Here is a 144,179-nt window from a genome sequence, read left to right as displayed (position 1 = left end):
GGAAACCCCATAAAACTATCAGCTGATTTTCCAGCAGAAACTTTGCAGGCCAGAAGGGAGTGACATGATATATTTAAAGTGCTGAAAGGAGAAAAAGTACAACCAAGAACATTCTATCTGGTAAGGTTATCATTTGGAATTGAAGGAGAGCTGGAGTTTCCCAGACAGAAAGACCAAATAAAGTCATCACCATTAAACCAGCCTTACAAATAATGTTAAAGAAACTTCCTTTTTTTTTTTCAATGTTTATTTATTTTGGGGACAGAGAGAAACAGAGCATGAACGGGGGAGGGGCAGAGAGAGAGGGAGACACAGAATCGGAAACAGGCTCCAGGCTCTGAGCCCTCAGCCCAGAGCCCGACGCGGGGCTCGAACTCACGGACCGTGAGATCGTGACCTGGCTGAAGTCGGACGCTTAACCGACTGCGCCACCCAGGCGCCCCATAAAGAAACTTCCTTAAGTGATAAAGAAAGAGCTATAATTAGAAGAAAATTTTGAATAGAAGAAAATTTTGAAAGGAAAAACAATACATGAGTAAAAACAAACAGTACAGGTAGTAAATTAATCACTTATAAAAAAAGTTTAAAGGTTAAAAGATGAACATAGTTAAATCAATTATATCTAAAAAATTAGTTAAGAAATTCACAAAATAAAATGTTGTAAAATATGACAGATACATAAAATATGGAGGTTGTCAGTAAAGATGTTGTTCTTTTACAATGTGATCAAACTTAAGCAACCATCAACTTCATATAGACTGCTATATATCTAGGATATTATATATGAACCTCATGGTAATCACAAACCAAAAACATAACAGATGAATAAAAAATAAAGAGAAATAAATCAAAGCATAACACTAAAGAAAGTCATCAATCACAAGGGAAAAAGGCAAGAGAAGAAGAAACAGAGAACTACAAAAACAACCAGAAAACAATTAACAAAATAACAAGTACATACCTATTAACAATTACTTCTTTTTTAAAAAAAACTTTAATGTTTATTTATTATTGAGAGACAGAGAGACACAGACCATGAGCAGGGGAGGGGCAGAGAGGGGGGGGGGGAGACAGAATCTGAAGCAGGCTCCAGGCTCTGAGCTGTCAGCACAGAGCCCAATGTGGGTCTCGAACTCACAAACCATGAGATCATGACCTGAGCCAAAGTCAGTTGCCTAACCAACTGAGCCACCCAGGTGCTCCTATTAACAATTACTTTTAATATAAATCATTTAAATGCTCCAATCAAAAGACATAGATGACTGAATGGAGTAAAAAGAAAAAGACCCATCTTTATGCTGCCTTCAAGAGACTCACTTCAGACTTAAAGAGACATGCAGACTGAAAGTGAAGGGATGGAAAAAGATATTCCATGCAAATGAAAGTTAAAAAAAAACTGAGGTAGTAATACTTGTATCAGACAAAATATACTTTAAAACAAAGACTATAGCAAGAGACAAAGAAGGGCATTACATAATGATAAAGGGATCAATTCAATAAGAAGATGTAGCAATTGTAAATATCTATACACCCAACAGAGGAGTACTTAAATACATAAAGAAAATATTAACAGACATAAAGGGAGAAATTGACAGAATAGTAGGGGATTTTAACAACCCACTTACATAAATGGATAGACAATCTAGACAAAAATAAATAAGGAAACAGTGGCTTTGAGTGATATATTAAACCATATGGACTTAACAGATGTATGCAGAGCATTCCATCTAAGAACAGCAGAATATAAATTCTTTCCAAGCACACATAGAACATTCTCCAGGATCAATCACAAGTTAGGCCACAAAAGAAGTCTTAGTAAATGTAATAAAACTGAAATCTTATCAAGTATCTTTCTGGACCATAATTGCATGAAGTTAGAAAGCAAACACAAGAAAAACTGGAGAAACAAAACATGGTGAAGGCTGAAAAATTTGCTACTAAACACCCACTGGGTTAATGAATAAATCAAAGAGAAAAAAACATACATGGAGATAATGAAAATGTAAACACAATGGTCCAAAATCTTTGGGACACAGCAAAAGCAGTCTAAGAGGGAAACTTATAGCAATACATCAAGAAACAAAAATCTCAGATAAATAACCTAACTTTACACCTAAAGGAATTAGAAAAAGAAGAACAAATAAAGCCCAAAGTTAGTAGAAGGAAGGAAATAAAGATCAGAGCATAAATAAATGAAATAGACACTTATAAAACAATAGAAAAGATAAATGAAACCACGAGCTGCTTCTTTGAAAAGATACAAAATTGATAACCTTTTTCCAGACTCATCAAGAAAAAAGAGGACTCAAATAACCTTAGAAATGAAAGAGAAGTAAAAACTGACACCACTGAAATACAGGGTTTATAAGAGACTACTATGAGAAATTATATACCAACAAATTGGACAACCTAAAAGAAATCTATATATTTCTAGAAATATAAAATCTCCCCAAACTGAATCAAGAAATAAGAAATAGAAAATCTGAACAGAATGATTGCTAATAACAAAATTGAATCAGTAATCAAAAAAACTGCCAACAAACAAAAGTCCAGGAGCAGATGGCTTCACAGTGAATTCTACCAAACATTTAAAGAAGAGTTAATACCTATTCTTTTCAAACTATTCCAAAAAACAGAAAAGGAAGAACAGCTTCCAAATTCATTTTACAAAAAATGAAATTTTACAAATTCATTTTACAAAAAAAACTACAGGCCAACATCTCTGATGAATATGGATGCAACAATACTCAACAACATATTAAAAAACTGATTTTAACAATACATTAAAAAGATCATTCACCATGATCAAGTGGAATTTATTCCAAGGGTGCAAGGATGGTTCAGTCCACAAATCAATCAACATGATACATCACATTAACAAAGTGAAGGATAAAAGCCATGATCATCTCAATAGATACAGAAAAAGCAGTTGACAAAATTCAACATCTGTTCATGATTAAAACTCTCAACAAAGTGGTTTGAGGGTACATACCTGAGCATGATTAAAGCCATATATCAAAAACTCAAAGCTAATAACATCATACTCAATGGCAAAAAGAGAGCTTTTTCTCTAATATCAGAAACCAGACAAGAACATCTACTCTTGCTGTAAATCCTAGCCTCATCAGTCAGAAAAGAAAATGAAATATAAACCATGTAAATTGTTCCCTAAGTAATCTACAAATTCAATGCAATACCTATCAAAATGCCAATTTTTCACAGAACTGGAACAAATAATTTATATGAAACCACAAAAGACCTCCAACAGCCAAAGCAATCTTGAAAATAAAGAACAAAGCTGGAGATACCACAATCTCAGATTTCAATATATATTACAAAGCTATAGTAATTAAAATACTATGGTACTAGCAAAAAATAGACACATAGATCACTAGAATAGGAGAGAGGACTCCCAAAATACTCCCACTTGTATAGTCAATTAATCTATAATAAATGAGGCAAAAATATAAAATGGGAAAAAGCAGTTTATTCAAAAAAGAGTGTTGGGGAAACTGGACAGCTACATACTGAAGAATGAAACTGGACTACTTTCTTATACCATACACACAAACAAAACTCAGAGTGGATTAAAGACCTAAATGTGAGACCTGAAATCATAAAACTCCTAAAAGAAAACATAGACAATCCCTTAGACATCAAACTTACCACTATTTTTCTAGATATGTGTCCTCAATAAAATGAAACAAAAACAAAAACAAACTATTGGGACCCATGAAAATAAAATAAAACTTTTGTACAGTGAAGGAAACCATCAGCAACATGAAAAACTAGAACCTACTGAATGAGAGAAGATATTTTCAAATGATATATCCAATAAAGTGTTAATGTCCAAACTATATAAAGAACACATACAACAAAATACCAAAAAAAAAAACCCCACAAATATTCCAATTAAAAATGGGCAGAGGACCTAAATAGACATTTTTCCAAAGAAACCACATGAAAAGATGATCAATATCTTTTACAGGACAATGCAAATCAAAACCACAGTGAGATTCTACCTTATACCTGTCAGAATTACTAGTATCAAAAAGACAAGAAATAACAAGTGTTGGTGAAGATGTGGAAAAAAGGAAATCCTTCTACACTATTTGTGGAAATTGGTGCGCCAATTGGTGGGTTGATAAACTGTTGGTAAATTGATGCAACCACTGTGGAAAACATTATAGAGTTTCCTGAAAAAATTAAATAGAAATACCATACAATCCAGTAATTCTACTGTGGGTATTTACCCAAAGTAAGTGAAAACACTAATTTGAAAAGATATATGCATCCTTATATTTATTGCAGTCTTATTACAGTAGCCAAGTTATGGAAGCAACGTAAATATCTATCGATAGATGAGTAGTAAATAAAGAAGATGTAGCACATGCGCACACACACACGCGTGCACACACACACAGGAATAGGAATATCACTCAACTGTAAAAAAAAAAAAAGATAGAGATTTTTCCATTTGTGAAAACATGGATAGACCTAAAGGGTATTATGCTAAATGAATTAAGTCAGGGAAAGATATGTATCATGTGATTTCATTCATATGTGCAATCTAAAAGCAAAACAAACAAAGCAGAAACAGAATCATATATACAGAGAACAAACTGGTGATTTCCAGAAGGGATTGGGGGGATGGGTGAAATAAGTGAAGGGATTAAGAGGTACAAACTTCCGGTTATAAAATAAAAAGTTACAGAGATGAAAGTAAAACATAGGGAATATAATCAATAATATTGTAATAATGTTGTATGGTGACGGATGGTAACTCTTATGATGAATATAATGTAATGTATAGAATTATTCAATTAACTATGTTGTTCCCCTGAAACTAATATAACATTGTATGTGAAATATACTTCAATTAAAAAAAGAAAAATGTTTGTTTAGATAATTTTCCTGTTTTTAGTTGAGCTTATTATGATTTTGCAATTGAGTTGTAAGAGTTTTTATTGATTTATTGGATATTACCCCTTTATTGGATATATGATTTAAAAATATTTCCCCTCATTCTATAGATTTCCTTTTCATTTTTTTTTTGATGGTTCTTTTGCTGTTCAGAAACTTTTTAGTTTGATGTAATCCCACTTATTTATTTCTGCTTTGTTGCTTGTGCTTTTGGTGTCCTATCCAATACTTCGTGACCAAGAACAATGTCAAGGAGATTTTCTTCTACATTTTCTTCTAGGAGTTTTATGGTTTCAGGTCGTACACTTAAGTCTTTAATCTATTTTGAGTTATTTTTTGTTATTGGTGTAAGATATAGTTTTCCTTTTTGCATGTGAATATCTAATTTTTCAAACATTACTTTTTTCCCCCACCCTGGCTTTGTCATTTTTAAAAAATTTTTTAAAATTTATATTCAAGTTAGTTAGCAAATAGTGCAACAATGATTCCAGGAGTAGATTCCTTAATGCCCCTTACCCATTTAGCCCATCCCCCTTCCAACAATCCTTCCAGTAACCCTCTGTTTGGTCTCTATATTTAAGAGTCTCATGTTTTGTCCCCCTCCTTGTGTTTATATTATTTTTGTTTCCCTTCTCTTCTGTTCATCTGTTAAGTGTCTTGAAATCCTCGTATGAGTGAAGTCATATATTTGTATTTCTCTGACTAATTTCACTTAGCATGATAGCCTCTAGTTCCATCCACGTAGTTGCAAATGGCAAGATTTCATTCTTTTAGATTGCTGAGTAGTACTCCATTATATATATATATATATATATATATATATATATATATATATATATACACCACATCTTCTTTATCCATTCATCCATCTATGGACATTTGGGCTCTTTCTATACTTTGGCTATTGTTTACAGTGCTGTTATAAACACTGGGGTGCATGTGGCCCTTAGAAACAGCATACCTGTATCCCTTGGATAAATACCTAGTAGCGCAATTTCTGGGCCATAGGGTAGCTCTATTTTTAATTTTTTGAGGAACCTCCATATTGTTTTCCAGAGTGGCTGCACTAGTTTGCATTCCCACCAGCAGTGCAAAAGAGTCATCTGTCTCCGTATCCTCGCCAACATCTGTTGTTACCTGCTTTGTTAATGTTAGCCATTCTGACAGGTGTAAGCTGGTATCTTATTGTGGTTTTCATTTGTATTTCCCTGATGATGAGGACGTCAAGCATTTTTTCATATGTTGGATGTCTTCTTTGGAGAAGTGTCTATTCATATCTTTGCCCATTTCTTCACTGGATTATTTGTTTTTTGGGTGTTGAGTTTGATAAGTTCTTCATAGATTTTGGATACTGACCCTTTTTATCTAATATGTCATTTGCAAATGTCTGCTCCCATTCTGTCAGTTGCCTTTTAGTTTTGCTGATTGTTTCCTTCACTGTGCAGAAGCTTTTTATTTTGATGAGGTCCCAATAGTTCAATTTTGCTTTTACTTTTGTTTCCCTTGCTTCTGGAGACGTGTTGAGTAAGAACTTGCTGTGGCCAAGATCAAAGAGGTTTTTACCTGCTTTTTCCTCAAGATTTTATGGCTTCCTGTCCTCTATTTTGAGTTTATTTTTGTGTATGGCGTAAGAAAGTGGTCCGGGTTCATTTTTTTCTGCATGTCGCTGTCCAGTTTTCCCAGCACCACTTGCTGAAGAGACTGTTGTTATTCCACTGGATATTCTTTCCTGCTTTGTCAAAGATTAGTTGGCCATACGTTTATTGGTCCTTTCTGGGTTTTCTATTCTGTTCCATTGATCTGAGTATCTGGTTTTGTGCCAGTACCATACTGTCTTGATGTTTACAGCTTTGTAATACAGCTTGAAGTCTGGGATTGTGATGCCTCCTGCTTTGGTTTCCTTTTTCAAGATTGCTTTGGCTATTTGGGGTCTTTTCTGGTTCCATACAAATTTTAGGATTGCTTGTTCTAGCTCTGTGAAGATTGCTGGTGATATTTTGATAGATATTGCATTGAATATGTAGATTGCGTTGGGTAGTATTGACATTTTAACATTTCTTCTTCCTATCCAAGAGCATGGAATCTTTCTCCATTTTTTTTGTGTGTGTCTTCTTCAGTTTCTTTCATAAACTTTCTATAGTTTTCAGTGTATAGATTTTTCACCTCTGGTTAAGTTTATTCCTAGGTATTTTATGGCTTTTGGTGCAATTGTAAATGGGATCCATTCCTTGATTTCTCTTTCTTTTGCTTCATTGTTGGTGTATAGGAATGCAACCAATTTCTCTGCATTGATTTTATATCCTGCAACTTTGCTGAATTCATGAATCAGTTCTAGCAGTTTTTTGGTGGAATCTTTTGGGTTTTCCATATAGAGTATCATGTCATCTGCGAAGAGTGAAAGTTTGACCTCCTCCTGGCTGATTTGGATGCCTTTCATTTCTTTGTGTTGTCTGATTGCTGAGGCTAAGACTTCCAATACTATGTTGAATAACAGGGCAAGAGTCAAGCCCTGTCTTGTTCCGGATCTTAGGGAGAAAGCTCTCCATTTTCCCCATTAAGGATGATATTAGCATTGGGTCGTTCATATATGGCTTTTGTGATCTCGAGGTATGTTCCTTCTATCCTTACTTTCTTGAGGGTTTTTATCAAGAAAGGATACTGCATTTTGTCAAATTCTTTCTCTGCATCCATTGAGAGGATCATATGGTTGTTGTCCTTTCTTTTACTGATGTGATGAATCACATTGATTGTTTAGTGGATATTGAACCAGCCCTGCATCCCAGGTATAAATCCCACTTGGTCCTGGTGAATAATTTTTTAAATGTGTTGTTGAATCGGTTGGCTAGTATCTTGTTAAGGATTTTTGCATCCATGTTCATCAGGGAAATTGGTCTATCACTCTCCTTTTTAGTGGGATCTTTGGTTTTGAATAATGCTGGCTTCATAGAAAGAGTTTGGAACTTTTCCTTCCATTTCTATTTTTTGGAGCACCTTCAAGAGAATAGGTGTTAACTCTTCTTTAAATGTTTGGTAGAATTCCTCTGGAAAGCCATCTGGCTTTGGACTCTTGTTTTTTGGGAGATTTTTGATTACTAATTCGATTTCTTTACTGGTTATGGGTCTGTTAAAATTTTCTATTTCTTCCTGTTTCAGTTTTGATGGTTTATATGTTTCTAGGAATTTGTCCATTTCTTCCAGATTGCCCATTTTATTGGCATATATTTGCTCATAATATTCTCTTATTATCATTTTTATTTCTGCTGTGTTGGTTGTGGTCTCTCCTCTTACATTCTTGATTTTATTTATTTGGGTCCTTTCCTTTTTCTTATTGATCAAACTGGTTAGTGGTTTATCAATTCTGTTAATTCTTTCAGAGAACCAGCTTCTGGTTTCATTGATCTGTTCTACTGTTTTTTTGGGTCTTTTTGGTTTTGATATCATTAATTTCTTCTGTAATCTTTATTATTTCCTGTCTTCTGCTGTTTTTGGGTTTTATTTGCTGTCTTTTTCCAGCTCTTTAAGGTGTAAGGTTGGGTTGTGTATCTGAGACCTTTCTTCCTTCTTTAGGAAGGCCTGGATTGCTATATACTTTCCTCTTATGACTGCCTTTATTGCATCCCAGAGTTTTGGGCTGTGGTGTTATCATTTTAATTGGCTTCCATGTACTTTTTAATTTCCTCTTTAACTTCCTTGTTAGCCCATTCATTCTTTAGTAGGATGTTCTTTAGTCTGCAAGTGTTTGTTACCTTTCCAAATTTTTTCTTGTGATTTATTTTGAGTTTCAAAGTGTTGTGGTTTGAAATATGTGTGGTATGATCTTGATCCTTTTGTACTTGTTGAGGGCTGATTTGTGTCCCTGTATGTGGCCTATTCTGGAGAACATTCCATGTTCACTGGAGAAGAATGTGTATTCTGCTGCTTTAGGATGAAATGTTCTGAATATATCTGTTAAGTCCATCTGGTCCAGTGTGTCTTTCAAAGCCATTGTTTCTTTGTTGATTTTCTGATTCGATGATGTGTCCATTGTTTTAAGTGGGGTGTTGAAGTCTGTTACTCATGTCATTATTATCAGTGAGTTTTTTATGTTTGTGATTAATTAATTTATATATTTGGGTTCTCTCACATTTGGAGCATAAATGTTTACAATTGTTAGGTCTTCTTGGTGGATATACCCCTTAATTATGATATAATGCCCTTCTTCATCTCTTGTTACTGTCTTTATTTTATAATCTAGATCGTCTTATATAAGTATGGCTACTCCGGCTTTCTTTTGTTGACCATTAGCATGATGGATAGTTCTCCATCCCCTTACTTTCAATCTGACGGTGTCTTTAGGTCCAAAGTAGGTCTCTTTAAACTGTATATAGATGCATCTTGTTTTCTTATCTATCTGTTACCCTATGTCTTTTGATTTGCGCATTTAGTCCATTGACATTTACAGTGAGGACTGAAAGATATTAATTTATTGCCATTATGTTGCTTGTAGAGTTGGAGTTTCTGGTGGTGTTCTCTGGTTCTTTCTAATCTTTGTTGCTTTTGGTATGTATGTATGTATGTATGTATGTATATTTTCACCTTTTCTCCCCTCAGAGAGTCCCCCTTAAAATTTCTTTCAGGGCTAGTTTAGTGGTCACAAACTCCTTTAAGTTTTATTTGTCTGGGAAATTTTTTATCTCTCCTTCTATTTTGAACGACAGCCTTGCTGTGTAAAGAATTCTTGGCTGCATATTTTTCTGATTAAGCACATTGAATGTATGCTGCCACTCATTACTGGCCTGCCAAGTTTCTGTGGATAGGTCTGCTGCAAACCTGATCTGTCTTCCCTTGTAGGTTAAGGAGTTTTTCCCCTTGCTGCTTTCATGATTCCTTGCCTGAGTATTTGTGAATTTGACTATGATATGCTTTGTTGATGGTCAGTTTCTGTTGAATCTAATGGGAATCCTCTGTGCTTCCTGGATTTTGATGTCTGTGTCTTTTCCCAGGTTAGGGATGTTTTCCACTATGATTTGTTCACATAACCCTCTACCCCTTTTTCTCTCTCTTCATCTTCTGGGACCCCTGTGATTCTGATGTTGTTCCTTTTTAATGAGTCACTGATTTCTCTAATTCTTAAATCATGCTCTTTTGCCTTAGTCTCCCTCTTTTTTTCTGCTTCATTATTCTCCATAAGTTTGTTCTCTATATCGCTGATTCTCTGCTCTGCCTCATCCATTCTTGTCGTTGTGGCATCCATTCAAGATTGCAGCTCAGTTCCAACAGTTTTTGTTTCATCCTGACTAGCTTTTACTTCTTTTATCTCTGCAGAAAGGGGTTCTAATCTATTTTTGACTCCAGCTAGTATTCTTATTATCATGATTCTAAATTCTGGTTTGGACATCTTGCTTGTATCTGTGTTGGTTGAATCCCTGGCTGTTGTTTGTTTTCCTGCTATTTCTTTTGGGGTGAATTCCTACTGAGTTCTGTGGTTCAGGTTGTGCAGATTGTTGCATTAATCCTCAAATCAGTTTTCTAGGCTTGTAGGATGGTTTAGTGTTGATCTGGCTGTATTTCATGGATGTGAGACACAAAAAAAGTCCATGCTGTTCTGCCATCTTGGCTCCTCCTCCCCAACATCATTTTTTGAAGAGCTTATCTTTTCCCCATTAAATGCTCTTGGTACCCTGATCAAAAATTAGTTGACCATATATGTGTGGATTTGCTTCTAGACTCTTAATTCTATTTTATTGGTCTATGTTTTTATGCCAATACCCATACTGTTTTGATTAATGTAGCTTTGTAGTATAATTTGAAATCAGGATATATGATGACTCGTTTTTTTTTTTTTTCCCTTTCTCAAGATTATTTTGGCTATTCAAGGTCTTTTGTGGTTCCATACACATTTTGGGATTTTTTTGTTATTCCGTAAAAACTGCTTGGAATTTTGATAGGGACTTTATTGAACCTATAAATGGCTTTCAGTAGTACGGTCATTTAAATAATACTAATATCTCTGATCAATGAACAAAAGATATCTTTCCCTTTATTTATGTCTTTTTCAGTTGCTTTCATCAGTATCTTATAGTTTGCAGTGTATAGATCTTTCATCTTTTTCATTAAATTTATTCCTATTTTATTCTGTTTGATGCTGTTGTAAATGGAAATGTTTTCCTGATTTCTTTTTCAGATAGTTCATTTTTAGTGTATGGATATGCAACTGATATTTGTATGTTGATTTTGTGTCCTGCAACTTTACTGAATTTGTTTATTAGTTCTAACAGTTTTCTGATGGAGTCTTTAACGGTTTCTCTGTAGAAGATTATATAATCTGCATAGAAAGACAGTTTTACTCCTTCCTTTTTGATTTGGGAGACTTTTATTTTTATTTTTATTTATTTTTATTTATTTTTATTTTTTTTTTTTGCTTGATTGTTCTGGCTATGACTTCCAGTACTATGCTGAATAGGAGTGCTTAGAGTGGGCACCCTTTTATTGTTCCTGATCTTAGAAGAACATTTCATTATGAGTATGATGTTAGTTGAAGGTTATCTCTATGATGGCCAGAACTCATACTTGATGATTTTACCACTATAAGTTTAATTCTGAAATCTCTGAGATAAGAGAGAGGGGTAAGGGGTTAGGAGAAAAGACAGAGAGAGAACACTTTTTTAATAGTAAGACTCAGTTTTGCTATCCTTCAAAACTTCTCCATATAAAAGCACAATGGAACTTCTTGTTCTGGCTTGGGAACCATTGCTCAAAATTTGGTCTAAACTCTATGTCATATTATGGTTTTGTTGTAATCAATTCTTTTATCTAGATTATAGATGAGTGGTTTATTCAGTGATGTAATAATGAAGTGGGCTATAATAGGCTACTATAATGGTTTTAATTTTCACCTGAAAGCATTTTTTGTACATATGTTGAGAGATAATGAATAAAAATAAAGAGACTCCATATATAATAATTATTAGAAGGACAGTCTTAGTATTTTAGAGCGGGTAATTTCAAATTAATTCTCTCTTGATCCTTTCAATAACTGTGTGAAACATGCAGGGAAGTATTATTTTCAATTTGTAGCTTAGGAAATTTTGGCTCAGAAAGTTTAACTGACTAGCCAAAATCATGTGACTAAGAAGTGACAACAAGCACATGCAGATATGCCTCTAAACACTAATCCAGTGCTTTTCCAATTATGTTACTCTGTCTTGCATATAGAATTAAAGAAATTTTTTAAAAACTCTGAAAGCTAAAGATTGAATAAAATTTTTTAAATAAGTTTCCCCATATTTGACTAAACTGTGATAAGACGAAAATGATGAATTATGATTAACCCATTCATAGCATTTTTATTATGCACTTGCTATGTGTCAGACACTGAGCTAGGTACTAGAAGTTCAATGGGATGCAAGGTAAGTAGGGTTCCTTGTTTCATAGAACCAACAGTTTGAGGAAGACCATCATTTTGCACATAAACAAATGACTACGTCATTGTGATTGTGATAACAAATTGGAGCTTATGAGAACTTCTCCTGGGAATGACATTTACTCTGAGGTCCCTTAGACAGGAAGTTAGCCATACACAAAACATGGATGAGGAGGGATTTTCTTTATCCAGAAATAATATCAAGTTTAATTTAATCATCTTAAAAGCAGAGAAAATTAAGTTCTTACTACAGCTCTTTGTCTACATTCAGATTCTGACATTAGAGAGAGAGAGAGAGGGTGGGAGGAAGAAGGAAAAGATGGTGCTTCAAATGAGCTGGTGCCTGATAATTAATTACCATGGCTTCTTGATTTTCATTATTATAGTTTAGTTGAAACTTTGAAGAAAAAAAGCCCCACAAGGTTTGGGGGATGTCTAATAAGATATTGTGTCACAGAAAAAATGATTAGTTAGAGGTTCAAATTTAATTGTCGTAATAAGGCACTTAATCATTCATGACAGACAAGAGAAGCCACAAAGGACTGCAATTCTAAGGCCTTCAGTTTTAAGTGTTCAAAAGCTCATTAGTAAAAACTAGGGTGTAAAATTATTTTATGCAGAGGTCTCAGTTATTGTTAATCTCCATTTGTGGAGTTTCTTTGTATTCATCCTTTGCAGTAGCATGAAAAAAATTTTGAAGGAGTCCCCATGCAGAGGTAATAATAAGCATCATCATGACAAAATAGAATGAACCAGAAATTACTTTGAAAATAAAATTTTGGCCATGAGGGACTGAATAGCTTTCATTATAACTAAAACAATAAATAGAGCACAGACTTTGATTAACTGGAAGCTTGGAGAATGAATTTGTTTGGCCAATTATTAAAAATCTTTTAAAAATAAACTCACCTTTTAAAAGGGGATTTTTTCATGCTTGTTTTTTTTTCTGATTATAATAATATGTGCTAATGTTAGAAACTTGGAAAATAATTTTTTTTAAGTTTTATAGAAGACAATAATATCCAGTCATTAAGTTAAAGTAATTCAACAACTAGGCACCAGTTACATTTTAATGTATTTCCTTCAGGTCCTTTAAGAGTTTGTATACATAATTAAATATATGAAAAAACTGACACAGTACTGTGTAACATTTCATATTTTTGTCAGTTATATTATGAAGATTCTCACATAACTATTTCTAATTTTTAAATTTTTATTTCTGTCTACTATTTTAACATGTAGATGTGCCACACATTATTTAATTATTGTTCTTATGCTAGATACCTTGGATGTATGTGTTGTTGTTTTTTCTTTTTTTTTTTTGCATTCATAAAAATGCTTGAATAAATAGCCTTGCTCAGGGTCTGTTTTTTTTCCTTTTTGCATAGATTCCAATGGAGAAATATTTAAAGTGTATATTAATACTTATATTTAAAGAGTGTGAATGTTTAAAATGTATTTATATGTGTTATAAAATTGCATGCTCAGTATGTCTCATTTGTTTTTTTGTGACAATTTGTACAAAATATACATTCATTTGTTTTTATGCCTAATAATGTTAGGAAAGTACACATTCCACTACATCTTATAAACCTTGAAAATTACTCATTAAATTATTGTATCAAGTGATAATGGTAGACTGAGCTGATATGTGTGCATCCCTCCTAACCTAAAATCTTTAAACTTACAGAAAATTTATTTAAAAAAAATAACCTATCACAGTCTGGTGTAAAAGAAAAATAAAATCAAGATATTTGTAGCAATTACTGAAAATAAGAAAGCAGATGGCATTGGGATCTCAGAGATACAAGAGAAGAGAAAAAGTGTGGGAAATCAAATAGCTATGTCCTGGTTAAGGAGATTATAGGGAATGCATTACATTGCTTTCTCACCATGCTGAAAATAGCTGACCAGTATCTAGCTAACATGTATTTAGGGGTTGGGTCCTGCCTGTGCTCATGAATTCCTTAGACCATGTTATCTGTGAAATATCTTATCCCTGTTCTCTACCCTGCTTTGGCATCTGCTCTTTTGTAGTCTTGGGTTTTTTTTTTTTTTTTGCAAGCTTTCTATACTTTCTGTAAGTTCTTTCTGGCACATAGTCACTGACATATTGTACAATGTTTTCCCTATAATGTATGCCTAATAAATACGGAAGCTTGAGAGCAACTCGGAGAGACTTCCCTTAGTCTCCTTCTCACCTCTCTTGACTTGTAAAGTCTTGGGCAATCCTTTCTACTGTCCTCAGCTTTGTTGGACAAAACCAAAAGCCGAACCCACACATAGCCCAAAACAAATGGGAAAACTGTTGCGAAGAAGCAAGTCCAGGGATATTACAAGCTAAGAGTCAACACACACAAAGGCAAATGTTGTGTATGGTTGAGTTATCAACTTAAAAGATTGCTTGTGTGTCTGCACTCCTATCCCTTGGAGTTCTCCCTAAATGAATTAATGTGTCTGGAGAGAACATTTAGAGTGAATGCTTTGGTCAGACAGAGAGGTAGAAGTGAAAGGACATCTTGTCATCAGGGAAACAGTTAAAATTGCTCTCCATGCCCACTCTGAGTGAAGTTCTCCTTGTTTTAGGACTCATAGATATTGGTCTATAGCTTGCCTGTCTGCTTCCCCCATGTTCTTGTATAAGCATGCTCAACTTAGATAACACAGAGACAGCATTCATCTCCTCATTTAGAGGGAGGTCTGTTGGAGAGCTAGAATATTACAAGTGCAAGAGACAAGTTACTCATGTCAATCAACATGTTCCTTCATTCATAAGTATGCACCACTAACCAAGGATCAGTAGATATTGGAGGAAAACAAATAGCATTTCCTTTTACCATTGAATTATCTTGTTACCTTTGTAGAAAATCATTTGACCTTATTTCTCAATTCTATATTATATTCCATTGATCTTTATGTCTACTCACTCACTAATACCAAACTACCTTGATATCTGTGGCTTGAAATCATGTAGGCCAAGAGTTCCAACTTTTTCCTTCTTTTAAAAGATTAATTGGCTAAGAATTATTCATTTACGTACAAATTTAAAAAATTAGATTGTTAATTTCTACAAAATGCTGCTGGAATATTTTATTGGGAATACATCAAATCTATAAATTAATTTGAGAAGAATTGACATATACTGAGTCTTTTAATCCATGAACATGGTGTATCTCTTCATTTATTTACATCTTTAATTTTTCTCAATAATATTTTAAAGTTTTCACCATAGGAGTTTTGGCCTCCTTTGGTTAGGTTTATTTCTAGGTATTTCATGATTTAGATGTTATTGCAAATGAAGTTGATTGACATTTTTTTACTGTTGATTTTTTTACTGCTGATTTTTACAATTGACTTTTTGTATATTAACATTATCTTGCACCCTTCCAAATCTAACATTAATTTTAGTAACTATTTTTTGCATAGTTTTTGTATTTTGTGTACATATGCAATCATAGGGACTTAGGGACACTATTTTTTTTCTTTTCTGTTCCTTGTGCCTTTTCTTTTCCTTTCTTTTCCTTTTCTATTCTTTGCTTTGCTTTCTTCTTTGTTAAAATTTCCAGGACATTAACACAAGAGGCAAAGTTTATCTTTGACCATATTATGTTAGTTTTAGATGTTTTATATGCTGTCTATCAAAATGAGGACGTTTCCTGCTATTCTTAGTTTTTTTTTGAGAGTTTTATTATGATTGGGTATTGAATTTGTCAAATTTCATCCATTGAAATGATTATATTATTTATCTTAGTCTGTTAATATGGTGGACTATGCTGATTAATTTTTGAATGTTAAGACAACTTTGCATTTGTGACATAAACCTTACATGGTTTTGTTGTATGTATTTGTACATATTGATGGATTGGGTTTGTTAATATTTACTTAAGGATATTTGCATCTGTGTTCAGAAGAGATATTGGTCTATTGAAGTCTTCATTAGGTTTGGTGTTACAGTTTGTCCATATAAAATGAGTTGGGCAGTGTTCTCTAATTTTTTTAAACAAAAAGTTCTCTCTCTTTAGCAGTCAAGCTAATGGCTGATCAATTTGTTGATATTTGCAAAAATATAGATTTAGGTTTTGTTAATTTTCTGTATTGTCTGTTTTCTATTTTAGTAATTTATTTTTTAAATCTTTATTGTTCCCTTTCTTCTACTTACTTTGGATATATTTTACTCATAGATTCTGAAAGTAAAACCATTGGACATTGTCTTAGACGCTTTTTTAAACAAGCATTTTATATACTTCTTTAGCTTCATCCACAAATTGACATACTATATTTTCACTATTATTCGATTAAAAATATTTGCTAATTTGTTTTGTGAGGTCTTAACTGATGCTTGGTAAGCATCTTTATGACTTATTTTGAACTCTCTATTGGATAAATAACTTATTTACATTTTTATTAAGATAGATACTTGGAGATTTACCTTATTCTTTTGTTTGGAACCTATTCACTTTTTCTTCATTTCCACTGACTCTCTGTATTGGTTTCTGTGCATTGGGTAAAACAACCATTTCTCCCTGTCGTTAGAGACTGGTCTCTTGTAGGAGATAAACCTTGTCTATCAGCCTAACCCAAGATCCTTGTTACTTCTCAAACCTTTGTGATTGTCCAAGCCACTTTGTTTTTAGTGGCTCCCAGTACTTGAAGTTATGCCAGTACCCATCAGTGTGCAAAGAGGGGATTATAGTCAGCACCTAGATACAGACTTATTGGAAGCCAGACCCTCAAGCAATAGCTGAGAAAGTATGGAAGATGGGCATTTTTGCCTTATTCCTCTGCACTGAGCCTACGTTTATTTTATTATTTTTTTTTATTTATTTTTTTAAAATTTTTTTTTCAACGTTTATTTATTTTGGGGACAGAGAGAGACAGAGCATGAACGGGGGAGGGGCAGAGAGAGAGGGAGACACAGAATCGGAAACAGGCTCCAGGCTCTGAGCCATCAGCCCAGAGCCTGACGCGGGGCTCGAACTCACGGACCGCGAGATCGTGACCTGGCTGAAGTCGGAGGCTTAACCGACTGCGCCACCCAGACGCCCCGAGCCTACGTTTATAACTGATGAGGGGTGCTCTTGTGCCCATTTAAAAACTGTTTTTTTTTTTTATTATAGTTCTGTGGGACTCATAAACTCAAGTCCCATTATGTATCAGAGCCAGGTGATTTGGGGGCCCATCCCCAGGAAGACAACCATGAAAGCTGAGGTGCTAGTGTGTGGACAAATTCCTTCCAGGGAGGTGTTTATGACTTGTTTTTGTTGTTGGAGCAAGCCAGGGATAGAAGAAATGTCCATTAGCTCTTTAAGACTCTGGGTATGCTTCCAGTCAGCACCAAGATGTATGCTCAATAGAAGTCATATCAGGCAGTAGCTTGTGAAGTATACAGTCAAACTCTTTCCAGGGAAGGACTTAAGATAGATATTATTGCTTTCTCTCTCTGTGCTGAGCCTGGGGGGATATATATTCAGCTAAAGTCTTCAATCACCTGTTTAGTATTACTTCCTTGTTTGCTATAGCCTTGTGCAACTCATGAACACAAGCCCTATTGTTTTTCAGAACTGGGCAATTTGGTAGTTCATCTTGACAGTGGTAGTGTTAAAGGTTGGAGCACTACAGGTATGGTGTAAACCCTTTGCTCCTTAGGGAGAAGGTGGTAGTTGGGGGCTCTCTCCCAATTGTTTGATGCCATACCAAGGGTGAGGTTTTTGATGAGAGTGTTTCCCAGCCTTTTCTACCAGTTTTGACATGGGTATTTTCTGAGTCATCTGATGTATAGGAGTCACTCGACTAGTTCCTGGATTTCTTTCAAAGGGAATCTCTCCATGTATAGCAGTATATTCAGTGCATCTATGTGATGAGATAAATTCAGGAGCCTCCTATGTTGGAATTTTGGTGGACAGTAGTGCATTTCTTGTGCAGGTCTGCTGGAGACAAATCTTCCTTTCTTCTTTCGTTTTTTCTGAAAATGTCTTTATTTTGTTTTCCCAATCGACAAATATGTCACTATTCTTCCCCTTATTTAATTGCCTGCACTGTCCCTTCTACCTTCAGGGAAAAGCCACAAAGACACCGAGGAGGGAGATTCTGGTTATTTCTCAATTCGACTACCTTCCATTGTATGCCTGCTTTTGTTTATTTTTTGAAACCCTTAAGTAGTTGTTCTTTTTAGAGTTTTCCCAGAGTTTACAATTTTTAGTGTGAACCAGAGGGTTGATTTGGACAGGAGTCATGTTACCATACCAGACACAAAATTCTGTTCTTTAGTTTTTATATCTAGCACAATAGTATAATAACTATTGTATGCTTACTACTTTTTAATTTTTTTAATTTTTTTAATGTTTATTTATTTTTGAGACAGAGAGAGACAGAGCATGAATGGGGGAGGAGTAGAGAGAGAAGGAGACACGGGATCTAAAGCAGGCTCCAGACTCTGAGCTGTCAGCACAGAGCCCGATGCGGGGCTCGATCTCATAAACCATGAGATCATGACCTGAGCCGAAGTCGGTTGCTCAACCAACTAAGCCACCCAGGCGCCCCTGTATGCTTACTATTTTTTAATATTTTTAAGTGAAATTTATTGTAAAAGGTAATTAATTGAATTATATACTATGCAAAAGAGTGAGGTTGTTATATATTGAAATGTAATTATACACAAACAAGTATAATTTGTTTCAGAACAAAAAGTAGAGAATATGCATTTGAGTATGTTATCCATTTTAAAATTTTAGAATAATTTTAATGCCATATAAGACAAATATCATCTCATTGTTGTTCTCTTTCTTATTTTTTTCTTGAATATGCTAGCATATTGTTTTCTTCTAAATGAAATTTAATAGCACATTGTTATGTGACCATTGTTTAAATCTTTATACAGTTTTTTTAAAAAATATCACTGGATGTTGTCACTACTTGACTTAAGACTCTTCAGTAATGTCCTTTAGAGTTCATTATAATGGGGTGTCCGGGAGGCTCAGTTGGTTAAGCATCTGACTTCGGCTCAGGTCATGATCTCATGGCTCATGAATTTGAGCCCCGCATCAGGCTCTGTGCTAGCAGCTCAGAGTCTGGACCCTGCTTCTGCTTCAAATTATGTATCCCTCTCTTGCTCTGCCCATCCCCACTCATGCTCTCTCTCTCTCTCTCTCTCAAGAATAAAATTAAAAAATAAAAAAAATAAAGTTCATTATAATTATGATAGGAAATAATTTCAGAACTATTTTTAATGTTTATTTTTTTTATTTTGAGAAAGAGCATGAGCAGGGGAGGGGGAAGAGAGAGAGGGAGAGAGAATCCCAAGTAGGCTCCACACTGTCAGTTTAGAGCCTGTTGTGGGGCTCCATCCCAGGAACTGTGAGATTATGACCTGAGCTGAAATCAAGAGTCAGATGCTTAACTGACTGAGCCACCCAGGTGCCCCAGAATGATTAAGTGGTAAGACACATGTCAACATTTTATTTCATCTATTCCTCTAAACCTAAGTCATAGAAATGTTAAATACATATTTAGAGAAGATGACAGTATCTGAACTTTTAGCCATTGTATAATGAATGAGTCTTCTCATTGCACTTAGGAGAAATATAGCCTCAGTCAAAGTAGTGGTTAGAATAAGTTACATTTTGCTGGATTGACAAGCAGCTACAAGTTCTTTATTCACAAAATTTAATGTATATTTAGAGCCAGATTATTACTTAAGTTATCATCATTAAATAGTTTGGGAGCTGACTTGTGTGAGAGGAACACGATGGCACTGAACAGTGGGAAAGTGGTTAGAGAGATACATGAAGAAGGTCACTGGGAGAAATACTACTTACCGGCTACGTTTTATGATTAATTAATTTAACATTATTATTATTATTTTATTACTTTACTAAGAATGGCTCTGTACCCCAAATATAAAAGCAAGGACATTTTCTTTCCTTTCTTCCTAACTGCCCTAAAGTTCTAGCATCTGGGACTCTCCTGAGTATGTAAGTATAATAACTCTGCCGTTTTATGGGTAACTGCCTTTTTCAATCTACTCTGACCCTAAGCAATATTTTTATTTCCTAAGTAGTATTTCTAATAGGATTTTCACATTTTAAGATTTTACTTGAAACAAATTAGAGTTGAACATTTGAGAGTTGAGGAGAGTCTACACAGAACTAGCATCCAGGTGACTTCTGGCATTTTTCTTTTTAGTGTATATAATTTATTAAAGCTCTCTCTTTTTCATGAGTCCACTGTAAATTTTTCTACATTCTAAATGTTTTGGCTTAATGGCATGGGACTCAGTTCTCCATGTACTTGCTCCTATAAAAGAGAGAAAATAGTTATTTTATTAACAACTATTTAGTATACCAACAACTATTAAGAGTTTAAAAAAATATTACTTTAAAAAGTATTTGAAACTCAAACTATTATATGTGGAATAATCTTTGTGATTCTTTCTATTTAGTGGAAGATGTTATAACATATTAAGAAGTTTAAAAGAGTTCTGTTTCATTGTTTAGGTAACAGAGCATGAATAAACTTCTATCTCCAAAGTCCTACAATGTTATGGTTCTGTGACCTTTGGTTATTTAAATGATATTATTGTTAGTATACAACAATAATAGCACAATGCCAGTCATGAACTTCATGATACACATTCATAGAATCTACCACTCTGACTAAAACACATATGGCCTCAAACTGAAGAAGACAGTTAATGCCAGAGAAAAATGACAGATGTCCCTCAAGACTTATGCTCAAATAATGGTAGATTCAAAGCCAGGTCAGCATTTCCCAGAGCCTGATATTTCATCATGGCTCTGCCAACACAGCTTGATCAATGTCTTCAAAGGAAAGGGAGAGGCAAACAGATGATTAACTTCAAGCATTTGTCATTGAGACCAAGCATGGGGCAGTCATAGGCAGTGTGATGGATGTCACAGAGAAGCCTCTTTGTATCTGCCAGTCAAATGGAGTAATCGTGAATGTATTTAATAATATAGGAGAATCCTCATTTCTCACCTTCTACTTCCCTGAATTTTCCTGGACATTGTTAATATTATGCAGTACCAAGATGATATAGCCAGAAAAGGGGAGTTAGGGACACAGAAGGAGAAAGGAAAGACCCCTATGTTTGGATTTTCCAGAGACCATTTTCTCTTCCTTTTTCATTTCACAAAATAAAATACCTACATGTATATGATTAGATAACATACATGGTGGAAAAAAATAAGGATTTGGATTCAGAAGACATGAATTTGGGGCCCCATTCTGCCACTCACTAGATGTGAGACCTTTGGCAAGTTTTCTACATATTCCAAGTTTCATCATTCTCATCAATTAAAATAGGAATAATAAAGCCTGCTTCATAGGATTTCATTGGGATTATTGTATATGCAAGTACCTGGCACATAGAAGGAAAGGCTTTATAAAGATTTAAGAGGGAAAAAAAAACATAAAAATGTATATTTGTATATGTATACATTTACATAGAAAGAAGGACAGGGGATTCGTGTATATCACTTTTTCTAATATAAGTCAAGCGAAAAGCAGGCTATTTTCAGTAGTGTTTTTATTAGTAAAATTCAAACAGTCAACAATAACTACACACACACACACATACAGACACACACACACACACACACACACCCCATACATATATGTATATTTTTGGTAGTGTATCTTCACTGTTATACAAATGCTGCATTAACTAGTACTCTAGCAGAAAGAGTGTCAAAACTAATAGTCTTTGTTTTATTTAAGAAAACATGCTGCTAAAAAAAAGAGAGAACATGCTGCTGCTATACTGTCTAGACTTTGCCATCCTTTTGGAGTAATTAGTTGACTTTTAAAATAGTATATTATAATAATGACGCTTATAAACCATAATTCTTTTAACAAATAATCTTTAGTTCCGTTAGTGACTAAAAATATTACTTGATATATCTGGCAAGATGACTAGTTTCTTCTTTGATAATTTAATGGATGTTTGAGAATAATTTTATTTCTAAGATTCTAATTTGCTTCTAAATTTTTAAATACTTTTCTGTAAGACCCCCCCAGATGAAGAGGATGATTCCTTTAATAAAGATGCTGGCCTATGTAAGATTCATTCAATTCAGGAGTATTGGGTTTCTTATCTCATCCCTAGGAAGTGGTGTGTTACTAGATGTCAGGAAGCGTAGTCTTTGTGAGTATGGAAAATGAATCCCTTAACCCTGGAATTAGCTGACTACAGTGTTCAGCAGGTCATGGGTAAAAGAGAAAGGGACAAGGAGAATGAAAATATAGGAAAGAACAAGAGTGTGTATGCACCCATACAGCCACACACACACACTGTGAAAGACAGAGATGAACACAAAGATGCAAATAGTGGGTAGTAAGAACAAGCATTGATGTTTGAAAAATACTGTTAGAATATTAAGCTTTCTTAAATACCACCTACTCTTCTCATAATCTTTTTTCTTTTGAGAAAAACATTGTATTTAAAGGAAAATTAAAGTGGAGATCTTCAAACGCAGTAACTCATCAGATCCCACTTCTCAGATGGGACTTGGGGAAGTTGATTGGATGTATAATGATGTATCACTTCCTTTCAGGCTGCAGTGCAGGGAATCATGGTAGTGATGTGGAGGGAGCCTCTCCTAAAGAAGGAACTGAGACCATCCAAAGTCTCCATCAGACACTTCTTGTGATGTGGTCATGCAGATGAGATGATTGCAGATGTGAAGGCGCTGGATAGAAAGGGGAGACACCTTCAGAAAGTAGAAATGCAAAGCAAAGTATGGAGTGTAGAGCCTGAAGGAATGCCTTATACATAAGGAATGTAGTGTAAGTGGCTGTCCTGGTTGGAACAGTGGCCATAAGGTGCCACAAATGTCCCTGTATAAACTTGACAGTTGTCCTGTCTTTCTTTCTGTTCCTGTGGTGTCCCATGCTTCCTGGGAACAAAACAGGGAGAAACTGGCTTTTCTTTTCAGCCTTACTGTGCAGGATTGGTGATTTCATTTCTCTTTCACCATGGTTTGTAGGCTGCACCTATGCTGAGGGAGTTTTATCCTGGGACACATCTATGACCTAGAGCTGGGTGAATGACAAAGATCGGTGTTGTTTGACTGCATTCATGGATAAGAGAATTCCTTTCATTGCAAACAATCATCTTTTATCACTCAAACTCCCATTTGTTGATTAATTCTTGAAGTCAATTATCTTAAATAGCTTTGTGCATCTTAGGGCTTAGTGTGAGACTACAATATGTTTTCTAAGAATTTTATCTTTCTTTTTTTCATACACATGTTTAGATTTCTGTTTTTTTTCTGGCAAAACTAGCTTGAATATTTTGTGAGATGTGGAGTAAAGAAAGCTTACATATGAAATCAGTGGTTTGAGGAGTCAGCTCTTGCCTCAATTTCATATAAAATTTCTAAGAGACAGTGTTAGGGCATCACCCAACCTGCTGCCTTCAGTGGCACATTTGTTGTTTATTGCCTTCCTAGATTAGTTTAAACATATGAAACCTAGAACTAAAATGTTTGGCAAAATATTTTTATTATAAAGGTTAGGTTAAATTCCTTCCAACCATATATATTTACATAGGAAAAAATCTTTGATAAACTACTCAAGCCTATAATTCTTTCCTTCTATAATTCCATTCCCACTCAAAAAGCAATTAGAAACCTCTTTGAATGTATTATGGTATATGATTACATATGTGCATATAAAATATGTATGTATTTCATATATACATACATGTATGTATGTATAAAGTTATCTTTTATTGAATATGTGTGTTTGTGTAGAAGATATTAAAACAGGGCTTTTCTTCTTTAAAAAAATTTTTTTTTAATGTTTATTTATTTTTTGAGAGAGAGAGACAGAGTGTGAGCAGAGGAGGGGCAGAGAGAGAGAGGGAGACACAGAATCTGAAGCAGGCTCCAGGCTCCGAGCTGTCAGCACAGAGCCTGACGTGGGGCTTGAAATCACAAGCTGTGAGATCAGGATGTGAGCCGAAGTCAAACACTTAACCAACAGAGCCACCCAGGCGCCCCAGGGCTTTTCTTTTCCTGTGAGCTGAAGCCCCAGTGCAAAATGCTGAAATCCAACCACAAACTTTGTATTGACAACTGTTGGTTGCCACAGCAGATTTGCACTGGCATAAAGACAAACACACCAGTTGGGTGAATCAAATTATATTTCCTTTTCACAATAATACAGAGGGAAGCTGGTGCAGTCAGCAAGAGTCCTCAGGACATTTATGGAGGTGTTAGCTTCCATAAATAGCAGGGTAGACATTTGTGGATGTCAATGTCTGAGTCAGCAGGAACCCGTTGGAACCTCAGGAAGCACAACTGCGGAACCCACTCCCCAAGTTAGCATTATACATATACATATGAAGCGGGGGCATGTCTGTAGACTATGCCTAATGTAGTCTGGCTGTGTGTTGAGAGGACCACCTCATCTGAGCTAACTATTTTTATCTCACAGACCTCAGGATCATACAAGGTGACTGCTAAGTAAAACAGAAAGCAGAACACTCACGCATGAACACATCTCTCATTTATCACCCTCGTCCTCCCCAAGCTGAGTAATCCTGGTCCAGGTAAGCTCCTAAACCTAAAAGTGGCAGAATAGGACCAGGCTGGTTATCCAGAGCTCTCTGGAAGTTAGATCAGTAACAGAGCTTATGCTTCAGCCACTAATGAGGCTATATTTATTTCTTCTACTCTTTCTCTAGCTTGATGGCTTAGTCTTAGAGTTCACTAGTTATTTTCTTCAGGTGTATAAACATTTTTTGTGTGTGTGGGAACGATTCAGAGCCTATGCCATAGTAGGACTAAACGATATCTAACATGTTCCTATTGTTTCTCTAGCCCTTCACTATCCAAGGGGATTTATCCAGCTGAGACAGGCCAGTGTGGGCTGGCACAGTGAGAGGGCTGGGACGGTCCCATAAGTCCCCATAGTTAAACTGAAATGAAGGAGCAAATATTGGGGAATTAAAAGTACTTTTGGATAAATTTGAGACCTAAACTTTTAACAAAAATCTCTAATGGTATAGAATCAAAACTATGAAAGTGGTCTTATTGATACAATCTAGACATTTTTACAATTTTAGCTCTAAGTATTGGTCTGTGTTTTTCAGCACAACATCTCAGTGGGATAATAATAGCACTTATTTCTAGGGCAGTTTTCAGGCATGAATGTTGGCTTGCATTTTCAACATTACTCCTATCTCTATGCATTCTCACAGTTTGCTGATGTAGTCCTTGGACTCATCTTCCTTCCAAAGTAATTTCCTCCCAATTTCAACCTCTGAATATCTCACATGGGTTGCTTATTCATTATCCATACCAAGCAGGTTGGTGAAATATTTGTACTCTTCCAATGAAGTGACTCAAGCTACAAGGCCTGCGGAGAAAGGGAAGGGAAAAAAAATGAGACAAGTTGGCATGCACAGCTCTTCCTTTGTATGAATTTCATTTTAGACACTCAACATAAACACTGAATGGGTCAAAGGCTGTTAATATTTGAAAATATTTTCAGCTCTTTCAATATCTTCTGATTTTTTTTATATTAAAAAAGAAACATAAAGGCAGTTATTCACATGATAATTTCTCTTCTGTTTAGCAATGACAATTTTGCAGAACTGGCCCAAGCCAAATCGGAAAAAGGGAGGAAACTTTCTTTACTAGGCTTCTGGGTTTTTCCAATGCATACTGTGTGACTTTGATCAGTTGTATAAATTCCCAGAGCCTCAGGTTTTCTCATCGATAAAATGAATGTGATATTGGCTGTCCCTTGGGATTACAAATTCACTGGATAATTTATGTCCTTCTACTCTGTGCTGTATTCTGGGGAGAGGAATGAATAAGAGATAAGGGTCTTGGCCTCCTCATGCTTATATTCCAATGAGAAGAGATAGGATATAAATAAATAAAATGTATTGTTTATCAGATGATGATAAGCCCTTTGAGAGAAAAATTAATTGGGAAGGGGGAAATGAGGTGGGACACCATTGTGCAATGTCAAATACCCATATCAGAGATGCCTTCTGTGATGATGTGATCAAGAGATATTTGAGCAGATACTGAAGAAGTAAGGAATCAAACCATGGATGAAGTGCTTAAACTATCTACTTGGTTTAGCATGAAATCATTTTGAATTCTTTCCCTGTCAGTTATGTCATTAGAATGTAAGCTCCCTAAAATCATTTGTTTTTGTTTGTTTTGTTTATTGTTGTATTTTCAGCATCTAGAATGGTGTCTGGTGTTCAGGGAAGGTACACAAATATTTGTTGAATAATGAATAAATGGACAAGCCAGTAAACTAGGAATAAGTAACAAGGGATTAAATAACCAGGAAGTAACTGTGAATAAGTAACTAGTAGGAAAAGAGAGCCATTTGTCCTAGAAGGAAATTAAAGAGAGTATTTGAAGGGATAGTGATAAACTGTGTGAAATAGTGCTCATAGGTTGGATAAGACAAGTTCTGAAAACAGTACTGCTGTAAAAGAATTCTTGAGTTTGTTTGCCTTCTCTCAGTCATGCAACGCACCAGACTGAATGCTAACAGCCTTCCTTTGGCTTTCCCAAGCGTGGTATCAAAGCTCAAGTGTGTACTCTCCCTAGCCTACAGATTTAGGCCAGCTTTTTTTCTTGTGCACTAGCCAATGCTCACTCCTGTCACATTGGGAACATGCACAGGGAGCCAGCCACAGGGTGGAAGGGTGTGTTGGTGAGGCATGTAGAATGCTGGGAGTGCCCATTGGCCAGTTGGGATCTGTGCGTAAGGCATCCCCAGTGACTTGTGGGCAAGCTTCTTAATGGAGTCCATGGATATAGTTGGTAGGATCTGGTTCCCTTTAATGCCCTCTGAGAGTCCTGTCACTCTCCCAGCCTCTACCTGCCCCTTAATTGTCCAGCTCACGACTTAGTACTTTGGATCCAGTGAGAGAAAATGGGCCTCCTTGGCAGCATCCTTCACAGCTCAGGAAGCCAGATACTCATTCACATACTTTCACTTTACCCTGCAGGTGAAATCAGAAACCAAGAAGGTCTCTCTTGGCACTGAGCTCTTCTGCCTTGGGGGAGGGGTGATGTCGGTAAAACCAAACTGTTCCTCTTATCCTCTCCAATGTATCACCAAACTCATATATATATGAGCACACACACACACACACACACACACACACACACACACACGCACACACACATAATGTGTGCTGGAACTTCTTCCCTGGTTCTTGAATTTTCACAAAGACTCTCTCATTGATGGGTGTTTGTCTAAGACAGTGTTCTCCAGGGGCTCTCAGATCATGGCTGGTAGGGGACAAAACTTGTTTACTGGTTTCTGCAGGGTCCACAGCCTGGAATGAGATCTGTTTGCTTATTACCCAATGTCTGGGTTAGTTAGACTCTTCCTGAGTCCCTTGGTATATGGTGCTGGATCCCACAGCTCCCACAAAGACACTTTTGTCCATGGATGAATGCCAAATTGTTGTTATAATTGATTGGCATATAAGTTTGGGATGCCTGTTTGGGCATGTTTTTGATGTCTCTCCTTTGCACCCTATTTTCTAAAATTTAGTCATTTTTCACTGTCATCACGGAGACTGAGAAATCCCACAATCTTGTGTCTATAAGCTAGAGAACCAGGAAAGCCAGTGGTGTAATTCAGTTCAAGTCTGAAGTTCTGAGAACCAGGGGAGCCAATGCTATATATCTCAGCCTAAGGGCAAGAGAAGTTGAGATGAGTTGTCTCTACTCAACAAGTAAAACAGGAAAAAAGGGATTATCCATTTTAGTATCGGACAAGGAAGAGTATTAATATGGATATAAGTGTGGATAAGTAATTGGATTCGGTGATGGAGATGTGAAGTAATATTTTTTTTCATTTTATTTTTAAATTCACATACACTAAAGTTCATTCTTCTGATACACAGTTCTAAGTCTTTAACAAATGAATAGGTTTTACATCTGTCATGACCATCCTGATGCACTCAAAAATTCTGTTGTACCACTCCTTTCTAGTTACCTCTTCAGCCCCCCATGATGCCTGGTTGCCACTGATCTGTTCTCCATTCCTATAGTATTGTCTTTTCCAAGATGTCATAAAAATGGAATCCTGGTTTGTAGTTTTTTTGGTCCAACTCTTTACACTTAGAAAAATGCGTGGGAGATTCATCCATGCTGTACCATGTTATCAATATATTGTTGCTTTTCATTGCTGACTAGTGTTTCATTATACCAATGTACTACTGTTTGTTTATTCTTTCACTGGCTGAAGTATATCTAGATTGTTGTAAACAAAGTTGCTATAAACAGCTATATGCAGATTTTTGTGTGTTCACAAGTTTTCATTTCTTTTGGATAAATATCTAGGCATGGGATTACTGAGCCTTCTGCTAGGTGTATATTTAATTTATTAAGAAACTGCCAGGTGCACCTGGGTATCTGAGTTGCTCAGTTGGTTATGTCTGACTTTTGATTTCATCCCAGGTCGTGATTTCAGGGTCATGGGATTGAGCCCCAAATCAGGCTCTGCATTAAGCATGGAGCCTGCTTAAGGTTCTTTTCCCCCTCTTCCTCTACCCCTTCCCCATATGCACATGCTTGCTCTCTCTCTCTCTTTCACTCTTTCTCTCTCAAAAAAAAAGGAAAATTCCATACCTCCCCATACTCCTTCACTCTGCCCAGTGAGTATGGCCCCTCATCACCACCTCATGGCAGATAGTCTCTCCTTCGCTGTCCTGCCCACCTTTTCCCTTGCAGTGTATTCAATAAATTTCTATCTCTTAAAAAAAGGAAGGAAGGAAGGAAGGAAGGAAGGAAGGAAGGAAGGAAGGAAGGAAAGAAAGAGAAAGAAACTGCCAAATTGTTTTCCAAGGTAAAATCAAAATGTAAGAGCAATTCAGCTACTCCATATCCTCACAGCACTCAATATTGTCCAAAATTTAGTCATTCTAAAAGGTATGCAGGGATTTCTCATTGTGTTTTAATTTGTATTTTGATAATATTTGATGATGATAAACATATTTTAAAATGTTTAGTTGCCATCTGTACGTCTTCTCTGGGTGAAGTGTCTGTTTAACTTTTTTTGCTCATTTAAAAAATGTCTTCTTATTGTTGAGTTTTAAACATTTCTTTATATATTTTAGATTCAAGTCCTTGTTAGAAGTATGATTTGAAAATATTTTCTCTAGTCTGTGGCTTGTCTTTTCCTTCTTCTAACAGAATTTTCACAAAGCAAAGGTTTTAAATTTTGATAAAGTCCAATTTATTCATTCATTTTTTTTCATGGATTTTTTTTTGGTGCTGTACCTAAGAAATCTTTGCCTAGTCCAATATCAAAATACTTTTCTCCTGTATTTTCTTCTGTAAGTGTTTTGTCTCATGTTTTCATTAGATATATGATTTATTTTGTGTTAATTTCTTTTTTTATTTTATTTATTTATTTATTTATTTATTTAAATTTTTTTTTCAACGTTTATTTATTTTTGGGACAGAGAGAGACAGAGCATGAACGGGGGAGGGGCAGAGAGAGAGGGAGACACAGAATCAGAAACAGGCTCCAGGCTCTGAGCCATCAGCCCAGAGCCTGATGCGGGGCTCAAACTCACGCACCGCGAGATCGTGACCTGGCTGAAGTCAGACGCTTAACCGACTGCGCCACCCAGGCGCCCCTTGTGTTAATTTCTTTAGGTGTGAGGTATAAGTAGAATTTCTTTTTTCTTTTCCTTTTCTTTCTTTCTTTCTTTCTTTCTTTCTTTCTTTCTTTCTTTCTTTCTTTCTTTCTTTCTTTCTTCTTTCTTTCTTCTTTCTTTCTTTCTTTCTTTCTTTCTTTCTTTCTTTCTTTCTCTCTTTCTTTCTTTTTCCTTCCCCCCCTTTTCTTTTCTTTCCATATACATGTTCAATTTTTCCAGCACCATGTGTTTAAGAGATTCCTTTCCCTATTACATTGTCCTTGCAATTTTGTAAAAAAATGATTTGTAAAAATTAATATAATTATATTGGTGTTGGTCTTCTTTTCTGAGTGCTTTGATTTTCTTGGTAAAATAAGCAAAATCACAACCTGAAAATTGGGAAGGTAGAATAACTGTTGGAATTTAAGTATAAAGAAAAGAGATATAAAATTAATTTATTAATTCAACAACTTATAAGTATGCCTATTGTGTACCAGGCACTATTTTAATTTCTGGGCATACATTGGTAAGAAAAATAGACAAATCTTCTGTCCTGAGAGGATTCTCATTTTAGTGTGTTGAAATATACCTGTAGAAAAATGAGTGATTAAAGTAAAATGTAAGTAGAATTCCAACCAACCTTAAAGGCCCACTTGAGGATAGTGGGCATACATTTAATTGAGAACAGTCAGCAAAGTGTCTATTCTCCAGATTTATTTATTTATTTATTTATTTATTCATTCATTCATTCATTCATTCTCCAGCTGCTCATATGGCAGACTGTAGACTGGTCAGATATTGACTTAACTGGGTTAGGAATTTCACCAAGAGGATATGGTAGAGAGAGAATATGGCAAGGGTATTGAGAGTGTATGTGATTATGATCAATGATCTTGAAACCTCAGGAGAAATAGAAAACATGAGACAAGCTAGAGAAGTGAAAAAATGATAAAGTAAATTAATTGCAAGTTATGGCGATCAAAGGATTGTTGAGGAGGGTGCAAGGAATGGGATGGAAAGACAGAAGGTAGTGGTTGGTCAATAAGGTCCTAGAAATTGAGATTATAGATGGTGAGAGGTCCTGTTCTTGGTAATGACAGGGAATGATGAGTTATTTGCTAAAATAGTTTAGGGGGTAAGATATTAGTGTAAGGGGTAAGCAGGTACTGTAATCTTCGAGGAATGAGGTGAGATTGAATGGCCTAGACATCTGTAGATATCTGCATCTAAATGGGGTATATTAGTTTCATAATCCTTCTGTAAAGAATTAGCACAAAATTGCAGTTCTGGAAGTCAGAATTCTAAAATCACTTACACTGGGCTAATGTCAAGGTGTCAACAAGGCTGGTTCCTTTTGGAGGCTTTGAACAAAAAGATCTATTTCCTAGTCTTTTAGGCTTTCTGTGGCTTCCTTCATTCCTTGGCTTGTTTCCTTTTCCATCTTTAAAGCACATCACTCAACTCTCTGCTTCTATGGTCCTACCAACCCTCTCCTCTTCTTTTGTCAAATCTCTCTCTGCCTTCCTCTTATAAGGCCATTTATTATATTTAGGATGTACTTGACCTGGATAATCCAGGATACTCTCCCCATATCAAGACCCTTAACTTAATCAAATCTTTGCCATATAAGATAACATTCACAGGTTCTAGGAATTAAGACCTGGATATTTTGGGGGACCAGTATTTAGCCCACTACATGATGGTATAGACTGATGGAATGAGCTTCAAAGGAGCTTGGAGGTTTAGTAGGAAAGAAATTTAATGGTCTGGAATTATCAATGAGGCAAAGGAGGACACCCATTTCTATATCATAAAGGACAAGGAGAGAAAATAGGCTCCCCTTAAGAGGGACTAAAGAAAAACAGTAGTATCAGAGACTAGTCAGATTTCCACTGGAGCATAAAGGTAGAGGGAACTTTCAGAAAGTTAATGATAGTGAAGATTTTGCTGATCACCTATCTTGAACTCTGGGCATAAGGGAAGTATTTGAGGAGGGGGAAAGTGTGAGATTGAGTACAATTTGTAGATATGTTCTATTTTCTGAGGTTATAAAATGTTGTTGAAAAATATGGGACCAATCTAACATATTTTCCCCTTATTGGTCACTTAGTGTTTCTGTCTGAATGTTTTACTCCATATCTTTAAAGTACAAAGTAACTTTACTAGATATGAACGTTGACTACTCTTGGGTTTACTTTCCAAGTACTCAGTGTGCCCAATTCAATATGTAGAAAAAATGTTGTTGTTGTTGTTTTTCAGAAGAAAAAATGCTTTGTATTGCACTTTAAATTTTTATTTTTTTCAATTGTTATGTTTTCCTTCTTTAGGTATTTAAACTACACCTAAGTTTTCTTTGAATGTCTTTTATATCTTTCACTTGAAAATCCTTTGTATCTTTATTTCTGTTTCATTATAGTCCTCTTTTCCCTCTTCTTTCCTCTATTTCTCCTACTTTGCTTTGAATTTATATATTCTTGTATTTCTTCACATTTTGTCTTTAATTTTTTTTCACTTTCTTTTTATTTATCCGTGACTTCTTTTAAAAAATATATATGTTTGTCTAGTCATTTTATCTGAGATGTTCTAATTTTGACTTACACTCTTCTTTCAGAGCTTTGATAATCTTATTTGATTATAATTTTGTTTCATATGTTTGAATGCAATAGCATTTCCTGGATTATTAGTAGGATGTTTCTATATGGGAGTATGGCTGGGCTATGGTAGCTCTTGCCCCAAAGCTCAAGAGCTTTGCTATCTATCTAATCTCTATATCTATCATCTATCTATCTATCTATCTATCTATCTATCTATCTATCTATCATCTGTCTGCCTATCATCTGTCTACATGTTTTAGCCACTTACACATCTTTCAGGGCTGGCCCAATATGATTCAGGTAGGTTTCCTGCCTCTATTTCTGTACTGTCTAGAGCTCTACTAGCCTTGCTTTTTGTGGTGATCTCATCGTTAACATTCTTCATTGCTATTACAGTACTCTACGCACTACTGATTTCTTCTGCCACAGAGTATCTGAGCTTTATCTCTCCCTGGGATCCCCAGTGTTCTCGCCCTTCCCAATGTGATTTCTGTTTCTGTAGTTTTACTTCAGAGTGGACCTTTCCTTCTACAAGGGAAGGTTTATTAGACATTTTTGTATTTCACTAGTGATTTGGTCTCTTCTACATTATTTGAATTTCTTGTTTCTCCATTAGTTGGTGTCCTGGAATCTTTGTGCACTAACCTCTTATTTGAAGCCTAGAGGGACTTCCTTAAAATTTATTAGTTGTCCTCAAATTTACTCACATAGGGTTACATTCAGTCTGTGGTCCTCTCCTTATGGGGTTAAGTATTTATTGGTGACTATTTACACATCCTTCCACTTATTTTCTTTTTACCACTAACACTGTATAGCTAGCTGTTGGAGTTGGAAGACCTATGTTATTACTGGTATTTTGGCTTCACCTGAATACTCAGGAGCGTTCCTTATTACCTAGTTTTATTGAAGATATCATTGGCCATTTTAATTTTCTTCAAGTGCCTTAATTGTACTTTTAGCATTTTTTGTGTGAGGGGATTTGAGGAGATTATAAAAAATTTACTAAGTCTCTTTTCACTGCCTTCATATTGCCTCTAGAAGCCTGTCCTTGCTCTTTTTTAAATTTTTTTAATCTTGAAGGATGTCTTTGTTTCCAGCATTATTAAATTTCATGATGGCATGCCTTTGAGTCTATTTTTATACTTTCACTGGGTACTTTCTTGACTCTCTCAAAGTGAGCACTCAGGTCTTTAAGTACTTTGAAAATCTCTTAAATAATTTATTTGATTTTTTCACTCTATTTTTTTTCTTTTATTTCTTTCTGGAACGTCTTTAATTGGATATTGAGTATAATGAAGGCCTTCTACTATATTTTTTACTTTACTCTCCTATCTCCATTTTCTTGTCTTTTTGGCATACTGTGTAGGAAATTTTTTCAATTCCTTCTTCCAAACTGCCCACTGAGTTTTTCATGTCTACTCTTCTTTTTGAAAACCTGAGAGCTTTTACTTTTTGTCTTCTGAGTGTTTTTTCTTTATTTTTTATAGCATCCTATGATGGCTCTTGGATGCAATAACTTATTTCTCTCAGGACATTAATGATAGTTAAGGTTTATTATTTTTTAAAGTTTTTTTCTCCTTATGTAGTTATTTTTTCTTTTAATCCAAATTGCTACTTTTCTATTGGGTTGGTTTTTCTTTGATTTTATAAGCCTTCTTAAAATGGTAATCTTTGGTTGAAAGCTCATATATAAAATTAGAGCAAGTTATGGAGTGTGTGATAAAATTCTGATTAATCTTAATTAATTTAAAATTTAATTTTATTAATAATTTCTTACAGCTGGAAAGAAGGGGATTGGAGGGTGATAGCTAATGGGTATGGAGTTTCTTTTTGGGGTAATTAAAAGTCAATTGTGATGACAATTGCACAGCTCTGAATATATTACAAATCATTGAATTATACTTTAAATGGGTACATTTTATGATATGTGAATTATATCTCGATAAAGCTGTCAAAAATATACTTGTAATTCTCTGCTAATGTAAGAGAGAAACAGTAACCTACAGACTTTGGAACAAAGAGGGAGATCTAAGTCTTAATGTATGAGTAAATTTTCAACAAATTCTCATGCTTTTAGCGCTCATTGAATCCATTTCCAAAAATATTATTCTGCCAATTCTTCAGGTATTTAGGTATTTATTTTAAATCAAGAGTTCAAGAGATTGCATCTTCAACTGTTTTTTTTTAATGTTTATTTATTTTTGAGAGAGATAGAGAGAAAGACAGACCATGAATGGGGGAGGAGTAGAGAGAGACAGAGACACAGAATCTGAAGCAGGTTCCAGGCTCTGAGCTGTCAGCACAGAGCCCAATACATGGCTTGAACTCACAAACTGCGAGATCATGACCTGAAGTTGGATGCTTAACAGACTGAGCTACCCAGGCGACCTTGAACTTTTTATACTATAGGTTTAAGATTAACCTTTCTCAATGTGCTCTTAGTTACCATTTTTCTGCTTACCTTCCAGCTTTTAAAATAGTTGCTGTTTTCTTCTCTCACTCTGCTTTAATGGGTTTATATCTTAAGAGACTTTCATTACATTTTTTTTAACAACTGATAATCAATTTATTAAAAAGGATGTTTTCTGCATCTGCAATGGTGACTTCAACCTCAACTCCTTAATCTGTTTAATAATGTCAGAAGGACTGCAAATCAGTGAAAATGATCCCAAGTCTTAGAACCTTCACCACAAGCAGTTTTTCTTGTAGTGATTCTCAGAATCACAGGTCCTTTCACTTTGGGATTCTTTTCCCTTGCATCTCTGATCAAGTCAGCACATACCTTCTCCAAAGGGTTTACACTGTGGCTAGTTAGAGTAATTCTAATTTGGTGAATCGCCACCTTTGGTTCCGTGGGTGCCTTCCCAGTGTCTTTAAAAGCCATGGCTGCAGCATGGGTCCTAACCAACTTGCTCCTCAGCAGAAGCAAACAGCAGGGAGTCAGAAATAGGAGCAGGGTGCCCAGAGCTCTGCTGGATCTGCCACCATATTCCTCAAACAGCTTAAGAGACTTTCACTGAAGTTTTAATCAAGTTTTAGGAGGAAATAAAAATAATGCATGTTTTTATTCAGGAACCTTTATCTGGAAGTCAATAGGCTACATTTGTTTACTTTTTAAAATTCATATTAGAAGGAGGTTTAAATTGTTAAAATCCATCTGCTTTTACAACTGGAAATATTCTGATATATGTTCAATTGTCAGGATTGGCTTTGGTAGTTTACAAGTAACTGCTTAGGCAAGATGGCAATTATACCAGGACTGAGTTACAATTGGATATATTCCAACAAGATGTTGTTTGGGGGTTAACATAAAAATACGTAAATTATTAGCTAATTTGCCAAATTGTTTGTCAATTCACTAAAATTATTAGCTAATTTAAGTGAAAACACCTAAAAATGTCTTTTTAATTAACTTGAAAACTCCTAGCAAGCTACATTACTGCACATAAACTTAGATACTGAGGAATTAGCTTTTGATTTTAAGAAGTTCTCTTTTCCTCTGGCTAGCACTTTTAGCTATCTGTATCATAATTTCTATTTTGAAATGCGTTATACTGTGTACAATTTCTTCTACTTATTTTTTAAAAGATTGTGAATGCAATTTTTAGGACTTCTTTTTATATTCTTAGGTTTGAGAGTTTTCCTGCCCTAAATTTGTGAGACACAATGGAGTGGAGAACTAAGATAAGTATCCAAATTATGTTTCTATATTCTATGCCTGTATTTTATAGCTATTTGATTTCAAAATATTTTTCCTTGGTTCACTTTTACAGTCTTTGCTATTTCTTTGTATTTATTGACACCTCTGTATTGCTATCTGTGTATTTTCCATCAGTTTATAATTCATATATTTCACTTAAAGAATTACCTCATTTTAGAATCAAAGATGCAAAAGGTCCTTCAGTAATAGCTAAAATTCCAAATTTCCATTCTCAAAATCTATATGATGAAAAAAAATTTAAATAGTTAAACAAAAATTGAATTTGAGGCAAACATATCAGGTGGAAACACTCATGCAAGCTTTTATAGTTATTTTTTTAGAAAGGATCACAGATTAGTTCTATTAAGTTTAGAAAAGATTATTATTCACATGTCTATGATAAATGGTAAAGTTAAGGATAAGTGATTATTTGTAGTTAAGAGACATAGATGACAATAATTCTTTTTTCATTTGCTGTAATACATAATACAAGAACAAAGCTCTCTGTGGAATGGCTTTTATGTACTTAGAAGAAATAATGAAAGTCGATTTGATGTATTACAAAATTCATATTTGGAATTCACTACCATTTGGTTGTTATTGAAACAAATTTTTCCTCTGCATTTTTAAAAAGTTGAATAATGTTTTTTCATTAATCATCTTTTGAAGTTATTTTGAAGTTATGTTTCTATAGGGCCGTATATATACATGATGCTATATCATGGAGAAATTATAATCCTGAACAAATGAAGCCCAGACCCAGAAGAGCCTAAAGTTTATCTTTATACATATTAAAATAAAAAAATCAAATTTCATGGTTCAGTATAGAACCTAACCTCTGCATGGTCTGGAAAGAAAACTGCTTTTATAAGAGCAATACTAAGCATTTAGTCAGTGCTATGGGGAGGAAATCTTCCTGAACCATATGGCTTAGGGTGTCACATGGCATTGTTGTCTCACCTCTGTAATGAACTTCTTTTCATAAAGCAGTATTTTGAGTCCCAGACCTATAAGAAGCATTTCTGATGGTTATAGCTGCTATGTGAAAAGATGGATATTAACAACAGCGTTTCTAAAATGCCTCTTTATTGAACTCCTTCATTAAAACCAGAACTCTTTTTAAAAAACATTTATATTCTCATTATTGCTATTATTATTATTTATAACACACATAATATTATCTTACCTTATTATTATGAACAATTGGCCTAATTAACCACAATAGTGTAATGGATTTGGAATTTTATATGTTTGTATATTTCTCCGATTAATCTCATGAGCAATTTGAATCTATCAATGAATGATGAAGTATTTGTTGAGTGTCCCTCTTCTCTGTACATCATTCTACTTGGTTCTGTAGAAATAAAGAAATACCCAACTGAGATATATATAATATAGTTATATGATATATGATCTATATGATTATATATATATAATCAAGAATCAAAACTGGTAAGAAATGTTAAACTATGTGGTTGTGATTCCAGATGCTAAGAAATTTAGAGAAGGAAGAAATCAGATCATGTGAGTGAAACAGTAGAGAAAGATTCAAGGAAGTGTCAAGAATTTGGATAGTATTGGAATAGGTAGAAGATCAAAAAGGAAGATATTTCAGGTAAAGAGAAGAAATACAGGAAATACAGGAAAGACAGTATGAGAAATTGACCATAATGGTACATCAGGACAAAAAGAATGGGTGAAAATAAAGTTGTTAATCCTATGTTTACCAGCACACCCATATCATACAGAATAATCATGATATGGATGGACAGACACATTGCTAAATATTCCTGCCACTGACATTGGCTACTTTTTGTCCCTTTATTTATTTTTTATTTTTTTAATGTTTATTTATTTTTGAGAGAGAGAGAGAGAGTGAGTGCAGGAGGGACGGAGAGAGGAGGGGCAGAGGACCCGAAGCAGGCTCTGTGCTGACAGCAGAGAGCCAGATGTGGGGCTTGAAATCACAAAGCATGAGATCATGACCTGAGCCAAAGTTGGACGTTTAACAGACTGAACCACCCAGGGCCCCCCTTTTTGTCCCTTTAGTACCTCACAATGTCCTACTATGCCAACATCATTTGGAAACTGTCTTCCTAGCTGTGCTGTTTTAGTGCCATTGACACAGAAGATGTTTCCTGATGATTCCTATGAATACCATGTTGTGCTTGGGGGCATTTAGCCTGTGGCAGGCTGAATAATTGACTCCCCAAAATATCCACATCTTAATCCTCAGAACCTATGAATGGTTACTTTGTCTTTTTTTATTTTTTATTTATTTTTTATTTTTTTTATTTATTTTTTTTAATATATGAAATTTATTGTCAAATTGGTTTCCATACAACACCCAGTGCTCATCCCAAAAGGTGCCCTCCTCAATACCCATCACCCACCCTCCCTTCCCTCCCACCCCCCATCAACCGTCAGTTTGTTCTCAGTTTTTAACAGTCTCTTATGCTTTGGCTCTCTCCCCTCTAACCTCTTTTTTTTTTTCCTTCCCCTCCCCCATGGGTTCCTGTTAAGTTTCTCAGGATCCACATAAGAGTGAAACCATATGGTATCTGTCTTTCTCTGTATGGCTTATTTCACTTAGCATCACACTCTCCAGTTCCATCCACGTTGATACAAAGGGCCATATTTCATTTTTTCTCATTGCCATGTAGTATTCCATTGTGTATATAAACCACAATTTCTTTATCCTGAATGGTTACTTTGTATGGCAAGATTGATTTTGTAGATGTAATTATGTTAAGCACTTTGAGAAAGGGAGATTATATTGGATGATCTGGGTGGGCCATTCCTATAATCACAAGTGTCCTTTTTTTTAATGTTTATCTATTTTTGAGAGAGAGACAGAGCACAAGTGGGGGAAGTACAGAGAAAGAGAGAGGGAGAAACAGAATCTGAAGTAGGCTCCAGGCTCTGGGCTGTCAGCTCAGAGCCTGATGTGGGGCTCAAACTCACGAACTGTGAGATCACAACCTGAGCCGAAGTCAGACACTTAACTGACTGAGCCACCCACAAGTGTCCTTATAAAACACAGGCAAAACTAGTTTTGGTGATAGAAGAAGAAAAGGCAATGTGGTGACAGAAGCAGCAAGTTGTGTTATGTAGCCCTAGCTAAGTGATCTGGAAGGAATAAAGGTATTGATTGATACCTTGGTTTTAGACTCATGAGGCCATTTTAGACTTATGGCCTCCAGAACTGCAAGAGAATAAGTTCCAGTTGTTTAAGCCATTAAGTTTGTGGTCATTTGTCACAGCAGCAACAGAAAACAAATGCACAACTGAAACTTCCCAGCTTGGCCAAAATATATTTAAATATAAGAATAGCAGAAGTAACTGCCAACTTATGTAGGTATCTCTGATATCTAGGAGATATGATGTCTAAGAGAGTGAAAGAGTCTCGGGAATTACTGATACAGCTGTTGAAATCACTGTGTTGATGGCAGAGCATTCTTCAGAGATGCTCATGAGCTGAGAAGGTGGAAATGGGTCTTCAGGACAATAGATATATAAAGTGATGACCAGAAATTTAGGAGAATAGCAGACAATAGATTAAATGGTTTATAGTGGTAATATTGGCTTACTGAATGGGGACAATGGAAGAAGTAATCATCTGGGGAGAGGGCTATGGAGTGATGCATCATTAGGTTTTAAGTTCAGTGCACTTAAAGAAATAAAGAGAAGTAAAAACTCTTTAGAAAAAAGAACCATTTACCAAAAGAGATGAAGGGATACTGATTCTCTGAGGATGGAGGCTGTTAGTAAGGGTGAAAGGGGGAAAAATTATGGAGAAAATTAAGTGAGAATGTAATGAGAGAAAATTTGAACTGAGTTACAAGTGACAAGGTATTGATGCTCGTAGGAGAAAAATGAGAGGATAGGAGCGTTACAGTGAGGGAAAGTGATGATGGGATGATAGGAGATAATTATTTATGGACTAAGAGCAAATGAGCTAATGCCCTTGAGAATATGAAGTCTCTGTATAGATGCGTGAATAGTAAGACTCCCATGGACACATGGCCACACACCTGCAGAGTCAACGACAGGGTCCTGGCCTTGGCGGCTAAGTAGAGGTGTGGGTCTGTGTTCAAAAAGCAGTGGGATTTCATGACATCTGAAGGGTAGGTGTGCTATTGAAGTGGAAATAGCTTCTAATATACTTCTTTGAGAAAACTTTCTCTTCACTGTGACCAAGTGGGATTTACTCCTGGGCTGCAGAGGTGGTTCAATATCTGCAAATAAATAACATGACATACCACGTTAGTACAAGAAAGGATAAGAACCATATGATCCTCTCAATAAATGCAAAAAAAAAAGCATTTGACAAAATACAGCATCCGTTCTTGAATAAAAACCCTCAAAAAAGTAGGGATAGATGGAACATACTTCAACATCATAAAGGTCATATATAAAAGACCCACAGCTAATATTATCCTCAACTGGGAAAAACTGAGAGCTTTTCTCCTAAGGTGGGGAATATGATAGAGATGTCCACTCTTACCATTGTTGTTCAACATAGCACTGGAAGTCCTAGCCTGAGCAATCAGACAACAAAAAGAAATAAAAGGCATCCAAATTGGCAAGGAAGAAGTCAAACTCTTTGCAGACAACATGATACTTTATGTGGGAAACCCAAAAGACTCTACCAAAAAACTGCTAGAGCTGATACATGAATTTAGCAAGGTCACAGAAGATAAAATCAATGCACAGAAATTGGATGCATTCTTATACACCAATAATGAAGCAGCAGAAAGAGAAATCAAGGAACCGATCCCATTTACAATTGCACCAAAAACCATAAGATAACTAGGAATAAACCTACCGGGGAGGTAAAAGATTTGTACTCTGAAAACTGTAGAACACTTATGAAAGAAATTGAGGAAGACAAAGAGAAATGGAAAAATATTCCATGGAATAACAAATATCTCATTGGAAGAACAAATACTGTTGCAATGTCTCTACTACCCAAAGCAGTCTACACGTTCAATGCAATCCCTATCAAAATAGCATAAACATTTTTCACAGAGCTATAGAAAAAACAATTATAAAATTTTTATGGAAACAGAAAAGACTCTATATAGACAAAGTAATGTTGAAAAAGAAAACCAAAGCTGGATGCATCACAATTCCAGACTTTAAGCTGTATTAAGCTGTATTAGAAGCTGTAATCATCAAGACAGTATGGTACTGGCACAAAAATAGACACATAGATGGGACAGTGGAACAGAATAGAAAACCCAGAAGTGGATCCACAACTATGTGGTCAGCTCATCTTCAACAAAGCAGGAAAGAGTATCCAACAGAAAAAAGACAGTCCCTTCAACAAATAGTGCTGGGAAAATTGGACAGCAACATGTGGAATAATGAAACTGGACCACCTTCTTACACCATATACAATATAAATTCAAAATTGATGAAAGACCTGAATGTGAGACAGGAATCCATCAAAATCCTGGAAGAGAACATAGGCAGCAACCTTTTTGATCTCTGCTGCGGCAACCTCTTACTAGGTATGCCTTTGGAGGCAAGAGAAACAAAAGCAAAAATGAATTCTTGGGATTTCATCAAGATAAAAAGCTTCTGCACAGCAAAGGAAACAATCAACAAAACTAAATGGCAACCGACAGAATGGAAGAAGATATTTGCAAATGACATATTGGGTAAAGGGCTGGTATCCAAAATCTAGAAAGAACTTATCAAACCCAACACCCAAAAAATAAAAAAAAATCAGTTAAGAAATGGGAAAAAGACATGAATAGACACTTTTCCGAGGAAGACATCCAGATGGAAAGCAGATACATTAAAAGATGCTCAACATCACTCATCATAGGAAAATGCAAATCAAAATCACAATGAGATACCACATCACACAGGTCAGAATGGCTAAAATTAACAACCCAGGAAACAACAGATGTTGATGAGGATGCAGAGAAAGAGGAACCCTCTTACTCTGTTGGTGGGAATGCAAACTGATGTAGCCACTCTAAAAATAGTATAGAGATTCTTCAAACAGTTAATAATAGAACTACCCTATGACCCAGCAATTGCACTACTAGGTATTTTTCCAAAGGATATAAAGATAGTGATTTGAAAGGGCACACACATCCCATTGTTTATAACAGCACTATTTGCAATAGCCAAAATACATAAAGAGCCTAAATGTCCACTGACTGATGAACGGATAAAGAATATGTGGTGTGTGTGTGTGTGTGTGTGTGTGTGTGTGTGTGTATGTATGTGTGTGTGTCTATATATATATATATATATATATATATACATATATATATATATATATATATATAATGGAATATTACTCAACCATCAAGAAGAATGAAATCTTGCCATTTGCAATGACATGGATGGAACTGGAGTGTATTATGCTGAGTGAAATAAGTTAGTCAGAGAAAGATAAATACCATATGATTTCACACATATGTGGAATTTAAGAAGGAAAACAGATGAACGTAGGGGAAGGGAAGGAAAAATAAAATGGGATAAAAACAGAGAAGGAGACAAACCATAAGAGACTAATAACTATAGACAACAAACTGAGGGTTGCTGGAGGGGAGGGGGGTGGGAGGATGGGTTAAATATATAATGGGAATTAAGGAAGGCACTTGTAATGAATGATCACTGGATGTTATATGCTAGTGATGGATCACTAAATTCTACCCCCAAAACTAAAACTACACTACATGTTAACTAACTTGAATTTAAATAAAATCTTGAAAGTAAAGAAAAAAACTTTCCCTTCACTTATGTCTATGAAATTATGCTTAAGAATTTAATTTGCAACATCATTTGTTGTTTTCTCTGTGCATCAACCTTCTTGTTATAGTTTTGTTTATGATAAAAATTATGCTGTAAACTATCTTTTAATAATATATACCTTATTGATTCATTTGTAATAGTTTGTTTCTGAAGTTGAAATGTCCTAGTCAGTGGAAAAATGTTAGCTGTAGCTTTCTCTCTACAGAAACTGTGACTCTGGACCCCAAATGTAAGTTGGGCCCTCAGGATGAAAATACATAATTATTTTTTATTGTATTTATTTTGTCCATTTTATTTACTCTTTAAAGTAAGGATTTACTGTTTTTGCTCATAAGAACAGCCATTCTGGTACAGGAGTATGCCCTGCTGTAATGCAATTCCATACTCATATTAAATCCAGGTACCCCCTAAAGTGTTACAGGTCTTTCCAACTTATCCTTGTCAAAAGCAGAAAGCACATATATTTACAGTGTTATTAACATTCTATCAAAGTGTAGGTGTAAATGCCCATATCTACCCTGCCTTGCATTGGTTACCTCTGTTAATATTAATAGCACATAATCATAAGCAACTTGATTTCCAAATCATATGTAATCTCCAAAAATATAAAACCACACAATAAAATAAACCAATACTCCCAATTTTTTTCTATTCCTCCTTTAATGGTCACCAAGTCTGTAGATAATAAAAGCAAGAAGAGAACAATGTGATATGATTTAATATAATAAATATAATATTGTGTACATATAACTATATTAATACAATTCAGTGTTTAGTAAATATGTTTAGTAAAGACAAATGTCTTTACCAGAAGAGCATGTTTCATAAGGTATTTAGAAAATATGGTAGGGGCAGCTGAGTGGCTCAGTCAGTTAAGTGTCCAACTTTGTCTCAGGTCATGATTTCATGGTTCATGATTTCGAGCCCTACATTGGGCTCTCTGCTGTCAGCACAGAGCCTGCTTTGGATTCTCTGTCCCCCTCTCCATCTGCCCATCCTCTGTCCATGCATACTCTCTCACTCTGTCTCTCAAAAATAAACATTTAGAAAAAAAGAAAATATGATAGTGACTTGCCCAATGAACCTATGAGAAATTATTAAGTTGCTAATGTGAGTAGTTTTATATTTATGTTTGTTTTTTCCACTGTTTTTTTTTTTTTTGGCAACGCTTCTAGAAAGTGGTACTCATTTTATTTGTTTTATGAGATGTTTCTACTATAAATTACTGTGTCATCTTTACCTGTTTGTTAAAATAACCAAGAATCTGTTTTAAGCCCACAGATTTATTGCTAAATTATAACTCTATCCCTGTGTCTCTTATACTTAAAACACATTAGGTTTCTACATAACAATTCTCTATCAATCCACATTAGAAGGCTCACTATTGTGTCAAATTTTAGTGTGGTTATTATACCTGATATAGTAATCCACAGAAGTGGAGTGTGAACTTTGATTTGTTTCTATCATTTTACTAGATGCTGTAGACACAATCCCCAATCACTCAAAACCTACACAATCATCTTAACCTATGTCAGTCAGTTTATCACACAAGATCAACTACTTGATAGACTTTTGCTATGAATTACATATAATATTTTACTTGAATTTAGCCAAGTTAATAAAATAGTTCCCACAAAACTTTTGGATTCCAAAGTAGTTAGGATGATGGGACAGAGTCTATTGACCTGCGTGGGCTGAATATCAACCAAATTCATGTGTTGAAGCCCTAATCCCCAATTGTCTGCCTTTGGAGATAGAGCTTTTAGGAGATAATTAAGGTTCAATTAGGTCATAAAGGTGAGGCTCTAATCTGACAAGACTGATGGCCTTATAAGAAGAAAAGAGAAGTCTCTCTCCACATCCATGTGCTCAGAGGAAAGGCGGTGTGAGTACTGCTGCAAGAAGGCAGCTATCTGAAAGTGAGGAAAAGAGTTATCAGCAGAAACTAAACCCTGCCAGAAAGTAATCTGAACTTCCAGCCTCCAGAATTGTGAGAATAAGTTTTTTGGTTTTTTTTTTAAATGCCACCCAGCCCATGATATTTTGTAATGGTGGTCTTAGCAGACTAATACATGATTTATACCCAATAGTGCCAAAATTCTGTAAAGTTGGTGATTTGTATTACCTAGTTGACACACACTGAAATAAAGTTGACAATGAAAATGGTCTTTCAATTTTGAAATCTCTCAGCAATTTGAATTATTGATCTTATCACAGATTTTTATGTCTGATTTATATTTAAGTAATGCATTTCAATAAATTGCTATTTTAGTCACTGCAAACAATGTACATTGTTTACAATAGTACAGATGTACAGAAATAATATATGAAACATTTATCAACCTCATGTATGGCATGCACATTAGTCAATTAAAATGGACGTCCAACCAATGAGAACAGAAAATAGCTGCTATTTTAAGCTTTCCCATTGAGTGGCAGATCTGCCTACTCATACATCAGTATGATTTTTTAAATGAGTGATAGTACCAACAATAGTTGATGCAGTGAGCCTTCCGAGTCATTTCTTTGAAATAATTTTATAGTTCTTCTTCTATAAATGGTTTGTGAATAAACCTGACTTATTTATGGAATATAGTGCATTATAAGAGTTACAACAAGGTAAGTTTGAGATGAGGTGCCTCTTTTTTAAAATTTTTTTAATGTTTATTTATTTTTGAGAGAGAGAGAGAGTGTGCAAGTGGGGGAGAGGCAGAGAGCGAGCGAGACACAGACTCTGAAGCAGGCTCCAGGATCTGAGCTGTCAGCACAGAGCCCGATGTGGGGCTCAAACCCACAAACTGTGAGATCATGACCTGAGCCAAGTCTGATGCTTAACCAACTGAGCCACCCAGGCACCCTAAGATGAGGTGCCTCTTGAAGAGGTCAGTTTCATTATTATTAAATTAAAGGCTAAAACCTCTCTCACATTATTGGCTTCATGTGTTATCTTTGAATTTACAGAGCTTTCGTTTTTGTATTACTTCCTTGCTCCTGGAATAGAGACTACTTTCCTCTGATTGACTTCTAACTTTTGTCAATTGTAGTTATACTTATTTTAAGAACTTTTACATAATCATATGACTTTTTTTGTTAGATGGTATTTAGGTGAGATGATTCCACCACCTATAACATGCAGGTATGTTGGAATCTTGCAGTTTACGGAAAAGTGAAGGTTGAAAAGTCCCATGGAAACTATTCTGTGCAAATCTCACCTCTCCCTGTGCACTGATTTTAAAGATAATAATTTTCTCCCTTTCCACATGATATCTTTAAGAATGATTGTTGCTGCTCTGGACAATTTTGCTTTGTTAATTTCTAGTGGGTATCAATGAAATGAAATTTAAGAACTTCCAAAACATTAAAAAAGCGGACTCAAAATTTTGTTTACCTCATTAAAGGAATAAATTTTATATTGGTTCCCCAGTTGCTAATTGTATTATTTTTTAGCTTTTAGTTTCACAAAGCCAAATTATTATTATAATTATTTGCTTTTCAAAGGAGACTTTCATTTTTCTTATTAGATATACTGTTTGTCTTCAACATATAGATTCTTGGAATAAATCATAATATGAACATTGGTTCTGATGTTCTTAACTGCATGCTAGGCTGGGAAAAAGTATACAGCACTTTGGGCAAATATCTTAATTTCTGTGAGCTAAGACTCTTTATTTATAAGATGAGGTTCATAGTATTAACCTCCTGAAGTTTCTATAAGGGTTAAATGAAATAATAACATATACTGAGAGCCAACTACATAATAGGTATTTTTAAAAAAGGATGATCTTAACCATGCCACCTTCTGCCCTCTTCTACCATCACTTTTGTTATTGTATGACAGTGACAGAAAACATATGGCAACAAAGGAGTTACACATGGCACAAGCTTATAGCTCACTAATGTTTCAAAGTAAAACCATTAACCTTCTTTTCTTAGGTTACTGTGTGACACCTTTGGATTCCTTCCAGCTCTCTCTGCCTTGACCAGGAGTTACACAAAAGATGAGTGTGGTTGACCATAGCATGAGGGAATCCTTACTGGAATCCAAGTTTGGTCCATAAGTACATAGCACAGACTATTATTTTAGTGTTCTAGATGAACAAAATAAATGAAATACTCTATCCTCAAAAAACAACTTACATTTTCATTCAAATGTTGCTTTCCTCTGATGGGAGTCAAGATTTTGTGGAAACAGAGGCAAAATTACTTTGGCATGATTGTGAAATCACATTATAAGTGGAATCAGCAACACTTGGCTCAGATCCAGTTACTCTAATGCATTATGAGTGACTCAATTTAATTGAAAATCACCACCCGACATTGTTATTAGATAAAGTTATGAAATGATTTGCTGTAGCAGCAGGGACTTATAGGTCTTCTGTGCAATATAAAATTTTAATGAAATGGACATTTAAAGATTACCATTATAGTATATCATGTAGTCTATAATTAAAAAATTAAATTATTTTTACATAATAAACCAAGATAAATGCAAGGTCTGGGATTTTAAAATGACAAAGCAAATGAGCTTAAATTTTATTAATAACATATTGTCACATAAAATAAATATGTCTGGTAATGACTATGTAGGATACACCATTGAACAACTATTATTTTTGTCTGAGAAGCAGAAAATAAGGCAGATCTTTAGGAAAAGGGCATGGTTTTTCTATGCAATACACTATAAGGTGCTTGGAGATTTGATGTCTACATGAGATACCAAGAATATATTTTAAAACATTTTGAGCCAATGTGGTAGACTCCCCAGTATTTATTCCACTGCAACTCGTTAGCCTCTAACCATTGTAATCTCATTGTTCTGGCCAGTGGTTTGTTTAGTTGTGGCAGCAACTTGGCTCCACTAGAATGTAAGTTATATGAGGGCAAGATTTTTGACAGTTGTGTGCATTGATGTATCCCTGTAACTTAGTAACAGGCCTATGGTAGACACTCATAAATAGTTGTTGAAAAAAGAATGATAGAGCAGAAAAAAAAGATGAAGGAAGGAAAGAAATAAGGGAGAAGGGGAGGGAGAGAGAGAAAAATGGACAGACAGAATACATGGAAGAAGAAAGAAAAGGAGAAAAAAAGAACAGAGAATGACCCAAAAGGAGAGGATTGTTTGGGTTCCTGGAATTAATCAATTGATCTCTCTCTGTCACTTGCTTCCTACTTGAGCAAGGTCCATTTTGCTCTATTTTTTTCTGACAGCCATTCTAAAAAAATAAAGACAGCCCTAGGATAGTATAGATCTCATGTAGGGTAGAGTAGGGCAATGGAAAGAACCTGAGTTGTTTCTTTTCTCCCAGTCTCACTGGGGCATAATTGAACACATATCAGTGTAGAAGTTTAAAGTGTATAGCATAATGGTCTGTGTTACATATATTGTGAAATAATTACTTCAGTAATTTTAGTTAGCATCATATAGATACAATAAAAAATTTAAAAAAAGAAAAAAATTGTGTTGAGAACTCTTAAGATTTATTCTCTTACAACTTTACTATGTCATAAAAGTGTTAGCTATAGTCATCATGTTGTATATTACATCCTTAGTACTTACTTATTTTATAACTGAAAGTTTATAGCTTTTGACCACCTTCTTCCATTGCCCTCCTCCGCTGCCTACCACCACTTATTTGCTTGGTGTCTGGCTTTTCCCCACCTTAGCTTCCACATATAAGTGAGATCATACCAGTACTTGTCTTTCTCTGTTTGACTTATTTTACTTAGCATAACATTCCACCCCTCTGGTAATCAGTGGTTGTTTCCTGTATGTGTGAGCTTGTTTCTGTTTTGTTTTGTAGGTTCATTTGATTTTAGATTCTACATGTTAGTGGAATAATATGGTATTTTTCTTTCTCTGTCTAACTTATTTCACTTATCATAATATCCTCTAGGTTCATCCATGTTGTCTCAAATGGCAAGATTTCATTCTTTTTCATGGCTGATAAATATACCATTGTGTCTGAAATCAGAAAGTGTGATGCTTTCCACTTTTTTCTTTCTTAGGATTGCCTTGGTTATTCAGGGTATTTTGTAGTTCCATATAAATTTTAGGATTTTTTTCTTACTTCTGTTAAAAATGCCATTGGAATCTATATAGGGATTGCATTGAATTTTTGGATAGCTTTTGGTAGTATTAGCATTTTAACAGTATTAATTCTTTCAACCCATAAACACAAGATACCTTTCCATTTTTGGTGTGTCTTCTTCAATTTCTTTCATCAATGTTTTATATTTTTTCCAAGTCGAGATTTTTCACCCTATTTTTTAAGTTTATTCCTAAGTGTTTATTAATTTTTAATGCTGTTGTAAATGGGATTGTTTTCTTTAATTCTTTTTCGGATAATTCATTGTTAGCACATAGAAATGCTACTGATTTTTGTATGTTAATTTTGCATCCTTCAAATTTACTGAATTTGTTGATTAGATCTAACAGGATTTTTTTTGGTGAAACATTTCAGATTTTCTATATACAAAATAATGTCATCTGCAGATAGAGATAATTTTACCTCTTTCTTTCCAATTCTGATGCCTTTATTTCTTTTTCTTATCTGATTACTCTGGCAAGGACTTCCAATATCATGTTGAATAGGAGTGGTAAGAATGAACACCCTTATCTTGTTCTTGATCTTAGAGAAAAAGATTTCAATTTTTCATCTTTGGTATTATATTAGCTGTGGGCTTGTGTTGAGGTACATCCATTTTATACATAATTTGTTAAGTTATAGTCATGAATGTAACTGATTTTGTCAAATGCATTTTTGGCATATGTTTTTTAGAAATATACAATGTATCAAGACTGAAATCAGAAAGATAGAAAGTCTGAATAGGTCACTTACTAGTAAGAAGATTCAATCAGTAATAAAAAATCTCATAATGCAGAAAATCCCAGAACTACATGGTGAAGTTTATTAACATTTAAAGAAGAATTAATGCCAATGCTCCTCAAACCATATCAAAAACTAAAGAGAAGGAAACACTCTCAAATTCATTTTATAGGTCAGCATCACCCTGATATGAGAGTCAGAAAAGGACATTATCAGAAAAACAAAACAAAAAAAAAAACAATAATCCAATATTCCTGATGAATATAGTTACAAAAATTTGCAAACACTGGCCAGCCAGGGTCACCTGGGTAGCTCAGTCAGTTGAGTATCCACCTCTTGATATCAACTCAGGTCATGATCTCAGGGTTGTGAGATTGAGCCCTGCATCAGGCTCCATGCTAAGTATGGAGCCTGCTTAAGATTATCTCTTTCACCTTTTGCCCCTCCCCTTCATTCATGTATGCTCTCTCTGCCTCTAAAATAAAATAAAATAATTAATAATTAATAATAATAATAATAATACCAACCAGCCAAATTCAGGAGCACATTAGAAAGATCATTCACCGAGAGGTTTGCAAGATGGCGGCTTAGGAGGACGCTGGGCTCACCGCACGTCCTGCTGATCACTTAGATTCCACCTACACCTGCCTAAATAACCCAGAAAACTGCCAGAGGATTAGCAGAACGGAGTCGCCGGAGCCAAACGCAGACGAGAGGCCCACAGAAGAGGGTAGGAAGGGCGGCGAGGCGGTGCGCGCTCCACGGACTGGCGGGAGGGAGCCGGGGCGGAGGGGCAGCTCGCCGGCCAAGCAGAGCCCCCGAGGCTGGCTGGCAAAAGCAGAGGGGCCTGACGGACTGTGTTCCCACAACAAGCGAGACTTAGCGTCTGGGAGGTCATAAGTTAACAGCCCTGCTCGGAAAGCGGGAAGGCTGGAGGACAAAGGGAGGGAGAGCTGCTGAGCCCCCAGATGACAGAGCTCAGTTTGGTGGGGAACAAAGGCACTCACCAGCGCCATCTCCCCCGCCCATCCCCCAGCCAAAATCCCAAAGAGAACCAGTTCCTGCCAGGGAACTTGCTCGATCCGCGCAAACACCCAACTCTGTGCTCCTGCGGAGCCAAACCTCGGGCAGCAGATCAGACTCCCTCCCGCTGCCACAGGGCCCCTCCTGAAGTGGATCACCTAAGGAGAAGCGATCTAAGCCTGCCCCTCCTGCCCCTGTGAACCTTGCCTACCCACCCCAGCTAATACGCCAGATCCCCAGCATCACAAGCCTGGCAGTGTGCAAGTAGCCCAGACGGGCCACGCCACCCCACAGTGAATCCCGCCCCTAGGAGAGGGGAAGAGAAGGCACACACCAGTCTGACTGTGGCCCCAGCAGTGGGCTGGGGGCAGACATCAGGTCTGACTGCGGCCCCGCCCACCAACTCCAGTTATACACCACAGCACAGAGGAAGTGCCCTGCAGGTCCTCACCACGCCAGGGACTATCCAAAATGACCAAGCAGAAGAATTCCCCTCAGAAGAATCTCCAGGAAATAACAACAGCTAATGAGCTGATCAAAAAGGATTTAAATAATACAACAGAAAGTGAATTTAGAATAATAGTCATAAAATTAATCGCTGGGCTTGAAAACAGTATACAGGACAGCAGAGAATCTCTTGCTACAGAGATCAAGGGACTAAGGAACAGTCACGAGGAGCTGAAAAACGCTTTAAACGAAATGCATAACAAAATGGAAACCACCACAGCTCGGCTTGAAGAGGCAGAGGAGAGAATAGGTGAACTAGAAGATAAAGTTATGGAAAAAGAGGAAGCTGAGAAAAAGAGAGATAAAAAAATCCAGGAGTATGAGGGGAAAATTAGAGAACTAAGTGATACACTAAAAAGAAATAATATACGCGTAATTGGTATCCCAGAGGAGGAAGAGAGAGGGAAAGGTGCTGAAGGGGTACTTGAAGAAATAATAGCTGAGAACTTCCCTGAACTGGGGAAGGAAAAAGGTATTGAAATCCAAGAGGCACAGAGAACTCCCTTCCGACGTAACTTGAATCGATCTTCTGCACGACATATCATAGTGAAACTGGCAAAATACAAGGATAAAGAGAAAATTCTGAAAGCAGCAAGGGGTAAACGTGCCCTCACATATAAAGGGAGACCTATAAGACTCGTGACTGATCTCTCTTTTGAAACTTGGCAGGCCAGAAAGAATTGGCACGAGATTTTCAGGGTGCTAGACAGAAAAAATATGCAGCCGAGAATCCTTTATCCAGCAAGTCTGTCATTTAGAATAGAAGGAGAGATAAAGGTCTTCCCAAACAAACAAAAACTGAAGGAATTTGTCATCACTAAACCAGCCCTACAAGAGATCCTAAGGGGCACCCTGTGAGACAAAGTCCCAGAGACATCACTACAAGCATAAAACATACAGACATCACAATGACTCTAAACCCGTATCTTTCTATAATAACACTGAATGTAAATGGATTAAATGCGCCAACCAAAAGACATAGGGTATCAGAATGGATAAAAAACAAGACCCATCTATTTGCTGTCTACAAGAGACTCATTTTAGACCTGAGGACACCTTTAGATTGAGAGTGAGGGGATGGAGAACTATTTATCATGCGACTGGAAGCCAAAAGAAAGCTGGAGTAGCCATACTTATATCAGACAAACTAGACTTTAAATTAAAGGCTGTAACAAGAGATGAAGAAGGACATTATATAATAGTTACAGGGTCTATCCATCAGGAAGAGCTAACAATTATAAATGTCTATGTGCCGAATACCGGAGCCCCCAAATATATAAAACAATTACTCATAAACATAAGCAACCTTATTGATAAGAATGTGGTAATTGCAGGGGACTTTAACACCCCACTTACAGAAATGGATAGATCATCTAGACACACGGTCAGTAAAGAAACAAGGGCCCTGAATGAGACATTGGATCAGATGGACTTGACAGATATATTTAGAACTCTGCATCCCAAAGCAACAGAATATACTTTCTTCTCGAGTGCACAGGGAACATTCTCCAAGATAGATCATATACTGGGTCACAAAACAGCCCTTCATAAGTTTACAAGAATTGAAATTATACCATGCATACTTTCAGACCACAATGCTATGAAGCTTGAAATCAACCACAGAAAAAAGTCTGGAAAACCTCCAAAAGCATGGAGGTTAAAGAACACCCTACTAACGAATGAGTGGGTCAACCAGGCAATTGGAGAAGAAATTAAAAAATATATGGAAACAAACAAAAATGAAAAGACAACAATCCAAACGCTTTGGGACGCAGCGAAGGCAGTCCTGAGAGGAAAATACATTGCAATCCAGGCCTATCTCAAGAAACAAGAAAAATCCCAAATACAAAATCTAACAGCACACCTAAAGGAACTAGAAGCAGAACAGCAAAGGCAGCCTAAACCCAGCAGAAGAAGAGAAATAATAAAGATCAGAGCAGAAATAAACAATATAGAATCTAAAAAAACTGTAGAGCAGATCAACGAAACCAAGAGTTGGTTTCTTGAAAAAATAAACAAAATTGACAAACCTCTAGCCAGGCTTCTCAAAAAGAAAAGAGATGACCCAAATAGATAAAATCATGAATGAAAATGGGATTATTACAACCAATCCCTCAGAGATACAAACAATTATCAGGGAATACTATGAAAAATTATATGCCAACAAATTGGACAACCTGGAAGAAATGGACCAATTCCTGAACACCCACACTCTTCCAAAACTCAATCAGGAGGAAATAGAAAGCTTGAACAGACCCATAACCAGTGAAGAAATTGAATCGGTTATCCAAAATCTCCCAACAAATAAGAGTCCAGGACCAGATGGCTTCCCAGGGGAGTTCTACCAGACGTTTAAAGCAGAGATAATACCTATCCTTCTCAAGCTATTCCAAGAAATAGAAAGGGAAGGAAAACTTCCAAACTCATTCTATGAAGCCAGTATTACTTTGATTCCTAAACCAGACAGAGACCCAGTAAAAAAAGAGAACTACAGGCCAATATCCCTGATGAATATGGATGCAAAAATTCTCAATAAGATACTAGCAAATCGAATTCAACGGCATATAAAAAGAATTATTCACCATGATCAAGTGGGATTCATTCCTGGGATGCAGGGCTGGTTCAACATTCGCAAATCAATCAACGTGATACATCACATTAACAAAAAAAAAAAAAGAGAAGAACCATATGATCCTGTCAATCGATGCAGAAAAGGCCTTTGACAAAATCCAGCACCCTTTCTTAATAAAAACGCTTGAGAAAGTCGGGATAGAAGGAACATACTTAAAGATCATAAAAGCCATTTATGAAAAGCCCACAGCTAACATCATCCTCAATGGGGAAAAACTGAGAGCTTTTTCCCTGAGATCAGGAACACGACAAGGATGCCCACTCTCACCGCTGCTGTTTAACATAGTGCTGGAAGTTCTAGCATCAGCAATCAGACAACAAAAGGAAATCAAAGGCATCAAAATTGGCAAAGATGAAGTCAAGCTTTTGCTTTTTGCAGATGACATGATATTATACATGGAAAATCCGATAGACTCCACCAAAAGTCTGCTAGAACTGATACAGGAATTCAGCAAAGTTGCAGGATAGAAAATCAATGTACAGAAATCAGTTGCATTCTTATACACTAACAATGAAGCAACAGAAAGACAAAGAAAGAAACTGATCCCATTGACAATTGCACCAAGAAGCATAAAATACCTAGGAATAAATCTAACCAAAGATGTAAAGGATCTGTATGCTGAAAACTATAGAAAGCTTATGAAGGAAATTGAAGAAGATTTAAAGAAATGGAAAGACATTCCCTGCTCATGGATTGGAAAAATAAATATTGTCAAAATGTCAATACTACCCAAAGCTATCTACACATTCAATGCAATCCCAGTCAAAATTGCACCAGCATTCTTCTTGAAACTAGAACAAGCAATCCTAAAATTCATATGGAACCACAAAAGGCCCCGAATAGCCAAAGGAATTTTGAAGAAGAAGACCAAAGCAGGAGGCATCACAATCCCAGACTTTAGCCTCTACTACAAAGCTGTCATCATCAAGACAGCATGGTATTGGCACAGAAACAGACACATAGACCAATGGAATAGAATAGAAACCCCAGAACTAGACCCACAAACGTATGGCCAACTCATCTTTGACAAAGCAGGAAAGAACATCCAATGGAAAAAAGACAGCCTCTTTAACAAATGGTGCTGGGAGAACTGGACAGCAACATGCAGAAGGTTGAAACTAGACCACTTTCTCACACCATTCACAAAAATAAACTCCAAATGGATAAAGGACCTAAATGTGAGACAGGAAACCATCAAAACCTTAGAGGAGAAAGCAGGAAAAGACCTCTCTGACCTCAGCCGTAGCAATCTCTTACTCGACACATCCCCAAAGGCAAGGGAATTAAAAGCAAAAGTGAATTACTGGGACCTTATGAAGATAAAAAGCTTCTGCACAGCAAAGGAAACAACGAACAAAACTAAAAGGCAAGCAACGGAATGGGAAAAGATATTCGCAAATGACATATCGGACAAAGGGCTAGTATCCAAAATCTATAAAGAGCTCACCAAAGTCCACACCCGAAAAACAAATAACCCAGTGAAGAAATGGGCAGAAAACATGAATAGACACTTCTCTAAAGAAGACATCCGGATGGCCAACAGGCACATGAAAAGATGTTCAGCGTCGCTCCTTATCGGGGAAATACAAATCAAAACCACACTCAGGTATCATCTCACGCCATTCAGAGTGGCCAAAATGAACAAATCAGGAGACTCTAGATGCTGGAGAGGATGTGGAGAAACGGGAACCCTCTTGCACTGTTGGTGGGAATGCAAATTGGTACAGCCGCTCTGGAAAGCAGTGTGGAGGTTCCTCAGAAAATTAAAAATAGACCTACCCTATGACCCAGCAATAGCACTGCTAGGGATTTATCCAAGGGATACAGGAGTACTGATGCATAGGGCCACCTGTACCCCAATGTTCATAGCAGCACTCTCAACAATAGCCAAATTATGGAAAGAGCCTAAATGTCCATCAACTGATGAATGGATAAAGAAATTGTGGTTTATATACACAATGGAATATTACGTGGCAATGAGAAAAAATGAAATATGGCCTTTTGTAGCAACGTGGATGGAACTGGAGAGTGTGATGCTAAGTGAAATAAGCCATACAGAGAAAGACAGATACCATATGGTTTCACTCTTATGTGGATCCTGAGAAACTTAACAGGAACCCATGGGGGAGGGGAAGGAAAAAAAAAAAGAGGTTAGAGTGGGAGAGAGCCAAAGCATAAGAGACTCTTAAAAACTGAGAACAAACTGAGGGTTGATGGGGGGTGGGAGGGAGGAGAGGGTGGGTGATGGGTATTGAGGAGGGCACCTTTTGGGATGAGCACTGGGTGTTGTATGGAAACCAATTTGTCAATAAATTTCATATATAAAAAATAAAAATAAAAAAAAATAAAATAAAAATAAAATTAAAAAAAAAAAAAAGAAAGATCATTCACCATGATCAAGTGGGATTTATGCCAAGTGGGATGCAAGGATTGAGCAACATACACAGATCAATCAATGTGAATATATCACATTAATAGAATGAGAGAAAAAAATGATTATCTCAATAAGAACCTGAGTTCTTGATGATAAAATTGAGCATCTTAATTAATCAAGTCCAAAACAGTTCTACCTCTGAACTTAATTATGATGCAGCAAAATATTTATTTTATTTATTTTATTTTATCTGAATTGAGTCAGAAGTTTCATTTTTGTTGCTGAATACTTCCTAATAGACAACGTCTGGATTCCAGAGTCTGCCGAATGTAGACTCAGGTTTAAAACCATTTTACCAGTCAGAACCTGGTATGTGACTGGTAATGAGGCTCTCTGTAATCAGTAATAACAACAGCAACAACAGTATTATTCTCTGATACCATGTTCAAGCCCTGCGCTAATGTTTTACATATACTAGATCCCTATGCTAGCCTTACTAGGTGGGTATTCTTGCTGCCAGCTTACAGATGCAAAAGTTAAGGACATTTCACAGGATACATAGTGAATAAGGGAGGTTGATATAGGATATTAATCCATGTCTGTTAGACTCTAGAGTTCAAGCTTTGTATCCCTAGATTGCATTTTCATAGTACTCATGTTAGTCTGATTTGAGAGAGCTCCCTTTTAAAATTCATATGCTGTTCTTAGAACAAAATACAAACTAAAGCTTTAGTTTCTCTTCAGGTAATTCTCAATTCCCAGCCTTCCCTGACAAGCCAAGTATATGCTTAATTACCCAAAATGTCTAGTTTTTTCATTGCCTGTGAGTATTTGAATTTGAGAACAAAATGGTGCTTAAACATATATGTACAACATTATTGATTTGGAAAACATGATATAAACAAAATGTCCAAAATGTTAGCAGAATCATAGATGAAGGAAACTTCAGAGCCAAAAACAGCGATATAGTGGTCACCTAGAAAATACATGTTTTAAGGTACCCAATTTCCATCTGCTCTTTAGAAGCTGAAAAGAATTTGGTGCACCTGGATGGCTCAGTCAAAGTGTCCACCTTCAGCTCAGGTCATGATCTCACAGTTCATGAGTTCGAGCCCTGCATGGTGCTCTGTGCTGACAGCTTAGAGCCTGGAGCCTGCTTTGGATTCTGTCCTCCTTCTCTCTCTGCCCCTCCCCCACTTGTGCATGTGCTCTCTCTCCCTCTCAAAAATAAACATTAAAACAAAAGAAGCTAAAAAGAATACAGAGGTTAAAAACTGCCTTCCACAGCAAAATGTCTCTTTAGTTTTTCTTAAAACTTAAATGATTTTTGAATAAGTAATAATAGTAAACTTAGAATCAGAGTGTGCTTAGGTTAATTGCTTTTAGCACTCAATATTTGTATTTTGCTTGTCATTCCTTTGAGTCTCATTCCGTGCTATCCATGGATGAAAAATATGAAACTACAATACTAAGAATCTCTTCCAAGTAAGCATTCATAGAAAGTTTCTTTGAAGTAATTTCTTATTCTAAAGAAGATATCATTTAATACCGCTTGGGAAATCTTTGGAAAAAAGCCAAACTCATTCTGATAATAATCTCTGAAATCTACATTTTCACTATTACCACAATTGTCCTTTTTATACTATTTCTCAATTCTTCCAGGATCTGAAACTCATTGAATTTTTATTAGGTCTAATATTTCATCCAAAAACTAGATGGGTAGTACCAAAGCTCTGTTTATTCATTTATTCGGGTAACATTTATTGGTAACCTACCAGGCAATATGAAAGACATGGTATGAAATAGAGAGATAAAGAAGGTACAGTTCTTGAGATAGGAATGTGATAGATATTGAAAGTGCAACTAAGTCCTATAAGAGTGGTAGATTAGAAGAATGTTAAACCCATAGAACACTAAACCTGCCTAGAGAAGTTGGCAAAACCTTACTTGAATCGATAATTCCTCAGCTGAGCTTTAAAAAATGAACAAAAATTTTGTATGTAGGAAAAAAGTATAATAAAGAAAGGACTGGCATCAGAGACAGATGAAACAGCGTGTAGGGAAGCATGAGAGAAGAGAAGGACAAATGAGAATTTTCTAGAATGATGCATTTTAATAAACTAAATCCTCATAGTAGTCCTATGAGTTTTTATATTTATCCTCATATTATTGATGAAAGACCTGTGACTTGGGAAATTTAAGTTTTTTACCATTTGCTCAATTCTGTTTCTTACTCTTCTTTAGTTCAAGTCTTTTTATCCTTATGAACTTATATAAGACCTATCAGCAATCCAACTCTCACAATTTCTCAGTAAATATATGTTGATTAAATACATGAATCAAGGGAACAAAGGAATTTCTCTTTATTTGTAATTTTAAAAAAATGTGTGATTTAATATTGGCCCAATTATGATTAGAATTCATGTCAAAGCTTGTGAGAACAATTTTGAAAACAAAACTTCCCTTGGGATTTCAAGTAGGATCTTGGTTACAGAAGAGTTAAAGGGTCTAGGAGAGCAAAAGGGAAAAAAAAGGTGACCTGGAGAAGGAGAAGGGGAAGAGAAGAAGGAGGTAAAGGAGAGGAGGAGAGAGTTCTCAATGTACTATATGGAGAAGGGGCAGGAAGTATGTTTTCATCATATGTGCCATAGCAAATGGTTTCCTGTCATTAGCCAAATATTTATAGGAGATTTCTACATAGAGAAAAATATTCAAAGTGGCAGAATGATATTGAAATCTAGGTCTGTCTATACCTAAGGCTAGGCACTTTGGAACTTCTTGTTACTATAGTCTGTTCTTTGAGTGTTTTCATTGAAGAGTGTTCCATATGGTAAATGAACAATTTTCCTGGTCCTTCCTGTCTCTCATAAAATTCAAGTTTAACAGTTGTTCTGTTGAATAGGCTCAATATCAACTCTTGTGTTACACATATGTGGTAAGGAACATACTGAAAGTTTTGGAATTGAAGTAAACATAACTATACTTTTTAAAGATAAAGATTTTAAAAATAGTTTCAAATTAAAAAAATGAGAAAAAGATCATGTTATTTCTACTAGCTTTTCTAGGAATAATTATGCTATAAATGGGAGAAATACAAGAAGCTTCCTATTACTAACTCAGAATAAGTCTGTCTTTCTGCTTTGAGCTTTGCTGACTTACACTCTGTATTTTGTCAGGGAGTTTTCTGTCTCTGAAATCTAATTTTCCCATTGAGAGAATCCTTGATTCCTAAGTCCAGTCAACTCTATTGTTTGTGTATATTGATTATAGGTTTCTTTCTTTTTTGGATATATATGCTAAAATCTTAGATGCTGCTTTGGTATCTGCTTATTTGTTCTTTTCTATTCTTTTAAGCTGATCTGTCACAAACCCAATTTTTATAGTTACACCTCAGTGGCCTTTCTTTGGAATAGCAGTCTTCTACGCTTACTTTTTTGCTGTGTATACATTTAGTATCTTGTGCCCAAACACACACATTTCCTATCCATAGTCCGTATTGGATCTTTTGCCAATGGAATATTTACTAAAATTAATCAGGTACTACGTCAAAAAAGCGTTATGATAAATTACCAAAGTAGGACTTTCACAAGTCATAGTCTCTGGTCACAATAATTCAGTTAGTACAAAGAATGAATAAAATAGAAAACATTAACCCCTTTAAAATTAAATCTGTGGATCAAAAATCAACTGAAATGAAATGTCAATTATATAGAAATTAATGAAAATATGAATAATTTGATGAATACCAATATAACATAGATAATGCTTGTATTTAGGTTAAAATGTATGACTTTAAAAGTTTTAATTAAGGGGCACCTTGGTGGCTCAGTCAATTAAGTGTCCCACTCTTGATTTCAACTCAGGTCAGAATCTCATGGTTTGTGAGATTGAGCTCCATGTCAGGCTCTGCACTGACAGCACAGAGCCTGACTGGGATTCTCTCTCTCTCCCCCCCACCCCCGACTTTCCCTCCCTTACTTGTGCTCTCTGTCTCTCTCTCTCAAAATAAATAAACATTAAAACATAAAAACTTTAATTAAAAAAACAAGATTGAAAACAAAGATTGAAAACAAAATTGAAAACAAGACTGAAACCTTAAGAAATTAGAAACATTAAATGTAGTACAACTAAAATTTGGAGAACAGAATCAGTAAAGATAAATGCTGAAGTTAATGGAACATAAAGTGAAAGAGTAAGAATTATTGGCTAAACAAAAACAATATTTCTCTCAAGAAAGACAAAGAATGTGAATAGGCAATCAAAAGAGAATATACAGAGCATGAGCAGGGGAGGAGCAGAGAAAGAGGGAGACACAGAATCCAAAGCAGGCTCCAGGCTCTGAGCTGTCAGCACAGAGCCCAACGCAGAGCTCGAAGTTACAGACTGTGAGATCATGACCTGAGCCGAAGTCGGATGCCCAACTGACTGAGCCACCCAGGCACCCTGGAAAAAAAACAAAAATAAAAACAAAAAACAAATTCTTATACATTGTCAGTTGAATATAAATAACCAGCAATGCTTGATGCATCTGATAGGTTTTTCTTTTTCAAATAAAAAATGATATTATTTTTTACCCAGCAATTCCACTTTTAGGGAACCATGTTCTAGAAATGAAAATGTATGACTTTGCAGTCAGTACTGCCCTTGGATTTGGGTCACAGCAGGCTCTGCTCTGGGCTCTGTTCTTCAGAGCACTCGACCCTGATTACCTTTCCCTACGGGCTGGAGAGTTGTTGGAGTCAGGAAGTCATGTCATTTTGGAACCTGTGATCTCCTGCCTCAACCCTGGGTCACATTCCATATGCTCAGGATTCTGAATTCTCTGCTAAGTGACCCAAATCAATATAGGTCCTGAATGTGCTTTTTCTCCACTTTATTTTTTTTCTCAGCACCTCTAGGCTGAAGGAGCGGTCAATTGGAGACTATGAGGGGAAGAGAGTAGTTCATTGAATTATTGGTTGTTTTGTTTTGCTGTTTTTTTGTTTGTTTAAGCACTAATCTTCATTGGTTTTTATGGTGATTTTATATTTTTTCTTTGTTCCTCATACTCTCTCTCACTTTTACCAACCTCTGCAGGTGACTTTGTTTTGTTGCCTTTAAGAAAGTAGAAAACATTCAATGGTAGCTCCAAAAGGTGTTCCAATTGCAAACTCACAAATGTAATGATGCCACAAGTTTCTTTGTCCTCCCCTAAAATTACAGGGAACTCCTTTTTCCTACCCAAGACCTGCTCTTCCATTTGTGTCCTGGGTAAATCTGATCCTTTCTTGTTTTCAGAAAGACTTTTCTCTTTCATAGATTTCCTATCACCTTTGTATTATCATCTTTTCTCTACTGGATTTTTATTATACACATATGTTCAAAAGCTATCATCTTAAAGAAGAATCTCAGCCCCTTCAACCCTCTCCAGCTCTTTTCTCCATTTCTCCACTCAATTTTTCCAGTAGGTTTCATAGTCCTGCTTCTTGAAAGTGTTGTCTACTCATCTGTTTCTACTTCCCCAACCTTCATTCACTTCACACTTCCCCTCCCTCTGGCTTCTCTACCATCATTCTATGAAAGAGCTTTTGCCATTAGTTACAAACTAATCCCCTGTTGCCAAATCCAGAGAACACATTTCTGTTCTTAGCTTTCTTGACTGTTTAACAACATTTGACACAGTTTTCCACTGTGTTCTCCTTGAAGCAAATACTTTCTCTTTTGGCTTTCCTTTACTCTTTGAAAATTTCTTTGCAGGGAAATACAAATGAAAACCATACTGAGATACCACCTCACGCCAGTCAGAGTGGCTAAAATGAACAAATCAGGAGACTATAGATGCTGGAGAGGATGTGGAGAAATGGGAACCCTCTTGCACTGTTGGTAGGAATGCAAACTGGTGTAGCCGCTCTGGAAAACAGGGTGGAGGTTCTTCAAAAAATTAAAAATAGAACTACCCCATGACCCAGTACTAGCCCTGCTAGGAATTTACCCAAGGGATACAGGAGTGCTGATGCATAGGGGCACATGTACCCCAATGTTTATAGCAGCACTTTCAACAATATCCAAATTATGGAAAGAGTCTAAATGTCCATCAACTGATGAATGGATAAAGAAGATGTGGCTTGTATATACAATGGAATACTACTTGGCAATGAGAATGAATGAAATCTTGCCATTTGCAGCAATGTGGATGGAACTGGAGGGTATTATGCTAAGTGAAATAAGTCAGTCAGAGAAAGACAGATACCATATGTTTTCACTCATATGTGGATCTTGAGAAACTTAACAGAAGACCATGGAGGAGGGGAAGGGGAAAAAAAAGTTACAAACAGAGAAGGAGGGAGGCAACCCATAAGATACTCTTAAATACAGAGAACAACTGAAGGTTGATGATGGGTGGCGGGGGAGTGGGTGGTGGGCATTGAGGAGGGCACTTATTGGGATAAGCATGGGTGTTGTATGGAAGCCAATTTGACAATAAGTTATATTTAAAAAAAAAGAAAATTTCTTTTCCTTTCCTTTGCCAGCTTATCTTCCTGTATCTGATATCTAAATGTTAACATTCTTTGTTACTTAGTTCCTTGGTGTTCCATTTTTTAAGCTGCTATTCATTCTATATATATACTTCCTGGTCAAGTCTTGTCCATCCTCACTTCTTCTAAGTAATATTAATATGCTAATATGTCTAAATTTGGATCTTCAGCACAGACCTCTATTTAAGAGGTCAACTGACACTTGACAATTTCACTTGTGGTCAAAGTCACCCAGCTCTTCAGTACCTAAGATTAAAATTAAATTATGGGGACATGGAATACAAGGAAGCTCTACCTCACATATATCTCTAATAATGGTTTATCTTGATGAAAATTAAGTTTCACTAAATGTGAGCTTTATTTTAGGAGAAAACCTTAAAGACAAAACCATTTTGACAAAATTTGAAATCGCTTTTTCTTAGGACTGTTATAATCGAGTTTAAGATTTAGTTGAATGTCAAAAGAAAAGTGAAAAACGGTCTACTGATATTATAGAATCAGCAACAATGGCAGGAAGCTTCAATCACAAGAACACAGTTCCTCTCATTATTGCAGCTTTAGGAATTATTACTGACATCCATTTTTCTATATTACTTCAACATCTGGCTTACAGGAAACATTATGATTTGTCTGTCTTACCAGTAGACACAGCCCATCAGTAATTTAAAAACTAGTGAAGGAGAAATTTTGAAATATCACAAGTCTTCCACTTTCAATAATGCCTCTCATAACTTCTAAAATCAAATCTCCATTTATGTTTCATTATATGAAACATAATGGATTTATGTGGGATATGGTTATCCTTTTATAAAAATGTATTTTTATAACATGTAATCTATGGTTGAATTCATCTATCAAAGATCCCTGTATCTCCAGTGACTTGGATCACATTCTTGGAACTTATTACATTTTTTCTTAGCTTGAGCCCTAACTTTTGAGTGTGCTTCCTTCTTACAGATTTTTGAAGAGCACACCACCAAAGATATTTTAATGCCTAAGATTCTGTCAAGTTGTAATGTGAAACGATGTCTGGCTTCCTTAACAATGACAGTGGGTTACTCTCTGCAGTCTCTTCCCCCACCTTGGTTTTCCTTTCTGGGATCATTGGTGTGGTCTTAGATTAATTTCAAGCTAAGGTAACCATTCATTCTCAGTTTGCCCTATAGGCTTCTGTTTATACATTCTATCTGGCATCCTGTTTAGTTACTGCTTCTTTTTATTCTCAATGATATACCAGTTTGGATGATAAGATAGATGGTTACCCCATTGGTAGTTGGGTAGGTAAATATGAAATCCCTTGCTGAGTTGTCTTCTTTCCAAATGCATGTGTCCTTTATGTTGCCTACTTTCAAATATAATCTTTTAAAATCTCTGATCTGTCCTTTCCCTTTGTCAGGGTCTTGGGGCAAAATCCAGTAAAGTTGGGATTTCTCAGGCCCGAGAGTTGAATTGGGAAGTTCTCAGCCCAAACAACCAGTGAAATGATAAATAAAGACACTATAGCTAAAATTGTATGAGAAAGCTAAGATAAAGAAAGTCAACTGGAGAGTGTTTAAGACATAAAAAATCAGAACTCTAACTGAAGTGAGAGTCAATAGTCCACAATTTGATCCCAGAGATGAAAACAAATGCAAAACAGATGGAGTTTTCTGAGTTTTTGACTAGAAGGAAGGCTGTCTTTGGGGCCTCTTTTTAAATAACCCTGATTGTGTGTCATTTAAGGCATCATTTTTACTTAAAAGCCAAGGGTTTGTGTGGTGTTTGTCTTGAATGCATCATCTCCCTGGTAACTCTAATTATTTTTTAAAAGTCTACATACTTTCTCTTCCTGTAAAATATTTTGTGTGTTGGGGGGGCGCACATTTTACAGAGTATTTTGCTATATGTTTGTTTAATTGCAATTTAGTTTTTCAACTTTGTTACTATAACATTGTTTGGTTTCCCTTGGACGAAGAAAACAGAGCTGTTAGAACTCCTAGTAAAAGGAATCTACCTTATAGAACTCACTCCCATTTTGGTATTAATTGTGGGTTGATGATCATTCATCTAAGTCCAGTGACCCATTACTACCTTCAACCTTCCATATAGCCCTCATTATTTTCATGCTTTCCTTAGGTACTCATTCAGACTTTCTTCATTTTGGTCTTTTTATAATCATCCAGTACAAAGACAACACTTTTTGAAGCGTTAGATATGACATATTCAGTGGGTACAGATTTTAGATGGCCAGTTTTATTTTTAAGTCTTCTTTTTTTTTATTTTTAAGTCTTCTAATAAATGATGTAAGTGCTATAATTTTCACATGCAGCTTTCTCAACCCCTACCCAACCATCAAATAATTCCGCCTCTCTCAGACAATAATAACTATTATCTGAGTTGTAAGATAATGACAACTACAGCTAAATTTCTGAGATTTAAAAGCATGGTTTTATTTAAAACATAAATACAAAGTTATGCACAGAATATGAAAATAATTCAACAACTGGACTGAGAAAAATCTTTACATAAATATATCCCATTGATTCAATATGAAAACTTCCCAGATCAATATAAAAACTTCCCAACTCAAATTCTAAATCTTCATCCTACCAAATTTCAATTGATGATACAGTTCAATAGAGCACGATGAGCTCATTAAACTGTTTCCAAGATGTATTACAAGTGGACTTTATGAAATTTAGAATTGCTCTTTATTTCCATATTTCTGTAACCAACATTTAACATAATTTGTACAAAGATTAATTGAGTAACAAATATAATTCCTCAGTTAATGGAAATAAACACAAGAAAATCTAAATGTAGAGTAGTTGATATTCTTGTTAACTGAAAATTGGTTAAACTGTAACAGAAAATTGTGGAGTATTTTTGGTGTCCTATACACTTGCTATGTTTTTAAATTGGTTTGGAGACCCACAAGAGTAAGAAATATATTTCTGTCACTGTGGAAACTGGGTATGGAGACTTGATAGCTTGAAAATTTAATGGCCTTTTTCGTGGAAATGATCCAACTCTACACTGAAGACAAAGGCCTTATTTACTGTTTATTGAACAAATAACTTAATCTCTATTATTTATCTTCTATTTAGTAGTTATATGCAAGAAAATATTTGCTAATTAATACAGCAAGTAAGAGATGAAAAAAAATTAGATTTCGGTCTACCTAATCTACAGTGTTTTGGAAAATTCCAATTTGGTTGACCTGCCATTGGAGAAATTCTATTTGATGTCACAGCTGAAGAATCTGGTCAAAGGTCAAAGGAAAATGAACTTTAAATGGATTAAAGACTTAAACATGAGACATGAAACCATAAAACTCCTAGAAGAAAACATAGGGATAATCTTTGACTCAGGAGACAAGAATATACATTGGGAAAAAGATAGTCTCTTTAATAAATGGTGTTAGGAAAACTGGACAGCTACTTGCAAAAGAATGAAATTGGACTGCTTTCTTACACCATACACAAAAATAAACTCAAAGGATTAAGGACATAAATGTGAAACCTGAAACTATAAAAATCCTTGAAGAAAGCATAGGCAGTAATTTCTCTGACATTGGCTGTATTTTCTAGACATATCTCCTGAGACCAGGAAAGCAAAAGCAAAAATAAACTATTGGGACTACATCAAAATAAAAAGCTTTTGCACAGCACAGAAAACAAAGCAAAACAAAACAAAAACACCTAAAAGACAACTTAAAGCATGGAAAAAGATATTTGCAAATGACATACCTGATAAAGGGTTAGTCTCCAAAATACATAAAGAACTTATGCAAGTCAACACCCTCCCGCCCAAAATAATCCAATTAAAAATGGCAGAAGACATGGACAGACATTTCTCTAAAGACATACAGATGGCCAACAGACATAGAAAAGGTGCCCAACATCACTCATCATCAGGAAAACACAAATCAAAACTACAATGAGATACCATCTTCACCTATTAGAAGGGCTAAAATCAAAAACACAAGAAATCCTAAGTGTTGGTGAGGATGTGGAGAAAAAGAACCCTTGTACACTATTGGTGGGAATGCAAACTGGTGCAGCCATTATGGAAGACAGTATGAAGTTTCCTCAAAAAATTAGGGGTGCCTGAGTGGCTCAGTTGGTTAAGCATCCGACTTCAGCTCAGGTCATGATCTCCCGGTTTGTGAGTTCAAGCCCTACGTCAGACTCTGTGCTGACAGTTCAGAGCCTGGAGCCTGTCTCTGATTCTGCATCTCCCTCTCTCTCTTCCCCTCCCCTGTTCACTCTCTGTCTCCCTCTCTCTCTCAAAAATAAATAAAACGTTAAAAAAATTGTTATTACTTTTTTTCACGATCCAATAATTGCACTACTGGATATTTACTCAAAAATGTAAAAACACTAATTTGAAGGGATATATGTGCCCTGATGTTTATTGCAGCATTAATTACAGTAGCCAAATTATGGAAGCAGTCCAAGTGTTCATTGATAGATGAATGGATAAAGAAGATGTGGTATACATATATAAGGAAATATTACTCAGCTAATAAAAGAGAATGAAATCTAGTCATTTTCAACAACATGGATGGATCTAGAGAGTATAATACTAAGCATAAGTCAGTCAAAGAACGAAAAATACCATATGATTTCACTCATATGTGGAATTTAAGTACTAAAACAAATGAACAAAGGGGAAAAGACAAACCAAAAAACAGTTTCTTAACTATAGAGAACAAACAGAGGGTTACCAGAGGGGAGATGGGTGAGGTGATGGGTGAAATAGGTTAAGGGGACTAAAAGTACACTGATCATGATGAGCACTGAGTAATGTATGGAATTGCTGATTCACTATATTGTATATCTGAAACTAATATAACACTGTTAACTACACTTGAATTAAAATTAAAAAAAAAAAGAAAAAATGTAGGTAAAACCTTCTCAATGTTTATTTTGACAATGATTTTTTGGATATGATGCCAAAAGTACAAACAACCAAAGCAAAATTAAGTGAAAAGAGTCTATCAAACTTAAAGCTTTTGCACAGCAAAACAACCAATAATATGAAAAGGCAGTCTATAAAAAGAAATAAAATCTCTGCAAGCCAAATATCTGAAAGGAGAGTAATTTCCAAAATATGTAAGAAACTCCTAAAACTCAATAGCAAAAAAAAAAAAAAAAAAAAGCAAAACCAAACACACAAAAAGGCAAAAACAAGCCCCCCCCCAAAACTCAAAACAAATAATTTGATTAAAAAATTGGGGAGAGGAGTTGAATAGGCACTTCTACAAAGAAGACATACAAATGGCCAACAGGTATATGAAAATATTCTCAACATTACTAAATGTCAGGAAAATGCAAATCAAAAGATATCCCCACACATCTGTTAGGATGGTTACTTTCAAAGAGCAAAAAAAAAAAAAAAAAAAAAAAAAAAAGTATTGATATTTTGGAGAATTTGGAAGTTCCAGGTTCTAGTGTAAAATGGTACAGCCACTATGGAAAACAGTATGGCAGTTCCTCAAAAAATTAACAATAGAACCAGAATATGATCCAGCAATGCCACTTCTGGGTAAATCCCCAAAAGAATTGAAATCAGGATCTTAGAGAAGTATTTGAAACTTCATGTTCATTACAGCATCATTCATAGTATCTAGAATATAAAAACCACTCAAATGTCAATTGACAAGATGCATGCATAAAGAAAATGTGGTATATACACACACTAGAATTTATTCCACCTTTAAAAAGAAGGAAATCCTACCATTTACAATAACATTGATGGACATGGAAGACATTGTGCTAAGTGAATTACATCAGTCACACAAGGGTAAATACTGCATTATTGCTCTTAAATGAGGCATCTATAATGGTCAACCATATAGAAGTAAACAATACAATGGTAGTTACTCAAAGATGGCAGGGAGAGGTATTGAAGAATTGTTGTTAAATGGGTATAAAGTTACAGTTATACAACATGAGTACGTTCCAGAGATCTGCTGTACAATAAAGTACCCATAATTAACAATAAGGTATTATACACTAAAAATGTTTTTTATTTTGTATTTGAGAGAGAGACAGACAGAGCATGAGCAGGGAAGGGGCAGAGAGACAGAGACAGAATCTGAAGCAGACTCCAGGCTTGGAACTGTCAACACAGAGCTGGACACGGGGCTCCGACTCATGAGCAGTGAGATCATGCCCTGAGCTGAAGTCGGACGCTTAACTGACTGAGTCACCAAGGTGCCCCGTACACTTAAAATTTTTAAAGGACAGGTATCATACTAAGTGTTCTTAGCAAAACAAAACAAAATGGCACAAGGAAACTTGGAGTTGATGGGTATCTTATTTTATTATGGTGATAGTAATATAAGTGCATACATATGCTCAAATCCACCAAGTTGTATACATAAATTATGTGCAATTTTTTGTATGTCATATGTATCTCTGCAAATCTGGAGAATAAAAGGGTGAGGGGTCAAATACTTGAAGAGAAGCATTATTTCCCTAAATATGTGGTTTGATATATTGCAATTTTTGGAAAGTTGGTATAATTCTTGTCTATGTAATCATGTAAGTGCTCAAATTTTGGTTTTAATAAGCTACTAAATGACATAACTTTCTCTGTTATATATAACTATAGGTAAAAATTATTGGAGATTATTACAAGGTTGAAAAAAATCTTCAGAAGTTATTAAGAATTTTTAGGATTTCACTCTCAAGTTAAATAGAATATGCACTGTCTTAAAACTGTCCCCTGAAGAGGAGATTCTTTCTCTTTCAATAACTCATGTCATTAATGCAAAGTGTTCCTATCTAAACTTCTGTATATTTTGCAGGATTATAATACTGACTATCTGACAAATCTCCAGAATAGTTACGCTTTTGTTAATTATATACAGAGAAGAGTATTTAAGACAAATCATTCAGGAAGAACTTGATAAAAAGTTGTAAATTTAATCTTCAGTTGCACTTGTTTGCTGAATACAACTAGAGAAGTAATTTTAACTGATTGTTAGTTCGGGTTACTCAAGGGCTACTTTCCATTGAAATAGTAAATCTTCAAAATTACTTTTTTCTCTTCTTCACCCACCATCCTGTGCTCATAAATTCCCCCCCCCCTTTTTTAAAAATTTATTGTCAAGTTAGCTAACATACAGTGTAGTCTTGGCTTCAGGAGTAGGTTCCCGTGATTCATCACTTACGTACAACACCCAGTTCTCATCCCAACAAGTGTCCTCCTCAATGGCCATCAACCACCTCCCTCATCCCCTCAACCCCTTACCCCATCAACCTCAGTTTGTTTTCTGTATTTAAGAGTCTTTTATGGTTTACCTCCCTTTCTGTTTGTAGCTTATTTTTCCTTCCCTTCCCCTATGATCTTCTGTTAAGTTTCTCAAATTCCATTTATGAGTGAAATCATATATCTGTCTTTCTCTGGCTGACTTATTTCACTGAGCATAATACCCTCTAGTTCCAACCGTGTTGTTGCAAATGGCAAGATTTCATTTTTTTCATCACTGAATAGTATTCCTTTTTAATAGAAGATGGATAGAGATGTTTTGTTATAAATATGAATTACCATGTTAGTTAAATAGTCACTTCATGTAGATTTTGTTATTGTTATAATGTACTTAGTTATAATTAAAATTAAAGATAATCTTTTTATCTTTTGGTAAAACCAGATGATTAAGTTAGAGCTCATTGACTAAACTTGATAACTTTTTTAAAAATACTGTTATAGAATAGCATTAGCCTCTAAGAAAATAATTAGGTCTAAGAGTCCTGCAGAAAAAAGAAGAGATCTTAGTATTTACAAACTGAAAATAGTACTTACTATAACATAGTCATTAGAGAATATTAGAAGTTGGGTTCTTTTCATTGTGTTGAGTAAAATTTGCCTTCACTTAAATTTGATGGTTATTAAATATGGAGCACAATCATCAAAGTCAAATTTTAGATGCAAGGCCATAGTCACACCTCTTCAATGAATATTTGCAACATGAAAATTGTCATTTTTCAGCTAAGTGAGACTTTCGCATATGTTAATTTTGTGTTAGATATATGCTATCTAACATATGTGATAGATATATGCATATGTGCTAGAAAAATAGAGGATATATCAGCCTGAATTTATACATCTTGCTTCTCAGAATTTATTGCATGAATTGTTAGCAAGATGAAGCTGATATCTGAATTTAATAAGCCAATGATTTTGTAGCAGAATTACAGGATGCTAATTAGAATTTGCACTCTGGATTTTAGAGTATCACTTTGAATTATGTGTTGTTAATAGAAATTTTTCATCTCTATTAGATTATTAGCCTCAGTAACTTTATTTTAATAGCATATGAATTCTACTGGTAATGCATACATAAGTTTAATGCTCTTATGTAAATGCATGATCATACTTTATTAATTGAATCATTTTAGTTTTTTAAAAGTCATGTAAGGAAATGCTTCATCAGGTATAGAAAACAGATTTGAAGACAGGAAGTAAACAGTGAGAAGACAGGAGGCAAACAGTGAGAATAAGAAGAATAAAAAAGTGTTTGCAGTGAGGTACTTCAGGGATGGGAATGATGCTTTATAATACATTGTTATGAAAAGATCCAAAAGAGAAAACACAGAGTGAAATTTGAATTTACAAATAATAGTTCTCTTAAGATGATTGGGGCATTCTTCAGGCTGCATTTAGGATGAGCACTTGATGAGCAAAATTTTGTACCTGCAAGTGAAAATTCATATGTTCAGAGAAAAATCCAATCCAAATTTATGAATTCACTGATGCTTGTCCTTACCACCTATATCTCACGAGGCTGCCATAGCAAAGTATCACAAGCTGGGTGGCCTAAAAGAACAGAAAGTAATTTTCTCACAATTCTGAAAGCTAGAAGTCCAAAATCACATTGTTGGCAGAGTTGGTTTCTTCTGAGGACTATGAGAGAGAATCCATTATGTGCTTCTCAGTTTCTTGTGAGGGCTAGCAATCTTTGGTTTTCCTTGGCTTGTAGATGAATCATACAACCTCTGTTTCTGTCTCCACCTGACATTCTCTGTGTCATCACACAAACTCAACATGGCTGGGGAAAAATTTGATAAAATTTATGACTAACTATAAAGAGGTCCTTAGTGCTGCCTAGAAATCCTACCACTTTTCCCTAATCAATTCACTTTTCCACTTTTCTAGACAATTAGTCTGTACCTTCTCCTCTTTCATCAAGTCTCCAACTCCACTTTCACCTCTTCACTCTCAGTTAATAACTTTGTTATTTTACAAAGAAAAAAAAAGGCAGGAAAGAAAAGTTCCATCTTCTAAAACCAAAACTACATGCACTTATATAATTTGTGCTCTCAAGCTCTGCCTTCAATCTTTTAAATATGAAAGAACTATGCTCCATCTAAGGCTCCCCCTTTTCTGTACACTGGTGCCCATCTTCTCTAACCTACATTGCTCCTACCATTCTCCATTCTCTCCTCTCATCTTTACTTTCCCCTACCCGACTAGATCATTCCCAATGAAATATTTACAAACCACCTACCCTTTTAGATCTCATGTCTTAGCCCATGTACTTATCTCATTTCTCAGATCCATTTAAATTGAAACCACCCTGAAGAGTTATCCATACTGATTTGCCTCTACTGCTTCCCCTCCTATTCTCTTTTGAACCTACTCTATTCAGAATGTTGTCTCAACCATTCCATTGAAACTACTCTTGTGGAGTTTATCAATGGCCTCCAAGTCACCAAATCTGGTAAATCTTTTCCAAGTTCTTATCCTAGATTACCTATCAGCAGCATTTGGCTCAAACAATCACAACTTCATCCTTGAAACTCTTTCTTTACTTGGATTCCAGGACACACACTATCCTTGTTTGTCTTTAACCTCCTTGGCTACTTTCTTATCTTCCTGACCTCTTAATGGTGCTTTAAACACCAGTAATATGCTGATGAATCCAGTATATTTATCTCTAATTTGATGTCTTTCTTGAATATCAGTCAGATCATGAAATGCCTATTCATCATTCGTATGTGAACATTTAAAAGTATCTCCTCAAACTTAAATTGAAAAATAATACTTCTGATTCCAATGCTTTCCCTCTAAAATATACATTAGCTTTTTCTATAGTCTACCAATGTCAACACATGACAACTTATATTTACAGATGCCTTTACCAGAAACCTTAGTGTAATCTTTAACTCCCTCTTTTTTTTCTGGCATCTTTGCAAATCCTTTCTGCTCTACCCTCTATATATATCTGAAATGGACCTTAGTCCATGCCACAATAACATTTGTCTGGATTATTGCAGTAGTTTCCAATGGCATCCTTGTCACCACTCTTGGAAAAGGAGGAAATTTTTCAAAATTTTTGTCTGCTAAAATTTTTCATCTGCTTCTTACTCACATTAAAATCTGAAGTCTTTACTATGATCTCAAAAATGTACACGGTGTAGCCCCTAAAACCTCTCTTAACTCACTCCTACTCCCTATGAAAAGGTCAGTCGTAACTCATCTCAGTGTCTATGGACTTTCTCCATTTCCTATCTGTAATATTCTTCCTCTGGAGGTCTGTGTGGCTCACTTCTTCACATCCTTTGTAACTCTACTCCCATGTTTCCTTATCAGGAAGGATTCCCTCTGACCCCCTCAACCCCTTTACCCTGGTTTAATTCTTTATATAAGACTTATTATTGACATATTCTCTATTAGGTTTTTTTTGTTCTTATGTTGTTTATTGTATACCTTCCCCTTCTAGAAGGTAAACTCCATGAGAGCATGATCTTAGTTTGTTTTTTCACTTCTGTGTCCCCAAAAGCTTCGAATAGTGCCTGGTACATAGCAAACGCTCAATAAGTATATGTTGAATTAATGAAAATTGGTCCCTGGCTTGTGCTTTAAGACTAAGACACAATACTTCTTACAGTGGTCTCAGGGATCTATGTTGCTAACAAGGCCTTCTAGTATTTAAAAAATTGTAATGTGGAGCATAATCAAAGTGATATATTATGTATCAGAACTTTAAAAAAGAGGAACTTTGAACTATATGTGGCAATGAAATGTGTACTGATTAGATGGTTGAGGTTAATGAATAAGTGAATTCTTAATTATTATCAGATTTATTAAAATTTTCACTTTATAGGATATATTTTCCATTTTTGTATTCTACTCAAAATGCCAAATAAATTTGAGATGTATCTTGCATGAAGATATGAGCATTTACTGTCCAGTTATCTTGGTTTTTATAAATTTTCCTTTACTGTAGGAAAAACACTGAGTAAATCCACTGATAAAATATTTTAAAATAAAATATTAAAATTTAATGTTTAAAATATATTTGAAATGAATTCTGAATATTGCATATGTTAGAAAATTGTTTTGTCTATACATTCTGGCATATTTTTAAGTTTTCTATGATTCTTCCATATGATTTTGATAATGTGGTGACATTGCTACATTCAAATTCTTAGACATATTTGAAATAAGATAATTTATCCTTATTTTGCTCCATAGACAACATGTGGAAAAAAAAATAGAATTATTGTCCTGAATTAAGGAAAGAGACTATATCAGGAGACCACTCTGAATCTAATGATCTGTTCCAGCAAGTAGTATATTTTTCAGATTTTTCTGATCCTAATGGCTCATCAGGTAGTCTTTTAAAAAATGAATTTGAGTTGTAGTGTATAAACAATAGAGCTTCCTGTCAGTCATTAAGACACTCATCAGAGAGAAATGAGGTATAGTTCTATCTTCTCTTAGCAGTAACAGATGGAAGATACATTTTGGTTCATATTTTCCAGTCATAATTTCCAAAGCAAGAAGCCTTTCTTAAGAATATGTGAATAGTATAATTTTAAAATAACCTTGGCCCCATAACTGAAAATAACATTGAAGTTATTACTTTTCCTTGAGCTGTGCTTATTAAAGGTGGTTTAAAAATAGACCAGTAATTATTGTAATTTTGATAATTGGCAAGTCTAGGCAAGAGAGTACTAAGTCATGGAGGAAGGTTAGAAAAATCTCAAACATTGCCTTCCTTTCCATCCTTGATATGATTTGAATAATTATTTTTTAAAATAAATTTTATAATCATGTCTTTTCCTCTTATACATCCCTGTATATGGTGATGGTGGTTCATAGTGGTTTGAGAGTAAAAGCTTAGGAATCAAAGACCTAGGTTTAATCTCTGCTCTAGCAATCAGCCCGTTAGCCCAAGTGGCCTGAGGAGTGTCCTAACTCCTCACATTCAGTTAACACGTCTAAAAGGTAGAATAATAACAGAATATGTTAGGGTAGTAATGTCAGCAACATGGTTCCAGTTTCTCCTTCCTCCCATGGAAACAAGGATTCAATAACAATAGACAGACAAATTCCCATCGTGAGAAGTACAGTTACCAGTTAAGAGGCTCTTACACTCCATCTGGACACAAAACCAGCTACATCAAAGCCAATAGGAAAATTCTTGGTGATCAGTTGCCATAATCCCTGTCCCCAGTTCAGTGCAGTGTTACCCTGAGAGCACTCTCAGCTTCTAGCATTTTCCTGAAGACTAGAACATATACCAAACTTGTAAAATTTTCTGGGGGCTACTCAGGGACTGATGTTTATCTTGCCTAAATCTAAGTGCTGATAAGAAAGGGCAAATTGGGGGTCACTGAAAACAAAGGTTTGTGCCTTTGAGCACATATTCACTTGCTGTAGTTCTCCCCAATTCAGCATTGAACAAGTAGGAGAAAACCCCCAACTCATGACTTCTCCCACAGGAGGGAGAGTTGGATTATGTGTCCAACATTCCAGATTTTGGGGGGCCAACTGGGGGACTGTTTTCTGCCTCACCTATCTTGGAATGCTCTTGGAACCTGGCATGACCTAGATGGCTAGGATCTGATAAAAACAAAAGATAGTTGGGTATTTTGCTGCTACTCCAGAGAACCCATGTGATAGCAGACAAAAGATGATATAGTTTGGTGACTTCTTCCCCACCAGAAAGGGGACAGTGATGCATGCATCAAACCTTCTAGATTTGTGGGGGCTTCCCAAGGGATTGCTTTCTGTCTTGTCTCACTTGGAGTACTGATGGGATCTGGCATACTCTAGAAGTCTTCAGGCTACAGAGAACAAGAAAGCAAGACAGCTTGAGACATCTGTAGAGAACCTGCAGTACCACAGACAGACACAGGAAAGATCAAGAGATTATGAGCTCCTGAAGGAAGGGAAGGGAAGGGAACAGAAGGGAATGGAAGGGAACGGAAGGGAATGGAACGGAATGGAACGGATGTAGGCAGTTACAGCTATGAACAGTCTTCTTAGAACTGCTTTTGCTGCATCCCATAAATTTAGTGTACTGTATTTCCATTTTCATTGTCTCAAGATATTTTAGGAATTTTTAAAATTTCTTCTTTGATCCACTGGTTGTTCAGTAACATGTTTAATCTCCATATATTTTTGTGAATTTTTCAGTTTTCCTTTTTATAGTTGATTTGTAGTTTTATACCATTGTGATCAGAAAAGATACTTGATATGATTTCAATTTTCTTAAATTATTAAGACTAGTTTTGTGACCCAGGATGTGATTTATCCTGGATAACATCCTATGTGTGCTTGAGAAGAATGTACATTCTATTGATTTTGGATGGAATGTTTTGTAGATATCTGTTAGGCCAATATAGTTTACAGTGTTATTCAAGTATGCTGGTTTTTTTTAAATTGCTTTTCTGTCTGTAAGATCTATCCATTGATGCAAGTTGGTATTAAAGCCCCCTTCTGTTACTGCTGTCTATTTTTTTCTTTAGTTCTGATAATGTTTGCTTAATATGTTTACATGCTCCATTGTTGGGTGCATGTATATTTACAACTCATATCATCTTGATGAATTGGCCCTTTATAATATAGTGAACTTCTTTTTGTCTCTTTTGTTCAATTTTGACTGAAAGTCTATTTTGTCTGATGTAAGTATAGCCTACTCTGTTCTCTTTTGGTTCCCATTTGCATGGAATATCTTTCTGCATCCTTTTACTTTCAGTCCATGAGTGTCCTTAAAGTGAGTTTCACGTTAGTAGCATGTTGTTGCCTACTGTTTTTTAATCCATTTAGCCACTCCGTGTCTTTTGACTGGAGAACTCAATCCATTTACATTTAAACAAATTATTGATAGGTAAGTGTACACTATTGTCATTTTCTGTTTATAATTTCTCTTTTCTTTTTGCTGTCTTCCTTTGTGATTTCTTTCTTGATTTTTTCAGTAGTGGTATGCTTTGATTCCTTTCTTGTTATAGTTGTACATCTATTCAAGGTTTCTTTTTTGTAGTTATCATAAGGCTTACATAAAACATCTCACAGTTGTAAAAGTCTACTTTAATCTATTTTAATTCTATTTTTAGCCATTTAACTTCAATTGCATACAAAAACTATACTTTTATTTTTTCTCCCCAGCATTTAAGCTAATTATGTAATTTTATTTATGTTTTATTTTTTTTAAAGTTCATTAACTTATTTTGAGAGAGAGAGAGAGGGAGAGAGAATGAGTGGGTGAGGGGCAGAGAGAGAGGGAGAGAGAGAATCCGAAGCAGGTTTGCACTATCAGCACAGAGCTTGACACAGGGCTCGATTCCATAAACCATAAGATCATGACCTGAGTCCAAATCAAGAGTTAGACACTCAACTGACTGAGACCCCCAAGGCATGCTGCCTTTTACCTATTTTTTACTATTTTAATAACTTTGAATTTTGTTTTCATTTTTTATTTATATTGTAGTGTTTTCGTTCTGTCCATTTTACATTTGGCTTATAAGTAGCAGGCAACAGTCATGATCACAAAGAATGGTAAATGCCTTTTTCAAATATTTTATAATTAATTTATTTGGTATTTTCAATCATCTGAATGTTTGTGCCCCCCCCCAACATTTATTTGTTGAAATCTTAAACCCCAAAGGTGATGGAATTAAGAGGTGGAAGTCTTTGGGAGTTGATTAGGTCATGAAAGAAAAGCCCTCATGGGTGATATTAATGCCCTTACAAATGAGGCTCCACGGAGCTCCCTAGCTTCTTTCACCATGTGAAGTTACAACGAGAAGTCTTTTCTTGGACTTTTCTTTTCTTGGACTTCCAACCTCCACAACTATGAGAAATAATTTTCTGTTGTTTACAAACAACTCAGTCTGTGGTATTTTGTTATAGTGGCTGAAAGAGACTAAGACAACTTAGTCTTAATATTGACAAACCAATTACTTACTAATAGTGACAAACTAATTACCTATTAATTTCTCTGAATTTGAGGTTTACATGTTAAGGAAAGGACCAGAAATTTTACTAGTTTTAAAGGAACTATTAAGGTGTTATTTTAGATTTTCAGCTGCATTTCAAGAAATTGGAATGGTGTTGATTTCTTAGAAAGAGACATGTGTGAACAAGGAAGTCCAGCTGGGTACATCTGGGTTGTGAGGCCAAATTAAAGGGTTGGTTTTGAGATAGTTGGTAGGAGGGGTCAGTGGGGCCAGATTGGGTCAGAAGATTGGATTTTCTTTAATATTCAACTAGGAATCATTGAAAGTTAGGGCAGGGTAATGGTCCAGCATGAAAACTCAAATTACCTGAAAGCACTTTGTAAGTTGAAAAAATACTGCAAATGAGTATGTTATTGTAGTTGTTATGAGGAACATATCACAAACAATATTTTGGGAAGACCATTTTGGTAGTGGCATGCCAATAAGAATAGAAGGGAGAGGCTGTGGGCAGGGAGACCATAGGATCTTTTCCTCTTTGGTCTAAGAACTCTTTAAGCCTCTATCACAGCTAATCTTTGCTGAATAGGAGGGGAGAGGACATTCAGATCTAGAGTATTACTTCTCATTCTTGAATGTGCATACAAATCACCTGGAAATTTTGTTTAAAGTGCAGATTTTGATTAAGACTTTTGGGGTGGGTCTGAGATTCTTCTTCTTTAATAAGCTCCCAGGTAATTCCAGTGCTGTTAATCCATGGAACATGCTTTATATAGGATGGATTCAGAGGAAGTTGTAAAGGATGAAGCCCCAGAGGTAGTGCAGATTCCAGTTGGCAGCTTGCTTTCAGTTTTAGTCAATTCCAGACAGTGAAAAAAAATCAACCGTCTCTCACTGTGAAGGGTTTCCAAGGTATGCACATCAAACATTAAAGGTTATATTATATTTAAAGGGCATCTGTCTCTTCCCTTATCTTAAATTATACTTAAAAGTCTTTTTCAATTATCCTATACCCTTTCTTTTTTTAAAAACAAAATTAGATATAATGGGAAGGAAAAAATAATACACCACAGCACAGATGATGATAATATAGAGTCAAGGAAAAAGCCATTTTCCAATGAGAGTAGTGTTAAAATACTCTCACATAACAACCTCAATATTGACAAACTAATTGCTTACTAAGTTCTCTGAGTTTGAAGTTTACCTCTTAAAGAAGGACCTGACTTTTAAAAAAAATTTTTAACATTTATTTATTTTGAGAGACAGAGACAGAGCACAGGCAGGAGAGGGACGGAGAGAGAGGGAGACACAGATTCCAAGGCAGGCTCTAGGCTCTGAGCTGTCAGCACAGAGCCTGATGCAGGACTCAAACCCACCAACCATGAGATCATGACCTGAGCTGAAGTCAGAAATTTAACTGACTGAGTCACCCAGGCACCCCAAGGACTTTTAAACCATGACTAGCATAACTGACCATAAAAATTGAGGACTTTTTTTCTTACTGTATGTTTCAGAATATGTCTCTGAAAAATGGAATATATTGACTTCGTAAATATGAATCTTTATCCCTTCTTATTTTGCTTTGAATGCAAATCATCACAAAGTAAATGGCTTGATTGAACATACACCTGTAGCTTGAAGGCTTCAATAGTTAAAATATATATTGAGCTTAGGGTGACCCAAATAGGATAGATATAAAGAATAATTGTCTATGTAGCATCTCTGGAAAATATTAAGTTCTCATTGAAGAGCTCATTGTAATTTTCATGCAACTAAACTAAAACATTTTCTCTGTATTAAGAACACTATTTGAGGGAATTAAGGACATGTTCCCATTTTAGTTTCAGTTCACATTGTTTAATTGGAAATTTTATTTTCCCATTAAAATATTTTGCGTAGTATCTCAAAACCGAAGGTGGCTGGATGAATCTCTTCAGGATAACTTAGCCTATATTTCCAGAGGTTGTAGACTGCACTAAGGATTTTGTTAGGTTGTTTAATTGAAACATTTTGAATAGGTAGGTAATCCATGCTTATGAAAAAATGTAAAAATATACAAAAAGATATTGAAGTGGAAAGTAAGTCTCCCTCTTGATCAAGTTACCCTATATCCCAATGTCAAAGCAAAAATTGCAGCTGATACACATGCAACAAAGACTTCATTTAAGGCTATTGCAACAGGGAGAGATACCAAAACTCTGTCTGAGCCCAATTCTACTAAAAAAAAAAAAAGGCGGGGAGCAGGGAGTAGGAGAGTTTTTTGGATCTGGGCTAGAGAAATCATAGGTCACCTATATTTGCTAATTTACCTTACCCAAGGGAAAATTAAACTTTTTCTTTATGACAGGAAGTAGTTTCATAACTCAGAGCAAGTCACCTCCCTAGGTATTAGTCTCCTACCTTCCCATAGAAACTGGGAGATAGGGGCTGTCTTCCTTGATGGTTACATATCAAAGAGATGGCTCCCAGGTCCTTGAGAAAGATGGTTCTGGGTTAAAAAAGAGGCAAAGGACATTTTAAAAGATTTACTTCTCAAAGGGATAAAAAATTTACAAGTATAAGTTTTCTAAAGTAAGTGCTTTATGAAAAATGTTGTCAGGGGTCTAGAGTCACGAATTAGCTTGTCTAAGGTGTCGTCAAGCTAAGGGAATTGTAAGGCCTTCTTAGTCACTATATACCTCCCTGAAGGCAACTGCTGTCAGGTTCTTAGATGCCTTTCCAGAGATGATAATCTATGCCTATTGGCTGTAGATACATTTTATATTTTTCAATATTCTTTAACTTGCTTTTTTACTTTATAATGTATCTTGAAGACTAGTATTATTATAAATGGTATACAGTTAATTATAAATATTACTCTATCTTATAGATGTACTAAACTATTTAAATAGTTCTTAAATAATAACAATTTAGGCTGTTTTTAGGCTTTTATTATAATCAATGGTGCTATACATTGGAACACACTTTGTTTTGCACATAAGAGAATATTTACACAATAAATTGCTAGAAATGGTATTGCTGAGTCAAGAAGGATGCATTTCAGATTTTGCTGACTGTTACCAAGTTGTCTTCCCTATGTTGTACCAATTTTGGTTTACATCAACCTTTGCAAACACAGCATGTTATCAAACTTTCTGATTTTTGCCAGTGCGGTAAGTGAAGAGTACTGACTTTTAACTTTTAATTTGCATTTTATATTATGAGCACTCATGCTGTCAGGGTACAGACATTCAAACTGTGCAATGGATTTATTGCTAATTGGCAGGTAGAAATAGTTATTAACTACCCATTAATGATAAAATGTCTAAATTGTAGGAAAAATACCAAAATTATAAAGTAGTTACAGGACTTTCTCGTTTTACAAAAACCTTCAAGAGACAGAAGGTTAGGGATAGCCTTGGATAAAGGCTTTTGTCTTTTCTAGTCTCTAAGCTTCCCATTATCATGTTTCTGATTCATGCTATCCTGATAATTTTCCTTTCAATGTCTGTTCTTATATTTGCCTATACTATCAATAAAAACATGACTTTACAAAATTTGGGGGTGCCTTAACATGGTAGGTTAAGTGTCCAACTCTCGATCTCAGCTTAGGTCATGATCCCACAGTTCGGAGTTCAAGCCCTGCACTGGCCTCTGTGCTGATGGTGGAGAGCCTGATTGAGATTCTTCTCTCCTCTCTGACCCTCCCCCACTTGTGCTCGCTGTATCTCTCCCTCTCTCTCTCAAAATAAATTAGTAAAAAACTTTAATAAAAAAATAATTTGAAGAAAAGGGAGGTTTTGAAGAAAATAATTTTTGGAAAAATCTACCTCTCATTCCTCTGAATCATCTAGCAGGAATAAGAAAAGGGGCTAGGTAAAAAACAGTACTGTTTGTTAAGCAAGATCCCATTGAGTTTATTTCCCAATACAAATGTTATTTTGTTTAATTTCCGGCATAACTTTCAAAATAGATGATGTCATTTTTGCATTACATGTGTGCAACCTGGGATCAAAGGAGTGAACCAGTTGGACAAGGTTACCTGGATAGGGAATGAAACTGGAATTGGATCCCTTTATCGTGTCCCTGCAAAGCCCTGCTTCTTCCATGTGACAACATATTCTCTGCCCATGCCATGTTATGTAGAAAGGTTTTGTCAGTTTATTTTGGCTGCATCCCATCTCAACTAAGAAAGGCCTTTCTGGCTTTTCTGGCTTTTTCTGCAGTGATACACACATAGACATTCTAATGTTGGTATATATGAAAAAGTGAATCATGTTTTACTGGATTATTTTGAATAGGTAAGAAAATAAGTATGTAGATACATGTGACTCACTGACAGAAATAGTATTTTGTTGACACTGAAGTTGCAATGTGTTTTGCCTAAATTTCCTAGAGGAATTTCAGTAAAAGATATCCACAAGAGTATATTTTGATTGTGCTGACAAAGCAGGCTGTTTCTTTTTCTTTTTTTTTTTTTTTCAAATTCTTTTTGTTTGTTTATCTCTTTTTGAGAGACAGAACATGAAGTGGGGGAGGGACAGAGAGAGAGAGAGAGAGGGAGAGAGAGAGAGAGAGAGAGACAGAGTGAGAGTCGGGGAGGGGCAGAGGGAGAGGAAGTCACAGAATCCAAAGCAGGCTCCAGGCTCTGAGCTGTCAGCATAGAGCCTGATGTGGGGCTTTAACTCACAAACCGCAAGGTAATGATCTGAGCTGAAATCAGACGCTTAACTGAGTCACCCACGTGCCCCAAAGCAGACTGTTCTTTTTTTATTTAAAATTTTTTTAATGTTTATTTATTTTTGACAGAGAGAGAGAGACAGAGCATGAGCGGGGGAGGGGCAGAGAGAGAGGGAGACACAGAATCCGAAGCAGGCTCCAGGCTCTGAGTTGTCAGCACAGAGCCCAACGCGGGGCTTGAACTCACAGACCGCGAGATCATGACCTGAGCCAAAGTCGGACGCTCAACCAACTGGGCCACCCAGGCGCCCCAAAGCAGACTGTTTCTTAATTGAAGTATTTTTTTTTCCATAGTACATTTTAGAATTATATGGAGAAGGATGACCTAGCTTCATTTCTCCAGGACATGATTTCTTTAGAATAATAAAGGTTCCATGAAAAAAGATGGTATAACTGTGTGAATGTGAAAAATGATGAAGTGAAAAAAAGTGGGCAGACTGACTTAGAGACTTTAATATCCTAACAAACACTGCAACCTCAAAGGGGGATTTTCGAATGGTGAGTTTCCCAATCACATTGGACCTAGAACTTCCTTTCATGACTATCCTTTGAGACTGGTGCACAGGAGGAGTCCACTGGGAAACACTGGTGTAGAAAGAGCTGCTGGTGGATAAGGATTGTAGATACCAATGTAAGTACCAAGTTATGACACAGTTTACACTATTGTCTTTAGGTTTATTAGTTTCTAAAATCTAGACTGCCTGCAATTTTTCAGGCACTTCTGGCCCGATTTATTCCACACGTCTTCAACTTACTATGATCCACCATTCTCAGCCTTCTTACTGCTGTTAGTTGGTCAGTATTCTCTCTGGAATCCTTAATGCTGTAGAATAGCAAGGCCTGTGATCATCAGTTGTTATATTTGCAGGTTGGCCCCTGAAACCCCAGTTTGTGGTGTGGATAAAAGAAAAATACTCCCTTTAAAGGATTGTTATATTTTCACCTGGTAAAGTTACTGAAATGTCACTATGACAAAGACTGTTTCATCATAATATATATGCTTTCCCCTCCCAATTTCCATAAAATATTTTATTCTGAAGCACTAAAAGTAAATGATTGTTGGTTAGCAGTAGGTAGTGAATTTTGCAGTGCACCACCCACACCTCCCTTTACGATGAAGCATTCTTCAAACTGCCAGGTGTGTTGGCTACCAACTGTTCACAGCTGAGTGCCTCCCCAGCAATTGCTTTCAGCAACACAGGGCAAAGCCTCTTCCAAGGAAGCAACCAGTAATGCAGGATGAAAAAAGGCCAGGACTCTGCTTTAATCCTGGATGACTCTAAAAGTCTAGTCTACCTCCCAATCTCCCTGCCAATTCAGCTGAGCCCTTTATTTCACATTCGTGGTGATTTAACCTCTCCCTCTGCTCACTGTGGCCTCCTGCATTCTTTTCAAAGGTATTAGTCTCAAGAGCCCTGCTCAGTAACCTTCTTGCAAACACATCTCTGTCTCACTATTTCCTGATGGATCTGACTTAGGCCATAGTAATTTTGAGGAGTGTAGGCCTGCATAGTGTCCACTAGCATGGAAAAGAATGGACCTTGTAAAGCTGAGTTTATATCTACCTGAGTCTATTGAGACAAATATCTGAGTCAAAACATCTAAAAGTAATTAATATCCACCTACAGTGTGGCAACCAAAATACTTTTGTAGAGGGAATTTATTCCTTGTGGAAAACAAAGAATTCCTACTTCTCTGAGTCTAGGAGGAAGCTAGAACAAAGAAAATATTACAATACACATAGTCAGCTTGACCTTTTCTAGGGAACTAGACTTGGTTCATATTGTCAGTCATTTTGAATTTTTAAAAAATGTTTATTTATTATTTAAAGACAGAGTCAGAGCATGAGCAGGGGAGGGGCAGGGGGAGAGGGAGACACAGAATCTGAAGCAGACTTCAGGCTCTGAGCTGTAGCACAGAGCCCGACGCGGGGCTCGAACTCACAAACCACGAGATCAGGACCTGAGCCGAAGTTGGACGCTTAACTGACTGAGCCACCCAGGTGCCCCATATTGTCAGTCATTTTGAATCATTGCACCCCAAATATTAGCACTAAATCATATTAGGGAGGAGGTGAAGCCGGCTGAACTCTATTAATGTGGCCTACATCTCTAACTAAAAATAGTTGGACCCTTTGGAATCTGCCAAATTCTTGACTACATATCAGGCTAAGTCAAGAGTCTACAAATCTAGAGAGACTCCACTAGTTTTGAGAAACTCTACAGTTATGTGAGAAAGGCCAAGCTTGAGGAAAGTAGGTACTTTTAGTGATAGGGGAGTGAATGAAGGAGAGGTTAAGGGAGAGAATGGGATTGTTTGACTTCAGATAGTAATGGCTGTATCATGATAATCATCTCCCTTTCCTCCCCCTCTTCTGCTCTTATTTATTGAATATGATTATGTGTCAGACACAAGGTGTATTTTTATTTAGTCCTACGAGGTAGACATTTTATCCCTATTTTAAAGATGAAAAAACTGATGTCCAAAAAAATCAAGTAAACTGCCTAAAGTCACTGCCCAAGTCTGGCTAGATCTAAAACCATATTCTTTCCTTTATGTTTATAATGGAAAGTGTGTTTTGTGCTTCTTTTTAGCAAGAGAATTAATTATTATTTGCTCAAAAGTTTCAGTGATTTAATCCAACAGATTTTAAATTATTTTCAATGTGCCAGTTAGGTTGAATTTTGCCTAATATATTGATGAGTAGATAATTTCATACTTGGAGCTATAACTAAGACGAGTAATGGGAAAAGCAATAAAAATTTCAGAGGGACTTCATACACTAATACGTCTCTTTTTTTCTTTAGAATAACTAAACATTTTGGAAAGAAAAATGCACATGCTTGCTGAATGCATTGACTTGTAAATGGAAAAAAAGGTACCATAATTATACAATTAAATATATTGAAAATACCATTTGTCAAGTTGATTATCAAAGATTAGGTAAACTAAGTTGGCTTCTGGAGTTGTTGAGTTTATTATTGGTCATTCTCTTCAGAGTTTAAAAGAAGTTTGGAAAAAGTCAGAATTATTGTGATAACTCTCCTATTTCTCTTGGGTCAGAATATAACCACCTCTGGGAATAGAAGGAAAGCTCTATTATTATCTCATCTCTGTATCATTTCTAGGACTATCTCAAGAGAGAAAGATTGAGTTGTAGCTAAAGAGAGAGACTGAGGAAAGTAGAAATATAAAGAATTTAACTTCTATTCCCTTGCTATCTACAATGAAACCAATTAGGATTTAAGAAAAAGTTTTTAAAATAATTCAAGTTCACAAATACCCAGTTTAGGATGAAGTTGGAATTGTAAATTAGGTTGCTTTACTTTAGGCTGAGGTATTTTATAGAAGTAATTATGTTAAATATTTCATGCAATGCTATTGGTTAATTAGGTAGTAAACAGCAAAATGAAAATCAGGAAAATGAAGACATTTATGATTGAATCACCAATTGTTAAGTGTGAGGTATGTATTACACAGGTTTACCTCAACTTTAAAGTCATGAGATAATCTTAAAAGTATAAACTGATGTGAAACCCAACAGGATTATGGATATTGTCTATGGTATCCATTTTGAAATATGTTGAAGTAAGAGTTATCTTCTCAATATAGCTGAATCTTAATTTGATTGGGAAAAAAATCAGCAAAAAATATTTTAGGAAAACATGTTCTTCATTTCCTCAGTTTAAAAGGAACTTACACAATAAATAGAATATATAAACTCTATAATATAATTATATTCTAAATATAATAGAATAGAATAAATAAACTCATTTTGGAATAGATACTTCTGAAAATATTAGTCAAATTTTTGTTTATTATATATACATATTTGTTTATTATATTTTTTCAGTTTCTTTATTTGTTGTTGAGAGCATGATCAGGGGAGGGGCAGAGAGAGGGAGACAGGACACAGAGAATCTCAAACAGGCTCCTTGCTGCCAGCATAGAGCCCAGTGTGGGGCCTGAAATCATGAATTGTGCGATCATGACCTGAGCCAAAATCAAGAGTCTGAAGTTTACCTGACTGAGCTACCCAGGGACCCCTGTTTATTATATTTTAAATGTACTAATGGAGAGGCTACTCAAAGGAAACCGATGGTGACTCCTTAGTAAAATAAGAAAATTACTTTCTGAATTTATTTAGTTTATGTTTTTCTAAGTTTTTTAATGTTTATTTACTTCTGAGAGAGAGAGAGAGACAAAGCACAATTGGGGGCAGAGCAGAGAGAGGAGACACAGAATCTGAAGTAGGCTGCAGGCTCTGAGCTGTCAGCACAGAGCCAGATTTGAGGCTTGAACCCAGGAACAGTGAGATCATGACCTGAGCAAAGTCGGATGCTTAACCGACTGAGCCACTCAGGCACCACTGTTTTATATATATATATATATATATATATATATATATATATATATATATATATATATACAAATTAACTTAAAATTGTTTTATATATATATATATATATATATATATATATATATATATATAAATTAACTTAAAATGACCCATACTCTTTTATTATTATAATTTATCTTCTTTTATAGTTTCATAATAGTTTATTTTTATTTTATTTTATTTTTACGGTTTTACTTATTTTTTAAAATTTTATTTATTTATTTTTTTAATTTACATCCAAATTAGTTAGCATATAGTGAAACAATGATTTTAGGAGTAGATTCCTTAATGCCCCTTACCCATTTAGCCCACCCCCCCTCCCACAACCCCTCCAGCAACCCTCAGTTTGTTCTCCATATTTATGAGTCTTTTCTGATTTGTCCCCCTCCCTGTTTTTATGTTATTTTTGTTTCCCTTCCCTTATGTTCATCTGTTTTGTCTCTTAAAGTCTTCATATGAGTGAATTCATATGTCTTTCTCCAATTTCATTTAGCATAATACCCTCCAGTTCCATCCATGTAGTTGCAAATGGCAAGATTTCATTCTTTTTGATTGACGAGTAATACTCCATTATATATAAATACCACATCTTCTTTAGCCATTCATCCATTGATGGACATTTGGGGTCTTTCCATACTTTGGCTATTGTTGATAGTGCTGCTATAAACATGGGGGTGCATGTGCCCCTTTGAAACACCACACCTGTATCCCTTAGATGAATGCCTAGTAGTACAATTGCTGGCTCGTAGGGTAGTTCTATTTTTAATTTTTTGAGGAACCTCCATACTGTTTTCCAGAGTGGCTGCACCAGCTTGCATTGCCACCAACAATGCAAAAGAGATCCTCTTTATCCGCATCCTCGCCAACATCTGCTGTTGCCTGAGTTGTTAATGTTAGCCATTCTGACAGGTGTAAGGTGGTATCTCATGGTGGTTTTGATTTGTATTTCCCTGATGATGAGTGATGTTTATCAAAATTTTAAAAGATTAATGTATGCAGAGGTGAGTAAATATTTTGTATATTAATGTTGCAGTGGCACCTTCTTGCTGAATTAAAAGCAAATCCTGAGTGCCCATTTAAAGTAGCTTATTTGGGTTTGATGGAAAAAATGTGAAAAAATTACACTCAGATATTTACATATCTGATATGTATATAAGCATATAAGAGGTATTTTTTTCCTCTGGGAATAAGCATTGCAATGTGATACGGTTTTATTTTTCTTGTTTACTATAGTAACAATGATTGCCTGTAGCTGATATTCTCTGAAACACACTTATTTCAGCCATTGTCTGGCATTTATACCCTGTGAATGCAGTTGTTGCCAGTATGACTAATTATCTGTTGACTAATCGTTCACAAAATTTAATGCCTTATGTTTTAACTATCCCTCATTCAGTTTCAAACTTCTAAAGTCATAGTTACTCAGTAAATTATTCTCAGATATAAGCACTAACAAGGGACAATAAGGAAAATTCCATGACATGGAAACTTGATGAAAAACTAACACGAACATTAGATACAACTAATTTTGGTATATTTTCATTTCCTTATTCTCTAATAGTAAAAATCGATGTCATATTTAAATATTGAATACTTTTATTATTATGCTGCATTTTTAAATTTTATTAACTTTAATTTATTACTAATTCATTTGGATAAAATGGCAGAAAAAATGAGAAATGCTACTTTTCTGATTTATCAAAATTTATGAATACTGGCACATAATTTTATTCCAAAAAAAAGACAATGGCTCAGAGCATAATATTGGATGTTATATATGTAAATATTTAAACAACACAAATATTTTTCCCAAACAGCTTTCATTTTTAAAAAGATGATATGTAGATAATTTTTCTAAGGAAGTAATAAAAATACTTAATAGCCCATTGCAAAAGCAGGCTATAAATACTGACTACAGAAGTTTGTTGTGGCTTGCATGAACTCTTCTCTCACAAAATCTTTCAGGTGAAGCACAGAGCCCTGAGAGAGAAATGGGTTCCTACATAATGAATAATGTGAGGACTTAGACATGTAAAGAATTGTGACTTTTCTAACTTTTTCCCTTTGTAATTTCACACTGTTTCCAGAACAACTCTGTGGAATGGTTAGGGCAGCTTCTTTGAGACCTATTTTATATATTTCTCTTCCATTTCTAATAATCTTGTCATGATTATGGCCATAGTCTTGGTTTAGGACTACATTACTTAGCACACTAGCTATGGGAATGTGCTCCTGTCTGGAGTCCCTGCCTCTGGTCTACTGCCAACTGCTATAAGAGTAATCTTGATCTAGGGCACTGAGTATGGTGTTTCTTATCTTCAAAAACATTTAATGATCTCATCACTATCTGTATTTTTGTAAAGTTCTTTGTGTGACTTTAACATGCACCTAATTTTCTAAGTGGTTTAAAATAGCAGTGTGGAGGTTCCTCAGAAAATTAAAAATAGACCTACCCTATGACCCAGCAATAGCACTGCTAGGGATTTATCCAAGGGATACAGGAGTACTGATGCATAGGGCCACCTGTACCCCAATGTTCATAGCAGCACTCTCAACAATAGCCAAATTATGGAAAGAGCCTAAATGTCCATCAACTGATGAATGGATAAAGAAATTGTGGTTTATATACACAATGGAATACTACGTGGCAATGAGAAAAAATGAAATATGGCCTTTTGTAGCAACATGGATGGAACTGGAGAGTGTGATGCTAAGTGAAATAAGCCATACAGAGAAAGACAGATACCATATGTTTTCACTCTTATGTGGATCCTGAGAAACTTAACAGGAACCCATGGGGGAGGGGGAGGAAAAAAAAAAACAGGTTAGAGTGGGAGAGAGCCAAAGCATAAGAGACTGTTAAAAACTGAGAACAAACTGAGGGTTGATGGGGGGTGGGAGGGAGGAGAGGGTGGGTGATGGGTATTGAGGAGGGCACCTTTTGGGATGAGCACTGGGTGTTGTATGGAAACCAATTTGTCAATAAATTTCATATAAAAAAAAAAGAATAAGATCTATGAACCAAAAAAAAATAAATAAATAAATAAAATATTCTAAATTAATTAGATCCACTTGGTTGTCTTTGCAAATGAGGCCAAGAAAAGAACAATGGGAAAGTAGTAGGGTAGTTAAATAAACAAAACATAATGTAATATTTTAAGGAAAAAACACAAATTAAACACAAATATTTTTCATACTGGGTGAAGAGCTTGCCAGTATTTTCCTAGTTAGGGAAATTTAGAATTAAAATGTTCAATAATGAAATGATTGTAGCTTTCTAGAATGTTGACTGACAGGCTTTGACCTGCTAATGAAATTGGCATAATATTTTAATGAATTATAACTGATAAAATGTGAATAATGACACCCAGAGTTAAACTAAATGGAACAGATTACATGGGAGATAGAGTTAAATTTCTCATAAAAGATATCTGATGACAAAGTAATTACAAAATAATTATGTAGTAAATTATATTTTTATCTGTACCAGTGGGAAAACTCTATTTGCTGATTTGCTTTAAACTTTGTTAAACAAACTTTCAGTAAAATTAATCAGCCAGTCAAAAACTGATTTCAGAAAAATTTAAATTAATATGGTTTTATTAATCATCCTAATCTACTTTTATGTCTCAGCTTCCACCAAGTTACTTTGGTTACTGACATGATTTTGTAATTTGAATACATAAGGATATTGATCTGTCAATGCTATAGCTAAGAAATTTGCATTTCCAAGGCTTGGGAATCTCTCTGTCTCTCATACACACACACACACCCATATACACATACACACACACACATTCACACATACACAAACACACACATAGCTTGTATATTAAATACATTTTTACAAAATTTCAAAATCAGGGAAGAATGAATCTGACCAAGACTAATGCTAGGATCAGTGGTTTCAATGATAATATATATTCACCAGGATCCTTGCTTCCATTTATCCTTATTTTCCCAACTACAGCCACCCTTCAGACATCATCACTTGATGAATCCAACTATTCATTTCTTTGATTCTGTTCCCAGGCTGCAAAGTGTTGCTGGACAAATCTCCAAGTTAAGTCAATAAGCTCCACATAGGTCTTATGCTTTCTAGCTCCACTGGAGTTCCTGCATGCTTCTTCATGGTCTCTTCCCCTTTTTTTTTATCGTGTTCTCTGCAACTGACTTTACTGGGTTTTCCAAAAACGTGTTCCTCTTGTCAATGGCATACTTCACCCTCCCAATGCTGCCAAGAAGAAAATATGGCCTTTAGACAGGACCAGTTCCAAACTTTGTTTCTGACTTGAATATGACATCATATACTCTGGTATCCTTCTTGTTTCCTATTAAAAGAAGAGGAGTTGATTTTCCTTTCCTAGTTTAATCACTCACTCTTACTCGGTGTGGTAAACAGAATAATGCTCCCCGCAAAATGTCAACATCTTCATATATGGCCCTTGTAAATATTTTACTTTATATGACAAAAGAGGTGGCGCCTGGGTGGCTTAGTCGGTTAAGCGCCTGACTTCGGCTCAGGTCATGATCTCGCGGTCCGTGAGTTCGAGCCCCGTGTCGGGCTCTGTGCTGACAGCTCAGAGCCTGGAGCCTGTTTCAGATTCTGTGTCTCCGTCTCTCTGACCCTCCCCCGTTCATGCTCTGTCTCTCTCTGTCTCAAAAATAAATAAACATTAAAAAAAATTTATATGACAAAAGAGACTTTGCAGATGATTAAGTATAGAATCTTGAGATAAGGAGATTGTTCTGGATTATCTGAGTTGGCCCACTTTGCTCACAAGATCCTTGTAAAAAGGAAATACAAGGTCAGAGTCAGAGGCGATATGAAGATTTGACAACAGAAGTTGAGGTGTGTGTGTGTATGTGTGTGTGTGTGAGAGAGAGAGAGAGAGAGAGAGAGAGAGAGAGAGAGAGAGAGAGAGACAGGGAGAGAGAGACAGAGAGAGAGAGAGAGAGAGAGAGAGAGAGAGAGAGAGAGTTGAAGATCTCATGCTGCTGGCTTTAAAGATGGAGGATGAAGCTATAAACGAAGGAATGCAGATAGCTTCTAGAAGCTTCAAAAGGCAAGCAAATGGATCATCCTCTATAGCCTCCAGAAAGGAGCTCAGCCCTACTGACATCTTGGTTTTTTTATCCTGATAAAACCCATTTTGGACTTCTGACCTCCAGAACTGTAAGATAATAATTTTTGTTGTTGTAGGCTACCAAGATACAGCATCAGTATGAAACTAATACACCAGTATCTCAGTTCCCATCACTTATAAAGAGATTTTATCCCATTATCTTGTCTATTTTCTCTACCAACAATTTGCCTATTCTTTTACCTCTTTCTTTTCAGGTTGTAAAAAACAAAAACAAAAACAAAAACAAACAGGCTTCCATTATCCTTGTCAAATGACTGCACTTATATCTCTCCTTCCTTTCAGTATCATTCTTACTAAGAAATACTTAATGTCCTCAAACCTTGGTTATTGAGTCTCTGACTCCTGCCCTTCCCTGAATGGCTGTTCCAACCTTCATGGCAGTTTCTTCTTATTTGACAAATTTAACTAAGCTTTTCTCTCATATGAGGGATTTGCAGTTTTCAACAGTAATTTCCTATTCTCTCATGGCTTCTACTTATCATTTTGATTAGTCTATTTGGGATTCTTCATAGGATCCTTTTCCTCTGTTGTCTGGTCACTATTTATATATTGGTGGATGACTCAAGTTCTACTCTTTTCTGTCTTTCATTTTTATTTACCATTTAAACTTTGGGTGATCTGATCTACTTTAATGGTTTTCATTACCAGATATAAGGGGAAAACTTCTAATCAGTGAGTCGCAACTTTACTCTTGAATTCCAGATGCATTTATCTACTAGACATGTCTGTCTGTTTGTCTTCTAGGCACTCCAAACATTATTTAAACCTAGAGAGATTCTTCTCATGTTCAGTGTTTCATAGAAGAAACGAGGAATCACCCTTAGCTTCTCCATCCTACTGATTCTTCTTTCTATTTTGCTCATTTGAGTTTATTTCATTAACATCAACCAAATTAATCTTTGTGCTCCACAATGCCTCCACCATTTGAAAAGTTACCTCATGTTTTCTCTAGAAGATTTAAAAGCCTCCTGATTGGTCCTCCTGCCACAAACTTCCTCACCTCCAAACCTGTCCTCATCCTGCCTCTAGCATTATGTTACCACAGATAAAACATACATTCCTTAACATTGCCCCTAAGTGCTTGCTTCAGCAGCACATACAGTAAAATTAGAACAATATAAAGAAGATTATCATGGCTCCTGTGCAAGGGCAACATGGCCCCTAAGATTTGTTCTAGTTTACTGACCAACTTCCCAACATTTCTTCTCTCCACATCAGATACCCTGTGTTCCAAACATTGAGAGCAGCTCCATATTCACGAGATCTGCCTCATCCTTTCTTGACTGCATATCTGCATACATTCTTCCTAAAATTTGCTTCCTTCTTCTTTATGTAGCAACATCTGCCAATCTGTTAAGCTCTTTGAATCTGTTCTCAAGTAGCCAGAACCAGTCACTAAATGTATGTTTCTAGATCACTCTGTTCCTGTCTATGTTATAGCACTGTATTGCACTGTAATTATTAGTTTTCGTATCCTGTATGACTGGTCTTTGAATTATTTAAGGGTAGGCTATGTCTTCTTCATGTTTATATACCTAGTACTTAGCACTGTGCTTGACATATGGGAAACATTAAGTAAAATGTAGCATGGGCCAATGACATCATAAATTGGTGTGAACAAAAGGTTATGCAATAATTTTCTGAAAAACAACCCTCAAAAGGCTGTAAGTAAAACTAGATGGAAGCTGTGAAAGAATTGATTATGAAAGTAAACACATCATGGTTGATATGGTAGCGGAAATAACAGTTCAAGGATTTGACATTCCTTGTGAGGAAGGCCCTTTACTTTCCAGTTGGTTGTGTACACAGATGAATAAGATACCATCTGTGTTCTCAAAAGATTACAATCTGTAAGGAAAAACAGTCATGTGAACAATTTAGTGGAATAAGGAACTACAAAAGCATCACACAAAGAGAGGATAGTGAGTTCCTTATGGGGCTAGTTAAGGCTTCCTAGAAAAAGTAATTAAATCAAGCAAAAGGGGAAACATTTTTGAGGCAAAAAGCAAATATTACTACCATAAATTATAAAATTTAAGATGGGTAATGTGTGAAGTGGAACATTAGTTTTTATGTTCTTCCTGTAAGCCAATGGAAAATGTGTCATTTTCATGTCCATTTATGTATATTTGAAAGCTATATTCTGATTGAAAATTTCCTTTATTATAAATTAGTGTGCATAATTAATTTTATTAAGCAACCATATTGAATTTGTGCCTGGATAGAGGAGAAATCAAAATATTTTAGTACAATCTCTGATCCTATTATGGTGGGAAGAGAACAAAGCATGTATTAGGTGAAGTGATAGAGCTCCTGTTGGACCTGGCATCCGTGTATAGGAAATTTAGGCTTTGTTCTTATTCCCACATCCTTTAGGGATGTGATCAAAGACATTTAGATCTCTCAGACCACACAGTTTGAAACTGACAGTCACCTCAGAGAAAAGATTCTGACGAGTCTATGGGAATGCTATCAGAATACCATCAGTCAATTATTATTGTAAATTAAACAAATATCCCTGATAAAAATCATTAAAACCTATACATAAAATTAATTTAATAATTTTACTTTGTAGTTATTTAGTCCCAGCAAGGGAAAATTTACACACTGACAATGAGTTTTAATAGTTTTCAGTTGCAATTTTGATATACGACGAGACTAAGATGTCGACATGCATTTGATATTGATTGTTTCTTCCAGAATGATAAACCTACCTAAGGAAAAAAGTAATCATTATACATAATGAAAATCAGGTGGTTTTGAACTCTACTATATCTGGATAGGAAAAGTTTCCAAAACTTATTTGTTTTCTTTGTTAAGAATTTTTTAGCTGTTGGGGCACCTGGGTGGCTCAGTCAATTAAGCGTCCAACTTTAGCTCAGGTCATGATATCACGGTTCATGAGTTTGAGCCCTGCATCAGGCTCTCTGCTGTCAGCGTGGAGCCTGCTTTGGATACTTTCTGCCCCATCTCTGTGCACGCAGTCTCTCTTTCTCTATCAAAACTAATTAAATAAATATTTTAAAAGAATTTTTAGCTGTTCTTATTTTTTCATACATTCAAATTAATTTATAATCAGCTGTGAACTTTCTTCGAAACTATGTAAGATTTTTATTGAAATTACAATTAAAGAGCATTAATTTAAAAAGAATTGAAATTTTGTGTCAATTGATGAATATGGTATACATCTATATTTGTCTCAATAAGGATTTATATTTGTCTACAGAAAGGTGTAAAATATTTGTTAAATTTGTTCCTGGTATCTATCTTTATTATTACCATTACTATAAATGGTGTTTTGACCTACTTCATGTCTACCTTAGAAAAGCCTGTCTAGCGCCTTTCCAAAGAAGACATCCAGATGGCCAACAGACACATGAAGAGATGCTCAACATCACTCATCATCAGGGAAATACAAATCAAAACCACATTGAGATACCACCTCACACTGGCCAGAGTGACTGAAATTAACAACTCAAGAAACAGCAGATGTTGATGAGGATATGGAGAAACAGGAACCCTCTTGCATTGTTGGTGGGAATGCAAACTGGTACAGCCACTCTGGAAAACAGTGTGAAGTTTCCTCAAAAAATTAAAAATACAATTACCCTACAATCCAGCAATAGCACTACTAGGAATTTATTTAAAAGATACAGGAGTGCTGATTCATAGGGGCACATGTACCCCAATGTTTATAGCAGCTATTTCAACAATAGCCAAATTATATCCATCAACTGATGAATGGATAAAGATGTGATTTATATATACAGTGGAATGCTACTTGGCAATGAGAAAGAATGAAATCCTGCAACAATGTGGATGGAACTTGAGGGTATAATGCTAAGTAAAATAAGTCAGTCAAAGACAAATATCATATATTTTCACTCGTATGTGGAATTTGAGAAACTTAACAGAAGACCATGGGGGAAAAGAAGGGGGAAAAATAGTTTCAAATGGAGAGGGAGACAAACCATAACAGACTCTTAAATACAGAAAACATACTAAAGGCTGATGACAGGGAGAGGGGGAGACAGGAAAATGGGTGATGGGCATTGAGGAGGGCACTTGTTGGGATGAGCACTGGGTGTTGTATGTAAGTGATGAATCATGGGAATCTTCTCCCAAATCCAAGAGCACACTGTATACACTGTATGTTAGCTAACTTGTCAATATATTATATTAAAAAAAATAAAAGCTTGTCCAAGAATTTTCCTAGAATGATTATTTTTAATGGCAAGGATGACTGGAACTATGTATTCATTGACCAGAGAAAGTATGAATTGTGCTCTCTCCACACAATGGAATATGGTACATAAAGTAAATTTGAGTGAAAAACAGTATATACAAAAATATGAGTAAATATTAGAAAGTAAATATAATAAATCTTATAAAGTGTTATTAAACTTTATTAGTTAAACACATTGTTTTGTATGCCTCAAATATTAGATGCTGCTTTTTAAGGGGAATAGCTCAATGCCTTTTAAAAACAGTTAAGAATTTACAAATAAATAACATCACTAAGAATCACTGTAAATCCTTTTACTACTAACTTGTAATCCTCTTATACAAGGCCTGTGAACACCAAATCCTTGGAAAGAGGCTTTTATAAGCTTTGTATGTAGCCTTAGACATAATAAGAAATATGTTTTCTTAATATATCAAATTGATTCTGTGCTTGAAAATATGATACCCTTTGAAATAAATAAAATATGGCAGTATATTATTAGAATATCAGCATTATAAAATTCCTTTCTTCAGGTCTTTACAAAACTATCATCTTTTTAATAAAGCCAACACTGATTATCACTGCAAACTGCTCTCTCCACTCCCTAACTGTGGTCTTTTTTTCTTTCTTCTCATTCATAGCACTTAACATCTTTGACCATACAGTGTACTTTATTTATGCTTATTGTGTTTAATATCTATTTTCTATCACTAGAAGGCAGTGTGGGAGCTAGCTTCCAAGATGGCCCCCTATGTTCCACTTCTAGTATTTGCATCTGGCTATGGTGCTCCCCCCGCTTTGAATCATGTGTGGTCTGTGTGAAAAATAGAATACTGTAGAATTGGTTTTGTATAATTCTCAAAACTAGGTCATAAAAAATACTTCAGTTTCTACTTTGTCCTCTCTTGGATCATTTACTCTGGATAAAGCCATCTGTCCTATTGTAAGGACATTCAAGTAGCCTTATGGAAAGGGATGCATGAGAATGAACTGAGGCTTCTTCATAATAATGAGAAACAACTTGCCAGCCAAGTGATTGAGTGAGTGATTTACCTTGAGAGTGGATTTTCCAAAGTCAGTCATGCCTTCTGGTAACTGTATCTCTGGCCCCCATTTGACTACAACCTCATAAGAGACACTTAGTCAAAATCATCCAGGTGAGTTGCCCCTGAATATGTGATTCTCAGAAATTGTAAGAGATGATAAATGCTTTTTTTACGTCAGGAAATTATGATTTAAAAACAAATCCATAAATGTAACTATTACATCCTGTGTTGAAAGATATAACTCAGAGAACTATTCAGTTGAACAATGGTGCTTTGTTCTCGTAGCCTCAGCTTCCGCCTAAGGTAGAAAACATCTTGAAGATGCCCAGGAGTGTGACTTTTATCTAATGAAATGAACCCCAATATGATTCATAAGGGACCAAAGAAATTTTAAGAGCATTGTACAGTCAGAAACACTGCTAGCTTGATCGGAAAGGGACAGAAACAGTACAGAATAAGAAGAGGATTTGGATCCCCATTTTATTTACAGGAATTAAACTGATAATATTACTCAGCCATAAACACAGGTTATATTTCCTGACAAAGAAAGAAGGACTAGAAGGTCAGAACCAAGGGCCCAGAGTGTAGAGCAAAGAACTATGGCCTGGCTTTTATTCCTAACATGTGCTTTGTGGGACAAGCTCCTATAAGTCTCCCATTGTCTCTCTTTTTCAATAAGCAAATTTATAGTCGTTATTCTTTGTATAAATCAAGCTAACTATTGAGCATTTACCATACGTTATATATTATCATATTTAATCCTTACAACCCTATGTGTCAGTACTATTATCTCCATATTAAGAAATGGAAGAAAATGAGGAAAATGGGACATAGAGAAGTTTAAGAGATTGTACTAGTTATTCTCAGAGACAGAATTTGAACTAATACAATTAGACTTCAAAAACTATGTTCAGTGAATATCCTCAATTCACTCTGCTATCCTGACTTAGATTTCAAGTCTAACATCCTAATTTCAGATGGCTGGCCTTTAAATGAAGTAAAACTAAGAAGGGTTTCTGGGGCATTCATGCTGACTTATATTCTGAGGATGTCATTATCTTCGTCATGCTCTGAAGGAGAAACTTTGACTTTTAAATAGAGTGCCTTTGTTGAAACCTCAGAAAAGTTTACCGGCTAATATTTTACAAAAAATACATATTAATTTAAATATTAAATATAGTTGATAACAAAAAATATTCCTCATGGATCAATTAGCTATGAATTAATTTCTCATTTTATATATTAACAATGGAATAGGACCAGGATATCTGTAATAAACAAATCCTACAGGGAAAAAAGAAAACTGGGTGGCAAGTGAGAAATTCTGAAATCCCATTGAACAGACATTTTAAGAACTTTTACCCTGAGTAGCAGAGATTCCTTGATTAAGTTTCTTGTTATGTTCCAGAAGATTTCTATATCTATTTTTCTTCCTATTCTTTGGCTATGCCTTCTGGGATGTTTCTTCTTTTCTATTATTCTTGGTTCATCTGAAGTAGGAATTGGAAACTCTGCTCAACAAAAAGATTTCTCAAAAAACCACTTTTTCCCACATAACTTTGAAGGCCCACAGTATTTTCTTGTTTGTTTGTTTAAGCCTGGAACATTCTGAGGTGTTCTATAGTCCAAACTTATAAGCATCCCTTTGAAAATGCAGTAGACTTCTGATTTATTTGCTTCCAGTCAATTCCATGAGTTATGATTTGGGAGTCTTCTTTACTTTTTTGTTTTCTTATTCCATGGATCTCCCCCAAATATTGGATGCTAACTTGAAGTTCTCTGGAACATATGTCAGCTACACCTGTAATCTGATCTTTTCCTGTTTCTTTTTATTTAGTAGAAAAGGTATATTGTTTTTGATCTCTCAAAGGCAATTTCAATCCGTTCTCTTACTATTAGAATCTGAAAGCTGTCAGTTTTTCCAATCATGCAAGGCCCAAATTGCTGTTTTTAAATTGGCTAATTCTTCTATGCCAGTAACTTTCTCATAATATATTATGAAACACAGCCAGTACCAATTAATAGACCATCCTCTCCCTGGAACTACTGTTGGTTCTCAAATCGGCCCCTTGATATGCAGAGGGCAAGGAGAGACCAAAGCAAGAGGCAGACCACTCCAGATTGGTAGGTGGCAGGTTTTAATAAGCCTGAAACTTACACACAAGGCTTGTCTTGGGTGGCTACAAAATGACCAGATCTCCTCACCTGCTTGCCAGAATCTTAAAAGTTTATAAGGACCCAAACTGGGTTCAATCACATACATCATGAAGATGGTTTCAACAACACCTTACTCTTAAAGCTATGTCCTTGGAACAGCTTCCACTATGGCAACAGTATATTCCAAGGACAAGGAAGGGGATGAGGAGCCTCAATTGCTCAGGTATAGCTCACAGGTCAGCTGGAGATCATGTCCTCTCCATGACCTCCTCTAACAATTACAAGTTAAATAGTACATGGTCTCTCTTCTGTTTTGGTAGCATTAACAAATATAGAGCCTATGCATGATTGTATCTTCCTTTGCTGCTATCAGTTACCTTGCCTTTTGATCTCAGGTTAATGTCAAATATTTTAGGCTTTGTTACACCAAAGCACATTTCATGCTATATCTGTTGGATTAAATGATGTTAACTACTACAGCAGACAAACCCCAGAATCTCAGTAGTTCAACAGTGGTTTCTTACTCACATTTTTTTTTCCAACATGCAAGATGGCAGAAGGCGCTCTGCTAGTCACTTGGGAACCCAGGTTGCACCAGGAACCATGGTTTAGTAGGTAGCTACAGGAAGAGAAGAGAGAGATGGAAGAAGTGCACAGATCTTAAGAGCTCAGCTGGCAAATAATGGATCACTTTCATTCATAGTCCACTGACTATAACTAGTCCCAAGGCTCCAACCTAAGTGCAAGTGAGTCTGGGAAAAATTAAGAAGCACAAAGAATAATAAGAATGTAGATGGGATCAACTTTTAGGTCCTCTCAGCTCCACATTTTTATGAATCTTTGCTTAAACAATAATCTATTCTTTAACAGCTTCCTTATAGATGATACCTCAGAATATTAGAGGAAACATTATCTAACCAATGCAGATTACCTGTTCCATTTTAGAGCAGTGAAAAGTCCCTCTTTTTCCACCATGCCCTCACCCCAAACTTCCACACATTTCTGTTACGTGATTTGAGCACGTAAATATTTTATTAGAAAATATTTAGACTGCACTTTTGTATTGCTTACATGGACAATAAGGTGAGTTAGAGTAAAAGCAAATGAAACAAAATGGCTAACAATATTTCCCCACTTAAAAAAAAATAAGCTAAGTAGCAACTTATGATAGAAATTGTATGAATTCAGGGACTAAAATTTCTTCATTCAAACTCTGGATTGTGTTTATATTTTAATCAAAATTGTTTATTTTGAGCAAAGGGTAAGATTGATTACCATTGTAATAACAAAGGCTAATTTAAATCTTCTTTATTTCTATTTTCTAGTGTTATGTTGATATAAAAGAACAGTTTTATTTTCTCACTTAAAATGTAACATTTTGTAATTCTCTACCGAATGGAAATGGCTTTTGTGTTCTCTAGCTGGTGTCTTTAACTATGTTTAGTTTGTATTTCTTAGAGTGGCAAATTTTTTATTTTCTGTTGACTTTAAAAGTGGGGCTAAAAGGGGATGGAAAAAAATCTTGCCTTTTATTGTTTACGCAATTTATACAATTTGGGTTCTGGAACAAAGGGGGCAGTTTCCAGATTGATCGTATATGTGTGTGTCTTTGTGTCTGTACGTGTCTGTCTGAGTGTCTATATGTGTCTGTGTGTATAACTGAAATATATAAGTGCAATAATTTTTTCTGGAAAGGGGACATGATTATTATTAATACAATTATTTATTTAGGTAAATATTTTGTTAATATAGAAATTTGTATGTGTATAATTTTATAAGTTATATGGCAAATTTAAATGATTACTTTATTAAAGGGAAGGCCCAGGACAGTGGGCGTGCTCATCATCTATAGAATAAAGTCCAGAGAACTCAGCAGGATGTGTTCTGGCTTGCTTGCTTCTCCAACTCCAACTTCAGCTCCTCAGCATATCCAGCCTCTTGTACTAGCATTACTAAACAGCTTGTAATTCCTCCAAAATGTCATGCTTTCAAGGAACTCCATAATATATCTGCCTGGCATTATTTTCTATCTTTTTTTTTCTAAGAGAAATGTTCTTTATATTAAGAACATTTACTCAATTTATTGATGTATATATTTATTAGTGTGATTACTTGATTCAAGCCTGTTTCCCCAAGTAGACTGTGAACTCTGTATTATCAGGGGCCCACTAAATCTGATTTGATCATCACTGCATCCCTGTGGCATTGTGTCTTGTCCCATGGTAGGTATTCACTAATTATCAAATGATCAAAATAATAAACTGTCTTGTTATCTGTCTTTGAGTATGGGACAATGAAAAGCTAGATCTAAGATTACTATGGGAAAGTATAGTTGCCAATTTCTGAGGGATCTGTTTTTAGTTTTCTACTTTTTAAAATAAATAGGAAAGATGTTACTATTTCGTGAACATTATGTGCAGAGTATTGAACTGTGTTTGTAAAGATGCATGAAGATTTACTCCATCTTTTCCTTTGTGGAAATTGCAATATAAACAATGGCCAGGGTTAAAAACATGAAAAATACACAAGATAAACATAATTTTCCAAAAACTGAATTTATTTTACTACCAAGGCCTAAACCAGTAAGTCTGAATAACCACTTTCACTAGGCTTTTATTTTATTTTTGTTTGCCAAAGGGCATTTTATGGTGTCTATTTGGAATGTTTCACTCTAAAGACTAACTTGGAAATGTAGTTTTATTTTCACCTCATTTAGGGAGTGAGAAATCCAGAACATGTAGCTATTATGAGAAGGGGAATAAAAACAAATCCTTATTAAGAGAGCTTCCTAGTATATTTAGTCCTGGTTCCAGGTGGGCCTCCTGCCAAGCCAAATCCCCACCATGCATCTCTTGTCCTTCTTACCCTTTACAAGATGGCAAGTTCAATCTCGGTATTCACTGCCACCTTAGTGCTATTTTCTAAACCTATTGTGACTTTTTTGCCTAAATATTTCTTTAGTGAAAATGCAAAGAATGTGGGCAGAAAATAGTGAGTAAAGATAAAGAAGACTTTGACCACCTTTCCCCAAGTATGACCATAATTACAATAGGCAAAATTTGACCACGAATTTACTGATCCTTTCTACTACAGGATAGCATGATTCATTCAACAGCAAATATTTTTGGGGTACCTGTTAAGTACTGGAACTGTTCTAGGGAATGGAGATGTAGCATTGTACAGAAAATAATCCCTGCCTTCATGGATCTTACATTGTGGTACAGGATTGTACTTTCCTCTTCTCTAGACACTAGTCTACTCTAGACACTACATCAAAACACTGCTGAAAAATTTACTTTTCATGCAAAATCCAGTCCTTTTTGTGTTTTGAAGAAAACTTCTCTAATAGCCTAACAGGCATATGAAGGCCTGTATAGTTTAGTCTCTACTTAACACTTTAACCTTGTATTAGTTTTCTCAAAACAACACAGATGTACTATCTCACAGTCTGTAAATCTGAAATCCAGGTTGACTCAGTTAGTTTCTCTGCTTGGGTTTCACAAGAGGGAAATCAAAGTGTTAGTGATGCTAGGCTCTATCTGGAAGCTTTGGAAAGAATCCATTTCAAGCTCATTCCGGTTGTCAGTTGAAATCAGTTTCTTACTGTTGTGGCACCAAGGTGCCCATTTTCTTGCTGGCTGTCAGTCAAGGCTGCTCTTAACTTCTAAAACCACATTGCCTGGCTTGTGGCCCCCTTTGTCTTCAAAATTAACAATGATTGGTTGAGGCCTTCTCATGCATTGACTCTTTCAGTCGTCCCCCTTTTTCTTCATCTGGCCAGAGATAGTCCTCTGCCTTTAAGGGCTCATGTGATTGGATCAGGTTTACCAAGATAACCCCAAATGGGAGAATTTCCGTTTTAAGATCAGCAGCTACTAAGTATTTGCAAAATCCCTTCTGCATGCAGTTTAACATATTCACAGGTTCAGGAGATCAGCGCATCGATATTTTGAGGACCTTTATTCTGGCTATGGCAAACTTCAATTTTGATCATAATCTATCTCCCTTATACTCCCATTCCCTATTATGAACATTTCCTTTCATATCTTCTAAATTCCTATCATGTTAAATAACTTCTTATGATGACTAAGTGTCTGTTTTTTAAATCCCATGCTCCTCTTTCTTTTAATTTGGATATCTTCTATCTATGCTTCTTTTAGATCTCAGCTAGAAGTACTCTCTTCATGGAGTCAATGGTGCCTTTCCTGGATTTCTCATAGAACTTGGAGACTTATCTAAGCATATGTATTATAATTATTTTCTAAGTTACCTCTCCTAGTAGGCCAGTGGCTCTAACTTTTAGGAGAGGAAGGTACCTTAATATAGCACTTAGCCTAGTGTCTGATTCAAACTAAATATAGTAATAATATGTATTGAATGGATACAGGACTAACCACTGTGTTGTAAGCCACTAGTAGTTTCTTTCTTTTTCTAAATTCCAGTATAATTAACATACAATATTATTAGTTTCAGGTATATAATATAATGATTCAATAGTTTTATACATTACTCAGTGATCATCACAATAAGTGTGCTCTTAATCCCCTTCACCTATTTCAACCATCCCTCCACCTGCCTCCCCTCTGATAACCACCAGTTTGTTCTCTATATTTATGAGTCTGGTTTTTTTTTTAGTTTGTTTGTCTCTTTTTTTCCTTGTTCATTTGTTTTGTTACTTAAATTCCAGATATGAGTGAAATCATATGACATTTGTCTTTCTCTGACTTATTTCACTTAGCATTATACTCTCAGATGCATTCACATTGTTGCAAATGGCAAGATTTCATTCTCTTTTATGGCTGGGTAATATTCTCTTATATCTTCTTTATTCATTCATCTATCAAAGGATACTTGGGTTTCTTTGATAAATGGGATTGTTTTCTTAATTTCTCTTTCTGCTGCTTCATTATTGGTATATAGAAATGCAACAGATTTCTGTACATTGATTTTGTATCCTACAACCTACTAACTTCATTTACCAGTTCTAGTAGATATTTGGTGGAATCTTCAGGGTTTTCTTTATATAGTATCATGTCATCTGCAAATAGTGAAAGTTTTACTTCTTCCTTACCAATTTGGATACCTTTTATTTCTTTTTGTTGTCTGACTGCTGTGTCTAGGTGTTCCAGTACTATGTTGAATAAAAGTGTTGAGAGTGGACATTTTTATCTTGTTCTTGATCTTAGGAAAAAAGCTCTCAGTTTTTCACCATTGAGCTTGATGTTATTGGTGGATTTTTTATTTATGGCCTTTATTATGTTGATATGTGTTCTCTCTAAACCTACTTTGTTGAGGGTTTGTAACATGAATGGATGTTGTAATTTGTCAAATGCTTTTTCTGCACCTATTGAAATGATCAAATGGTTTTTATCCTTTCTCTTATTGATGTAATGTATCATGTTGATTGAATTGTGAATATTGACCTACCCTTGCATCTTAGGAATAAATCCCACTTGATCATGATGAATGATTTTTTATTTATTATTATTTTTTTGTGAAAGATTTTTAAATGTTTTGTTGGGTTAATGTTTTGTTGAGGATTTTGCATCTATGTTCATCAGAGATATTGGCCTTAGTTCTCCTTTTTGGTATAGTCTATCTGGTTTTCTTATCAGGGTAATGCTGGTCTCATAAAATGAGTTTGAAGCTTCCCTTCATCTTCTATTTTTTTCATAATAGTTTTGGGGGGATAGAATTAATTCTTCTTTAAATGTTTGGTAGAATTCATCTGTGAAGCCATCTCGTCCTGGACTTTTGTTTGTTGGGAACTTTTTAATTACTGATTCAATTTCATTGCTACTACTTAGTCTGTTCAAATTTTCTATTTCTTCTTGATGTAGTTTTGGGAAATTATGTATCTAGGAATTTATCCATTTCTTTTAGTTTGTCCAATTTTTGGCATAAATTTTTCATAATTTTCTCTTATAATCCTTTGTATCTTTGTGGTGTTGTTTGTTATTTCTCCTTTCATTTCTGATTTTGTTAATTTGAGTCCTCTCTCTCTCAATGAGTCTGGTAACGTTTTATCAATTTTGTTTATCTTTTCAAAGAACCAGCTCCTGGTTTAATTGATCTGTTCTATTGTTTTTTTAATTTCTATTTCGTTTATTTCTGCTCTAATCTTTATTATTTTCTTCCATCTACTGGTTTTGTGTTGTGTTTGTTCTTTTCCTAGTTCCTTTGGGTGTATGGTTAGGTTGTTTATTTGAGATTTCTCTTGCTTCTTGGGGTAGGCTTGCATTGCTATAAACTTCCCTCTTAGAACAGCTTTTACTGCATCACAAAGATTTAGGACCATTGTGTTTTCACTTTCATTTGTCTCCATGTATTTTCTAGTTTCCTCTTTGATTTATTGACTGACCCATTCATTATTTAGAAGCATGTTATTTGACTTCCATGTATTTGTGTTCTTTCCAGATTTTTTCTTGCAGTTCATTTCTACTTTCACAGCATTGTGGTCAAAGATGCATGCATGGTATGACTTTGATTTTTTTTGAATTTCTTGAGACTTGTTTTATGGCCTAACATGTGATCTCTTTTGGACAATTTTCCATGTACACTTGGAAAGAGTGTGTATTTTGCTGTTATAGGATGGAATGTCCTAAATATATCTGTTAGATCCATCTCGTCCAATGTGTCATTCAAAGCCACTGTTTCTTTGTTGATTTTCTATATGGATGATCTACCCATTGATGTAAGTGGGGTATTAAAGTCCCCTACTATTATTGTATTACTGTATTTACTTCCTTTATGTTTGTTATTAGCTGTTTTGTGTAGTTGGGTGCTCATGTTGGGTACATAAATATTCACAATTGTTATACCTTCTTATTGGATTGTTCCCTTCATGATTATATAGTGCCCTTATTTGTCTCTTATTGTAGTCTTTGTTTTAAAGTCTATTTTTACAATATAAGTATTGCTACCCCAGTTTTCTTTTCACTTCCACTTGCATGATAAATGCTTTTCTATCCCTTCACATTCAATCTGCATGTGTCATTAGGTATGAAATGAGTCTCTCATAGGCAGCATAGATGGGTCTTGCTTTTTATCCATTCCATCACCCTGTGTCTTTTGATTGGAATGTTTAGCCCATTTACGTTCAAAGTGCTGATTTATAGGTATTTACTTACTGCCATTTTGTTAATTTGTTTTATGATTGTTTTTGTAGCTGTTCTCTGTACCTTCTTTTGCTTTTTTCTTTTGAGCCTTGCTGGCTTTCTAAAGTATTATACTTAGACTCCTCTCTCTTTGTATTTTGCATATCTATTGCTGGTTTTTGATTTGTGGTTATCATTAGGTTTATATATGACATCTTATGCATATAGCAGTCTAAATTAAGTTGGCGGTTGCTTAAGTTTGGACCCATTTTAAAAGCGCTAAAGTTTTATTCCTCTCCCCCCTGCCCACATTTTAGGTATTTGGTGTCACACTTTAATCCTCTTATTTTGTGAATCCCTGGACTAATTTTTTATAGATATAGTTAGTTTTACTGTGTTTGTACTTCCTACTCTTCTTACTTCTGCTTATGGTCTTTCCTTACCATTCAAAGAATCCTCTTTAATATTTCTTGTAAGGCTGGTTTAGGGGTGATGATTTCCCATAACTTTTGTTTGTATGAGAAACTCTTTATCTCTTCTTCTATCCTGAATGATAGCCTTGCTTGATAGTGTATTCTTGGTTGGAGGCTTTTTTTTTTTTTAAAGCACTTTGACTATATCGTGATATCATGCCACTCCCTTCTGGCCTGCCAAGTTTCTGCCAAAAACTCAGCTGATAGCCGTATGGGTTTTCCTTGTATGTAACTGTTTTCTTTTCTCTTGCTGCTTTATCATTACCTTTTGCCATTAAATTACTATGTGTCTTGGTGTAGACTTCCTTGAGTTGGTATTGTTGGCAGCTTTCTGTGCCTCCTAGATTGGATTTCTAGGATTTCTTCCCCAGATCAGAGAAGTTTTCATCTATTATTTCTTAAAATAAATTTCTGCCTCCTTTTCTCTCTCTTCTCCTTTATGGGTCCCTATCATGCCAATGTTGTTATGATTGATGGTGTTGCTGAATTCCCTATCTATTTTTATTATTTTTTCCTCTCTCCTGTTCAGCTTGATTATTTTCCATTTTCTGTCTTCCAGCTTACTGATCCATTTCTTTTTATTCCTCTACTCTGCTATTTATTCCATCTACTATGTTTTTAATTTCAGTGATTGAGTTCTTCATCTATGATTGGTTCTTTTTTATATTTTCTATTTCTTGAGCATCTCACTGAATTCCTCCATTCTTTTCTAAAGTTCAGTGTGTAACTTTATGATCATTACTTTAAATTCTCTATTAGGCATATTATCTCCATTTTATTTAGGTCCCTTGATGTGATTTTGTCATGTTCTTTTATCTGGTACATATTCCTCTGTCTCCTCATTTTGTCCCTCTGTATCTGTTTCTTTGTTTTAGGAAAGTCAAATAGGTCTCCTGCTCTTGAAAGTGGTGGCCTTATGAAGAAGAGGTCCTGCAGTGCCCTGTGGTATAATGTCTCCTATTCACCAGAAGCTGGCACTTCAGAGGTGCCTCCAATATGTGTTGCACATGCCCTACTCTTGTGGCTGAGCCATGTTTGCCTTCAGCACAGTCATCTGCAATGGCACTCTTTGTTTATTGTGGGCAGGGTTTGTTTCCTGTACTGCTAATGGGCCAGTCTGAGGCCACCTTGGGCTTGAGTTGGGTCAGGCCAAGCGTTTGCCAGAACTGTGGTGGCACTGAACTCAGGGTGCTCTTCCTGAGCTGTCCCCTGAGAGGATTTTGTTGGTGGGCAGGGCCTGCAGTCAGACCATCTCTATTCCCCCATCCCACTGCAAGGTCACAGTAGAACTTGTATGTGTGGTTATCTTCCCCTCTACCCAGGTCTGGAGTCACTTTGGAGTGGTGCTGACCCTTGTTGGAGCTATTTGCACACTGCCAACCTTGTGATGCTGCTTTGGATGGACTCCAGATGAGGGTGGATTGGAGGGTTCTCGTCCATAGGAGAGCATGGGGTCAGGAGAGAGAAGTGGCACCCAACAATTCTTTTGTCTTTGGAGAAGTCTCCTAAAGATCAGTGCCCCTTCTCATGGTCTGAGATTAGTAAATAAATATCCTTCCTTTATACCCCAGGCACCTTTCAAACTGCTGCTTCTATGCTGTATCTCATCAGGGTTGCTGTTATGCTGTCATTTTAAGGGTGGGTACTCAGTTTCTGATTGCCCCCTGGCTCTCCCAGAGCCGAGCTCCTGATTTTTTAATTTCCCACTATTAAACCCCATGTATATAAAGACTCAAAAAATTAGGCTCCTCTGGTGTTCAAACCCAAATGTGGGAGTTTGTCTTCTCTGTGTAGGTCCCCTATGTTTGGAGTACCTAGTATGGGATCTGCTCATCTCCCTTTACCATACTTGCAGTGTTCCTCCTTCCTGCAGACAGTCTTGCAGATCAGTTTGGTTCCCAATTGTGTGCCTGCCCTTTTTACCATTTTTGACATGGCCTTTTCTCCATGTTTATCTGTGGAGAGTCTGTTCTGCCAGTCTTCAGGTCATTTTCTGGGTTATGTACAGTGCTGTGGGTGTTATCTAGGTGTATTTGTGGGATAAGGTGAGCTTAGGGTCCTCCTACTCCACCATCTTTTCCAGAATGCCACCACTATTGGTTTTCTTAATCAGCCATTTAAAGTAAGTGATTTTGTCCTGAGTGTTTGTGTTTCTGACGCCTACCACAGTGTTGAACACCTGTAGTGGTTCAAGTTTACTGATAGACTGAGTGCAGCAAAAATAACACTTGATTTTTCATGGAATAATTAACTAGCAGTGTTACTGGATACAGTTATCTGTTAAACATTTTGAATGTTTGTTTAGAATTCATGAATTTAAACTCAACTTATCTAGAGGATTTATAGGCCTATTCTGCCACTTTATTATTCAACTCTATGGATTTGGGTATAACTTTTCTTTCCTTAGAGTTAATAAGTCAATTTCTGTTCATATTTGCTATACTTTCAGTTATTTTTTCAAATTTGCATCCTAATTTTCTTACAAAGAGGATTTTAGTTGGCTGACTAGTAAACTTTAAAGTGTCAAGCAATGTATTGTGGATCCATTCAATTATAGAATTCTTTTCAACCAAATTGCTCACATCTCATGAATGTAATTTTTCATTGTTGGATTACTCAGTTGGTTTATAGAATAAGTATTGTGTCATTCTACTTGAACTTAACTAATATTTCTTATGTTTCAGATAACATATTAAATATAATTCTTAGAAGTCATAGATGATTCTGTATTGCCTCTGAGTGACTAAGAAATATAAACTTTGCATAAACCAATATTTATTGTGTCTGTATTGTATCTATTTTGTGAAAATTAGAGAGTCATATATTATGAAGATTATGTGAACTGTAGATTAACAAAATTATATACAGGTTTCCCCCCACTATCCAAAAGTTTACTTTATTCCACTCTGCTCTTATGAAAGACCTACATTGGTACCTATTTTTCACTAACTGAAAGAAATCTGAAGAGTATTTTCATGATTATGAAGTAGTAATTACTTTACCTTATACCCTTTTGGCTTATAAGTTTTCATAGGAATGGTCTACTTCTGGATAGTGGAAGAAACTTATACTTAAATAGCATACCTCATTTGCTAAGTATATAGGATAACAGAGTTTACTATTTGTATTTTTTTAAAAAGTAGTATCTTTGTGTCATCTTAATGGCTTTTCCTATTCATCCAAAATTCTTCTTTCAGTTTATCCAGATTTAGCAAGAAGAGATTGGTTGTACTCTGAATATAGACTAAAGGTCTTTAGAGATCACTTAGTCGCTTCATGTTTGGCCATTATATACTCATTGTTTCAGGAAAGGCATACAAGAGCAGAAAGATAAGGGGAAAAAGTACCTTTCAGGCTGTTTCACTAGCCAGTAGAAATGGAAATAATATAAAGAGTAAACATTAGGAAGAAAGCATCATGAATAAGAGCAGAGCAATAATTCTCTTTGTACAGAAGGGGGAAAGCATCAGGAGGCACAAATTTTGGTGGCCCTGAGGGGGATTTTCTGTGCTGTGTGACTTGGGCTAAGTCCCAAAGAAGGCTGAATTGCAGCTTGGATTTGAAGTTGCTGATAGTAATGGATACCTGATCTCCATTTGTATGAGTAGAGCTCCCAGAAGCTATGAGACATCAACAAGGAAAGGCTTGTATCATGAAGCCGCCCAGAATTCCATTGATCCAGTGTGGCCTGGCAACATAGCAATGATTCCACTCTAGCCTTGAAGGGCATAGAAGTGGCCAGCAGCCTGTATACTAGAGATAGTCTCATGAATGTGAACACGTGAGGTCTTACAGCAAGCTAGGAAGACTTGTAAACAGGGACATACATTTTGAAAAGAGTGCGTGTAATTAAAGACAATTTTTGGTCACTTTACATCAAGATTCTGATGTATCTTACTATCTATTAAATGTTTGTGTTTCTCCTATGTTCATGTTCTGAAGCCTATATCCCCATGTGATGGTGTTTGGAAGTGGGGCCTTTGGGAGATGGTTAGGTCTTGATGGCAGGGCCCTCATGAGTAGGATGAGTGCCCTTATAAAAAATACTCAAGAGAGCTCCCACACCCCTTCTATTATGTCAAAAGACAGCCATGTGTAAATCACAAAGCAGGTTTTCACCAGACATAAAATCTTCTGGAGCCTTGACCTTGGACTTTCCTGACTTCAGAACTGTGAGAAATAAATTTCTGTTACTTACATCCACCCACTCCAAGGTATTGTGTCATAGAAGCCCAAATGGACTAAAACATGGCCCCATATCACGTTCTCCCCCAAATCATACACACACACACATACATACACACAACACACACACACACTCCATGACTTGATCTATGTAAGACTTTGGAAGTTTAGGTGCAACCTAGGGGGGATATAATATGAATATGAATATGAATATAATATAAATATAATGAGACTAAATTTCCATGAATCCAGTGAAATAGAAATTAAACTGACTTACAGGAGACAAATATATAAAATCTATTTCTTAAACACATACATCTGAGGACTTTGATTCTTACCCATGGCATTAAATTTTTTTCAATGTGATATAAATGTATTATGTAACTTGCCAATGTTGTGCAACAAAGAAGTCAAAGATCCAGGTAAAAACCTAAATTTCTAACTTTTACTTTAAAGCATTTTCCATGACACATCACAGACACAATTTCTAAAGCTAGTTTTTACTTTTAATACAGCCACCAAACACATCTTGGGGGACTTTATATGTTTCTAGCATTGTGTTCATGAAAATTTTTAATCTCAGTTTACTTATATAACACCACATAGCAAATCTACTGAGCAGCCCATATTAGGGTATGGTCAAATTTAATATTTACTCTTCTAGGTATAATCAAAGAGTAAGGTGAGTACTTAACTTCAATAAAGCTTCTAATTATGTACATTTATTTCACAAGTATAGGTAACTTTTTGGTTTTTTCTTTTCATTTGTAGTTTGTGGTTTGCTTTTTCATTTTTCAGGATTATTTGTTGGTCTGTAGAACATACGTGGCCACCAAAGAATTTAATGGGGGCGTATGTCTTGTTTTATGATCTACCTGGGTTTTTGTTGTGCAGGGAAAATGTAGTTCCAAATAACTGCTGCAGTGGAGAGGTCCCTGCTTCCAAAGATCTATGTCCTGCTATAACCTTTCTACAATGTTTCCAGAAAGTTAAAATGGAACATATTACCATGTGCTGCAGGTCTGGAATAATTATATTGGTTTTAGATTGTTTTGATAACTTGACAAAGGCAGAATGTTAAAAAACATACACTGTTTTCATTTCCATTCAAACACCCTGTCCAGTAAGGTTCTTCCTACATTTAAATTCTTACCTGAAAGGATTGTATTTTGATGTATCTATCAATAGAGAAGAGTAATTCCACAGAGATTATAGCAGCAAAATAAAAGCCCGAAGCTTCTCAGGATAGCTATGGTGAAACTGTGACTAGAATTCCCAAAGGAGTTTAAAAGTGATAACTTGTGCCTACCCATCCGGCATTCAGTCTGTATTCTTTTAAACTCCCAAGGCCCATTTCCTTAGCTCGTACTCTCTTCTAACATATAGTTCTTTTGATATCTGACAAAATCAACAGTACAGTGTTACGGGCTCCCTCCACACTAGCTTCACACAAAGGCAAAATTGATCAAATGCTGTATGCTGTACCTTCTGAAGAAGTGAATTTAGCAGCCGCTTGTCTTCCTGTTGGTGTTATTTTTCGAGTCAAGAGGCAACTTTGATCAGTCAGGAGGCTCCTTCGATGTGCTTAGCTCTGTTGTGAGTGAGCAGGTATAAGGGGAGGATTTAAGAAGTCAGAGGTCTGGGGCGCCTCTGTTGGTTAAGCGTCCAATTTTGGCTCAGGTAATGACCTCGCGGCTTGTGGGTTTGAGCCCCGTGTGGGGCTCTGTGCTGACAGCTTGGATCCTGGAGCCTGCTTTAGATTCTGTGTCTCCCTCTTTCTTTCTCTGTCTCTCTGCTCCTTCCCTGCTCATGCTCTCCCTCTCTCTCAGTCTGTCTGTCTCAAGAATAAATAAACATTAAAAAATGAAGAAGAAGTGAGAGGTCTGATCCTATGTTCCTATGACATTTCCAGTGTCCTTGTAGTAACAATACAATCACACTTACAAGTATTGTCATCTTGGACACTGTTGACCAGCCGTGAGCTCTGAACATTTAAAAAGAATTAAAATCAATCTATATGTTTGTAAATATTAAAAGAAATGTGTCGGAATCTCCTTCCACTTTCTCAAAACATTATCTTTTGGGTTAGTATTATGGTTATATATTATCCAAAGAAATGGATCAGCAGTATCTTGCCTTTCTTTGTCTTACCACTATGTGAGAAGTGATATGAAAATGTGAGCTATTAGTATTTTTGTATTCTTATTGCTAATAACTGTAATTGACTTCATGCTTGAACCCATTTTGTGGCTTCACATTGATTAGAACAAAATCTATCTTTCTTACAGTAGCCTACATGTCTTTTTACATGATCTGGTCTTTGCCTCCTTCTGAAACTGCCCATTGGGCCACTATGCTTCAACTATTCTCCCCTTTTAGGTTCTTTTTTTTAATTTTTTTTCAACGTTTATTTATTTATTTTTGGGGGGGACAGAGAGAGACAGAGCATGAACGGGGGAGGGGCAGAGAGAGAGGGAGACACAGAATCGGAAACAGGCTCCAGGCTCCGAGCCATCAGCCCAGAGCCTGACGCGTCCCCTTTTAGGTTCTTAAACATGCCAAATTGTTTCCATGCTTAGTGCCTTTGTAGCTGCCTGTTCTTCTGCCTGGAAAACTTGACTAGTTATTCCTACATCCTTTCCAAAGATGGATCTGTCTCTTTTTTCAAATCTTAACCTACAGACAGTAGCTGCACCAGTGGTAAGCGTAGCATAACATATAGACGTGTAGAATCACTATATTGTACATCTGAAATGAATGTAGCATTGTGTGTCAACTATACTTCAATAAACACATACCCACATGCACACACACACACACACACACACACACACACACAATCTCAGGCAAAATATCTCATGAGACCAACCTTCACCAGACTATTCAAATTAGGACCCTCATTATTCTCTAATACAGCTAACTCTTTTATAGTGATAATCTAGTATATAATTGTGCTAGCCACTTGATCCCCTGTGTATTTCTAGTATCCTCCTGAACCCAAAATCCTCGGGAAAGCTGGGACTTGATTTTGTGCTGCAGGTGACTCGGTGCCTAACATAGTGTCTAGTACATTGTTGGTTTCTAATATTTGTTGAATGACCAAAAATGAATTAATAAGAAGAGAGAGGAAAAAAAAGAAAAATGATGGAAAAAAAGAAAGAAAAAGAAAGGAAGAAAGAAAGAAAGAAAGAAAGAAAGAAAGAAAGAAAGAAAGAAAAAGGAAGAGGGGAAAAAACAAACCCTGCTTCTTTTTCAAGGTATGGCATAAAAGAGAAATCAGGAAGGAGAGGTTTTCTACTCTCTGAGGCAGGTTGTCCTTTTTATATTGGTATCTCCAGCACTGTGCCTGGCATTTAGGAGAGCTCAAAAAAGATGGGTGGAAAATAGGAATAAGTAAATGAATAAATGAACAAGTATGCTGCTTTTTAGTCTCTGTCTAAAAGAAATACAATCCAAAAAATATCAGCACCTTTCAAGAAGAGGGAGAGGGGCACCTGGGTGGCTCAGTCAGTTGGGCATCCAACTTTGGCTCAGGTCATGATCTCCCAGCTTATGAATTCGAGCCCTGCATCGGACTCTATGCTGACAGCTCGGAGCCTAGAGCCTGCTTCTGATTCTGTGTCTCCCTCTCTCTCTGCCCCTCCCTCATCCATGCTCTGTCTGTATGTCTGTCTCTCTCTCTCAAAAATAAATAAACATTAAAAGAATATTTAAAGAAAGAAGAAGAAGAAACCCTGGAAATGCACAGCATTGTTGGAAGCTTCAGTGCCTATGAAAAACAGGCGAAGCTGTAGTATATGTCTTTGTGACTTTGGGGGCTGTTTCCACCCAAAGTTAGATTTTCATTTTTGATTTAATCTCTGTGTATAAGCCTATCATGATTATGCCAAGATAGAGATATATACATTTAAATTGCACTTTTTGAAAAAAATGTAAAACTTTTGGAACAATTTTTTTAGTCAATTTGAGAGCAATTTCAGCTTTGTATATCTCTAAATAACATTAAAAATGTGGAAAAAATAAAAAAGGATTGGAAAAAAATTACTGAGATTGTATTTGAAATGTTAGCCTTGGTTCTTAACTTGGTCTCTAGATGTTAGCTCAACATGGAAAACTAACTGGCATTTAGACAAAACATCCTGAAGTTCTTTTGGTCCCCAGGGTTGCTGTTTCTTCCAGCTGCATAGTATTACTAGCAGCATATAAATTGGTGTTGGTTTGTGAGAGAATTACTTGAGTTGTTTTGCTTTTTGAATTAGTAAAAGGAACTTTTTAAATATGAGTAAAGTAACTTCTAAGACATACCTTGCAGACAGCCTGGCGTTAGAAATGCTCATAGCACAGATAAACAGCCCTGGTTACTTTGTGGGGGTTCTTACTTGTCCCTTAGCTTAGCGCTCTTCTCTTGCTACTCATAGACTGAGAGAAATCTCATCCTTTGATATCCCAGTGGCTTGAAAATTCCATTCCTCACATTGTTAGTAAGGAGGCAGGAGGGTGCCATGTTCAAGTTCACACCTGTACTAGTAGGGTAGGTGGAGAGCGCAAAAATTATGTCTGCCAGCATCTCTGTCTCCGGGGAGTTTCAACTGTCCCCCGCCCCTCCACAAGATGATTTTAGATTAGTAAATGAATCTCCTTAACAAATAGTCTAGGCACTTTTCAAACTGCTGCTTCTTCATTGATTCTTGGACAAGTGAGGTGCACAAGATTCCTTTGAAAGAGGAATGTCAGTTTTCTATAACATGTTGGATCACTCGGACATCAGCCCCATTAGTTTTTCAAACCACACTTTTTAGGGGTTCACCTGTCTGGTACAGATCCCAGGGGGTGGGATATCCGGTGGGGGGCACCAACTTCTTGCACCGTCTTGGTGAAATCCCTCACTATTGTGTATCAGGGGTAGGTTTTTTTTTTGTTTGTTTTTTGTTTTTGTTTTTGTGATACTGGTGCTGGCTCTCCTATCCCATCTCTATGTGGTTTTTATCCTTTATTGTGGAGAAGCAGTTCATTTAGTTTTCAGATATTTTTCAAAGGGAATTATTCATATGTAGCGGTATATTTGGTGTGTCTGTGGGAGGAGGTGATTTCAGGATTTTCATAGGCTGCCCTCTTGCAGAAGTCCAGAGTGTTAGTATTTTAAGTCCTACAATAAACCACAACAATATTTCCCAATCACCTTATAAACCCTGACAAACTTTTATACTCAGGTCCTCCACAGTCTAGTCCTCCATTGTCAAATCAAGTTATCTTTTTTCTCACATGTCTAAGAAAATACATACTTTCATGTAGGACTATATATTTTAGCAAGAGGAGCCTTACCTAGAAGACCGAGCTCTATATTATTGAAACTTCAGTCCACTATGGTCAGCAAGAATGTATACCAGTGGTAAACCAAAGCAGTGCATTATGAACAGTTCTGTGCAAAGGATGGGGGTGGGAAGGCTTGTATGGGGTAGAGTTGTTGCCAAATCAGGGAAGTTCTTTGTTTCTTTTATAAAGAGAATGGTTCTGGTGTTGCTAGCACTGAGAAAAGTCAGAAAGGACGCGTGGAGACAGCCAGTAAAGTGTCTCCAGAAAAAGACTGCAGAAAGAGATAGAAATTGTGCACAATTGATAAATAACTGTGGATGTTAAAAGAAAGATTCTACATAATAGCAAACTTCATTCAACTGAAAACTTCATTCACCTGCAGTTAGTCACAAATGATTTGGATAAAAGGAGTGACCATTTCAAAAGAAGATAGCTTATGGCAAGAAAAAGGTCAGATGTGGGAAGATCAGTTGAACAGGAGAATCTAGCCCTGTTTGAATAAAGCAGGCTAACAATTGGTGGTCCTCTACCAAATATCACCCAACACTGTGGTTTGTTTAGTTAGCACAGGTTTCAAAAACTTGAATGTAAATGCTTTAGTGTGGCATTAATACTTCCAGCTTATTATGTCACTTTCTATTATCTAATACTCATCCCATTTATATACTTACGATACCTGCATGGCTCCTGTGTGCATTTGAACTCATGACATAGTTTTTTTTATATGTTTCATGAGAGGAAGAGTGAGATGCTTATATCAAAGCATCATTTTAAAAAAGCATCATTGATATGCTTTGTCGTTTGTTCTATGTAATTATGTTTAACTCATCCTATTAATATTGAACAGTGTATATATAGTTCCTATTCCACAGGCATTTTAAATACATGCTTCTGCTATTTTATAAAGTCTCCAGTTAAAAACTCTTCCAGATATTGATTGTTAAATAGATTGATGATAGAGTATACCTTAATGATCATTGCAGTTGAGATGCTTTCAAATAATCCTCAATCACAAATTGCCATCTGAACTATGATTTGTGAAGGCTTCATTATACTGCAAATAATAACACCTGTGGTTCTTCTTTTCTCCATTCCACCCCTCCCCCATTCTTTTTGGAGTCCAGATTTTGCCTTGATTGTGGTAAGTGTGTTTTCTAATTTTCATCAGAACTGAAGTCATTTGTCCCTAACCCTAGTGAACACCCTATCCTTCTGAACAGGGTGAGCATCCTTTCCCCCAAGGAATGATTTATTCAGGGACTTACAAGTTATTCCAATTTTTTGTTCATTAATTATGTCATGAGTCACTGAACATTTCTTTGTGAAATGTTTCCTGGATATATACATACAAAAACATATCCACAAAGATATATACATATATGAATACATAAACCCATATGCATAAATACACATTCGCATGTATATGTGTATGTGTGTTTATGTTTTGCCCTCCATAAACACCTTTCATAGAAAAAGGTAACTGATAAGAGTCTACCTTCCAGGTGATTTATCTACTCAACTCTCACCACAATTATATCAGTTTGGTATTTTAATTTTTTTAAATAATTTTTATAATTGAGGAACTTCAGGTAGTAACAGGTTCAGTATTTTCCCAGGACACTTAAGTAGTGAATAGCAGAGCCAGGAGTAAATGTCTAAGTCTATTACATTTCTATTTCATCATGCTATTTCATGTTGATCTCTGCAACACAGGCCAAGGTAGATCAGATTTTACTTCTCTTTACATTACACTAGAAAAACAGAAAGTACTCCACTTGATTATATTGTGTGTATTTTTTACTATCTCAACAAAGAAATAAAAACTCTTCCAATGTTTTATTTCGTCATTAAGGCAAACAGAAGAGTAGCAACATGTTTTGAATGATTTTTGCTTAGTTTTAATAGGTAATGAAATTATAATCCATATCTGAAAAAGAAGAGAAATGACCTTACATTGAGATGTGCAACAAAAGTAATTTAGAGTAGCAGATCCCTGTCATATCTCTGAGACTTGTCTTGTCAATCATTAGCTGTCAAGAGTGTTCATCCTGTCATTTTGATTAAAAGTAACAAAACTCGTTTGATGGAAATTCTTTCTCTTGAAGAAAAATCATATGAGGTTATCTTCTCTCTCTCTGTAAACAAGTGAAAAATACTTGTCATCATTTATCTTGGCAAAGTGTTGAAATATATTAATTGAAAATAACCAAGGACAGAGGTGGTTTTTTTAACGTTTATGAATTTTGCATGGAGGAGAGAGTCCCCACGGAATTAGTCTGCTGGATATTCTTTTGGAGACTTGATTTCTGAAATCCAAAACAGAAGTAAAATTGGCATTAATTTACATTTGCTTATTTTTCAAATCAAGTATGTTAAAAATTCACAATATTTATGTCCTAGTTCTGTTGATTGATATACATGGAATACATCGATTATGTAAATGTTTGTTGTAAAGTAATTTAATTACATAATGACTTTGTTCCTTATCTTTTATGCCAAGAGAGAAAAGAGAAGAGAAGAGTACACTGTCAGGCATAGGAGCATAATCTTTCCTCTATTTTGCACTGGAAAAGAATAGATTTCCACGATGGTCGCTGTAAGTAACTTCAATCTGTGACTTTGTGTCATGTATAGACAAGGTTATAGGTTTATGTTCCCAGCAATTCACTTTAAAAATTTTCCCATTCCACGGAGTGCCGGGGTGGCTCAGTCGATTAAGCATCTGACTTCAGCTCGGGTCCTGATCTGAGCTTGAGCCCCGTGTTTGTGAGCTTGAGCCCTTATTGGGCTCTGTTCGGATTCTGTGTCTCTCTCTGCTTCTCTCTCTCTCTCAAAAATAAATTAACATTAAATTTTTTTTTTAATTTCCCCATTACAAAACACCAACAGGTTTAAAAAATACAACATACAACTTTTAAATTATAAATTTGTGCCTAAAAGAAAGAAAGAAAACCCTTAATAAAGAAGAAGTGGGCAACTACAAAATAGTTTAAAAATCACAAGCAGAACATTGGGGTGTCTTGAGGACATTTGGCTATACCAGGACCTTAGATCTTTGGGTCTTAAGGTCTTTGAAGTGTACATGAGAAAAAAAAATAACCTTTGGCCCCAGCAGAAGAGGGGAAGGGGACCCGTACTTAATGATGTTTACTTCCAAAATCTACAACTTAGTGAAACTGAAAAAGACACTCGCCAAATAACAAAGGGACAGAACATTGGAACTGGTCTTTGCTGGACTTGGCTCCAAGGAGGAAAGCATAACCTTATGTAATGTAACCAAGACAAAACTTTGCCCCATTTGACCCAGAAAATCTCACTCTAAGAAATACAGTCAGAGTGGCCCTACTTCCATAAAGCTGTTATGCCTGGCAAAAGCTAACTCATATCCCCCTTGGAGAAATCTCTACTCAGCTCAGACCGCTCTTGGTTCTCGTACTTTAAGGTCATACACATATCAGTTTTATACTTCAAATCACTAAAAGATGAGAAAATAGTCCACCATTAGCAAGAGTTTATAGAAACAATAAATAGCATAGCTGGAAAAAGCATGATTTAAATAATTGGGATGTATCAAACTTAAAATATAAAATATTATTAAAACATTTAAACAAATAAAAGGGAATTGGAAATATGGTCAAGGAGGGAGAGACTAACAAAATTTATCTGGAATTTATTTTAGAGAACTAAATATATTGTTCAGAAATAAAAATAATGCAAATTAAAAGCTCAGTGGAATTAGTAAGCAGAAAATTAGATACAAGTTAAGAGAAAGCTAGTGAACTGGATCTTATATATGAAGAAATTCTCTAGAAACAGGGAAGAAATACAAAGTGGATTAATGTAGAAAAAAGGTTAGTAGACAGAGTGGGCAGAATACAAGAGCCAACGCTATGTCTTATTATTTACAGGAGTAGAAATGGAAAAAGCCAGTGGTTAAATATATAAATGCTGAGTATTATCCAGAATTGATAGAAGACACAGAACACCCAGATTCAAGAAACATAATAAAACCTACAGTGAGATAAATATAAAATAATGGACCTATAGAAACATGTTTATGTATATCAAAATCAAAGAGATGTTTCATGCAAGTATTTATTTTAAGAAGAGAAAGAAAAATCAAATCATCTACAAAGGAACAATAAGTGGAATGACATCTGATTTTAACAGTAAAATATGTCACAATAAGAGGAATAATGTGATCAAAGTACTGAGAATAAAAATAACTTAGTCTTAATCCTATACCTAATTGAACTTTTAATAAAGAAAATTTTCAACTTTTAATGGTTGCGGGCTCTGCTTCTGGGCTCCCAGGGAAACTACACTTTTACTTTTGCCAAGGTCAGAATGACTTAACCAAACTTCAAAGCATGGGCTGTATTTCTGCCTGGAGCATACGCTTTACATCTGTTTCATTAGCAAATAACCTAACAGAAACATTTCAAACTAAAGATAAGAGTAAAAACCTCCTAAAGTTCTCATATCTCTGAAGCCTGCAACCTTGTACCTACCAAAAGCATAAGATGAAGTTTGTAATTTTCTGGAATGTCTTATGTCATGATGATTTGTAATTCTTGATGTAACAGAAAACATATATAACCCTCTATTAAGCCTTCCTTCTCTGGAGCTGTCTCTTCTTTGTGAAGATTATGTATCTGGAGCAGCTGTTCTACCTCAAGTTCAAATGAAACTCTTGTCCTTTCTCTTTAAAATTTCAAAAAAGGTTTGTTCATTTTGCACCAACAGTTTCACTTAATAAGAATGAAATAAATATATTTTCATAAAAATGTGAAGAGAGTTTGTTTCTACTAGACTCTTCCTTTGCTGAAGGATATTTCAAGATTGTACTTCAGGGAAAAGACAAATCCAAAAGTTAGCACTGAGAGCAAGGAGTGGTAAACTAAAAAATGGATACACTTGTGGTTATTTCTAACTAAATATTTTTGTATAAAAATAATATTTTTGTATAACCTATGGGATAAAAACTAGAGAACTAAGTTATTTGAATAGTAAGACAAATTTTGAATTAAAGCCCCTGTATTGCCAAGAAGAAAATTGAGATTTTCATTAACTTTGAGCTTTAAGTAAAATATGTACATATTAAATGTCAAGAAATTGCTCAAAGAAAAGAAGTAACATGTAGTATTTCTATTATAGCAGTAAAAAAGAAGAGTGGTAAAAGAATTTTAAAATCCAAAATCAACTAAGCATAAAAAAGGAGCATATATAGAAAGAAAACATTAAAGTCAGCAGGAATATAAACCACTTATAAGCTTAAATGTACCTAATATAGTCTCGAAATATAGAAAGTAAAAATTGACTGAACCATTGTGTTGATAAACCCACCAAAGGTAAAAGGTTTTTAAAAGAAAGTTCTCAGTACCTGATAGATTAATAAGGTAATAATAAATAAAGATATAATAGATTTGTACTTTGTTTTTTTTGCTTTGTCCTCCAATAATAACTTATCGAGAGGTAAATTATTCCTTCTTATTAGGGAGAACTTCCTTCAGTCTCTACCCAAATTGCACTTCCTCAAATTTCTAGTCTTCTTTCCCTATTCCCATCATTCTTTATTCTCTATCCTAGGTTAATTTGTTTTCATAGCTTTTTTATTAAATGACCATATGCCAGTATTTATTTGTATATGCACTTTCCCCTTTCTCCTTATGTCCCACATGCCTATAACACAGCCTGGTACATTTTAGGTATTTAATAAATATTTGTTGAATAAACAGACTTGAGGGCTTGGCAATGTTGTTCCCTTTGTGGATGAGCTCTTCCCTTCCTCTTCCTTTTCCTGGCAAACACCTACTTGTCTTTTTAGCATTTGGTTTTCAGATTCCTAAAAAAATCTTTTCTTGCTTCTCCAGCCTATGTTAGATCCCTGTGTTTTATGCTTCTATAGCACTTTATAATTCCTTTTGTAAATTCACTCAATCAATCATTCAACAATTATTTGAGTGCCTAGTTCTAATCCCTGTTTTAGACCCTAAGGATGCAGTAGTGAACACAACAGACATGATCTCCATTCTTGTGAAGTTTGTATCTAGTGTGGTGGGATTGGAGGGCAGACAAGAAGTAAACAAGTACATAGTACTTCATACAATTAAACTCAGTGTGAGGAAACATGAACCAGGATTAGGGAGATGAGAGAGCCAAGAAAATAGTAGATGGGGCTCCTTTATATGGAGGTCCAGGTAAGTCCTCATGCATTAGATGTTTTAGAGGAGAATCTATAAGTAAATGAGGGGTTGGCCCTGAGCTGAGCACAACTGGGAAAAGCGATCAGGTCAGAGGAAACAGCAAGTGTGAACACCTTGAAGCAATAATGTTCTGAAAGTTTTCTCGGAACAGCAAGGTGCCCAGTGTGGCTGGAGCGGAGAGAACAAGGGAAGGGGTAGTAAGGGAGAAGTCGGAGAGAGACTTTTTTTGGGATTTCTTTTGACGAGTGATGTCATTTTAGTTTATACAGTTGTCACACAGATGGGTAGGGGGAAGGGGCAGATGGTCATAGGAGTACAGGATTCTGAAGGTGTAGCCTCAAGAACAGCCACAAGGTGATGCTGGGCTGCCCAGGCAGCTCTGGGATGTTCTGGTCTGGGAGCTGGGAGTCATAGTGATTCTAGGGGGCTCCCTCCTCACAGGGCAGATGGGGTCGGAAACCCCCTTCCCAGAGGGGTTTCTCTGCAGTCCAAGGATCCCAGACCCCGGGTCCAGGGTGTGTCCTCGGTGGTGCCCATCTGTTCTGGGTGCAGGTCCATGGTCACAGCCCAGGGACTGTGTACAGCCCAGCCAACTCAGCAGAAGGTCACCTCACTCCTTTCTGTGCTGCTGCAGGGTTAGAGCAGGGAGGCCCCAAGCAGTCAGGTCACCATGTGAAAGCTGTATAGCTGGACATTGTAACTGAGGCTGCTGAGGGCGATCTCTGCTACCTCCTGGAAGATCACATGGATGTTTTTTGTGGAGCTGAACTGATCACTCAAGGTAGGCCACTGCTCTTAGCTAAAGATTGAATGAGGCTAAAACTTGCTACTTTAAAGACTTTGGCTTTCACTCTGAGACACTAAAGCCACAGGAGAGATTTTAGTTTCAACAGGCTCTCTTATAGGAGGTAGAGTTAGAGGGGAAATTAGTTAGAAAGTAATTAAAAGAAACCAGATCAGACGATGGTGGGGATCTGGGTAGTAGCAGGAAAGGTAGTGATAAGTGGTCAAATTATGGATACATTTGGAAGACTTAGCCAGCAGGATTAAATGAGAGATTGAATATAGGATGTTAAAGAAACAAAGCAGCCTATGATGAATCAAGGGTCTGGCCTGAGTATGGGAAGACTATAGAGGAGCATAGGGAGAGGGTCTGTGACTAGGGGGAATACAGATTTTGGACATGTTGAGATATGGGACACCCAAATAGAGATTTTGAATTGGAACCTGTATATAGAATTCTGGAACCAAAGGGAAAATCCCAGAATAGAGATACAAATAGGGGAATTATCAATATATAGATGATATTTAAAGCCATCTGCAGGATGAAAACAACAACAACAACAAACAAACGGAAGTTGGATGACTCAGCTCTGGGTAATTCCAGCATTTAAGTTTTGAGAGAATGAGGAAGCACTAGGCAGGGAGGAAAACCAAAAGAGCAGTGATGAGAAGCCACGTAAATGAGTATTTTAAGAAGATGGGAAGGATTAGCTGCGTGGCACGCTAATAGGCGAGGCAAGGTGTCATCTGGGAATTGATCAGATGTGTATTCCCATCTGGGAATACAATTGTGTAGCCCTCTGGAGGTCATTGGGGGTCCTAACATATTTGAAATAGCCGATAAAAGCTTCATTGGAATAGGCTCAACAGGGGATGGAAAACAGATATGGGGACAGTATGAACAAATTTTTTGAGAATTTTTGCTTTCAAAGGCAGCAGAGAAATAATATAATAGCTGGAGGGAGATAGAATAATTCACCTGCTTGATACTCCTGTGTCCGTAAACATGGTAAGACTCACATGCTGTGGTAACAGCTATGTCTATCCTGTTGACTGCTTTTTGCCTCGTACAATGCTTGACCAAAAGTAGATGTGCGATTAAATACTTCTTGGACAAATAAGTATATGCAATTTCTGTTAAAATTAAAATCTAAAATTTGTTATGGTTTGAAAATATTTTCAATAGATGTTGCTTTTTCTTTTATGCCAGAGCAAGAATATGCATTTTGACTTTGGTAAAAAAAAAAAAATGATTACAGATATGATCATGCTACATCTATTCATCAGTTCCTCAGCTAACTTAATTATGCTAAGCACTACATACCATTTTTATTTCAGAAAAACTGCAATATGACAAGTTGATTTGCTGAAAAGTATTAGGTGCAGTTAGCTTTAATTATCTTTAGCAGACTTTTTCAAATCATGGAGAAAAGAAAGTAAATATATTTTTCTTCAGCAAAGTAGACTTTGATTTAAGTTTGGAGAGAACTGGAAAACCATTAAGTCTTTTTTTCTGTATAGATATTTTTATTTTATCTTTTTTATTGAGGTATAATAGATATGAAACATATTGATTTCAGGTGTACAACGTAATGATTTGATATTTGTGCAATTGGGAAATGATCATTATAATAAGTCTAGTTATCATTCATCACCACACATACTTACAGAATTTTTTTTCTTGGGATGAGAAATTTTAAGATCTGCTCTTATAGAACTTAGAACTTTCAAATATGCAATGTAGGATTGTTAACTATTGTTACCATGCTGTATATTATCTCCCCATGACTTATTTATTTTATAACTGGAAATTTGTACCCTTTGACCCATTCACTCACTTCTCCAACCTCCCAATTCCCTGTCTGGCAATGAGCAATCTGTTTTCTGAGTTTGCTTTTTTTTTTTATATATATTTCACATATAAATGAGATTACATGGTATTTGTCTTTCTCTGTCTGGCTTATTTTACTTCACATAATGCCCTCAGGGTCCATTCATGTTGTCTCAAATTTGTGTTTTCCACAAATTGGTGTGTATTTTAACAATTAAAATACAAATTATGTCAAATTTAGAATCTTGAAAATATCTTTAATTTCTATAAAGCAATATGAGAACACCAAAAACCAAATAGAAAAATTGGCAATTTATAGAATAGAAACAAAAACAGGCAAAAATATAAGAAAAGAATTCAATATTACCATAATTAGGGAACTATAAATTGTAGCCACACTGAAATCGCATTTCATGCATTATGTTAGTAATTGGTAAAAATTTAAGTAGAATGATAGTATATAGTGCACAAAGATGGAGAAGCAGTTAGAATTCTTGTATATTCCTTGGTTAGTATAAATTAATTAAGTTGCCTTGGAGAACAATCTGGCTATATCCAGGAAGTTGGTATCATGTGTACCCCACAATTAAACAATATTACTAACAGAAATATGTACAAAGTGCTTATGTTAGCATTTTTTTTGTAATAGCAGCAAATTAGAAACAATCTAAGTGTGAATGTCCATAAACTGGAGAAACAATTTTAGGATACTCATACAGCATCAAAGTATGAATGAACAAGAGCTAAATGTATCAATATTGATAAATCTTTCCATTATAATATGAATAATAATAAATCCATAAGTTATAATTCCATTTACAGAAAATTTTAAAATAGGCAGAACAACACTACATATTGTCAAAGAATATATCCATATTTAATAGATATATAAAGAAATGTATGGAAATTACAGACAGCAAATTGAATAAACACAGACGGGAAAGGAAAAGAAAGTCATCAGGGAGGTATAATCAGGGGGCTTCAACTGAATTGGTAATGTTTTATTACCTAAGTAGTGTGGTGAGTATATGGATGTTTATTTTATTCATCTTTATACCATTTTATATGTCTTAAGTGTTTGCTAATACATGTTTGTATTATAGGAAAATGTGTACAGGAAAGATGAAGAACATGAAAGAAAGGGTAGGGAGGTTGGCAAGAGGGCACAAAAGGGAGGGAGAAGACATTACAGAGCCAGGAAGAGCACCAGCTTCACACTTCTGCACAAATTTTGGTGTCAGTAAGATTTGGGTTTAAATCCCAGCTGAAACGTGTAGTAACAGTATGATCTTGGGCAACTTACTGAACCTCCCTGAGCCTCATATTCTCATCTGTAAAATAGGAGAATTACAATGTGACCTGTAGTGCTGAAATAAGGAAATACAAGTAGAGCATTTAGCAGAATTCCTATTAAAGTGTGCAATAAATCTTAGTAACTATTATTTTTTATCTTTCAAACCACCACTCAAATAATATCTCCTTCTCTCAGCACTACCTTCCATTTGGCAGTTAAAGCACAGTCTATAAAGTATTTTGACAGTGATCTGATCCATATGGCATCTGGGAACATAGGCAGAGAGGTATGCTAAAGATGAAGTGACTTGTCCAAAGTCTCTTTTTTATGAACTAGATCTTGAAATCACTCTCAACGTTCCCAAACCAGTGTTCTTTCCAGTCTGTCATGGCAGTCACCTTTACAGGTGATGATTTCCATGCAGGTAGAATCTATTTCTTATTCTGCTTTGCTTTGTATTCACTATTGTACTTCCATTTGAACTCTTAAGTGTGTACCTCACCAAAATAGAAATGATTGATGAAAATAGCCATAATCATTTTTATCGCAGTGGATTTTGAATTTTCTTCAATTACTCGTACTTATCAAAGATTTTGAACCAAGAGTGAAAACTATAGGGCAAAACCGTGCAACACAATATTTGAGGCAAACAGTTGTGTTGTCAGTAGTGGGTAAGGTAAAGAAATGGGATGCTCAACAAACTTTGAGGTTACAGAGCTATATTTTTATGTCTATTTCTCACATCTGTGGGGTTTACCTGCTCTTTTAAATCAGCAAAAAATATGTGTGAGAATTATTAGAAATGAATCAGAGATATAACAGCAAGAGGTAAAATATTGATTTGGACACTGAGAAGGAAACTGGCCACAGTGTGAATCCAAGAACAAGGCCAATTAGATTTTGAACTCATACAAAAGGCTGCTTTGCCAATGAAGGAAGAAGGAAGAGACCAGAGCTTCTTGGTGTTGCATGAAATCTCTCACAGAGGAAACAGCCAAAGTGAATCCCAGGTGCAGGCTAAGGTGTACTTTCTTCAGTGACTCATTTATTATTGCAGGAAAAAAGGCTTCCAAAACAACACCCTTCCAAATAGCCAACGTGTGATGACAAACAGGGAGAAACAGGGACAGGTAGAAGACTTGAAAGATGAATTACTGTCCCTACGTTAGTCAACCAAAATGTTCTTTAAACGACGTTGTTCAATATTAAGAGGCTATGGAGCCAGGGCACAAGCAAGGACAAGAACCAAATCACCCTATTGATGGTTTTCCACATGATGGAGTGGAATCTATCTGTAGATGTCTTCTTAGCCCCCCAAATGAGACTAATATTTAGAAATTTCATTACTTCAGAAAGAGTATTATTAAAATAGAGTATAAACAGAGGTGCCTGGGTGGCTCAGTCAGTTGAGCGTCCGATTTGGCTCAGGACGTGATCTCATGGTTCATGAGTTTGAGCCCCAGACCAGGTTCTGTGCTGACAGCTCAGAACCTGGAGCCTGCTTCAGATTTTATGTCTCTTGCTCTCTCTGCCCCTCCCCCACTCATGCTTTCTCTCTCTCTCTCTCAAAAATAAACATTGAAAAAAATTTTTAATAGAGTATAAACAAAACATTAAATACATGTTGAAAATTATTGATATTTCTCCATTTCATATTTCATAGATGGTGCTATTGCTAATGACTACATATAAATGTGGATAACTGAAAATTTGTAAACAATATTTTTAAGGATAATACACATATTACATACTGTAAATGAACACACAAAAATATTATACAATATTTGGACTCTAGCCTTCTCTCAAGGATTTCACATGTTATTGGCATAGTACTTGGGGTTTCTTACAGAAATGAAAAATTTAGGGATTTCAGGAGTGCCTGGGTGGCTCAGTCAGTTAAGCATCTGACTTGATTTCTGTATAGGTCATGATCTCATGATATTGAACTCAAGCTTCATGTCGGGCTCTGTGCTAGTTATAGAGCCTACTTAAGATTCTCTCTCTCTCTCTCTCTCTCTCTCTCTCTACCCCTCCCCCACTTGCATGCACACTGTCTTTCTCTTTCAAAAAAATTTAGGGATTTAAAGCTAGAAAAATATTTTTGCTGTACAGAGATTTCTGTTGTAATGGCATATTTTGAAATGGGATTTGACTGGCATAATGAGAAATAGCTGCTATAAAGTCATACCCTGAATCTAAACACTGAAGAAGAGAATATAATTTTCCCATGTTGAGTGAGAGCAATCATTCATCTTACTTCACTTTTCACTCTGAAGAGCTCAAATCTCAATTGAATGAAAACTTCCATAGAAAACTGTGTGGTAGGGAATCAGGGCTCTTCTGCCATGTTAAATGCCTGGTTCCTGAGGGAGACATCTATCTTCTCTGCTTCAGAAATCACCTGACATCTGTGAGTGGGTCTAGACCTGCTGGCTGGTTCCCAAAGCTTTCATTCATTTTTCACTAAGAAAATGTAATATTAATATAATTTCAGGCTACATGGAATGAGTGAAATAGAGTACCTTCGTGTAGTGTGCATACTATTGGCATTTTTATTGGTAACATTTCTTAGCCCTAACTTTAACCTCATCCTCTTACTGCTACTCAACAAGATACAGCAGTGTGAGCATGAAGTATTAATCACCTACCTCCATATTAAAACTATGGAGCTATTCCTTATGTTGTGAAATAAATATTGTGGGGAGAATTTTTTTTTAGCTAACTGGTAAGGAACTTGGCCACTGTGGAAGTTTTGGAAAATGTATTCATTGTATTTAATGAGGAAATTCATTCATAATTCTACCACATGAAGCTAGCCTTCATTAGCATCTTGGACTTTTTTTGAAATTTGGAAATAGCCTCTTGTATCTAATAGTAATCTACTTAAAAATTTTTTTAAGTGTATTTAGTTTTTGACAGAGAGAGAGAGTGAGAGAGAGTGAGCATGTGCATGGAGGAGAGGCAGAGAGAAAGGGAGAAAGAGAATCCCAAGCACGAAGAGAGAATCTGACAGCACAGAGCCTGATGGAGGGCTTGATCTCACGAACAGTGAGATCGAAACCTGGGCCAAAATCAAGAGTTGGATGCTTAACCAACCGACCACCCAGGCACCCCAACAGTAATTTTCTTTTTAATTGAATTGATAATAAATATTTCATATTGTTCTTCACAAACATGACTTTAATGGTTTCATAGTATTCCATTTTATAAATGTACAGTAATTTACCGGACAGGTCACTTTTGTTGTAAATTTAGCCTTTCTCCCACATTCCAGTCTGCTGTAATAGATGTCTTTTTACCTAAATCTTCTTGAACATGTCTGGATAAATTTTCTTAGTGTCTCCTCAGGATAAATTTTCAAGTAGGATGACTAGATATGAGGGTACAAACATTTCTAAATATCACAAATACACATTTTGAAACTCTACTGATTTGAAGTATTTTTATTACTATATTTATACATGCATTTTCTGTTTCTTTCAACAGAAATATGTGAGGTCTTTTGATGTACAAGATACTGTACTCAGTTCTAGGAGTACATCCCTGAATATGATAACTGTCTCTTACATCCAGAATTCATATTCTACTGAGAAAGACATAAAAGTAAACAGCCAATTACAATTCAGAGAGATAGCAGCAATGCCAGGATATCTACCCGTGATAGCAAGTGGGTAAATATAGTTTTAGGCCCAGGGCTACAAAATCATGAGAAACAGCCTTCATGTGAGGCGAAAAGGTAGGTTTTAATTAAAGTGATTAAGAAAACAAATTTTTCTGATAATAAATTATGAACTCTAGTGGGCTCAGTGAAAGAGTTTCAAGATTTGAGGAAAAACTAGAGAGAGGGTTCAGCCTTTTTTGTACAGAGAAGGAGCAATGAGGGTGACTTGAGAGTCTGTGGATTTTTGTGTAGCAACATAAATGGATCAAAGGGTACAATCAGATTAGTTCCAGTGGTGAGCACACTGGGATTGTTGGGTTTCTAGTGGAAGGACTCCCTGCATCCTGAGGAGAAGGAAGTTTTCTTTAAAGCACATTTAATATCAGAAAAACAAGAATATTTCATGAAAATTAAAAAAAATAAAATAGTCTTTCCTTTAGGATTCTCTCATCAGCATAACCTTACTTCCTGTAGTGTATTATCTAACTTTATGGCATTTGGAGGCACCTTGTTGCTCTGGCTTCACAAGAGAAAGAGCTATTCGATGGGAGGAGAATCCTCTGCTTCATTTTCACTCTGGGATCCTTGTTCTACCAGAACTGTATATGCAAAGATGACTCCCTTTGAGGAAATTCAGAGCTCCACATTTTTAACTCTATCTATCATAAGCACAAACAGCAGAGGCAGCAGAGTCAACAAAGGGCAGAGTTTGGCCTATAAAAATAACCAAGAAAGTGAGCAAGGTTCATAGTGATGTAACTGTGTTGTTAACCAAAAAAATAATTTTGTAATGAATTTTTTATACAATTGTCAATATACCATAAAAATTAGAAAAGAGGTACCAAGAGATGTCCAATGAATCATTTCATGCCAAACATATTTTTCCCTGTCCCTATTATGTAATAGTAGCCCTATATCCTCCTTATGATTGGGGTCAATTTTCTCTGCCAGGGTGTTACCATGCCTTGTATGTTGCTCCCTTGGTTGTTGGACTCTTGCTTTGCCTATGGTAGAAATGTTCCCTTTGGTGAATGAAGTCCTTCACAACTATAGAACATAGACTTGTGTGAAGATGGGTATCCAGATTTTCTAAGTAGGCCACAGAGAGTGAGACTAAGCAGGACCTCTCCATCTTCCACTTCTTGGATCCTGGACCTTTGTGTTCTACCTAACGGTAAAAAAACAAAACAAAACAAAACAAAATTGTTAATTTAGGATACATACTACATCTTGGAGGATATTTCTATGTTTGCATGGTGTCTTCAAGCTGGACCTTTGAAAGGCCTTTATATTACTCTGTCAGGTGATGTGGTATGTTATAGGACTAATTGATGTCATGTTCGTATGCCCAGTGTTCACCTTCTGTTCTGTAAAGTGGATTGCTTAGTCAATGTTAGATGGGGTAGAATATCAGATCAAACACTCGCTAAGCCCTGAGATAGTGGAGCTGCCTCACTCACTATATGTTAATGAATTACTCCCTCTTCCAAAGGGTAAGACGTTCAGTGTAATCAAATGGACACTGAGGAACTACTGACCTACTAGAGAGATGGTGCCATTTTCATGCCTCCAGATGGTAGGTTGGACATTTAGTATTGGCAGCAGCTATGTATGCGTTGGTGAGTGGAAGATCATGTTTTGGGAGCCAAGTATAAATCCTCTGTCCCTACTCTCATGATAATTCCATTTGTGTTCATATTGTACAAGTACTAGAGTGGATGATGACAGAAGTTGAATAATATTGAATAGTTGAATCATTATGTCTACTTGGTTATTTAGTGCTTTTTCTGGTGGTGGATATTCTCTGGCAGGGAATTACAAATGACACAAAGATCCTCATACTTTGTTCACTCTCATAGCTTATTCACATGCCCCTGTCCCCAATCTTTCAATTTTTTTTTCTTCCAGGCCCCTGACCAACAAACCAAGCTATTCTCTATTGTCTGTAAATCCATATATATATTCTTACCTCAGGCTGATTAATGACCAGATGCACTGCCCAAAGCATGGCCCTTTGGAAGAATTGCCCCTGCTGCTGTCTTTCAGGGACACAAATAAGTATGGCTATAATGCAGCAGTACTTAATTTTTGGCTTATGGCAACATTACAGCTGAACCATCTGCGAACCAACATCGCCCTTTTACCTTCTTTGTCAATTGGGAGCTGAGGGAGAGAAGCCATGATACAGTAAATGGCATGGGGTCTCTGCAGTTTACTTGTGCTCTCTAGTCTTAGTATACCCAATTCCTTATGCACCATTTCCATTTTATGATGGGTTGCTACTGCCCTGCCCAACAATATCATTTGATAGGCTGGGAAAAAACTCAAATAATACAGTTCTGGCTGCTTGTTCACTTGATCTATGTCTAACAGGATCCAGTAGTTTAGCAGTAATGGTTTATTCAATGGTGTATAATTTCTGTTAAAAATGGCATGGCCTTGTTCTAGGACCCTAGGGACCTTAGTTGTGACTCTCCCACTTATTGTCATAAATTATATGCAACATTGTTCACTACTAGTGCCTCTAAGACCAGAGGGTCTTCTCATTCATGTGGTTCATCTGAAAAGACTGCTTGCATTACAGCTTGGACCCCATGAAAAGCTCACCACCTTCCATGTTACTTGGTCAATGTGTTGCAGCAATATTCCCAAGTGTAAATTAGTCTGCCATCACTATGTGAAGAGGCCCATCATATCTTCTAGTGGTGGAAGATGCCAAATGTGATCATTTGAATTTTACTTTGAGAAGGGAGGTTATGCTATGCCCTGATGATGGGACCATTAAACATTCATTGATGAGATAGGTATCTGAATCTTTGTAGAATTTATCTTTAACCCTGTGGAGTACATTTATGTTACCAAGGCCTCCAAGATACCTCTCATTTATTATTATTCTTTTCTGATTAAAATGATGTCAGTGTGATGTTCTGCAGAAGGTCCATGATAGATGGCCTAGGTAACTTCCGGCTATTTTATGACAGAGGGTAGAAGCATTAACACAGCTTTGGGGCAAGACTTCAAATGTATACTGTTGTTTTTTCCACTTAATGTGTGAACTCTGGTTTTCTTTTCTGGTAATTTTGGAAAATAAAGCATATAGAAAACAAATGCCTCATGTTACATTCCTAAGGCTGTGTTGTTGATCTGCTTTAACAAAAACACCTGGTAATCTGCTTAAACTCACCTGACTGGCCTCTAATATTTGATGATGTTATCATCCTCATTGCTATCAGGAAGCATTTTCTTAGATAGCTCTTGACATGATTCTAATGTGTTGCCCAGTTTAGGAGCCATTGACTTGACATATTATATAATTTTGACTTTAGATATGACATTGTATCTTGCTTACTTATGTAAATGGAAAAGACTATCTAAAAATTGTACTGATTATTTTCAATCAATTGTTTTGAAATAGTTCCTGGTTGAAGACTTATCACAGAGTCATCTACTGATCAGGAATACCTATTTTGGATTGTGCTGGAATCATTACATGTTCTAGGTTCAGTTTGCTACAATAGGCAACATTATGTTAAATAGTACAAATTGCAGATTAAAAAAAAATATAGGTCTTTCTTAAGAGCTTTTTTCCTATCAGTTTCTCCCCCATGATTTTTGTATATAATACACATTTTAAATATAAGTAATCTTATTACTCTCAGTCCATTTCCTTTTATCGTACTTAACATTTATTTACCATCTGTTGAGATTATATGAAGATATATTCTGTCATTTCATGTGTTAACCTGTTTCTCTCAATTTGGGGTAATATATAAATTAGGTAAATTCACCTATGCTTTTCTCCATTTTCATTGATGATACTGCTGAACAGGAAGGGGCCAAGGGCACAACCTTGCAGTTTACCTCCTTGATGGTGATAAATTTCCATTAATCAATACTTTGGGGGCTGCAGTTGCTCAACCAGCATGATCCACATAATTGTTCTGTCATTCAGCTCACATTTGCTTTGTCCACAGGGAATCATCAGTTTGTCAAAGGCATTGCTGAAATGGAGAGATACTTTGTTTACAGCCTTTCCTTTGTTGCATTAAAACAATCATAATAGTTACCCTTTGATAAGGAGCTTGCTGAGCACTTTACTTAAATTATCTCATTTAAATGTCATCACATTTAATGTTGCTCCTACTAGAAATTAGTTTCATTTCACACATTAGGAATCTGTGGGTAAAAGAGGTTTAGTGATTTGTCTCCTGTAGTTCAGCCTCTGGATTCTTTTGACTCCAAAGAATGTTGCCAGAATAACAATTGTATCAAAATATTAATTGATAGGTAAAAATCTCAAATTATCATTTTGTGCAACTTAGAGTTACCACTATCATAGTTCTACACTTTTTCTCTGTTTTATAGTTCTAAATTTCTGAGGTAGATTCTAATTCCCTTATATTCTTAAAATTTTTACAGGAAAAAAAAATAAAAAGGAGAGATTCCATTTAGTTAGTGCCAATATTTTAAATAAACCCATTCAGAGAGACACCACTGGGGGGAAAAACCTTCCAAAGGGATTCCTGAAATTGACTGGAAATTCCAATTAAAATGAAATAGATTTATCTTGACAAATACTGCAATACTAACAACAATTCTCTTGGTATGAGTACTGCTAAGAGATTGATGACATTCCAGTGACTTTGTCATGTGTAATAAAAATCAAACATTTGTCACCTATGTTATTTTTATTAGATATTTAAAGGTATTTTTATAATAATTTCCTTAAAATTTTCATTGTTCAATTCATTTTAACAATCACAGCATAGACTGTAGCATTTCTTGCACTTATTTTTATGGAGTTGTTAAATCTTTTATTCCTATTCAATAATATGTTTAGTCAGCATCTTTTCAACTAGTCAAAAAGGATATGGAGAACAGTGAACACAGGTTTTAAATGTTTTTGTAATACCCATATCCTATTATACAATGCTTTGCCATAAGAACAATTAATTGTATTGGAGTGGCTGGGTAGCTCAGTTGGTTAAGCATCTAACTCTTGATTTCAGCTCAGATCAGGATCTCATGGTCTGTGGGATCAAATCTCTAATTGGGCTATGTGCTGACAGTGTGGAACTGGCTTGGGATTCTTTCTCCCTCTCTCTCTGCTCTTCCCCCACTCATGCTCACTGGTGCTTTCTCTCTCTCTCTCTCTCTCTCTCTCAATCTCTCTCTCAAAGTAAGTAAATTTTTTAAAAAGAATAATTAATTTTTTAAATTTTGTTTGGGACCACATCTGGTTTTCTGCCATATAAAATTTTTGTTAATTACTAGTTGGAATGCTTTTTATTTATCTTACTTTATTTTATTTTTTATATTAAATATAATTTATTGTCAGATTGGTTTCAATACAACCCAGTGCTCATCCTAACAGGTGCCCTCCTCAGTGTCCATCACCCACTTTCCCCTCCCCCTCACCCCCTATCAACCCTCAATTTGTTCTCAGTATTTAAGTCTCTTATGGTTTGCCTCCCTCCCTCTCTGTAACTTTTTTCCCCCTTCCCCTCCCTGATAGTTCTCCGTTAAGTTTCTCAGGATCCACATATGAGTGAAAACATATGGTAACTGTCTTTCTGCCTGACTTATTTCACTTAACATAATACCCTCCAGTTCCATCCATGTTGCTACAAATGGCCAGATTTCATTCTTTCTCACTGCCAAGTACTATTCCATTGTGTATATAAATCACATCTTCTTTATCCATTCATCAGTTGATAGGCATTTAGGCTCTTTCCATAATGTGGCTATTGTTGAAAGTGCTGCTATAAACATTGGGGTACAAGTGCCCCTATGCATCAGCACTCCTGTATTCCTTGGGTAAATTCCTAGCAGTACTACTGCTGGGTCATAGGGTAGATCTATTTTTAATTTTTTGAGGAATCTCCACACTGTTTTCCAGAGCAGCTACACCAGTTTACATTCCCACCAACAGTGCAAGAGGGTTCCCATTTCTCCACATCCTCTCCAGCATCTATAGTCTCCTGATTTGTTCATTTTAGCCACTCTGACTGGCATGAGGTGGTATCTCAGTGTGGTTTTGATTTGTATTTCCCTGATGAGGAGTGACGTTGAGCATCTTTTCATGTGTCTGTGGGATGTCTTCTTTGGGAAAGTGTCTATTCATGTCTTCTGCCCATTTCTTCACTGGATTATTTGTTTTTCGGGTGTGGAGTTTGGTGAGTTCTTTATAGATTTTGGATACTAGCCCTTTATCAGATATGTCATTTGCAAATATCTTTTCCCATGGAATGCTTTTTAAAAACATAACAATAAACATAGTTATTTCTATTTTAAAAATGAGTTACATTGTTCTGCCTGAATTCAATATGCAGAGGGAGCTCCATAGTATTTAAACATTTTTCAAATTTAATATTGACTAGGAAAAAAATCTATTCTATATAGAGTCAGACCTAATCCCTAGGTTATCATGAAATATATTTCATAAAATTGAGGGGAAAAAAGACATGTATGTAATGTTAGTGTTATATATTTTAAAGGAAAATATAACTAAATAAGGATGGGGATTCAAAATTTTGTCAACCAATTTCCAAATCGTAGAAAGTCCATATATTAGGAAACAGGTAAGCTTAAAAATTCAATTCTCTAATAAATTTGTATATAAAGGAACTATAAGCAAAATGTGGACAGAATATTTGCAATAGTATTTTCTATAGCAGTTTTCATGAAATTTGAATGTATTTGCATACCTGGAGTATTTTAGAACAGGACTTAATGGATTCTTTCACATGCTAATATGTATTGTAACTTTCTCAGAAAAGTATACAGTATGCAGTAATCCTCATATTTATTTAACATTAGAAATCTTATTCTCAGATCATTTTTATAGGCCAATGATACACTTTGGGGAATGCTGCCTTAGTCACGAGTAACATGCAGGTGTAAGAATGATGTTGGGGCACCTGGGTGGCTCAGTTGGTTAAGCATCCAAGTTTGGCTCAGGTCATGATCTCACAGCTCATGAGTTTGAGCCCCACATCAGGCTCTGTGCAGAAGAGCCTGGAGCAGCCAGATCCTGCTTTGGACTCTGGCTCTGGCTCTCTCAAAAATAAGTTTTTAAATTTTTTTTTTTAAATTTACAAAAAAGGATTGATGTTAAGATGGTCACAGCATACCTAGCTTATACGTGTGTAACATCATAACCCACTATAACAGTATTACATAGAGTAGTAATAATAACATGGAAGGGATAGGTCTACTTTTGGGGGAAGGTAGTGAACATTAATAAATGACTGTAGTAGTCATATTTTATTACTCTTGCTAGTAAGGGATCTTGCATACATTACATACAGGAGGAAATGGAGGATCCAAGAAAATTAAGTTTTTGGAGAACATACAGTATGTTTAAATCCTGGGGCTCTAAAAGAATTTTGAGATATAGTCTTGGTGCTATTATCAGAGACTTTTGAAAAATTGTGGAAAATATAAGGGATGAGAAGTGGGTCAGTGTGGACCAGAAATTTGAAAACAATCAAAAACTGAATTTAAGAAGATGACATTGTGGGGGCACCTGGGTGGCGCAGTCGGTTAAGCGTCCGACTTCAGCCAGGTCACGATCTCGCGGTCCGTGAGTTCGAGCCCCGCGTCGGGCTCTGGGCTGATGGCTCAGAGCCTGGAGCCTGTTTCCGATTCTGTGTCTCCCTCTCTCTGTGCCCCTCCCCCGTTCATGCTCTGTCTCTCTCTGTCCCAAAAATAAATAAACGTTGAAAAAAAAATTAAAAAAAAAAAAAAGAAGATGACATTGTGTAAGTCACATAACCTCTCTTGGCATTAACTATGAAATGAAGTAATTATTCTCAATCGTTTCTAGGGTTTCTTCCAGGACTGACATTCTATGTTTTTGTGTTTCTAAAATTTCTGTAAATTCCTGGCAAGAATTAGGATACATTTTTAAACAGATGGAGTCTGTGTTTGTGTGAGTGTATGTGCACTTAAAAAGGCATATGAGTGACTGATGGGGAATTTCTGGGTTAGTGTGGTGCCAGACTAGACAAACACAGTCTTCCAAATTTTTGCTTAAATACACATGGAAACATGCACAAAGAAAACAGCAGCAAGAGAACTTGGAAACTGCATAAAATGAATATTATACACAAAATCCAGACAGAGTCTACTGACTGAATTAGCAATGTAATCTCTTAACCTAAGTGGGGTAAATGACTTGGCAAAAAGTTAAGAAAAATAGAGGCTGGCTACACCTGGCCATATAGCTTAAAGACACAGGCATTATATTCTTCAGATAATTACCTGGCCATCCTCTAAACCTTCTGAAATTACCCTTGCAACCATCGAGAACCAGAATCATGCCACCATCATATGCTTCCCTTTGTCTGTGTCTCTTCAGATTCTTCTTCTACAATATAAGATCTCTAGATGTGGAGGAGTCAAGAAGGGACTTAATTATATTACGGGATATTAGTTTAGTGAGGGCAAATGTTAAAAGGCAGAGAAAAAACTATCATCGTATGCCACAAATGTTTGCAGTGACCTGTTTTTCAGGTCTTGGAAGGTCTTGCATCCTATTTTAAAGACTTTTGAAGAAACTGAGAGCACTTCTTCCATTACTCAAAACTCTCCTCTTTATGCTTACTTTTTGTCTTTCACTTCAAAATCCCCCTCAGATATAGCAATTGGGATTAAAAAGCATCCACCTAATGCTTCTCTAGAGTTTTTATATTAAATTTTGTCAAGCTCAATATGTGTCAATTAGAAGAATCAGGGACATATATATATATATATATATATATATATATATTTTTTTTTTTTTTTTCTCCAGAGAAGAGAGGAGGAACCAAAGGAATATACATTTAACCCAACATGAGAATGAAAATTCTAACATAAGTTTCTGATAATGGAATAAGTCTTTAAAACTTCTAAGTCCCTATCACTGGATATTTCCGTTTGAGGATGGATGGCTTATCAGGCTGATAGGGTAATTCTGGCAGTCAATGAGACATTTAATTATGAATGGATAAAGAAGATGTGGTATGTATATATACAATGGAATAGTATTCAACCATCAAAAAGAATGAAATCATGCCACTTGCAATGGTGTGGATGGAGCTAAAGTGTATTAAGCTAAGTGAAATAAGTCAGAGAAAGCAAAATACCATATGATTTCACTCATAGGTGGAGTTTAAGAAACAAAAAATGAATATATAGGAATGGGAGGGGAGAGAGAAGGGAAACAAACCATAAGAGACTCTTAAATACAGAGAACAAACTGAGGATGGAGTTGATGGAGGGGAGGGGGTGGGTGATGGGCTACATGCATGATGGGTATTAAGGAGGGCACCTGGTGTGATGAGCACTGGTGTTGTATGTAAGTGATGAATCATTGGGTTCTACTCCTGAAACCAATATTGCACTGTATGTTAACTAACTAGAATTTAAATAAAAAACTGAAAAGAAAAAAATGAGACATTTATTTAAACGACTCCAAAGTCTGTTCTAATTCTAACAGCTCAAGAATCAATAAATGACCACATAATTTTGTGTCTTTCCTGTATGCTTTAAGAGTGCAATGTAAATCAAACTGAAGCTGTCTATTGGAGATTGTTGTTTGGAGCTAGTTGAATATCCATGAAGAAAGTTAAAAGCTTGCATGGCACAACTGTGACCCATCACTTAAACAAACCTCAAAACTATTTAATATGCAGCCATACACCCATAGTACCCAAGAGTGTCTAATCAGTGATATATAATTTCAGTGATAATCTGAATTACAGTAATATTTAATTGAGAGGACAACTACAACAGATCCATCAAGAGCTGAACGTTGGAGGTTGGAAGACAGTTGCAAAGACGAAACCAGCCTGGTATATACCAATCACAAGTATGATGACTTACTGCCGCTATAGCCACATGACACATTCAATACATGGTGATGCAAACAAGAAGGGGGAAACATGTTCTTGCCAAGATAGAATAAAGCCATGTCGTTAATGTATTGATCACAGTAGTGTGATCGACAAATGCCTCTTAGTATAAACAAGGAATAGGTTTTCACAATTTATCTGATACAAATTCCCAGTATTAACTGTGACTTTGTAAAGAATACAGGACCGCAAGTCTGTTTCTGTGACAAATCAACTGCAGGAACGTGGATGAGTCAGTTAAGAACTATTGCCTCAGTTTCCCTAACTGAAAACTGAAAGAGATGGAACTTGATCAGTAATTTATTTTACTTTGACAAAGTTTCCATGATCAAATAAGTATAGGAAATTGTATAGAATATTTAGTGGCATATTAAGATTTTCTTAGTAAAGAAACATGTTAAATATTTTGCCTCAGACACCTCTACATTTTTAGCAACTCTCCCCCCTTCTCCCCATCCCTCCTCTTCTTCTGCCTTCTCCCTTTTCTTCTCTTTCCTCACATCCCTTGTCCTCTTTTTCCTTTTATATTCTATTTTTAATTTTCTGTTTTCTCTTCTTCGTTAGTATCCTATTTTCTCTGAAAAACTCTTTGGGAATTTTCAGAAATTCTCAGTTTCAGATATTGATGTTATGCAGTGTATATTCCAAATCTCTGAAACAAAGCACCTATGAGCCTATCTCTCTACTGTAGAGAGATGTAGGACTTGAAGAATTCAAAATTATTTTGATATTTAAAATTTACAGGAGGATGGTTTTCTGGGAAACAAATCCTGTCCAAGTGCTGCACCCAGATTGTTCCTACAGTCTGGAGACTGGTGACCAAGGGAGTCCCATTGGACTACATCAGGACCTAGTTTGTAGGGCCATGCAGATTGTGAAGTTTTTAATTTTAATGAAGTCCAGCTTATCAATTGTTTCTTTTATGGATCATGCCTGAGGCTGTTTGGGGCCAGAATTTTTCTCATCTGTGAGCAGACTGATGAGGAAATTATATTCATTGTCCTAATGCTCTATTTTATTGTATCTTATCCTATCATATTATCATATTACATGATTAAATGCCCCCACGCCCCTTTCTCTTTGGTAAAATGAATACCAGTATCACTACTCCATTAAAAAGTGGTCTGATAATTCTAGCCAAGACACTAGCTATGTGGTTAGAGTAGTTAGTCCAAAGGGACTAACAAGATCAAGGTTTCTTGTTCTGTAGAGCAGAATACAGGAAAAGCAATTCAGATATGTTCATGCTAAAGTCCTTGAAAAGAAAGAAGAGTCAAAAGTTGGAAATTAAATTCAAATGCCAGCTTCACAAAAATGAGACAAGAATAGGAGCAGCTGATGAAAAAACTCAAGATTTCTCCTAAGTAATTGGTTACTTTATTTTTTTTAAGTTTATTTATTTATTTTGAGAGAGAAAGTGTGAGCTGGGGAGGATGAGAGAGAGAAGAGTGAGAATCCCAAGCAGGCTCTGCACCAACAGCATGGAGCTCGATGTGGGGCTGAAACACCCAAACTGTGATATCATGACCTCAGCCAAAGTTGGATACTCAGCCAACTGAGCCACCCAGGTACCCCAATAGTTGGTTATTTTCATCTCATTTTGTTCCTTCTTCTGGTATGGAAATGGGCCAGGCCATCTTCAATAGTCAAGATTGGGAGTCATTCATAAAATGTATAGTTACATGATATATATTTAAATAAACATGTCATATTTATATAATTTTATGAGATGATTGGTAGAAATACATATGGAATGGAGTAAATGTAGAAGATATGTATTGTGAAGCATTGTACACTAATTTGTTTGACAAATGAGAGTCATAGTACTTGAATGCAGATTTGTAATTGAAAGGAGGTTATTAGCAAATTCCAATTAAAGGAGGTAAAAAGTCAAGCAGAGCTTGTGGAACATTTTTCTTTGTCTTAGGACTCAATCTTTGTGATAACTGAAGAATATTAATTTTTTTTTGAAATATAAAAAAACCTCATGAGTATAACAGTTATACCTTATTATCCAGGACAGTATTTTATTTCTCATAATGTTAAAAATAACATCATTTGAACAGTTTTCGCAGGATCTGTTAATTTTGAACAGAGAAGCAACACAGTTGATGAATACATATATATGCTATATAATGTAATTCTATATGAAATTCATAGGTGTATTTGATTATGCAAAACAAAGCAAGACACCACCACCAGAACACTTCTTATTTTAAAAATGGTAAAAATAATATTCTCATGCATTAAACATTGTAAACTAAAAGAAAAATAACATAAAATTTACAATGGCTATTATCAATGAAAAAATTCCCATTTGGAATACAAGTATATACTGACATACAGTAAACCCATTCATCTACTCTTTCTGCTGCAGAAATGATCTGGGATTAGTTCTTTAATCCTGATCTATACACATGAAAGACAAATTTTGTTTGTTCATTGCTGAACTGCTGATCACAGCCACATTAGCTGATTGCTTACTTTGTATCAGCCTTTGCTTTCTGTCCCTACAGTAACAGGAGGCAGTGGTTCTCCCTGTATTACTGATGATAAAACTGGGGATTCCATAGGTTCAGTCACTTGCCCAGGGTCACACTGTCAAACTTGTCTTGAAACTAGATCTGTATAGAACATTGACTCTTCACAGATACTCTGTATTGATCTACTCTCTGTATTATGCTAGCAGCAATTTTAAAAATTAAAAATGAAAAACCAGGGCTCCAGTTACAAATATGTATCTTTATTTTGGTCAATAGCAGAGGAATCTCTGGGATCCTGATGACCGTATTAGAATATTCAGTGTTTCTCAATACAGGGTCGACCTTACTGACTCTTTATGAGACTGGAAGTAACATTTCATTTTTAGGTTTCATAGTGGTGCTTTAATATTTGCTCTCACTGTCTAATTTCTACCCTTTGCCTCAACATCACTGGCATTCCCTTCACCTCCAGTACTATTCTCCTTATCTCTTCTGAAGTATATCTTACCTTTCCTTCAAGGTCCATTTTGGATACCACTTTTTCCATTAAAATTCCCCCTTTCCCTTAAATAAATGTAAACTTGCCTCTTCCCCAAATGGAGAATTAGTACTTTCTCTTCAGTATTTTAAATTAATTGCCTACTGTATGACAGGCATGTGCTAGAGGCAAAGGATTTTTTTAAAAGCTGGAAAACGTGGTCACTTCCCTCTAGGAAATTGCATTTTGGTGGAGAAATAGATACATAAACCAAAAATTGTGATAAATGGCATGTACTAAAATAAAAGTGACCATGGAATTAATTGCCCAATCTGGATCATTTTTGAAAGTGAAAGGGAAAATTAGTAATTATGCCTGGAAAACAGGCATGACCTGGGACTATCCTGGCAAATCCAAATGTGTGGTCACACTATGTTTATGAACCTGTGTTTCTGGTGAAGATGATTATAGAAAGAGGTGTGGTTAAGCCTTCTATAAAGAGAAGCTTATAATGTGTACAGCTTTCTGTCTCATATAACTTCCATTACACGCACACCTTACTTTGCCACCAGATGGCAAGAATTTTGAAGGTGGGCTTCAGATCCTATTCATCATCTTATGTCCCACTGTGCTCACAGGACACTTGCTTGCAGGTGGTCACTTGATATGTGTTGAGTGGA

At 35.8% G+C, this 144,179-nt stretch overlaps 2 long non-coding RNA genes, 1 other non-coding gene and 1 pseudogene across 3 annotated transcripts; 3 read left to right on the top strand and 1 right to left on the bottom strand.

The window, feature by feature from the left end:
* Positions 1–25,163: 25,163 nt before the first annotated feature.
* LOC111560595 lies at positions 25,164–35,456 on the bottom strand (annotated as a pseudogene).
* A 7,390-nt stretch (positions 35,457–42,846) lies between these two features.
* Positions 42,847–95,834, top strand: LOC111556234. Its single transcript, XR_002157225.3, has 3 exons — positions 42,847–45,931; positions 85,633–85,703; positions 95,695–95,834. It is a non-coding gene; the product is annotated as an uncharacterized LOC111556234 (long non-coding RNA).
* On the top strand, positions 93,449–93,554 carry LOC111560665. Its single transcript, XR_002742664.2, has one exon. It is a non-coding gene; the product is annotated as a U6 spliceosomal RNA (small nuclear RNA).
* Positions 95,835–115,228: 19,394 nt separating the features above from the next.
* LOC109499748 lies at positions 115,229–125,121 on the top strand. Its single transcript, XR_002157228.2, has 3 exons — positions 115,229–118,008; positions 119,368–119,463; positions 120,776–125,121. It is a non-coding gene; the product is annotated as an uncharacterized LOC109499748 (long non-coding RNA).
* Positions 125,122–144,179: the final 19,058 nt, after the last annotated feature.

This window comes from Felis catus, chromosome B2 (assembly GCF_018350175.1).
Source record: "Felis catus isolate Fca126 chromosome B2, F.catus_Fca126_mat1.0, whole genome shotgun sequence".
NCBI classification, from domain to species: domain Eukaryota; kingdom Metazoa; phylum Chordata; class Mammalia; order Carnivora; family Felidae; genus Felis; species Felis catus.
Note: the sequence above shows the minus strand (reverse complement) of the source record. Positions and strands in the feature narration are given on the sequence as shown.